This window comes from Gymnodraco acuticeps, unplaced genomic scaffold, assembly GCF_902827175.1.
Source record: "Gymnodraco acuticeps unplaced genomic scaffold, fGymAcu1.1, whole genome shotgun sequence".
In the NCBI taxonomy this organism is placed as follows: Eukaryota; Metazoa; Chordata; class Actinopteri; order Perciformes; family Bathydraconidae; genus Gymnodraco; species Gymnodraco acuticeps.
This window is the reverse complement of record NW_022989810.1, coordinates 3,060,080-3,194,531: the sequence shown is the minus strand read 5'-3', so window position 1 is coordinate 3,194,531 and position 134,452 is coordinate 3,060,080. Positions and strand designations below refer to the sequence as shown.

General features: G+C 40.3%; 5 protein-coding genes and 1 long non-coding RNA gene across 6 annotated transcripts; 1 reads left to right on the top strand and 5 right to left on the bottom strand.

Moving 5' to 3' along the window:
- Positions 1-12,142: 12,142 nt before the first annotated feature.
- Positions 12,143-12,855, bottom strand: LOC117553999. The gene is made up of 3 exons (XR_004570209.1): positions 12,811-12,855; positions 12,476-12,580; positions 12,143-12,247 (listed from the first exon to the last, which is right to left on the bottom strand). It is a non-coding gene; the product is annotated as an uncharacterized LOC117553999 (long non-coding RNA).
- Positions 12,856-12,978: 123 nt separating this feature from the next.
- On the bottom strand, positions 12,979-15,271 carry LOC117555259. Its single transcript, XM_034230108.1, has 5 exons — positions 15,113-15,271; positions 14,735-14,900; positions 14,566-14,648; positions 14,237-14,413; positions 12,979-13,101 (listed from the first exon to the last, which is right to left on the bottom strand). The coding sequence occupies exons 1-5, from the start codon at positions 15,269-15,271 to the stop codon at positions 12,979-12,981; spliced, it is 708 nt and encodes a 235-aa protein (XP_034085999.1).
- Positions 15,272-63,109: 47,838 nt separating this feature from the next.
- Positions 63,110-69,810, bottom strand: prdm13 (PR domain containing 13). Its single transcript, XM_034228536.1, has 4 exons — positions 69,541-69,810; positions 68,032-68,163; positions 67,793-67,913; positions 63,110-65,757 (listed from the first exon to the last, which is right to left on the bottom strand). Exons 1-4 carry the CDS (start codon positions 69,706-69,708, stop codon positions 64,265-64,267), a joined length of 1,914 nt encoding a protein of 637 aa, XP_034084427.1. The 5' UTR covers positions 69,709-69,810; the 3' UTR covers positions 63,110-64,264.
- A 5,730-nt stretch (positions 69,811-75,540) lies between these two features.
- On the bottom strand, positions 75,541-79,374 carry zgc:172323 (uncharacterized protein LOC564165 homolog). Its single transcript, XM_034230354.1, has 11 exons — positions 79,151-79,374; positions 78,814-78,973; positions 78,532-78,681; positions 77,971-78,090; positions 77,791-77,886; positions 77,572-77,706; positions 77,380-77,490; positions 77,176-77,286; positions 76,922-77,046; positions 75,950-76,837; positions 75,541-75,747 (listed from the first exon to the last, which is right to left on the bottom strand). The coding sequence occupies exons 1-11, from the start codon at positions 79,372-79,374 to the stop codon at positions 75,654-75,656; spliced, it is 2,214 nt and encodes a 737-aa protein (XP_034086245.1). The 3' UTR covers positions 75,541-75,653.
- A 3,789-nt stretch (positions 79,375-83,163) lies between these two features.
- Positions 83,164-86,642, bottom strand: tstd3 (thiosulfate sulfurtransferase like domain containing 3). The gene is made up of 4 exons (XM_034229300.1): positions 86,277-86,642; positions 85,347-85,514; positions 84,214-84,373; positions 83,164-83,741 (listed from the first exon to the last, which is right to left on the bottom strand). Exons 1-4 carry the CDS (start codon positions 86,398-86,400, stop codon positions 83,684-83,686), a joined length of 510 nt encoding a protein of 169 aa, XP_034085191.1. The 5' UTR covers positions 86,401-86,642; the 3' UTR covers positions 83,164-83,683.
- A 500-nt stretch (positions 86,643-87,142) lies between these two features.
- Positions 87,143-130,866, top strand: usp45 (ubiquitin specific peptidase 45). The gene is given in 19 exon segments (XM_034229291.1): positions 87,143-87,458; positions 88,444-88,546; positions 88,980-89,149; positions 89,573-89,673; positions 89,910-90,010; positions 106,227-106,378; positions 108,057-108,152; positions 108,963-109,093; positions 115,749-115,836; positions 118,178-118,259; positions 119,047-119,138; positions 119,673-119,729; positions 123,385-123,516; positions 123,638-124,283; positions 124,757-124,854; positions 124,978-125,064; positions 125,216-125,360; positions 128,453-128,520; positions 128,522-130,866. Coding segments are annotated over 18 exon segments (2,412 nt in total). The 5' UTR covers positions 87,143-87,458; the 3' UTR covers positions 128,585-130,866.
- Positions 130,867-134,452: the final 3,586 nt, after the last annotated feature.

The window sequence follows — 134,452 nt, the reverse complement described above, 5'->3', positions numbered from 1 at the left end:
TGGGGATTGCCCGCAGTATTGAGTATGTAAGTCGCTTTGGATAAAAGCGTCTAACAAGTCACATGTAATGTATATTTTAAGCAAAGTAACATTAAGATAAGAGGTCATTAAGAGGACCTTATTGATCCTAAATTGGGAAATGTTTGAGATCAATAAAGGTTTTGGATAATAACACTTCTTCTTACACTCAAGTACTATTGAGAAATGTTGTATCAAAATTAAAAAATATATACATTATTGCAGAAATCAAGCCTGGATATCCCAAAACACATTAACCATGTACAGTATATCAGATGTCCTGTCTAGATGAATATTATGCTAAGTCAGCAGATACATTTATTTGTTGTTAAGTAAACTGGCCCTACTTAATACAAACTGTCCTAGGTTCAAACAACATAGGTTGTAATGGGGTCAAACACATTTTAAATGCAATTTCTTATGTTTCAGAACTCATCTTTCCACAAGGACATTTACAGGTGAGTAATTTGGCATCAGAGGATGTTTAGCAATGTAAGACTTTAACATGCATACTTTCAAGACAAACTCATACCCTGCAGGCAGCATTGCCCAAATTAAAGCTGATGTAATCATATTCAATGATGTCCTGAGGAAATGGCCCCAATAGGTTCCATTTTTCCTCCTTTGTACGAGGGTTCAGCTCATGATATTAATTGGGTCCCATCCCATCTCACTTTATTGAACATGACACTCCAAACAGGCCATGGCTTTATATCTAACAATATGGAGGAAAGTGAAAGAGTGGGAGGGGAAAAGGAACCCTGAATAATTAAAATGGAATCACTGACCAGTTAATGAGGCAATTATGGTCAATTAGCGAGCACGTGGGGAAGTGTGAACATTTTAGCAGGCCTCTGATCCTCAAATGAGCATTTTGACACTGTGACCTGTTTTAGCCTTCAGGGGGCGAAGGGATATTTAGGAGCAGTGCTTCTCACAATAGACACCATTTCCTAAGTATTTTCAACTGTCTTGAATGTGTTTCCAGAAGCCTATAACAAAATATCTTTATTATAGCATTTTTTTGTATTTATTTTACAACTTTTAGTCTCAAATCCTTGGTAAACGTATGATGCCAGGGTCACATAAGATATTCAGTTGAGTGGTGTAAAGGATGTAGACCAAACTATAGACCAAATAAACAACATTTTGTTGAAGCTGGGTTGAACTTTCGACATTATGTTGCATGTATGGGGCGCCTAGGGCTCAGTGGGTAGAGTGCTGGACTTTGAATCAGGGGGTAGCAAGTTTGAGTCCAACTGCAGTCAGCATGTCGTTGTGTCCCTGGGCAAGACACTTCACCCCAAATTGCTCCTGTGGGGATTATCCACAGTACTGAACAGTGGCGAGCCGTCAGGGCCCTCTAGGCCCTCTGTGAGGGCCTAAGATATTCTACAAAAATAATATTTAAAAAAATTAAAAATATATATTTATTTTTTTTAGTATATTTTTTTAGTTATATTTTTCATTAGTTTTACCAAAATAACTTGATTTAATTGTATTTAAAATAACATTTCCAAAGAAATAAATCCTTCGAATCTGTATGGGCATAAATATGTCTCATAATTATTTGTGTGAACATAAAAATAATGTGTGTGTAAATATGTGATTAGTAAATGTAAAACACCATCCACAAATGCGTTTAAAAGATTTGCAAACTCACAAATAAATGTGCAAGTGTAAAACGGATCTGCAAATACGCTAAATATTTTCACAAATAAAAAAAAGATCTGTGATTATCTCTTTAACATTGACAACTTTCGATCAGGCATTTGTGAATCCAATTTGTATTTGTCGAACAAAAATGCGCTTGGATCTCACATTTCTGCTTGTGGATCGTCTTTTTACACACACGGAATTTTGAGACATATTTTCCGCCGGTCTCGGCTAAAATCTACTCGTGTCACTCGGTTATTTTCGGAAACCACGTGATGGCCCGCTGATGACGAAATTTCCGCATGATTTCAAAGTAAGAGCATGATGGTTTGTTTAATGCGCTGTTTTTTTATTATAATGAACAGCGGAACGTTAGATGCATTCTTACTTCACCATCATCATCATCATCATCATGTTATAGTGATACAGTTAGTGTGTGTTAGTTTATTGGTTCAATACAGCATATATCGAGCACTTTCGTTGATGTTGAAGTACAGGCTATACGCCACTTTCGGATCCCAGGGGGAGCAGCTGGCAGCGGGGTGCTAGTGGAGTACTTCATGACCACAGAGCGTGAACGTTGTGATCAGCTGTTTTAGCGCAGTTCTCCAGTGAAGGGGGGGAGTCTCCCTCCGCAGCCGGTTGGCGTAGTTTTAGCACAATTCCGTTGTACAGACCGACGTCAACAGCAGCCCTGTCTGTGCACACGGAGATCGACTCTGTCGTCCGGTGATCTAACCGCCTTCTGGAAAAGCTTCACAAGTACGTCGGTACGCAAATGCGCTTTGTGACACAAGTGACGGTACGCATTTCAGATTGTTGCCGGGCATTCGTACCTGCGTACCAGTTATGTGCACCCCTGCATATACAGTAGAAAGGACACGATGAATATTATAACATTTAATGTAGCCTTACTATGAAGGCTAACCTAAATACGGTGCTTTTCTACAGATTACTTTATTACTGCACTGGTAAGGTAAAATTAGGCCGATTAATAAGATGTGAAGTGCTTTGTAACTTTTACCCGCTTGACTGAATACACAACAAACAATGAAGAAATAGTTTTATCTGGGCTGCTTCGCTGCCAGCTGCTCCCCCCGGGATCCGAAAGCGGCGTATAGCCTGTACTTCAACATCAACGAAAGTGCTCGATATGCTATATTGAACCAACAAACTAACACAAACTAACTGTATCACTATAACATGATGATGATGATGATGATGATGATGATGGTGAAGTAAGAATGCATCTAACGTTCCGCTGTTCATTATAATAAAAAAATTGCGCATTAAACAAACCATCATGCTCTTACTTTGAAATCATGCGGAAATGTCGCCATCAGCTGGCCATCACGTGGTTTCCGAAAATAACCGAGTGACACGAGTAGATTTTAGCCGAGACCGGCGGAAAATATGTCTCAAAATTCCGTGTGTGTAAAGACGATCCGCGAACAGAGATTTGAGATCCGTGAACAGAGATTTGAGATCCGCAAGCGCATTTTTGGTCCACAAATACAAAATGGATTCACAAATGCCTGATCGAAAGGTGTAAATGTTAAAGAGATAATCACAGATCTTTTTTTAATTTGTGAACATATTTAGCGTATTTGCAGATCCGTTTTACACTTGCAAATGTATTTGTGAGTTTGCAAATCTTTTAAATGCATTTGTGGATGTTGTTTTAAATTTACAAATCACATATTTACACACGAATTATGTTTATGTTCACACAAATAATTATGAGATATCTATGCCCATAAGCACTTCATTTTTGAGTGCGCGATTAATAGCGTCTTTACGGTAATCGCCAAGAAGTGGCGCTGACGGTAGTACAAGTGCTTATGCTATATTTGATCAATCAATCAATGATATTTGATGAGGGATAAAATAATTTTTAGCCATAAGTTCTTAATAAAATTGGTACAGTTGGACTCAGTACATGTTAGACTACTACCACAAATACAATCAAGTACTTTTACTGTGTACTATTTGAGTAATACTCTGTCAAACTCCCCTCCAGAGTACAATAATGCATGTTTTCTGCCCTCTTTGATGAGAGATACAATCATTTTTTGCAATGAGTTCTTAATAAAATCGGTTATGCTAAATTCTGTACTACTTCGACTACTACCACGAGTACAATCAAGCACTTTTACTGTGTACTTTTTGAGTAATACTTTGTCAAACTCCACCCCTGAGTACACTAATGCATGTTTTCTGCCATCTTTGATGAGAGATAAAAGGATTTTGTGCAATAAGTTCTTAATGAAATTGGTACTGTTGGATTCAGTACTACTTGGACTACTACTAAAAGTACAATCAAGTACTTTTACATTGTACTTTGAGTAATCCCCTGTCAAACTCCCCTTCAGAGTACAATAATGCATGTTTTCTGCCATCTTTGATGAGAGATAAAAGGATTTTGTGCAATAAGTTCTTACTGAAATTGGTACTGTTGGATTCAGTACTACTTGAACTACTACTAAAAGTACAATCAAGTACTTTTACTGTGTACTTTTTGAGTAATCCTTTGTCAAACTCCACCCCTGAGCCGGAATCACTGCCGGAGCTTACGGGTCATGCTGAGACTCTGACTGCCGAAATCAGTGCCGGTCTTACCTGAAAACGACCTGCGGGTCGCATGCCTGGCCAGCAGGGCTTGACTACGCCGAAGAGCGAGCGGTTTCGTTTTGTAACGGTGGCCCAACGTCCACGACACCGAAGTGTACGGTAGCCCGAAGCTACGACACCGAAGTGTACGGTGGCCTTCCGCCACGCCTGACTTCGCAGGCTATATATATATATATATATCTTTTTCTTTACTCTTTATTTCTTTTTCCTTTGTTTTGTAACTGACACCGAAGTGTACGGTGGCCTTCCGCCACGCCTGACTTCGCAGGCTATATATATATATATTTTTTTTTTTCTTTACTCTTTTTTTCTTTTCCTTTGTTTTGTAACTGACACCGGAGTGTATGGTGGCCCGAGTCCACGCAGACTGCAGGAAATACATTTTACACTGATACGTTTGAGCAAGGCCTGGGAATGAAATACCTGTGTGCCGGAGATGAAGCCCGTTACATGTAGTTGCAGCGTGAGACGAGACATTATTCCCTGTGGGCGGAGCCCGCGGAATTAGGACAGGAATGCAGTTTTGAATATCGGGAACCTTAGTGAGACATGTATACTTGTGAATGTGTTTATGAGCCACCACCAGTTATATGTATAACTACCATAGTTAGGGTCTGAGAGATCTTTGGGAAGCCCGTACGGCGCTGATGTCCGGACGAATGAAGGTTGTGAAGGCGGAGGAGGACCACCGTCCTAGTTGTTGTAGGGATGAGGTAGAGAGACCTTGATTAGCAGCAGAGGTGGCTGCACCTATCCTGAAGGAATGCCCCGGGTATGATATGGGTGATAGGCCGGATTTAATGAGAACTTGCTTGAGGTAGAAATTGACGGGGCCATGACCCTGCGAACCACTCTCCCTGGAAGAAACCCCCAAAACCATGGATGGGCGGCATCCGTGAAGAACCTCATTGAGTCAGAGGAACGCACGAGGCCATCGTAAAAGAAAGTAACTCCGTTCCAGTGGGCGAGCAGGAGGGACCAGAACCGAAGATCTGAGCGGCAGCCTTCGTCTAAGAAAACGCAGTCATGGAGGTTGTCGACCGCTGATGCTGCGTCCAGGAGGCGGGAGATGAACGAGCGCCCCTGGGGGATGACGTGCATGGCGAAGTTGAGGTGTCCGAGAAGGGAGAGCAACTGTTTTGTGATAACTTGTTGCTCGCAGTATGACTTGGTGATGTCCCGGATGCGCTGCAATTTGTCGGAGGGGAGAGACGCCTTCATGTCTATGGAGTCGAGGATGATGCCTAAGAACTCTAAGCGTGTGTCGGGACCTAACGTTTTCTCTTTGGAGAGAGGGACACCTCACTCCTGAAGCAGTGTTTAAGCTTGGCCAGTGAGATCGCTGAGCTGTCCTGTGGCGGGTTTATGGGGAGGAAGTCGTCCGGTAGGTGAAGGACGGAAGGGATTCTGACGATGTTCAGCAGGATCCAATAGAGCGCTTCCGAGAAGGAATTGACGATGCGGGGGCTGCTTCTGCACCCGAAGGTCAGGCGAACGGCGAAATAGAGTTTGGACTCCCACTTAATACCGAACAAGTTCCACTGAGACGGATGAATGGGGATGATTTGAAGGCATCGGTAATGTCCGCTTTGGAGAGCCGAGCTCCGTGCCCTGTGAACTTGATCATCTTTATCAATCAATCAATGTTTATTTATATAGCCCAATATCACAAATGTTACATTTGTCTCAGTGGACTTTACAGTTTGTACAAAATATCAGTATGACAATATGACACCCTCTGTCCTTAGACCCTCACATCGTACAAGGAAAAACTTCCGAAGAAAACCCACAGTTTAAATGGAAAAATGGGAGAAACCTCAGGGAGAGCAACAGAGGAGGGATCCCTCTCCCAGGACGGACAGACGTGCAATAGATGCCGTGTGTAAATTGAAAAGATAATACATTTGCAACATAGGTAATCCAAATGTTTGGAAATGCATGTGTGTATAATAGGAAGATGAATCCACGAGGATATCCATCCAGGACCTATGATCCAGGACCACAGCCACGACTCAAGATCCAGGGCTCGCGATGCAGGACACAGGACCGCAGGATCAACCATGTCTCCGGATCCCGGCGTATATAGACACCAAAAAGAAAGACATTTGGGGAAGCTGGGTTAATCGGAACATGAGAGTACATAGGTATAGACAAAGAGAAGGAAGAAGTAAGATGTCCCCCGACAAACTAAGCCTATATCAGCAAAACTAGGGGCTGAATCTAATCAGCCCTAACTATAAGCTTTATCAAAAAGGAAGGTCTTAAGCGCACTCTTAAAAACGGATAGGGTGTCTGCCGCCCGAACACAAACTGGAAGCTGATTCCACAAATGTGGAGCTTGATAAGAAAAGGCTCTGGCTCCCATTGTACTTTTAGAGACTCTAGGAATAACCAACAACCCTGCATTCTTGGAACGCAATGCCCTAGTAGGACAGTAGGGTATAATGAGTTATTTAAGGTAAGATGGCGCCTGTCCATTAAGGGCTTTGTAGGCGAGAAGAAGAATTTTGAATTCTATCCTGTGTTCTATAGGGAGCCAGTGTAAGGCAGCCAGAACAGGAGTAATGTGGTCCCTTTTCCTAACTCTGGTTAGTACACGAGCTGCAGCATTTTGAATCAGCTGAAGCGACTTGACTGACTTCTTGGTACACCCTGATAATAAAGAGTTACAATAATCCAGCCTTGAAGTAACAAATGCATGGACTAGTTTCTCTGCATCGTTTTGAGGCAAGATATGCCTGATTTTTGCAATGTTACGTAGATGGAAGTAGGCGGTCCTTGAAATTGATTTTATGTGGGCGTTAAAGGATAAATCCTGATCAAATATAACACCAAGATTCCTTACAGTCTCACTGGAGGCCAAATTAATGCCATCCATAGTTAGTATATCCTTAGATAATTTGTTTCGTAGATTCTTCGGGCCAAGTACAATAACTTCAGTTTTGGTCGTGTTTAACATCAAAAAGTTTAAGATCATCCACGTTTTTAAGTCCTTAAGGCAGTCTTGAATTTTATTTAGATGATTAATTTCATCAGGCTTGATTGATAAATATAGTTGAGTATCATCCGCATAACAATGAAAGTATACAGAATGATTCCTTATAATATTGCCTAACGGAAGCATATATAATGTGAACAAAATAGGTCCGAGCACTGAGCCCTGTGGCACTCCATGGCTAACTTTGGTTTGCGTGGAAGATTCATCATTGACACGTACAAACTGAGAGCGTTCAGATAGATAGGACCTAAACCAGTCTAAAGCAGTTCCCTGTATGCCAACTAAGTGCTCTAGTCTTTGCAATAAGATATCATGGTCGATAGTATCAAATGCAGCACTGAGATCGAGCAAAACAAGAATAGAGACACGTCCCTTGTCAGAGGCTATTAGAATGTCATTTGTGACTTTAACCAGAGCTGTCTCTGTGCTATGATGTGTTCTAAAGCCAGACTGAAAATCTTCAAATAAATCATTGTTTTTTAAGTAATCACACAACTGTTTTGCGACCGCTTTCTCAAGAATTTTTGAGAGGAACGGAAGATTGGAAATAGGTCTATAATTGGCTAAAACCTCTGGATCGAGGTTGTGCTTTTTAAGAAGCGGTTTTATCACTGCTACTTTGAATGATTGTGGAACATAGCCTGATAATAAAGACATATTCATAATATTTAATAAATAAGTGCTAATTAATGGAAAAACTTCCTTCAAGAGCTTAGTTGGAATTGGGTCTAACATACACGTTGATGGTTTAGAAGAGAGAATCATTGAATTTAATTGTTCAAGGTTTATGGCTGAAAAGCATTCTAGTTTACTATCTAGTGTAATATTAGAACTTACGTTTCCGGGAGCTGTTGATAACACTATACTGGTCAAAGGCAAGAGGTCATTAATTTTGTTTCTAAGAGTAACAATTTTATCGTTAAAAAAGCACATAAAATCATTACTACTGAGTGCTATGGGAATAGAAGGCTCAATCGAGCTGTGGCTCTGTCAGCCTGGCTACAGTGCTGAAAAGAAATCTTGCATTATTCTTATTCTCATCTATTAATGAAGAGTAGTAGGCTGCTCTCGCTTTACGCAGTGCTTTCTTATATTCATTGAGAGTAATATGCCAAATTAAACGAGATTCTTCAATTTTAGTGGAACGCCATATCCTTTCAAGTTGTCTCGACTTTTGCTTTATTTTGCGGGTTTCGGCATTATGCCATGGAGCTAATCTATGTTGTTTTATTTTCTTCTTTTTCAAAGGAGCAACAGAGTCTAATTTTATTCGCAGCGCATCTGTAGCACTATCAACAACATGATCAATTTGGGGTGGTGTACATTTTGTATAAGTTTCCTCCCTTACATGCAGACATGCTATCGAGTTAAGTATTGGTGGAATCTCTTCCTTAAATTTGGCTATAGCACTAACAGATAGGTTTCTGCTGCAATCTTTATTGCATTATCCACTGAGGCATGGTGAAGGGAGAACTGATCTGGAGGAATGATGCTATTGACGCTGCAGAATGGGCCAGAGCAGGGAGCGGACAGATCAAACATCAGCCTTTTATTTACGTGTGGCTATTCCGATGGGATTTGAACGGAACACTGAGAAGGGGGAGGAGCTAAAAGGACCGATTATATATCCTTTGAGAAATTCTTTGTCGATGAGCTGGGAAACTATGTTGGGTTCTTTAGCGGCTGACTGTAAGTTTCTTGCTACGAAAGTCACTGTGGGAGATGGGAGGACCCCTACCCTGAAGCCTTGGGAGAGCCCTGACAGGAGATAGTCAACAAACACGGAATCTGTAGATAGCGCAGCTGCTAGCTGGGGGATGTTAATGGGAGTGGAGGGGTGATATTCCAGAATGTTTTTAGTTATTTATTTATTTTTTGATGTTTCTGGTGCAGAGCCACTGTGACGGCCCGTCCACACGGTGGCATGCGTTACAGCTTCCAAACGCTTCTGCCCATTCACTTTGAATGGGGTGACGTCACTTTTAGCCGAACTGTATTTTGGGAAGCGACGTGGAGCGTTTGCTGGCGTTGCTCGCTTCAAAAAGTTGAGCAATGTTCGACTTTTGGCGCCTCGGCAGAAGCGTCAGCCAATGAAATCCCGTTTATGCAAATCTGCCAGTACAAGCGCTAGCCAATCAGACCGCGTGTATGCTGGGAGAGACTACGCAGGTAATTCCTCATATTCCAAAAATGTGAGGGAAAATTCATTATAGCGGTAGTGAATCACCCGGTGCTGTATGATCAGTCTCTGTTCATCTCCCGGGATACAGACCAGAGGAGCGAGGCATGGAGGGAGGTGGCAGAGACAGTGGGTGAAACTGGTAGGTTTTCGCCTGTTGGGGATTTTTTTTTTTTTTTTTTCTTCCAGTTTACTTAGTTTTAACATTGCTATTGCTTTGTGTGTTGGGGGCAAGAGATTCATGTGATTGGTTGTTGTTGCTGCTGTGCGGACCAGTAGCGTAGGCAGAAATGTACTTTAGGGTGGGCCTGTAAAAATATAGGGTGGGCCAGATTTTTCTTCTGCGCATCAGAAACTAACCACAATCCCGCCGATACCGGTGGCAGATTACTTCCTTTCCTCTTCTTTTTCTTCTTTCCTCTTCTTCTTTTTATCTTTTATTTTTCTTCTTTCCTCTTCTTTTTATATTTTCTTTCTTCTTTCTCTTTAGAATACTTTCTTTTCCATAACAGATGGGTATGTTTTGGTGAACGGGAGACACGTATTTTACTGTTTTAATGGCTTATGAAGAGCACAAACACAACATCTTAGTGTCATTCTGGACAGCTCTCTCATCTGCACCGCACATAAAAAGAAAAACTCACCCAGACTGCATTCTTTGTACTGTCTTAAAACCTTTCCTTGGAAAAGTGTATGCATTGTAAGGTGTCCTTGGGTGCTTTGAAAGGCGCCCCTAAATAGAATGCATTATCATTATTATGTATTATCTGAAACGATGTAATAACTTTTAAAACTTTTCCCAGTTACTTACCCCATGCATTCGGCAGCAGCAGGCCATTCAGTTAGATTTGATCCCGTTATAAATGTCATCATTTCGACAATAAATACATGCTACATAAACGTTATCTTCCACGTTTTATCTAAACATCTCCGTTTCTACTTTCCAATATGTTTTGAAAGAGAACTCTCTCTCTCTCTCATCTGCGTGCGGGGCGGGGCCTCACGGACACGCTGCATCTCTCGCTCGCAGATACGCTGCAGCGCTGTGCACACGGTTCTGCCGGTAATGAATATTACATATTGTGAGGAAACTTTCCACCAATAATTCCAATAAGTATTCACTTCAGGTTTACAAAAGTAACTGCACTCAGATTACTCGTTTTTCAAATGTAACACCAGCTGAATATACTGATTTTTTTCTTTTCTTTTTCTTCTGATTACGTAACACCGTTACATGTATTCCGTTACAGCCCAACCCTGTGTAAGGGTGAGTGCAAACATTTTCGTTAAAACTAGTACCTGAGTGCAACGGAAGTTGAAGCTCCTGTGGCGGAGTCTTCCAGAGCCTGGAGGCGAGCATCGATAGCTATCATGGAGCTAGCCAGGGATTGCAGGGAGCCGGCCGCGCTACTCTCCATAGGGGTGTGTTAGTGACGCTCCCGGACTGGCGAGCCTGAGAAGGGGTGGATTTTTGGAGGGGGATGGGATCCTGGAGGGCTCGACTTCCTGCCCTTTTTTACCTCCGCGGCTGCGGCCTCGTCCTCGCCCTGCTCTCTGGGGAGCTGACTGGAGCTGCTGCCCCGGACTGGGGAGCTACGCTGGAGACCTGGTCCGAGAGCTCTCGCAGCTGAGAGAGAGTGAGGCCTGGGGCTGTGGGAAAGCCCTGCTGCAGGAGCCGGGCGATGAGGAAGTCTGCCTCTGTTGATAAGCCGCTGTGGGGAGCCGAACCGGGATCGGAGACTTCCAGAGAAGGTTCGTGTTCCGAATTGTCCGAGTTGGACATCTTGAGCTAGTTGTTTCTTACGGTTTTTTCTCACGAGAAGGAGTATTGTATTGCAACTACCATTGCTTGCGGTCATCTGCAAATGACAACTGACAGGGAGGAAGAGCAGGCATTTAAGGCATTTAGCATGTGCAGCTATTGGCTGCTGAGGGGTGACGCCCTCATATTTAATGAGGGGGGAAGGGAGCCATAGAGTGACGTGTAAGTGACTCGTGTTAGGTCTTCCTTATTGAACTTGCGCTAAAGCTTTCATTTCCCATCAGGCTGTATTTGTTTTCTTTATACAGTAGAGTCAAATAGCTTGATAGAGTATGTTTATATTTAGACAAAGACATAATGAAAACCTTTGTAGTTATCCTCAATAGAAGCACAAGTTACCTTTGACAAAGTGTGCTTCCTGACCTCTTCTCTTTTCCCAAAGAGGATCACACCAGCTGAGTAATGGTTGAGAATATAAATCCTCGTCCCAGTTCACATTTATGTGCATGTATATGGACAAGACACTCGATGATCAGGAGAGAATGTCGACAAGCAGACATTAATAAGAAATACAATTATATTAAATAATAATGTAGTTGACAGGTGTTAAGTTTCGTTGATAAAAACAGGAAATTATAACAGTGAATGACCACATTTGACTACTTCTAGTGTACAATAAAAGTTAAATATTCAACTGTGGATGCCTTTTAAGATTCACTTTTAAACAGTTTATTACATTTTAGGCTTTGGGTGCTAACAAGACTTCAGTGGTGTGCCATGAAGCTAGCGTTACATGAATATTGGATTAATGTGTAGTGAAGAGACTTGGTATGAGCACTGGTTCTGTCCTGTGATATGGATGAAATACCTCGCCTGTAAGCCACTGGTGTGGTCTGAGGGTCCGCATGTCAGAGTGACGGATGGTAAAACTGTTGCCTCTTATTTGCGTGGGGACTACAGACACCACCACCTCAGTGTCCTTTTTTTTCCACAACGCGGTCAGCTGGGGGTCACAAAAAAAATACTATATAATTTTTATGTCCCAAAGCTAGATTGTTAACAGAGCATGAGATACACATTGCAAATTGAAAGGTATTATTTTATAACGTTCCTTTAGCATTCCTTAAACATTAAAATCTGCATTTTAACTTTTTAGTTAATCAATTATTTTACTATTTTTATCTGGTCCCTCTGATGAACTCCCTGATGATGTGTCCTTACAGTTTCTTACCTCTGATGAAGCATCCACTTTACCTCCCTGTGCGTCATCCTCAGCATGCTCCGTCATGTCTGATGTGGATGAAGATTGACCTTGTCTTGCCTTGTATTTTGGATCCTGTATAGAAGCCGAAACATCAACATTGCCTTCCACATTGTCCAATATGTGTTGTTAAGTGCATGTTATAGGTAATCACTTCATCACACAATTTGAATCTTCAGTTCTTCTATCATTACCTACAGTATACTAATAGAAAATGCAACATTAAGCTTTAGATTCCAAGCTGGTTTAGATGTATGTGTTTCAAATGCTTCCTGGCTTTGTTTAACCATGCTAAATGGGATTACCTGTGATGGAATATGTGCTTCCGTTTCACCTGGCGCTTGTTTTTGTAGTGGAGCTGGAGCTTTTTCTGTTTTTGTCTTCTGCATGAGCTGATAAAAACAAAGTGTTAATAACACAAATATTATAACATTTATGTTATTTTCAACAAACAGGATAACAATGGTTTGCTCTCAAAAAATACATAAATTCTTCTTGTGCTGTCTGAAAACAAAAGGCTTGTTTATGGGTGTCACATAAACTCCTCGCCTGTTCTGCTTTCTTTTTTTCCATCGCTCCATGTCCACACGATGGGTCTGCAGTTAATAAGGAATATTGACAGGGTAAATGCACTCATAAATTACCTTTCATTACATATTCTGCCATTTCACGTTATTCAATGTTGTTTTCTTTTCACAACAAACATTATCTTTGCCTGAAATAAATGTATTATTTCATTAATTATTATTCATCAAAATTATGAAACCAACTACATTCAGCATAGTTGCATCACAGTTTTGATTGGTGTATCAATATTATTGTGATATTATTAGCACACCTAATATAACTGTTAATAATGACCAAATTACCTGCAGAATAACTGTTGAGAAAATACTGAATGTAATAATAATAATAATAATAATAATACATGGGATTTTAAAGCGCTTTTCATGAAACTCAAAGACGCTTTGACAGAGAGTTAAGAAAAATAAAGACGAGAAAAATAAAAAAAATAGATAAAGAAATACAAAAAGAGATAAACAAAACAGAAAATAGGGGGGAGGGGGTGGTCAGGGGGGGAGGGGGGTGGTCAGTGGTTGAATGCAGTGTTGAACAGGTGGGTTTTGAGTGATGTTTTGAATGCTGTGAGGGAGGAAGAATCTCTGATGGATTGGGGTAGTGAGTTCCAGAGGGTGGGTGCAGCAACGGAGAAGGCTCTGTCGCCCCAGTACACTTTGAATATCAGAGTAGCACATGATGACAAAGACCCTAAGTAGCTGTGTATGTAACAGGATGTGTGATTACCTAGAAGAGAATCAGGACTGTTTGAGGCATATGATAGCTATGTGATTAACATGATGATTCAGCCTCTATGGAGATAGACATATGACAAGCATGATCATTTCTGACGTGAGCCTTAGCTAATCTCAACTAAACATTGTATACTGCTTTGAACCGGTATTCCTCCATCTTGTGACGGTGTAAAAAGTCTGTCTACAAGTCTCTTATATATAAAGCTTGTGAAGGACACTGCTCTGTGAACTATTTGTACCAAATGCTCTGTACGTGATGAATACTTCCATTCTTGCAAGGATAATAAATACATGTATCCTGATTATTGAAACTCAAGCCAGTGGCGAGTGATATTTTCCTAACATAATCGATAGCAATGCTTAATGACTAGGGACAAATGTGATAACATAACAGCCATATATAAATAACAAACTGTACCTTCTTCCCCCTCCTCAGAGAGTCGCCATATTCCCTTAGCAGGGCGCTCAAGGTGACTTTGTATGTATGTACAAAATCGTCCAGCCTGGTCAGACGTCTCCGTTGAAAACTGATCTTTTTGAGGTCCCACTGGCTTTTTTCCATTATCCCTTGAGTTTTGTTGTCCTCTGTGTAATTCTGCGGTTGAACATATTAGTTACGGTACATCAAATTATATTGTTAACAATCACTTGGTTGGATTACATACTGTTTACATTGCAGTTTATAATATTGATTATAGAATAATGCATTGAAATGCAATATTACATCAAAGCTTTAGGTTTTTGTACCTGTGTGGGTTTTTTTGCAGCATTTTTGTACTTCTGGGAAAGTTTCTGATAAATGGTCCCTGTTCCATGGCGTCCAAGGTCACCTAACCAAACAGTAAACATGCCTTATTATTTTATATTACATTACATTAACAAGCAGCTATAGAAAGACGTGCAAAATAAAACGTACCCAAGAGTAGACCAGACCACAGACTAGGCAGGGGCAGAAAGTACTTAAGCAAGGAAGGGATGAAAGTCGGGCAGAAGTACATGTTGTCATCACCAGATTTCTCAATAACTGTTTGGGTTATTAAGTCCTCAAAATGCTGTTTGAAGGGCGTAGGTCCGATATCATTCTAGAAAAAACAATCCACAAATAACTTTAGTTGCATTGCATTGAGCTTGGGGTAATAGAAAAATATGTAAACCATGTTAATATTTTTCATTGTTTCTGGTCACACTGCCTCTGTCCTCTTTTCTGTGCTGTGTTGTACTTGAAGGTAAACAAATAATTTGTAATGATATTTTTGAGCTATGAAACAACTTCCAACATTCACATAATTATTACCACACAGTCTTCCACAATGGTTGAATCGTCCAAGTTTGACTGCGCTGAATTTGTCGGTAGTCCTTGGAGATTTTCAAAATGTTTTCCAACATTTCTGTCACTGTGGGAGCTGGAGAATACCACCACAGCACTGGTGACAACTTCATCCAGCTCGGACATTGTGGTGGCATTTATTAGGCAAGGCAAGTTTATTTATATAGCACTTTTCAACACAAGGCAATTCAAAGTGCTTTACAAAAAATGAAAGACATTAAGAAAATGGCATTTAAAATCAGTCATTAAAAAGAAAAGCTAATAAAATAAACATTAAAAGAAAAAATACATGGATAAAAGTTACAGTGCAGTCTAAGATATGAATAGTTCAATTAAAAGCAGCGTAGTAGTTTTGGTAGTAGTCCAAGTAGTACTGAATCCAACAGTACCAATTACATTAAGAACTTATTGCACAAAATCATTTTATCTCTCATCAAAGATGGCAGAAAACATGCATTATTGTACTCAGGGGTGGAGTTTGACAAAGGATTACTCAAAAGGTACACAGTAAAAGTACTTGATTGTACTTTTGGTAGTAGTCCAAGTAGTACTGAATCCAACAGTACCAATTACATTAAGAACTTATTGCACAAAATCATTTTATCTCTCATCAAAGATGGCAGAAAACATGCATTATTGTACTCTGGAGGGGAGTTTGACAAAGGATTACTCAAAAAGTACACAGTAAAAGTACTTGATTGTACTTTTGGTAGTAGTCCAAGTAACACTGAATCCAACAGTACCAATTACATTAAGAGCTTATTGCACACAATCATTTTATCTCTCATCAAAGATGGCAGAAAACATGCATTATTGTACTCTGGAGGGGAGTTTGACAAAGGATTACTCAAAAAGTACACAGTAAAAGTACTTGATTGTACTTGTGGTAGTAGTCTAACAAGTCCAACAGTATCACTTTTATTAAGGATGTATCGCTAAAAATCATTTTATCTCATCAAATATAGCAGAAGTTGCATGATTTTGTTCTCAGGAGGGGAATTTGAGAGTATTACCCAGAAAAAAGACAGTAAAAGTACTTCATTTTATTGTACTGAGTCAAACAGTGTTAGTTTTTTTAAGAACTAAATCGCGCACTCAAAAATGAAGAACTGCTCATTTGACCAAGCAAATTTGAGAGACGGCTGAGTTGACCGCAGTCAAAATTCCGTGTGTGTAAAAAGACGATCCACAAGCAGAAATGTGAGATCCACGAGCAGAGATTTGAGATCCGCAAGGGCATTTTTGGTCGACAAATACAAAATGGATTCACAAATGCCTGATCGAAAGTTGTAAATGTTAAAGAGATAATCACAGATCTTTTTTTTATTTGTGAAAATATTTAGCGTATTTGCGGATCCATTTGACACTTGCACATTTATTTGTGAGTTTGCAAATCTTTTAAATGCATTTGTGGATGGTGTTTTGCATTTACAAATCACATATTTACACACAAATTATTTGTATGTTCACACAAATAATTATGAGACATATCTATGCCCATAAATCTGACTATTCAGTTTCTGTTTAAATGTGAAGGGTTAAATGAAAGAAGCTCGTCTCTGCGAGTCTGTGAAGAGAGGAGCTGTTGGATGTCCAGGCGGTCCAGCTATGAATTCACAGAGGGCCCCGCTATAGTAACTGAACGAGAGAGTAATGTCAAATGACAATACAATTGACCAATCATATCTTCCCTCTAAATGGGTGGGTGTTATTATCGCGGACTTTATGACAAGTTCCGCCCGCTGTGAAACTTTTCTTGTTTCCATAGCAACAACAACTTCCTGTCAACAGCGTTAACTCGCCTTCAAAAATAAAAGCATGCCAAAGTACACTTAAGACATACAACTGCAACGAAAGTAACAAACACAATGCAATATCCTTTTCAATTTCAAAGAACACAAATAGGGTTATTTACAGGTGTTGTTTTGTGTGGTAGAGGGTCGCTTTCATTGATGCGTTTTGCACCCCGGGCTGTTGTTTTGATATTCCGCTGAAGTATAACCCGTGTGACGTAATAACTCGAGGGAAGGGGGGGGGGGTCAGAGGGCCTAGGTATAAAAGTCACGGCTCGCCACTGGTACTGAATGTATGTAAGTGGCTTTGGATAAAAGCGTCTAACAAATGACATGTAATGTAATGTATAGGTTCACTTGAAGCAATTGTATTTCCGTGAAAATGTAGCATATATTTCCTATCTAATTTGCCAACAAATGTTCTCGGCTGCCAGTGATCGCCTAGCTATGGATGGTAAAAACATTGTGAGAGGAGGAATAGTTATTTTTCTCCAAATTCTACTTGTTATCCAGCTGACAGAAACTGCCTAGTGGCAAAACCTGGGCAGCACATTCCCAAATAGTTTAAAATAACACCGCAGCCAGGAAACATTAACAGAAAATTATAAATATCAAATTGTCAACTTTATTTCTTGGTTTTCAGGTGCTCTACATGCAACATAAATAATATATTTATGTTACATTAATATTGTCATACTTGGATTAGGTTACAGAAATCATCAGGTTATTAGTAAATGTAACAGAAGACATTTTTAAAGTTACACTCTCAACCCTGCTGCACCTGTATATACTCTTGTTACAGTTTCTCATTAATTGTAAAGTACATTAAAAAATATAATGTAATTTAAACTAACTACGATATTAAAACGGAAGACCCCTGATTTTATGGCTGCATAATAGCATAAAGTGGAAATATTGTAGATGTTTTGTGCAACATATTATACGCGTTTCCCAAACTACACTGAACTAGCCAGTACTAGCAAGTAAAAGCTAATTGTTAGTGTTAAAACAAGAACCCTAACCATTCTCAACAAGCAATAGCGCTGAGCTTCAAAACAAAGGTCTAACGCAGTCTTAGTGTTGTCTGTTATCTGGTGAGAGTAAAACAACCTGCCGTGAGAGAACAGACTGGCACTCGTGCTGTGCTCTATTCCAAGCCTAACATCCTTCGTATGGCTCAGAGGTTATTGAAGGGATGAACGTTAAATGCTTCACTTCCCCTCGGTAATAAGCAACGCTAAGTCACAGACAAGCCGATGATCCAAATGAAAGTCTGTGTCAAAAAAAGACAGCGTATTAATTCCTGCTGGTGATTTTGGTCTTCTCATCTGAGTTTATTTTCACTTGTCAAATACACAAGCAAGACAGAAAAAGTGCTCCTGTGAATATTTTCGTCTTCCGCCTTGATTGAAGACCTGAAAAGAATGAAGTCAACCATAACTGTTCGTCTTGTTAGGGCACAGCCAGCGTTATCTCCTCAGTTCTGAGGAAGCAGGGACATTCAGCGTGACACCAGCAACGCAGAGGAGAAGATAAATCCTTCTTCCTGTGCTGTGGCCTTTTGTCCTTCTATTTACACCACTTTCCTCCTTACTTCAAATTCAAAGTTTTGGGATGCACAGTATATCAATTGTATCAAGATGTAGGAGTTCAGGTCTGAATATGTTCAAAGAGGGAGGATTTGTGCTGGAAGAGAGGCCATTCACAGGGCAAAAATGGCCAAGAAGAATCCCAGTGGCTACAACAACTTACACGTTTACACACCTTTATGGTACCTAAACTAAAGTGCTCAAACCAATGCCTGTTTTCAAAAGTATGTATGTGCCATTGTTGTAGTCTTCTCCTCTGGACGTTTTGTTGTGTTGCGAACCTTGAAGCGGTGGTGAGCTGTACTTGCTAGTTAGATAAACTTGTATTCCAACACCACAGTACGACCTCCATCATAGCACATTCATTGATTTGGTTCAGAAGTGGAGAATAAGCGAGGCCAGTTTCAATTGTTGCAAAAGTTATTTGAGAGAGCTGACAAATAATCTAAATAGCAAATTTGTCAAGTTAACTTTTCGATTCTAAAGGTCAATTTGTCACTATGCAATGCCCTCCGCTGTATGCCACGCTTCAATAGGGATGAGTGTGTTTACATGGTTCTGACTGCTCCTGGGGTCATTTGCATTACTTGGAGCCAATTCTTTCAGTTTCCAGTTCAGCAGGATTCTGTATTTCTTTTGACAAGTCATTTGATATCCCTGCAGTGGAGTGATTCCTAATGCTGAGCCGTCAGGTTCTTCCTGATATGAGGTGTGAACAGGGCCGGACTGGGACAATAAGTCAGGCCGGGAATTATACACCCAGCCAGGCCACTACCAGTTTTCTTTTGTGCCATTTTTCTGGATTTATTTGTCAATATTTACAGCGTTGCTGCCCATAGTGATAGCCCTAAACTTTAAATCTACTACCCCAGAATAAACATATGGACATGGGTTACTAATTTAAAAAAAAGTGCAAATCTATTTAGGAACCTATCCATGTGAACATATTTTAAGTTGAGGTGGACCTCAAATCCTCTAGGGGGGTCCGGGGGCATGCTCCCCCGGTAAGATTTTTTTTTTTAAATGTTGGACTTAAATGCATCAATCTGGTGCATTTTGAGGGGGAAATAAAGAGACTACACCCATATGAAACAGAACTGTATACATTTAAATAATCATAAATTAATAAGAACATGGCCATAACTAATAACATCCCATATCCAATATGAAAAAACATTGAAACTTGTTTATTTATTTGTTTTTGGTTCATTTATAGTTGTGAGCGTGTCTGGGCTCCTGAATCAGCCTCACCTGTCTCCCTCCTCTTCCCCTGCTCCTCTTTGAGGCAGCAGCAAAGACTAGTTTTAGCTCTCAACACGTTTTTAAAGTTTATCTTACCTTTTTTCACCTAGTTTTATTATTCATCCATATTTTACTAATCACTCCCCCTTCAAATGGAAATATGTGTTTACATAAATAGTGACCAAACCGTTTGAGACCCACAGAGAACTTAGACTAAGTTAACTAAACACTTTACCTCACCTGAGGCTGAGCTGTAGTTATCAGTCTCTCAGTCTGACAGGAGAGGACTCTCCTCCACCTTGTTGACAGCTCATGATATCCGTTAGCGCATCTAGCTAGCACCAGATGCTAACAACAACAATACACGTAACCGGTGCGCGCGCTTTCTCTCTCGCTCGCTCGTGACACACATACACACACCCTCCCGAGCTTGAATGACACACAGAGACCAATCGAGGGCTTTAGTGTATGATCTGTATGAAAGTGGCCATGTCGGCAGGCATGGCCACTTTAACAAATACGGTTATGCATTTTTGAGGTGACTCACGGTTATTTTTTAACAATAAGATATTTGTTAATGTAATTGATAAAAAACATTATTTATATATTATATTTATTCAAAAGGTTCACTGTTGACTTGTGGTGCACATATGTAACAATGTGGCAAATAAAAAATAGATATTTCTAATTCAAAGTTTATTGTTGATGAAAGAAAATCACTATTTGTATTATTTATTATTATTTATTATTAATACTGATGTTGTTTTTTATTATTATATATATATTAAATATGTTCTAAGTATATAAAATTATTATTGGCATTATATATATTTAAATATCACTTTTTAAGATTTTTTGAATATGCATAATATCTTTTTATTTAAAAAAATTGATATATTTCTTTTTTGCAGTGATGTAAACATAATTGATTTGACTAAAATACACCTAATTGATATATTTTTCTGTGATTTTTCTCTATTTAAATATTTCACTCACCAAAGACTTTTATTTTCTTTCTGTAAAACTTTATCAAGGCTGATGGAAAGCAAATTATGTAAGAAATTCATTCCATTAATTAAAAACCTGCCCATGACAGTATTTACAGTCTGCCATGGTTTTTTGTCGGGGCGTCTCTGTCATCCAATCAGATCAACTAAAGAGCCATTCATAGTGATGAGACACTGGTTGCAAGGCTGGTTAAAGTAAGTTTGAATCGTGAAGCATTGTCGTTTGGAAAACTCCTGCAAGGGAAAAGACAGAGGAACCAATTATGATAACGATAATTCTTCCTCAGGAGGGCAAAGGGACATAATGAAACGGAGGCTTTCCATAGGTTTATTCTGCTTGATTTGGTTTGGTCTGAGGCCAAGACATTCAAAAACAGTTCTTACAGCCTTAAGCACATTATTAATTCATAATAAAAGAGAGGACAGGATGCAGAGCAATTGATGTTTCCTTGAACATGCACTTGAATCCAGTCCGATGCGCTTTTGCCCAGCGCAGTATGCTTGTCTGAGTTCACAAGCCAATCCTCCCTCCAGGTTTGAAAACTGCACTGGCCTCCCTCAGGGCCCAGGGCAAGGCATTCATATGGCGGGCGAGCCGTATATTAGACACATATGGTGCCGAAACAGATTTAAGAAATAAGCTGTCATCAAATAATCAAATCATTCATGTTTCAGAGAGCAATAATGGAGGTATGTGAGCAGATATGTCTGGGACCTCTCCTAGTGGGATGCCTTTGTGTGTGCTTGGTGTGCCCGTGGACAAAGGCTTGTTACTGTCTCATCTCCTCTCTTCTTCATGGTCACGAACATGCTAACCTTCATAACATTGCAGCAAACAAGCTTGATTCTGGAAAGGATCCCAATTGGCTGGTTGAAATATATCAGATCAATTTAGATTGGTTTCTAAATACAGCTGATCAGGGACATTTCCAGTACAATATCAGAATCACAGTAGGCGCATAAATAGTTAAACACATAATATGAGTGTAGTATTGTGTTCCGACTTACACTTTGGATGCATCAAACTTGAGAAAAACACTTATTTCGTTACAGATCCTTGTAAAACAATGGATTGTAATTAGGGATGCACGATATTGGTTTTTTGAAACCGATACCGATAACTTCCTGCTTCTCAAGACCGATACCGATAACCGATAATAATATAATATATATATATATATTAAATGTACCTGTAGTTTTTGCACACCTGGTGGTAAAAAAAAGACTAGTAGTGAGCAAATGACATGAGCATTACTACTATGAACAAAACTAACCCTGGGGTCGTCTCTGGCAAACTTCTTGCCTTTTTCAAAAGCCTCGTCGATAGGTAAAAGCCCCGGTGCCTTTGCAGCTGGCTTTGGATTTGCCGCTAGTTTAGCAGCGCAGGCGTCTTCGTACGCTTTTAACACACCATCGTAGCGATGGCGATGTTTCAGGTGACTAATCAGGTTGGAAGTATTATAGCTCGTTGCCTTTTTCCCTCCTCGTGGAACTTCTGCATTGCATTTGTTAATACAAATAGCAAGCGAACTATCTAACTCTGAAACTTTGAAATAGTGCCATACCACCGACGACATGTTTGTTTACTGTCCTGGCTTCACGGCCGCACACCATTTACGTCACAGTCAGGCACGAGTTAGGGAGCGCTGGATTTGTGAAAAACTCCCCTCTTCCTAAACCACTAATACCACAGTACTGGCAAAACGGGAGGAGCCGAGGGAAAAACAAGCGCCCCTCATCCCAATCCACCCACACCGCAGTATTTTTTTCTTTTTTTTACCCAAAAAATATATTGTATATTATCGGGGCTATTAATACTGTTATCGGGTTTATCGGGATGACGTCATAATTCCTAATATCGGACCGATAATTATCGGGCCGATAATTATCGTGCACCACTAAGTAATATGAGACAGCAATTATGTGAACAGTTATAATTCCCTCCAATAAAGAATCATTTCGCAGTCGTCATATCTGTCAAGATAATTTAAATTAAAAATGTTTTCAAATGGTTTTAGCATAGCATTTAGATTAAAGAAGTGATTTTATCTCCAGTTTTTTTATTTACTCTATATGTCTATCCTTTGTATTACTTTTGTTAATTATTGTGTCTGTATTTAATGTGTTGCTCCTGTCCTTTTATTCAGAAGCACTTGTCTTCTGGTCTAGAAAGGTACGATATAAATCAATTTAATTTACATTACTGCAGTGGAAACTAAAATACGCAGCATGTCCTTGATTCGAGCCAATGTTTTCAAATTATTGGAGAGTATACTTATTTAACTTAATATTATTCTCATTAAAATACATGTGCAGTAGCTAAAGTCACTCCCTGATACTGCTTATATTATTTTCTCTAGCATAGACTGGATATCATGCTTAGCTGAACAGTTTTTCTTCCAGTCAATAGGAGAAGCCAACACTTTCCTCTCTGATAAGACGACTGCTGATCAATTCCCACTGGTCCAGATAGGCAGTGAAATTAATTAATTAGAGCCTTATCCGAGCAGTGGCTGGATATGATGCACACTATGCAAACACTAGAAAAGACAAGCCAGTGCTTCCTGTGCCCTGTCTGCACGCATCCCATCAACGTCAGCAGATCGCAGAGTCCTCGCTGAGAAACAAGCCGGCGCAGAGTGGAAGGGGGGAAAGAACATGCACCACTCCGCCCACCAAACCCGAGGCTCTGCTTTTTTAAACCCGTGCCTCGCCCGCCTGCTGCCCCCCCTTCCCTCGTCCACCCAGCCTCCACTTGCAACCCTAGGCCATGCGTCCAGGCTGTGCATGACAGCTCACAACATCCCCTGCCACAAAATGTTTTCCCAAAGCATCTACTTCCATGGCCCTCTCAGCAGATGAAACCTCCCCACAACCTCCTGATGGAGCTCGCCTCTCACTTTTTTTGAATGTGTCAACGGTTTCTGGCTGGCTGGTCAGACACGGCGTCCTAGCGATGTCTGCGTGAGCAACTGTGTGTACATGTGGAGCCATGTATATGTGTATGCTTGAATATATTTACGTCTTTGTGTTTTTCTACATAAAGCAGGCTAAAAAGGGCCATGTCATTCTTCCACAACTTAATCAGGAGCTACACACAGGAGAGGGCTGCAGCAGCATGGACCTCCCTGATCATGTTAATGAGGTCCCCTGGCTATGCAGTCATTGAAGTATAATTGACTTGTTCGTCTCTTATCTTCCTAATAGACACTCTGACCCAGAGCACGTTTATTTCGCTATGAGAAATGTCAAGAAGGATTGGAAGTTTCCTTAGTGTGCCCATTAAAACTGAAGGCATGCCACCCTGTCTCCGGCCAGCCAGGGCTGCCATTGGCTCCTTGCCTCATTATGCAGATGCCAAACGTAAATAAATGATTTGCAGATCACTGCTGCCCCCACCATTCTGCCCCCGCTGGCCTCGCTTTCTTCCCAAACCATAGTCTTCCCTCCTCTCCTGGAAAGGAGGACAGGAAGGAGGGAGGATGGGAAAAACCCAAGACTGTCCAGGGAGCATCGTGAAGATTTGTTTCTCTGGAGCCAAATAAAAAATACATAGGTAGTAATTATAATAAGACATGTCCCTGACTTGAAAACCTGGCGAAGCGCATTGATGTTGTTACAGCCACGTATGTCTCCTGGCCTTCAGGACCCATCACAATCAAACAGGACGCTCGTGTAATGTGGAAGGACCAAGAGGCAAGCTGCGTAAGCGGGCGCAAGGCGAGGGCGAACCAGTGACTCGGTCACACGCTTGTGGATATGAGGGAGAACATCTGTGCAGATCAGCATGTCCACCATGTCTTCTCGGGCCAGTCGCAAAGTTGCAAAGAGATTGCTTTTGGTCACAAAGCAGTGTTTGAATGGAAGCCTAGTTTCCGCACGTTAAATCTTTCGTAGTTCCTCTGTCCCCATATCCTTTTTCCTACACTCTGTGTTGTTTTAAAGAGGCTGCGGCAAATTACGGAAATATTATTTGAAGGTTCTCCTATATTATAAAGAAAGTTCATATTCAATGTAGTAGTTCTAATAATATGGCAGACCTTCACCAAAGTTGAAATGCGTATCTGCTCCAAAATTGTAATGAGGGTTTAAATTAAATGCCTTGAGGGTTTTTTCTTTAGCCCATGCCATACCTTTCCTATACATTTAAGGATCCTCGGGCCAGTAGCAGACAGTAATCTTGCTGACAAACAAACCCGCTGAACCAAAAACATAACCTCCTTGGTCGAGGTTATAATAACGAAGATTTTATTTTATTACAGAAAGGACTAAAGTAATGCAAATAACTTGTAACACTAAAAGAGCAACAGCATTTTTGTAAATGAAGGCAATTTCACAGATAGGCTACAGTTAATAAAAAAACAACCTCAATTCATTCTAACCTCTGACCTATACAGTATATAGCTTAACCTAGCCAGCCAGGTTTCTGTTTGTTATAATTTAAGGAATTAACGTTGGTAAAATAAGGAATAAACAACGTAGCATCCAGCTCCTAGCTAATGTTAGCTTGCATTAGCGTTAGCCAAATGAGACTGTTGAAATTGATTGGGAATTTTTAACTGCCACCTTTTATTTATTCATTAAAATTGTAACTATACTTTCTGTTACATTCTTTCTTCTAATATTGAAATCTCAAATGCTGTGTCAAACCCTTGTCGATTGGTTTGTGATATTGGTAGAGAACAAGAATCAAGAATATGTGAAACCACAATGTCCTCACTGGAGCGACTGTACACATATAATTATTCTTGCTATACCAGTCACTCAAGTGAATGTATTTGTAGAAGGCATGAAAAGAGATAATCATTTCCATATACAAACGTCAATACCATTTACAAGAACACAATTAAAACATAGCTGTTAACTCACCTCACATTTGTCAAAGGCCCAGAAGGTCCTGTCATTTCTCCTTATTAAGCATGCATTAATGAGATGGCCTTGTGTGCCCCCTGACATTTGTATTTTCTGATCAGCTTCTATGTGATCGTGGCACTGGCTGTGCCTTGACTTGGAGACATCATTATAGTAATTACCACAAGCTCTAGTAGTTGCAGGCAAATAATTCTGCCGGGTTCATTTCCCCCCCCTTTGCTGCAGCTCCACAGCAGAGGGGAAATTACATTTTTCACCAAGCCTTTCTGTTGTCTGTATTGTGACAGCGGTCATACTCCATCACGTTGCCTCTCTCTCAGCTATGAGTAAACCACAATCGGAGTAATGGTTAAAGAAAAAAAATCAGAGTGGAGGAAACAGTGTGCTTACAACTTGTTTCGTACCACCTTTCGCTTGTGAGTAGAATAATAGGGTAATTTAATGGTTAAATGTCCATCTCTCATTTGCATTTAGCACAGTGATGTTTCAAAGATAACTTTTGATAAATCTGGATTGAGGAATTCTATTTTATCTTTACCTACAGTAAGTGATGCCACAAGGTAATATCTCGTTCTCGATTCATCCCACCTCAAGACACATTTTGAATCTTGTGTCTCCTTCTAACTAAGGGAAGTCCTTCAGGAACAATATTTGAACTTATATGACAAGAATCCTTTAAATGTTTTTTTCTAATAACAAAGGTCACTTTGCAAAGCATCTCCGTAGCTACAGTCCCTCAGAGATGTTGTGCTGGAGAAATGCATGAATTGTCTGGTCTTGACCCTACAACCCCATGTGTACCCCACGGGCATCTGTTCTTCTTCTAACTGTCTCTTGTACAACATTACGTTTCATAAACTGCATTCTCAATTATTTGAAAAGGGAATGTTTTTTTCCCCCCAAAGCGGTCGCAACTTTGAACATGTGGTTAACATACGTGCTTTGTGTTAAAGGCAATAATCTTTGATATACTGAAGTAAAGTGTCATTGTTTGGCTTAAAATTATGTTAAAATAAGTAAAGGTTCTTGGGAAAATTCCCCTACTTGTTTTTCCCATCCATGATCCCGGACTTATTCCATACAAGGATTTCCACGGACTATGATTAGAATACGTACGTATTATTATTTTTGCTATTTTTAAAGATATTTCTCAGGATTCTGTCTCTTTGATAACATACACACTGCAAATGGATTTGAAGAGGTAAGTTACTTCGGCAACATAAACCCATTTGTAATTGTCACATATAAAACAAGTTTACTTTTAAACATATTTGACAATACAGTTTACTTGTATGGAAGAGTAATTCTTAAGAGACAAGGTTTCTTCTTCACAACCTTAAAGGACCTTAGTGTTTTCTGGAAAAGTAAGCGGCCATCACTTTATCCATCTTTACAGAATTGAAATGTCTTATTTTACTCCTTTTTCTTGTTCTATTTCAGATTTACTCTCACTTACTTATCTTCCCTTTTTCACTGAACGGCATGTCTGCAACAATTGTTAAGCGTGTAATAGCAAACATAATTAGCATGTCTTTTATATTTTAAATGATTTTTGATTAAGCACTAAAAGCTTTACTTTGTTACCGCCCTCCTGAAGTGTACTAGAGTGTTAGCTTGTGTGCAACAGCTCTAAAGTGCCATTGTCGTTCCTCACTTGTCGTACGCCATGCTAACTCTCCATCTGACAGATAAGCAATAAAGAGATATGCAATTAATGCAAAATAGATAAAGGAGAACTGGTGAAAAGAAAGGTATAAAGAAAACAAACAATAGTTGAATAATATTGGCGGAAAAACAAATGATATGGACTTGAATATCAGAGACCACTTCAGACACAAACACACACCTACATGAGGGAGTGAAGTGTATGCTTTATATCTAAATCTAAAATATACAAATTGAGAGTCCGTCCCCTCACATGGTCAGGGTCAGAGTCTGTTTGTTAAACCTGACTATAATTTTAGACAGCGTGCTGGATAATTTTTCCACTCTATAATTGGGTATTCAAGCCAAGGCCGAGCTGGTGAGTGTCTACGTTTTTCTGTTCTAATTAGCCCAAATTGAACAATTTGTTTCTTCTTTTATACCCCAAATCATCCCCTGATTTAATAGCCATTTACATTCAGAGGAGTGACATATCGTGACACTGAAAGACCTCATACTGAAGCTCTTCACAATACAAGCACATCAGAATTGTGCCACTGACTATTACCACCACCAATTTAAAGTTAGAGGTACTATGTTTGGCAGTCTGCTTTTCAATGGATGACTACATTTCCCATATGAACAGTTGCTGTATGTTGCATTCTGGCTTAACTGCAGCCTTGCCTCAATTCAACACTTCATACTGACACTGTAAACTGTACATTGTGTACTAATTATAACCCTTAGTAAACAAAAACGTGGTTTTATGATACTAACAGGAACAAGGTGAATGCTAACGGCTACAAATATTACATTCGGAAAGCAAAAAAAAGGACTAAACGCTTTTACAGGGATTCTTTTAAATGTTATTTTACAGTTGAATTTATGGTTTTGTATTTATGTGAGTTAGTGCTGGATATTGTTTTAAAATTGTCCAGCTATGACATTAGTCATACTGACATCCGGATGTTTCCAATGTAAAAGTGCTTGTATAATAGGGAATTGGGACAAAGGTTTACTAATTTCTAAAGGTATTTTAGGATGAAGATCTTTACAGTAACATACAATAATGCTTGATTTACATGTATTGTTAACAATAGGAAAAAGGTTGTTTAGTCATGTCATTATTGCAATATTTCTGTTTTGTGTCAAAAGAAATCCCACTTTTGGAAAATGATGATGAATAAAGCTTCTTATTCCAGACTGCTAAAGATCACATAAATGTGTGGAAGGTTTATATTGTTTTTCATTAATTTAAGAACTGCTCCATGACTCCTCACTGCATAAAAAAAAGTAACTTAAGAAGAATTCTTGCACAAAAATGATTATAAAAAATGAAATTTCTTGAAACCTTTTTTTTTGTATCATACTAAAACTGAATTATCTGTGCTCTAAATTGATAATTTGTTCTGACCTTGGATGAGCCAAGGTGTCCCCCTTTGAGAAGTACAGTTATAAAGCTGTTGGAAAGCAAACATGGCTTCCCTTTGTGTGCCTCGCTGGTCGTGCCTGAGAGCACAAGGCACAGACATGTGGGGGCAATGGCAAACATTCTCCTTTCCATAAGTGGTTTTATTGCGTTTATTTTGTTCCCTTTTTAAGTTTAAGGCCTTCACATTTGCAAGGTCTTTCACTCAAAAAAGTAGAAAAACCAAATTCCACAGTTGGGATTCTGTTTACTTTTTCTAACCTTAGCATTAAAGGTTACATTTGAGGCTTTTTTATCAAATTCTAAATCAGCCTGTAGTAATATTGTGGATTATTGTCAACACGTTGCATGTACTGAAAACCCTTAGCCACTGGTTGGTCATATTGTTCTAAGCAAGTCCCAGATTACCCCAGAAAACCTACCTCTTTCTTTTAGATCAAAAGCAAAAGATTAACTCTAATGCTGAAAATTGACAAGGAATAACAGACACACACTTTATGACATGACATTCAACCCCATTTCAATCTAAAGTCACTTTCAGATGGGAATTAAATATTCACTGTGTTCTTTGGTAGATCCAGATAACATGAAATACATAATAGACAATGATCAATGTTTATAACTAGACACATAAACCATAGAGGAAAGATCCTTCAAAAAACATTTTCTTTATCTGTACATCCATAGCTAATTTGGCATTTTGGCACTTTCTAATGGTTCCAGTTTGTCAAAAATAGTGGGGTAGAAAACAAAACATAAGTATTACCTATAGCTGACATTGAAGTAGCACATTTGATGGTCTTTCACAAGGTCTTGCTCTCCTGAAGGCTTTATTTTATTCCGACCTTTTATAATTTCCTAAATAAACCTAAATGTTGGTGCAAAAACATATTAGAATTCCTAAATTGTCACACAAAAGTCAAATGCTTTACTGAAAAAAGGTAGAAAAAGGACAAGAAGCTCCTCTCTTGAAATACTTCATAGAGCCTCTTTAAAATATAACTATACCGCCAAACTATGGAAAAACTGTTTCCCATAATACCTAAATGGAATGATATTCATTGACCAGCACAGACCCTATCAAGATCACTCCCCCGTCCTTAAGACATACATTCAGTCTGAATGGGGCCTAAGCTTGAGCTTGTGGAAGCAGTGAAAGAAAATCAGTAAACAGGTTATTCTGATCCAAGCCTTTATAGCTAATTCTTAACATAATAAGCCATTGTATTTATTGGGATTTATCACCAAAAAAAAACACGTTGACCTTTGCCCTTTCATTGATAACAACAGAAGATTAACACTGGTGTTAATAATCACTGCCCGAACCCTCTGCAAGTGTTTCTATTTAAAGTGTGTATTTGTTTCTTTCTGCGCATCTGTGTTAGTGTGTTTTCATTTGTGTATGAATAGATTATGACTGTGGGGGTGCACGTGTCCTTGAGTGTGTGTGAGCGGCAGCGTGTGTTGAACATGTGCTGGCGTTCTCAGAGGAACAGCAGGGCTCTAATAAGGACTAGTCCTGGATGGCAGCTGGTAAACTCTGTCCTCAGAATAGGTGTCCTTTATTCGTACACAAAGGAATGCAAATTAGTCCCAGTGCCGAGTGGTCACTGAGAACGGATCCACATGGCACACACTCTCAGTCTCAAACGTGCATTGAGAGTTCACCGCAATGCAACTTGCCTTAATCAAAGGAAAAACAAGCAGGACTAATGACAAGGCCCACCCGCACAGCTGTTTTGTTTGTGTGTGTGTGAGTGTGTGAGCCCAAGCACGTGCGGTCACCAGGATCATTTTCCGCTATGACAACAAAAAGTCTGGTAGAAGTCTCAAAAACTCATACTGCCAACACACACTAAGATGGAGTACCTACTGCTGACCTCATCATTGCTTTTGTATTTTTATTCAAATGCCTCTTATGCTTTTCACCGCAGCAGCGCTAAGATGGCAGATACATATATTTGACCGCTTCAAGAGATATAGGACTTCAGCTATTCACAAGTTCATATAAATATCAAGTGTGTGACTTCTTAAATTGGTCAAAATATGCGTCTCTTCATATGGCATTCATAATATTCCGCACATCTTATTTGAAGTTGGCTCTTCATGGATAATAATGGTGAATAATGGTTTTCATAGTCTATGCTAAGAACTGTAGGCCTTGAAAACGACTTGATGGGCTTAGGGAGAAAGTGTATCCATCACATGAGATGAGGAGATGAGCTCTTGAAAACATATACAGTATGTTGCTGAACGACTATTCAATTAATATTTCCTTTGAATTCATGACATCTAATATCCAGTGACATGATATAACCCTGTATGTAACTGGAATGTTCTTATTCACCTGGAAAGATAGAGATGGTGTCTCCTAGCAGCACAGAAAACACTCTGAGCCCCATTTATTTTCCTCGCGGACAGCAATAAAAGTCAGACATTATACAAATAAAAATAAAAACAATAATCGTGGCTTGATATTGAGTAAGAACATGTTTTTATGAACCACCCAGCTTCCTGTCTTCCAAGGCCCGACCGGACAAAAAGACGTGGTGCAGGCACGAAACATACTACCAATAGAAATACATTGCTTTTAAAATCGTTCTGTGGACACGAAAAAAATGGGGAAAATCGTGTTGGTGAACACGAATCAATAGATTCAATGAATTTCATGACTATTACACGAAATGCCGTGACACTGGGTTGGTTTATAAGCTGTTGGTTAGAAAGAAAACTGGTTTCATTGATCTGGTTAAATAAATAGCTTGTGTAAAAACCTGTTTCTTTCCACGTAGAGTTTTGAAAGTTATGTTATTGATGACCAAAGCTTCCAAACAAAAATTCATGTGGTCATAAAATGGGATTATGCTAAAGAAAATGGAAAACAATTTTCACATGGAGCCGCAGAGATGATTTTGGTGGATTTTGTTGTATTCCAAAAAGCAATCTGTGTGTGGACATAGGAAGATGTATTAAATGGACCAAACAGCTGAAGCATTTTCTGCACTTTTGGTCTCTAGGTGAGAGCTTTCAATTTAAAGGTGTCAGGAAGCAGCGCAGGAAGCCCCCCGATAGATATTTGTAGCATGGTGCCATATAGAAAACGATTTCACTGTCCTGAGAATAGCATGAATAGATACCCTGTCAGATGCAGTAGTGGAGGTGACCCAGTGCGAGGCCAGTCAGACATCAAAGGGTGCCAGCTGTTTTCTCAAACTGAGGGGGTCTTGGAGGAGAAGAACGAGTACGGCTGAAGAGGAAGATTGAGATGACACGTCGGATCTCCAGGAGTGTCACTTTGTGTAATAGGCAAGTGGCGGGTATTCATCTGCCTCGAGAAGCGGGAGAGAGAGGGAGAATACTCTACATGGACTTCAATGAGACTTCAGTAATTACTTATTACTGCACATATGGATGAGATGGGCGATGAGAGGACTTGAGGCGTGCACGGCTTTTCGTCCATCTGAAAACCACCTCCGGGGTGACTTCAAGAACATCCCTATAATTCTCCAAGACAAAAGTCTCATTACAGGTAATTATGGACTGCCTATATCGCCCCTCCACCCTTCCCTCTGCTTCACCCTTACTACTTTTATCCTCTCATTCAACAGGAGGAACCAACTGGGAGAGGGATGCGGGGATTGAGCAGGGGGGAAGGGATGGGGCTATTACCTGGGAGCAGACACTGATCATGGTCGCTGACGCTTTACTGCACTTCCATTCATGTGGAGTGGCTCACTTGTGGGCAGCAATTACCGACCAAATGATCCAAACTGGGCCTTTTGATGAAGTAGCCGGACTGACTAAGTGACTAGCTGCACTATGGACACTCTGCTTGTGTGGACAGTATTGTCCTATATGCTTTTAAACAGAGTAGAGCAGCTGGGTGAGTGTATGCATATGCACTGGGTGTATGTGTGTGCATACTTTGCATGGAAAAGGAATAGTCAGAGAAGCGATTGCGGTGTGTCTTTGACCGAAAACCTACACACTGTTAGATTTTTGTGTTCTTGGTTTTATTCAGTCATTCCACATTGTAAGAGAATATTTTCATCTGATCTGTTTATAGAGTTTCTTATTGTTTTATAGAATCTGTGATACTGCAAACATCTGCTTGTAGTCAGTCAAAGACCCCTGTGTAGGTTGAGGCTTGTCTGGATCTCTTTGAGACAAGTAGACCATTGTCTCACATCTGCTACTAATTAGGTATACGCGGGCTTTCTGGGAGCCCGCCTCTCCTCGTGTTGGTGAGATGTTTTGTGTCTTTTGGGGCAGAGATTACCTTGGTGGAGCACAAGGACAGTGTGAAACTAGGATGATCTCCCGGCCGTACGTAATTGTCTGTCTCTCAATAAATATCAGTGTAAATGACAGGTGAATCCAGTTTCCCTCATTTGATGATGCGCTCAACATTGCTGCAAAGAAGTTTTTACTTCACACACATGATCTTTATCAGCAGATGGACTTTGCTAGTTGTAATTGATTTGTTGATGTTTAAAACATCATTATTTTTTGCTTAGCGCTTTAAGGACATTTTTGCTCTTGGGCTGCAGTCAAATATATATATTTTTTTCTTCAGGTCGTTCTTAACAAATGACCCGAAAGTATCTTAGTGACATCCTCAAGAGCTTGTCAAATTCTATAAATGTTGAAAATAGGTCCCTCAATGCTTCCTTTATTTGAAATTGTTATGAAAGACATAGTACATAATTATTTTTGAATTTTCCATTGCATCCTCAAAGATTAGTTCATACCCATTAATGGGGGTTAAGGTTCAAACCCTTTTCTTGTTGAACAAACTGCTGCTGAGCCTATCAATATTTAGCTTGAGAGTTGTAGTATATCTTGATTCTGTTTCTGAATCAAACTCACAATGATCAAATACAGCAGGTTATCACTGAAATGTTATAAATTAATATGATCCCAAAAACACTGGTAATTATCAGACTCATACCTAATATCCTGGTATCGGTATATCATTTCAAAAGACCATTTCGGAACCACCCTGAATTGTAATGTACACGTCCCTGCACGCACGCCCTCTCCCCATGAGCTCGCCAGTGTGGAGCTGGTGCAACAGGCAGGGCTGTCATCCACAGATCAGAGGCAACAATGGCGCCTTCCCCGGCCGCCTTTGAATATGTCACTGTGGGAACAGCATAATCAACCCTGTGTCACCACCAGCTGCTCCATCCGGACCACATTAGAATAAACAACAGGCGAGGAAGAAGCAGAGGTATAAAGAGAGGAGACGAGTGGTTATAGGAAAGAAAGCAACACACTTGTGTTATCTACCACCAATGGAAAGATGATATTGTTCTGGGTTGTTTGGCCCAGTGTCAACCCTGTGCTCCATCTGCAGCCGCTGGTGAATGAGGAGGCAGGAAGCACAACTTGAGCCAATAACTGAAGGGCGGAGAACCTCGTCTGTACATCTGTGTGGTGCAGCACAGCTTTTAATATAATAAGCTGCTTATGCTATGTACAGGGACACACGTACCTGATTTAATAGTTTGGTTAACACCGTTTTAATAGTAGCTCATGTGATTGATGATGAAGGTTAAAGCAGAATAGAGAAGGATGGAAACAGAAGTAGTCCAAGCACTAGGACCATAAGGGCTGCTTTCTTTTTGAAAGATCTCAGGCAGGGACATGTTGACAACAACAGGGTGTCCTTGGAAAACTCCAACAGAATATGAATGGAGGTTTTGTCATCATCTTTGACAAAGGACCAGTACTACCTGTACGGAGGATGTTATGCTTCCAATTTCTCAGGCATTTCTCAGACAGGCCAAAATGTAACATTTTTAGGATAGCATAGCTCCAAAAAGCTTCACCAAAAGTTTAAATGTGTTTAAGTCATCTAGAATAAACATTGGAGGAGTAAAAATGTCTTTCCATTCCCCATATCCAGTAAATTATAATAAATATAGGTTGTGTAATGCGTATACCTCTTTCTATTCATCCTGTTTCTAGTGCCCTCTCACTAGCCAAGAACTCTTCTCATCTCCAGTACCTGTGAATTATACAAAATGATGCATTCGCCATTGATTTTTATCAGTCCACTGTAGTCGCTAGTAATCCCATTATAGCATCTCTGTTAGTACAATAGACAGATATGGCTTGAATAAAGGGAACCTTTCTTTGCCTTGTCAAAGGTAGGCTGTCTCAAATTACTTCTTCAGAAGTTAAAAGGCCCGCTGCCTAATCAGTCTATTATAGCAGACTAATAGATGACCAGTAATTGCAACTAATAACTTATTACTCATCTACACAAATATTCTAATAGCTTGTATTCAGAAGCCAATTTTTTCAATGGATAGAGTAAGGAGGGGGGGGTCCTATTCACAAGCCAGACAGACAGCATCACAAAGAAATACTCCCACAAAGGAAACTGAGAAAGCAACCTGTAGCATGTTTTTTCTTCTCTTAGCTGGATTAATATCTAACCTTATTCATGGGGATGTGAAACCTCAGTTTCGTCTTCATCTCCAGAGCTGCCTAGCAGCAGGGCTTTGTTTGGTTCCCGGGCTTCCTTTGAGAGAGACGGCACAGGGAATTATAGATAATGTCCTCTATACTCTCCCCTTGCTGTCCTGCTAGGCCTCAGACACAGAACTCAGTGGAGACCAGAGAGGTGGACACACTGTACATGCTTTTCAGCTACAACAGCCATTGTAGTACCGACAGGGCTCACAGGTGGAAATGCATTCAGTCACAGTCAGGTGGGCGATGAATTACCTACGAGACAAAATGATAAAGAACTAGACGACAGTACATGGTGCTGCTATTTGTTTTGTTATGGTATCTGTTCTGGTGTTCATTTTTCATGATCTATAAAATAACATACTATATTTAGATAATGTTACATTTGTTTGTTACAAACTGAGCATCAGCAGTGTTGGGCATGTGAAACATTTATCTAATTATTCATTGAATATCACATGACTAATTGCTCTATAAAAGGGTTATGCAGTGCAGAACCTGTTTAGGCAACAAAACTACTTGATTATGATTAATACAATAAAAAGTAGGTTCCTGACAAAAGTTACCTAGCAACCAAAGACTGCAACCACCTTCATTCAAAGCGACCACGCCCCCTTATACCAGTAACTTAAAGACGTAATATTAATTAAAAGGTGGGTATAATAAAAAACTGAAAGTACAACCATATTAACTTGAGCCATGAAGTGAGTGCACAAACTATTATTACAATAACAATATTACTAGCTAGCTTGTCAGCTATACAAGCTAGCTGGTTAAAGCAAACTAGCAATGCTACAAAAAGTTTGCTTACCGATATCTTTGTCTGTCTCTGAGTTCCACATTAACCAATTGCCCAAGAGGTCGCCATGGTCCATCAAAGTTCTACCCCTAGTACTGTAGCCATCTCATACCTCCAATCCCTGCGCCAAGCTAACAGGTACTCTGTCAGCTAAACAAAAAGAGACCAAACTCATATCAACTTTACATCTAACTCCATTTAAAACAGCAAAAAACTACCCCTGCTACATCTGCGTCCGCAGGTGAATGAGGAGGCATGAAGCACAAATTGAGCCAGTAACTGAAGGATGAAGAGGCATGGTGAACCTTGTCTGTACAATATAACTTCCAAGCTTGTCACTTGTAGCCTACAGTTTTGACAGTCCTGTCTCTGTGTCTCTACGTGTCCCAATTCAACCCAGTCTCATGGCATTTCGTGTTCACCAACACGATTTTTAATCTATTGATTCGTGTTCACCAACACGATTTGCCCCTTTTTTTCGTGTTGCACAGCACGATTTTAAAAGCAATGTATTTCTACTGCCGGTGTTCCGGATTAACTGGTTCCCCGATCAACTGGTTGACAGATGTGGAGGCGTGGCCTTCGACTGAAATACACATTTCGATCGCTTCTTCTGTCGTTTACATAAATCTTTTGGTATATTTGGCTGGATAGGAACACTTTGATGCACATTCAGTACCAGTGTGTGAGGTTGTGGTTACGATGGCGATATCCGGACGCGAACAGCGAGGACTACAAAAATAAAAATGAGTTGACTGGGGATGTCTGTTCAAAACATTGCGAGCTCCAATAAATAATTTAAACCAGCTATTGTTGCCAGACTAATTACTGAATATCGTTCTTAATGTGATACCAAGTCCATCTGAGACCTGTGTACACCTTCAGACAGCCTCCAAGTGAAGCACACGTTCTTTACTCACAGTTTGAAAGCAGCGTGGAGAAGTCTTCAGCTGTGTTAAGTTGTAATCCGCTCGAATACATCATTAAAACCAGCTATTGTTGCCCGACTTATCACTGAATATCGTTCCTAATGTGATACCAAGTCCATCTGAGACATGTGTACACCTTCAGACAGCCTCCCAGTGAAGCGTACGTTGTTTACTCAGAGTTTGAAAGCAGCGTGGAGAAGTCTTCAGCTGTGATAAACTGTGATCCTCTCAGGTAAACTGTGATTCGCTCAGGGTCAACTGGGATCCACCCATGGGAAAATGGGATCCGCCCAGGTTAAACTGTGTTACGACTTCTGTGGCTATCTACCAGCGATCATGTTTAATATGAAAGACACACACATGTATCCCTTATAAAAACGGCATTCTGCAGCACTCATCCAGATAACATGCTGTTAACTCGTTTTGCAAAGATAGCAGCAGAAATGTCATTGCTGCATGTGCAGGGATATTAGACTTTAAAATGCTGATGGGTCCTTAATGTTGGTCTCGGCAAACAATATTAGGAATCCTTTATTCAAACTACATAATATTCAGTGTCCATCGACATGAAAATAACAAAAAAGTTCATGCTGGACTCAAACCCGAGTCCCAACAGCAAAAGTCACTCCAGCCCTGCGCGTTATGAGCGCGCCACGGATCAACACGATACCACTGTAAAACTAACATTTATCACAACGTAATGTGGGCTCGCAGGCTGATAAACTAGGATATCTGATCTCGGTGGGTCTTAATGAGGCTTGATACAGATCTCAGTCAGAATACTATATTATAATATGTATATTATATGGCTTAAAGTGTACATACATTCGCTCACATTATAAATGATGGTCGGGTTGCATTTTTCTGGAACTTTTTAACAAGGTTAATCTAAAATATTATAGTGTGGTGGTTCGATACGTCGTGTTGATCCGTGGCGCACTCATAACGCGCAGGGCTGGAGTGACTTTTGCTGTTGGCACTCGGGTTTGAGTCCAGCATGAACTTTTTTGTTATTTTCATGTCGATGGACACTGAATATTATGTAGTTTGAATAAAGGATTCCTAATATTGTTTGCAGAGACCAACATTAATGACCCATCAGCATTTTAAAGTCTAATATCCCTGCACATGCAGCAATGACATTTCTGCTGCTATCTTTGCAAAACGAGTTAACAGTCACATGTTATCTGGATGAGTGCTGCAGAATGCCGTTTTTATAAGGGATGTATATGTGTGTGTCTTTCATATTAAACATGATCGCTGGTAGATAGCCACAGAAGTCGTAACACAGTTTAACCTGGGCGGATCCCATTTTCCCTGGGTGGATCCCAGTTGACCCTGAGCGAATCACAGTTTATCTGAGAGGATCACAGCTTAACACAGCTGAAAACTTCTCCATGCTGCTTTCAAACTCTGAGTAAACAACGTACGCTTCACTGGGAGGCTGTCTGAAGGTGTACACATGTCTCAGATGGACTTGGTATCACATTAGGAACGATATTCAGTGATAAGTTGGGCAACAATAGCTGGTTTTAAGGATGTATTCGAGCGGATCACAGCTTAACACAGCTGAAGACTTCTCCACGCTGCTTTCAAACTGTGAGTAAACAACGTACGCTTCACTGGGAGGCTGTCTGAAGGTGTACACAGGTCTCAGGTGGACTTGGTATCACATTAAGAACGATATTCAGAAATAAGTCTGGCAACAATAGCTGGTTTAAATGATTTATTGGAGCTCGCAATGTTTTGAACAGACATCCCCATGTCAACTCGTTTTTCTTTTTGTAGTCCTCGCTGTTCGCGTCCGGATATCGCCATTGTAACCACAACCTCACACACTGGTACTGAATGTGCATCAAAGTGTTCCTATCCAGACAAATATACCAAAAGATTTATGAAAACGACAGAAGAAGCGATCGAAATGTGTATTTCAGTCGAAGGCCACGCCTCCACATCTGTCAACCAGTTGATCGGGGAACCAGTTAATCCGGAACACCTGCAGCACGTCTTTTTCTCCGGTCGGGTCGTGGGAGACCGGAAGCTGTTTGGTTCATAAAAACATGTTCTTACTCAATATCAAGCCACAATTATTGCTTTTATTTTAAATCTTATAATTTTGGACTTTTGTTGCCGTCTGTGAGGAAAATAAATGGGGCTCAGAGCCTCAGAATACGGAAATCTGTATTTTTAAATATTTTTTTCCTTCTAATTCGTTATTCTTTTCAAAATAACACACTGTTATTTACTCACCAATAACACACAATTATCCTTGCTTTTATTTATTGGTTTAATTCCATAATCTCGGGCTTTTTTGGCGTCCGTCAGGAACTGAATTTCAAAATAAAAATAACCGGAAACAGACGTAGGCCTATAAGGGACATTTCGAGCATCATTGCGATTGTCAACATTTCTGAGTTTAGGATGGCCGAAGACACTACACTACCCATAATCCCCAGCTATCGTTTAGGACTACAGTCCCCGTAAGGTTACGCAGAGCGTCAAACAGCTGTGTGAAATGGAACGAAACCACGCCAGACTATCCAAAACTGGAATCGAACGCCCCCCCCAGAACTACACATGCTGGCTATTGTGTTTCGCAAAATGTTCTATGGGACGTCTCTACTGAACGTTTTCATTTTTCCCACAATTAGAAGTTGCCAGTATTAAACACATTGGTGTTATCAAATGTAAAACATATAATTAATAAATGGGTGAAAATCGCTTGTGTCCATAATGGATGAGTGCTGCATTAATACCCACATGACAGCTCATTGTTACTTTGTAATTCTACTCCACTACAATTCATAGGTTAACCTGGTATTTTTACTCCACTGCATTTATTTGAGTTACTTTGCAGATTCTGATTAATTATGTGAAATATAAACAACCCTTAAATCAGACTTTAGTTACACCTGAGTAACATTCAGGTAAGGTGATTGTCAAGTGCCAACAATCAGGAGAGATATTTGATAGTTGGTGCTTGAGAAGACTAAACATGTATCTGCAATTGACATGAATGGAAACGAGTAATAAAGTATATTCATTACCAGTGTTGTGCTATTTACTGAAAACCAGTAACTAGTTACTATTACTAGTTACTTCATTCAAAAGGTAACTCAGTTACTTTACTAGTTACTTAAACCCAAAAGTAGTGCGTTACTGTGAAAAGTAACGTTTTAGTTAGTTGCAAAAAGGGCTCCCATTAATGCCCTTATAGCCTTAATTTCAGTACTGTTATTGCATTGGAGAATAATACAATCTGTTGATCAACTTGACATGCATTATATGCAATCTGGATTGCTTCGATATTAGCTGGCTTTCCATTTTTGTATATTCTTTCTCCAGGTAGTTGTAAAAAGTGTTCCGTCCCATATGCCGTGTGCCGCCCGGACATGGTATCATGCTAACTAGCTCCCTGAAAGCGGGTGACTCCACTTTAGCAATAGCCTGCATGTGTTCTACAACATACCGTGCAATGGCTTTATCGACTTGTCCCTGGCTAGCAGTCCCTTGGTTAAAATCCAGCCGATGTTGCTTACGGAGGTGGAGGTGGAGTGGCGTCGGCTGAGTCTCTGTGGTCTTAGCTACTAGCTTCGTCCCAGCATGTTGTTTTTGCATTTGTTTTAAGATATTTGAATTACTGGTTTGGGCAGTAGATAAGATCTTTGACCCGCCAGGACACAACTTACATTTAACAGAAACTTTCTTTTCTTTGTGCTCGACAAAAGTGAAATAGTGAGAATATCTCCAGGTGGAGAAACTAGACTTGAGCTCCGCCGCCGCCATGATAGTCTTGTTAGTAAACAACACAAACACGCCCACAGCCAGTCTCCGCATGTGACACAGGAAGTATCTAAGTGCATTTACTCAAGTACTGTACTTAAGTACAGTTCTCATCTCTGTTCTCCTGGCTGTTGACTATATAAAAAAAACTAACGGAGTAACGCACCATGTAGTAACGGTAACTGAGTTACTGAATTTAAAAAGTAATGCGTTAGAGTACTAGTTACTGCCAGAAATAACGGTGTTACAGTAACGCGTTAGTCCCAACACTGTTAATTACTCATTATTCTCTACCAATAGTTAATTAAAGACTGTATATTATGGCTATTTTGCACATCCCTTTCAAGATTTTCAAAGGTTTATTGACATATCATATACACAACTACGGTGTAGTTATGCAATGAATGAAACACTTGGGTCACAGGTTCCTCAACAGTACATTACAAGACATCTATCAATATGTGTGTACCTCCACCATTAAACTGTCATATTCTGCACATTTCTTATTCTATCTACATACATAAGAGTATAATTCATATGTATAATATCAGTTAAAATAAGTGCTTCAACATAGTTAACATTGCAGGAAAGCAATATATTAGACGTTAAGTACTTTGTCAGGCTTAATATTTATCTGTAGATAGATACCCCCAAAGTTTTTTTCTTATTTAAAAGAAGACCTTAATCTGTTATTTAATGTTTAAATAAAGGTTCATTCGTTGTTCTGTTTTGCACCTCCTCCTATTAATATCTTTGTACATTCTGCACTAAACTGTTTTATTGTAGAGATCACTTATAGTATCTTCTTGATTTTTTATATTCTATATTTATACTTTCCCCCTATGAAAGTATGTACTCTTAATATTTTTTTAATCAGATAAAACACAATAATTCAATAACGTGCTTTAACCACTAGGAGGTGCACACAAGGTACACACAGCCATAATAACTTTGTATTATTAGTGTAGGACACTTGTGTTTTCGTACAACATCTGAAGATGTGTAGTTTTATGCATGCTTTCACATAATTTTACAGCATATTGCTATACTATTTCAGACTCAGTATTTACATTCTTACATTCAAAGAAAATCAGTAATATCTTTAAAAACTACAGTCCTTTTATATCAGCTGTGCACCGTTATGGTGTAAATATAACCTATCTGTGAATTAGAACAAATGTAAAAGTCAGCCGAATTAGTGTTGATACTGCAAGGAGACGTATTGTGTGAAGAGAAATTGAAGATGTTGTTTAATTGTTGAATATATTTATGATCCACGTCAAGTATTCAGTTTCGGCGGCATTTTCTCAGTTTTTCCAAAGGTCTTCTCATCAGGGCTCTATAAATAAAGAACTACGGCAGATCTGTAATATACAATGCAGCCGAACCGTGTATTACAATGCCGTTATGTGATGACTTTCAAAGAGAAAAGCAAGAGCGCTCGGATTTTATTCTTTTAAAATGTTTTCCGGATTTCATATCATATAAACACAAAATCCCAGCATGCATTGCGGCTAAAACATCCAATAAGCGAGCTTAAAACCATAGCTGAGGATCTTGGGTAATCGCTCGAAATGCCTACGTCTGTTTCCGGTTATTTTTATTTTGAAATTCAGTTCCTGACGGACGCCAAAAAAGCCAGAGATTATGGAATTAAACCAATAAATAAAAGCAAGGATAATTGTGTGTTATTGGTGAGTAAATAACAGTGTGTTATTTTGAAAAGAATAACAAATTAGAAGGAAAAAAAGATTTTAAAAAATACAGATTTCAGTATCCTGAGGCTCTGAGCCTCATTTATTTTCCTCACAGACGGCAACAAAAGTCCGAAATTATACGATTTCAAATAAAAGCAATAACTGTGGCTTGATATTGAGTAAGAACATGTTTTTATGAACCACACAGCTTCCGGTCTTCCTCGACCCGACCGGAGAAAAAGACGTGCTGCAGGCAGTAGAAATACATTGCTTTTAAAATCGTGCTGTGCAACACGAAAAAAAGGGGCAAATCGTATTGGTGAACACGAATCAATAGATTAAAAATCGTGTTGGTGAACACGAAATGCCGTGAGACTGGGTTGCCCAATTGCATAAAAGGTTATCATGGTCCATCAAAAGTCTACCCTTAGTAGCCACCTCACACCTCCAGTCCATGCACTCAATTAGGTACCTGCCCACACTGTCAACTACTGTAAACAAGATGACATCAACTTTTCATTAAACTCCATGTAAAACAGCAACAAAGCTGACCTCTAGACTGTCGGAGTAACAAGGCTTTTTGGGATTAGTATAGTTTAAATTGATGAATTTTCATTCTAAATATTTGTACTTGTTGCTAAACAAAATAACTGTGACATGTTACTATGCTATGTAAAGTATTACCAAGCTGAGCGTTGGTTCCTATCAAAGGTTGCATGTATTACAAACATCATAAAAATACCTTGGACTGAATCTACTTTAAGGAAGAAGCATCATTAACAAATATGTTTATTGACCACAGTGCATTGACAATTGAAAGGCCAAAATACAATAGCAGTAGTTAAAGGGGCAGGACACACAAAAACCCACTGGGAGTATACAGCCCCCGCTGATCAATGACCTCATCCAGAGTCAGTTTCTCTTTCAAAGGCGGCGAGACCAAAGAGCATTGAGGCCTTTTCAGCCCTGCAGATAACAAACCAACACCAGACACCCAATAAAGAGACTTCCACTTCATTTAAAAGCAATTAATATTCTTGGCCGGCCGGCGTGATCCCTTTGGTGTGGCAGGTCTGTACACGCCCCCTGCACTGTAATGGAGTTGACTGGTTAACTTTGAGTCTGCGGCCACAGTGTTGGCTGCCTGGGTGAGAGCACTGATGCACAGTGGGACACAGTGTTTAGATCAGAGTGAAAGGACCTGTCTCACAGCCCACTGCACCCCAAAAGAGCCTCCTCTTCACCATCTTTCTCTATACGTGTCTAACTCTTTCCAACTCTCTCTCTGTCTTTCCCGTCCTTATTCTTTCCTCCACGTTCTCTCAGAGTCTATCTTGGCTTTTGTTTCCTTTTTTCCTCCTGTTCTTTCTTTTTTAAATTCTCTTCTCCAGTCTGTATGGATTGGCTTTCAATAGGAGCAAGGGTTTAAATAGTTAGCCTTTGTAATGTTTGGTAATGATTGTCCCCTGAGGATGTGAAAGAGCAAAGGGAAAAGCTATTTTGTTCCTTTAAGCACATACACACCCTTGCTTTAAAAAAAGGTTATTATAGATAAAGAGTTGGATAAGATATTTCAGGTAATTTAATATATATACTGTGTGCCTATACATTTACACAGAGTGTACAGCCATGTTGCCAGCCAAGTGAGGCAGTGAAGCAGTGAAACTGTAATCTGATGATGGCTTTAGAAGTGAAAGTCAGGGAATCACCAAAATGATTTCAATACAACTTGATGGAAAACCAAATGTGTCTACCAATTTATATTTAAATTGCCTGTTGCCAAATAGGATTCATCCTATGGGTGCAATAAATGTCTACCAAATTCTATGGAAATATATATAGTTTTAAAGAAGTGTCAGAAAAACGAATTGAATGTCCTGGCTAGAAACTTGCCAATTTTTTGCCAAATACTGTATTTAGTAATGTGTTGCAAGGAAGTGTGTATGGCTCAATTAAAGGCAATCAAATATGAACAAAAGGAAATGACCGAAGCATCACAAGCTGAAGTTTAACTTCCAAAAATTAGTTTTATGGGGGTGAAGGATATACAAAATGAACCAAATCTTATAGTCTCGGTAGCATTTCTTTAAATGTAATATTCAAAATGAAAAAATATGAGTATCTTAGTAAGAGGTTTAATAAGGTTATGCTAACCCAGTAGACATTAGGTAATTTAGTTTCCAAAATGTTTTAATTTCAAGTATGTTGGTTTAATTTCCAATAATGTAATTTAAAATCTTCCCAATATACAAAATTATAAAAAAAATATCAATTTTTTTTGTTGTTTAACTCAAATGAGTTTGAATTTACGAGAAGTTGCTGTGACAAGCTACTGATAAGTAGTTAAAGAAACTTCAAGCTAACCTTTTAGAAATATTTGTGATTTTGTGATGTAATGCAAACTCTACCCAAACACTTGTGTTAATTAGGATTAAAGTTGTACAATATGAATAACAACATCTGAAATAATTGTTCAACCTAAAACATTTTCCAATTGAAATAAGATATGTTTGTTGAATAGATTTTTTCCATTGAGTTCTATAGTTTTCAATTAGACGAAACACAAAACAAAGACTCACTATTGGAGTGTTTGCATTGAATGAAGGTGACATTTTGATGACTTCTCTCCTTAAAGGTAAACAGAGCTAACATCCTACGCACAATAACACAGCAATACATGTCCTTGGTGATTATTATTGCCTACAGAAAGTCCAGCAAGTTGAAAAGTAATGACCAGTGCATTAGCAGTCGCCTGGTTGTTTACTAGGCTGAGGGTAATGAGTAAATCAATCGGCCACGTTCAACACATCTTTAGCCATCAACACAAAGGATCCAGCAGTACAGCGCATTCATCAACAGTACACACGACACAAAATAAGTCAGGTCTGAATGCCTCGGCTAAGTGAAACCTCAGCTACATCAACATATATGATGAATTGAGCATTTAAATGTTACTCTCTTATAGACCGGCGTAAGCAGGGCGTCGATAATAGCTCGTAGCAGCCTGTGGGCTTCAATTAAATCCAACTTTAAACCCGCCAGTGAGTCGATGAGAAACAGACCTGCTACTTTTACTGCCTAGCACTTTTTCCTCTTACTTTGCTACAAATCCATACTTCACTCCATGTTTATACTGAAGAACGTTTATGTAATTGTACAGCTTGTCCTCACAAATGTACTTATTTTTGCGTCATTGTGCTGTGTTACAAAGATTCAATACCAACATATTTCTTTTCAAAATAGATAAATGAGATGATTGATATTTGTCAGATAAAAGAAGATTACCGAAGCTTTTTCTATTTAAGATTACAGTCTATTAGCCTAGCTTTACTTACTCATGTTTCTCATATTCCGCTGAATCTCAACAGGAAATTTGGGATAATGATGATTTGAACAAACACATGGCTTTCACACAGGAGACTGTTCCAGCCCTGTGTTAAAACAAAAGTTGCCATTGACTTACATTCATTTAAGTCTTCGAAAGCCAAATCATTATGTTTTTTCTAAACAAAAGTTGTATTATTTGTGTTATATCCAAGACTTGTTGTGTTTTTGTTTTGTTTCAATTTTCAAAGAAATCATTAGCAAATGTGTTTTTACAATTGAAAAAAGTTATATAAATAGTAATTATTGACCAATAGAACGAACTGTGTTCCCCTGTTGCATCTTTATACTAAGGTAGATTTACCATTACCCAGAGTGGTACATCTTCTCACCTAAGACAGCTGTTTTGGCGGCCTTTACCCCCTTATTCCTGTGTATTGTTCTTTCTTAACCTTTATTTAACGAGATTGGTCCCATTGAGATCATAGATCTCTTTTTCAAGGGAGACCTGCAGCATATAGGTTCCACATAAAACAATAAAGGACATTATATTTATTTACAAGTGCCCATAGTATCAACGAGCATTTCATTTAGCCTAGCTTTAAAAACATGCAGAGGAATGAGATTGCTCAGTTTCAATTCTTGCTGAAGATTGTTCCAAGCAAGTGGAGCTGCGCACGTAAAAGCTGTCTTACCTAAGACAGTCCTTGCTCTTGGCACATCTAACAATACTACATCATGCGATCTCAGACAATAGCTGCTTGCAACTCTCTGTGTTATCAGAGAGCAGATGTAATACGGGAGTTTACCCAACAAAGCTTTATAAATAAACGTGTACCAATGACTGAGCCTCTTTACAGTAAGTGATGGCAAACCTGCCTTGGCATACAGGGTACAGTGATGGGTTAGTGCTTTACAATTTGTGACAAATCTCAGTGCGCTGTGATAGGCGGCATCTAACTTGTTCAGGCAATGGGCAGGTGCATTCATATACAACAAATCACTATAGTCCAGCACAGGTAAAAAGGTGACAGTGACTAGCCTTTTCCTGGCCTCAAGCTAGAAACAGGACTTGTTTCTGAAAAAGAAACCTAGTCGTTAGGGCCTCAGCTTTTTAAGCAGGTTATTGACATGAAGTTTAAAAGTAAGACAATCATCAAGCCAGATACCTAGGTATTTATAATAGGCAACCACTTCTAGTACTTGTCCTTGCATAGTAACAATATCCAAAACAGGCTCTGGTTTCTTTTTAGCTTTTGAAAAGAGCATTACCTTAGTTTTATCAACATTTAAAAGAAGCTTAAGTTCAGCGAGCTGAGTCTGAATAATGTTAAAAACAGCCTGTAATTCAACAACCGCCTCCTTAATGGAGGGACCTGCACAGTACATAACGGTATCGTCCGCATAAAAATGTAAAGTAGCTTTATTCACATTTTCACCTAAACTGTTGATATATATGGAGAATAAAAGTGGACCTAAAACAGAACCTTGAGGAACACCATTAGCAATGTTTAACCACTCAGAAGACAGCCCATCAAAGTGAACACATTGGGACCTTTCAGAGAGGTAGTTCACAAACCAACCCACTGCATGGCTGGATATGCCAATACTGAGTAGCCTCTGCTTTAAGATGCGATGATCGACGGTATCAAACGCTTTGGAAAGGTCAATAAATAGAGCTGCACAACTCTGCTTATTATATAAAATACTCGTAATGTCAAACTCCTTTACCTGTTCACTCACTAGGCGTTCGAGCACCTTCACCTTGTTGTTTTTTCCTTTATATGTTTGTTGATGTGTTTGTTGCTGTTCTTTCTTATTTTACCTTTATATCATATAGTCAATAGGACAATGAGGCAGAACACATTGGTGAATGGAATGTGGATTGATTTGAGACAAATGTCGTACATTTGGGTTATACTCTATGTATGACATGTTTGCTCCATCATTCAGATTCAACACATTCTGAATATGAATCTGGTTTATATTTGTGTAGTTTTGTGAGCTTCGTGTTTGTCTGGTATGTCTGCCAGCAGGCAAGGCTCCAATTCACATCCACTCTGTCAGATGTCCATCATGGCCAGGAGGACTACATGTCTACCTCAGATGGATGCTTCACATACTGAGATAACAAATGTGCCAATCCTCAGAAGGTCAATGTTTCTTAGACTCAGTAGTGGTGTGCTGTGTATTCATTTTATAAAATCTGTCTGTTAATGTGTGGGTTTTAATTGTATGTGTTTGTAACTTGGACATGAATAGACTCCAGATCTCACAGACCTGACTGCTTGATGTGAGGGACCTGAACAATAGGGGTTATAGCTTTCAGAAACCTGCGTAAATGAAAATTCATCCTCATTATTCATGACATCAAACAGGGCTGGGGCCCAAAGCGGGCTCATTTGCAGCTGAATGTGGGAGGCAGTGGAGACAGTGGCCTGTTTAGCATGTGTTTGTGTTGCAGAGGTGGTGGAGGGACGGAGGAGGAGAGGGTACCAGTGAGCCACAGCTGGTGTGACACGGTCTCAACCTTCTACCTGCTATCACTATCACAACTGACAGGATGGGCCACAACCAGGGACTAATAGTCTCTCTGACTGAGGGGAGGCTGTGGACTGAACACACACACCGGCCTTCATGTCAGCTTGTTTCTTCTGCTGCTGTCTTTCAAGCCTGTCTGCTCACATGTCTGCCTGCATTGAGCCTCTTTCACATAGTTCCCGGTAAATTACTGGGATAACCCTTCACCACAAGAGATTTTCACTTCTCACATTTTCCACATTGGCAGCCGCTATTAATCTCAACAGAAGAAGAAGATGGGGCAACGTGTGGAAGACGTTTATTTATTATTTTCATGAACATGAGCTTATTTTCTGTGGCACAAATGTTGTTGATATGTATTTAATAGCCTACCTAAAACCCACAAAAGCACTGGCGTAAATGCTAAACTGGGAACATAGTGGGTCTAAGGAAGGAAACGGACCCGTGAGAAGAACTACAAATTCCAGAACAACGTGCTCTCTATAAAATAAAGGGTAGGATCCTTCTAATTTTCCCCTGACATAAAGCTAGTTCCTCATACATTTAGGCTATAGGGCAGTGAAAGGCAGAAGTCCAGCTGTCTATCATTCTGATTACAGCTTCTGTCCTTCCCTCTCTGTATTACTCCCTACAGTTGTGTGTATGCATGTCAACATGTATGTATCACAGTGTATTTTCCTGTTCCTCCATGCTTCTATATGTGTCTCTGCAGCTCAGTGAAACCAGCTGTGTGTGTTTACTCTACCTGGTTCACCTGCTCCAGGAGAGCAGGCTGCCAGCAGCAGCCCCGTCACTTCACATTCACTCTGTTGGACCCCAACCGCTGCCAGGAGGTCCGCACGTCTACCATCAGATGTACGGACACTGGGCGTACAGCTGGGTCATCCTCAGTTGAAGGTGGTGCGTGTAGATTTGGGTGCATGTGTAACAATTTGTTCCATCAGTTTCAAGCTCTATCTGACCAGTTGTGCGTGTTGACTCTACCTGCGTTCATCTTCTGGTCTACCTGCTCCAGGAGAGGAGGCTACAGACGAAGGGGCAGTCACTCCACATCAGGACTATAACAGGCGGAGAAACCGAGAGAAGCTCTCCCTGCCTCTCCGTCAAACATGCTTCTGTTTTGCCAACCACACTTTATCAGAGAACTGAGTCCACTAAAGCATTCAGCTTATTTCCTATATAGTTGAGTCAATATAGGACCTAATGGTGGCCTTTAAACATGTTAAGATCACATTATGTTTCCTCACTATTTCCTTCTCCTTTGTCTGTGCTCCATTGCGGCAAAAGCATGTGCTACATGTTCTAATCGATGCATTTCAAAGAAATGTCTGGTATGTTATTCTACACTAACCAGTGGCTATAAAGCAACAAACAACATTACTCATTTCATTTCAAACCTTTATTTATCCAGGTGTATCCCATTGAGATCATTGATCTCTTTTTCAAGGGAGACCTGCTCAAGTAGGTTCTACATGAAACATAAAAACTAGGGCCGGGACTCGATTAAAAAAATTAATCTAATTAATTAGAGGCTTTGTAATTAATTAATCGAAATTAATCGCATTTTTAATCGCATATAAATATTTGACCTGAGAACAGTGAGAAGCAATTTTTTTCACATGGATTTTAGTATACCATTAGGCGCATTCACACCGCAGTACTTTTCCCACAAAGGTTCATGAGAACTTAGTTCATGAGAACAAATGAAGCCGCTGACGTCACTTCTTCTTCTTCTGCTTTGGGTTTACTGGCAGGCCGCAAACCACTTCACGGCGTATACTGCCGCCCAAAGTCCCCGGCCGGAAGTCCCCGGAGTTGGGGACTGGCTTCAGTAGAAGCTGCTGGGAGTCCCAGCAGCTTCTACTGAAGCCTTCCGAGTAAATCGCCAGAACGCCGACACCTCCTCATCTCCACCGCTCCCATGTTTTATTTTGTGTTGCCATAAGTTAGTCTCTCTGCGTTTCTGCGCTGGGCTAATGCTAATAATGCTAATGCGAGGATAATAAAATGGCGGCTTCACCAAACTTTTTGGGAGTTTTACGGGGCGTGGTTTGCAATCCGCCCAGCCAATCAGAAATATAGCTCTTTTCTCACAAGAGAGCCGTACGAAAGTCCCTGCTCTCTAGCAGCTCTCTGCTCTCTAGCAGGGGCTTTCGTGGGGGTAAAAAGGTTCTCATGAACTAATTTTAGTACCGGCTCTTTTTGGTGTGAACCATAGACTGTATGGTGTAAACGCGATAAAAGAGGCTAACGTCCACGCTAGCTGCTATATGTTTTGCATTGAGGTGATACTTGAGGCTTGATGTGCTGCGGTGATATGCGAATTCCTTTTTGCATAATTTGCACACAACCGTGCTCTTATCGACGCTTCCATCCGTCCGTTTTTTAAAACAACATTTCCCACTGTTGTTCACTGTGGTTTGTTGTTGTCTGAAGTCATGAACGTTAGTTGGTGCTCCAGTATAATCGGTACGCCTGAAACTCATCCAGTGAGAAACGTTCCGCGGTGCAAAAATAAGTGCGATTAAAATGCGTTAATTTTTTTAACGCGTTAATTTTTGTGTAATTAATTAATCTTAATTAACGCGTTAAAGTCCCGGCCCTAATAAAAACATAAACAGAACTAATGATGAATAGATCCCTTAACTGTTATAACATATATAATTTACGGTTTATCATAAATTGCTTTGTTAAAGGCATATCATTTCTTAAAAAGCAAAAGAAAACATGTTTCAGTATTAAAATGGGCACATATTGTTTTAAAGCAACCATTTAATTTTATATTACATTGTTGTTTTTACCAGATATTCCCTGTACCTTAACAGTAAACATACATACGTTTAGCACTTACGTGTACTAGAGATGTTCCTGCATGTCCTTGCACAATCACCAGTGCTCCAAGTTTCAAGGAGAAGATCCCAGTTTCAATAAATATACAGTAGTAAGGTTTTCTGCTTCATGAGAAGTGTGTAAGCTGAGGCCGGTCTGGCCATGGCCCCTATTGGGAAAGAACATGGTTAAATTAAAGTGTGCATCTCTGTAGGACTGTGACATTTACTGATCGCTGGCTGACCTAGAAACGTGATGTCGTAATATAAAAGGAAAGGCAATGCTGTTGGCTTTACACTATTTAAGATGCTTAAATAGATCGGGCATACCAACCTAACTTTTTGATATTCTCTGGCATTAAGCTCCTTTTTATCACATCAGAAGCATTTGAATAGCAACAACCACACAACCCACAATGTATTCACTGGAAAAGGCTTCATGACTTAATCTGATCTTTGCAGCTAATTTCATAGCACAAATGAGAGTTTCCTTTTTGTTGTCCTTCTTTCTTTACCAGACTCATTCAGCCATTTAAACCAGCTAAATGTGGTATTAACACAGAGAATGAAAACACTATGGAAGATACGAAGTCTGTCAACTTTTTTTTTCTTGTGTCTTTGAAAATTGATGAGCACAAGCCCAATCTAAAAAGGAATCCCTCATTATTAAAGCTATGTTCTGTATAGTTCCCAATTTTCAAAGGGGATTTGTTGAATAATGTGACAAGAGATTTTGTTCAGAGCTTCACCTCCACAGGACTCCTCTGAACACTGAACAATTATTGAATTCAATGTTTCCTATTCAGCTTGTGAAGGCAGTCAATAGTATATTCAGTACTTTTATAACCAAACATGACTCTACAATATCTTTTTTTATCTTTATCATGACTCCATTGCTTGGTCAGTTCATGCAAGCGGACTTAAAAGGATTCCTGTGATCAAGGTTACCCACATCAGGCTTTGGGAGCGACTGAGTCGTAGCCTGGTAACAAGCGGGCCCTCGGTGTGGTGCTTGGCCTGCCGGAGAAGTCTGTTTTTGGATACAATTCTAAGCTGGGAGTCAAACTCTCTCAATCAAACTATTTTTTCCCAATGTTCCCACTAATGAACGGCACTAATTGATTGAAAACGCTGGTGGGAGGGGATGAGCGGGCAGGGTGTTAAAGTGTGAGAGAGTGAACACAAACAGAGCCTGGACTGGATCCAGACTGATGCAGGGGCCCACAGCGGAGGGCCCTGAGTATTGTATAAACAGAAGAGGATAAAATGCAGAGTACAGTGGAAACAGGGGAGCAGACACATAAAGGGGCCGACAGCTCCGACCCTGTGAAGCCGCTCCCCTGCTGGAAGTGAAAACACTTTGGAGTTAATGACAATAAATCCTGTGAGTTGAATCATTGTGCGCATTTGTGGCCAATCATAATGGGAATACATGTTTTCGTATACACCGGGAAAGATTTTACATGCTGTTCTTCTTTTTCTATTTAGCTGAGGATATGCAAGGGGATAAATAAATAAACTGCATCATTCAACTGCCAGACACCTCTTTTTTTCCTGGATAATTCCCTTTAACCAAGCTAGCTTTGGTAAGCAATAACTGAGCTTTTCTTGTGGGAAGAGTGAGGTCACCAGCCCTGTGGGAAAATCTAATTTGATCGCTTGTATCTGCAATGTCATTCTTTCAAATTCTATCTAATGCTTGTGACCAGTAGGTGATCAAAGATCAACCAGCCAGTCAAAGCTTTGTTGTTCACTTCTTAACCATCACATGTACCTGACTCACACTCAACCCCACCATCCACCCTCCCTAATGGAAAAACCTCAGAATACTTGGACTGCTCCACTTTAGGCAGTTGTTAAGGAAGGAAAGGAAAGGAAAATGTTTTTCTTTTCAGACGGCCTCAAAGCTTGCACTTAAGGTGGTTTGGGGTAGGTAACGCAGGGAGTCCCAGCACATTCGATTGCTGTCCAACCATTATAACATTACATTACATTTAATTTAGCTGACACTTGTATCCAAAGCTACTTACAATAAGTGCATGATGAAACAAACTCAAAGGAAGCATCCGGCAGGTACATTTCAGCCCAACCAGAATCCAAACAGAGTAACAGAGTTAGAGCAGTACCTCAAACTTAAATGCATGACCATCGATGTGTTCTTATCAGATTTTATTTCATCCTTGTCTGCCCGCTTCTTCATTTAATGTTACTCTGCTAATTTACTAATCTTATTTTTTACCTTTTGTCTGCACTGTCCCAAAGCCAATGCTATAGTATTGTACATTATAATCACTTTAATCAGGGGCAGACCTACTGCAATCTTAATTAATAATAAAATATTAAGTTGACTTAACGAGTAATTCTTTATTTCATATGGATCATTGTGAATACATTTTAATGAACAGAGACGCAGTGTCTGACGTCACATACGTTATGACGTTGAGGTCATGACCGACGTTGGCATAAAAAATCGATCCATCATGGCGGCCGTCGGCGGCCCTCGCAAGCGACGTGAGTTTATTCATTCATGGAGCCACACATTGACACCTGTAAGCACTAAGAAAATTGTCAACATGTTTTTTCTTATAGTAACACTGTAAGAACATCATAATAAAGGAAACATTCGATTGTTAGATGCCGCTGTTTTTAAGCACCACAGTTACCCAGTGCCTCGCACTTTTTATTCAAATTTCGGAATGCGTGTTATCAGCAGTGAAACAACATTAACGTCCAGGCAGCAGCGTTGACATTTAGTCAACCATAGTCCTACTGTTAATAAATGTTACGTTGTTTATGTTAGGCACTATTCTCTGGTAAATGTAATATTACTTATACATGCACCTGAATTAAGCTAGTAGCTAGCTGTAACTCTTATCCACTGAGGCTGATACAGTGATACACGGACATGGTGATCAGTTGGCTAATGAAATCTGCAAACTTGTATCAAAGCTCTACACATTTATTTTCGTTGTAGGCTGAAGTTGGGGCTGAGCAGTGAACGTACTCAAAAAACAAAGTTACTAGACCTGAGCCTGTTTTTCAGGCCTCAGGCTCGAAAATGACATCCCCAGAACAAATTACTATATCTTCACTTCTTAAAAGGGGTAAATGAATAATCTTTGTTCTCAAAGCAATGATACACCTGTGAGTTGGCTGTAGAAGTGTCAGAATCAATATAGATGTTTTTATTTTAAAGTCAATTCAGATTGAACATATTAAAAAACAAAAATTATAGTTTCCGTCTAAAATCAAATCATTACTTATAGTGAAAACCACCCTTGAATGATGGGATAGTATCCAAAAACCTTTATGAATCCAAACTATAACATATAATAAGTACCCTGTATCAAGATTGATACAAAACAAGTGACATTTGACCTTTTTAGAGAGGTTTAGAAAAAGTAGGTCCAGGCGGACTCAACTCTGGGTACATTTGGGTGTATTTGCCGTATCTCTGGAACCCATTGGTCAATTTGGTTGATTGACACCTCTTTGTAACTGTTAGAGCCAATAGAATCGAGGGGAAGCACCTACATCCACCTAAACATTACCATTGGTGAGTTAGATTGATACACACGCAGCTTGCCCAAAACCGGAAGCTCTGGTACACTCTATATGAAAAATAAGTTTATTACATTATTACATTGCATTTAGCTGACACTTTTATCCAAAGCGACTTACAATAAGTGCATTCGACCAAGAAGATACAAACTTGAAGAAAACAGAATCATATAAGTACATCAGGTTTCATAGAGCCAAAACATTTCAAGTGCTACTCAACTAGCTTTAGATAAGCCAGTCCTTTATTAGTATATAAGTGCTTTGTTAGTAATTCTATCGCTCGAAGTGGAGTCGAAAGAGATGAGTTTTCAGTCTGTGCCGGAAGGTGTGTAAGCTATCTCCTGTCCTGATGTCAATGGGGAGCTCATTCCACCATTTTGGAGCCAGGATAGCAAACCCACGTGTTTTTGCTGATGGTAACTTGGGTCCCCCTCGCAGTGAGCCGTTTGGCTGATGCAGAGCGGAGTGCACGTGCTGGGGTGTACGGTTTAACCATGTCCTGGATGTAGGAAGGGCCAGATCCATTCACAGCATGGTACGCTAGTGCCAGTGGATTCTAGCAGTTACTGGAAGCCAGTGAAGGGAACGGAGAAGCGGTGTGGTGTGGGAAAATGTAGGAAGGTTGAAGACCAGACGAGCCGCTGCATTCTGGATGAGTTGCAGAGGTCGGATGGCACATGCAGGTAGACCAACCAGGAGGGAGTTGCAGTAGTCTATAGGCGTGAGAGGACGAGAGCCTGGACCAGAAGTTGCGTCGTTTTCTTGGTCAGGAGGGGACGTATCCTCCTGATGTTGTAAAGAGTGTATCTGCAGCTGCAATGTTTGCAGTGAAGGACAGGTTGTTGTCTAGGGTCACACCCATTCCTTGCAGTCTGAATCGGGTAAACAACAGAGGGGCCGATGTTGATTATTAGGTCAAGAATGGGACACTCTTATCCCGGAAGGAAAAGCAGTTCAGTCTTGTCAAGGTTGAGCTTGAGGTGATGAGCAAATATCCACTGAGAGATGTCAGCTCGACAAGCAGAGATGCGTGCGACGACCTGGGTTTCAGAACGGGGAAAAGACAGAATGAAATGGGTGTCGTCAGCGTAGCAGTGGTATGAAAAACCATGCGGGCTAATGACCGATCCGAGCGAGTTTGTGTACAGAGAGAAGAGGAGGGGACCAAGGACAGAGCCCTGAGGGACCTGTAGGAGCGATTTGATGGGTGTTGTTGGTGTCTCAGTTTACTTTATTTATATTTATACTGCAATATTATTTTTGAACACTTGGTGGCGTGGTTTAGCTGCACCGGGTGTATAAAAGGGGTCATAGATGACAGGAGAGGACGAGGACACAGGAGGAAGAGGACACAGGAGGAAGAGCACACCGATTCCACCAGCCCGGCAGATGCTCACCACAACTATTGACACAGTATACTTAAACCTTGGAGGATCTGATGGTTCACTGTGTCGAATGCAGCAGACAGGTCCAAAAGGATGATGACAGAGGAGAGGAAGGCTGCTTTAGCAGTGTGCAGTTCCTCAGAGACAGCAAGGAGAGCAGTGTCTGTGGAGTGACCTGCCTTGAAACCAGACTGGTGCGGATCAAGAAGGTTGTTCTGATCAGTGGCTAGCCTTGACTTTTATACCTAGGCCCTCTGACCCCCACCCCTTCCCTCGAATAAAAAAAAAAAAAAAAGAGTTATTACTTCACAGTAGTGCTGGGGGGGGAAACGATTATTTTGAAAACGATTAATCGGGCGATTATTTGAACGATTAGTCGACTAATCTAACGATTATTTTTCTGTTGTTCAATTCATAAAAAACGTAATGTAAAAAAAACGTAATGTAAAATTTTTTTTTTTCACGATACTGTGTCTCAGGGGATCTTAATATTTAAGAACCTATTAATGTGTTATACCAGATTAACGGAAATAATCTCAGCTAATTGACGATACAAACCATGTTTACCAAAACAAAACACAAGTCTCATAAGAAGCATCTAAATGACCCCTGAGCGAAAAATGCTAACGGACATTGGCACAGAACTCAAGATAAAAGTACCCTTATTACTTATCGTAGCTGCACATACAATATATCCGATTAAAGCTGAGACTCCACAGATTATGTAGGTATATAGTATCATCACTGAGTGATCCGGACTCGCGACAGGGGAAGCAAATACAGTCATCACAACACGTACCTTCACAGAGCTTCTAGGGAGATCGTCTCACCACCGTAGCTGTCAATCTGATCAAAAGACGTGTTCAATGGCATTAAAATGAGAAAAAACGCGGCTGAATCGGTTAATCCATAGGTTTTTAACGTCTATGTATAAAAAAATGATTGAATTTATAATCCATAATTCCATTTTAATGAAAAATCGGAGAGCAAATGCTAGCTGCTAATGGTAGCCACCACAGCTAGCTGCTGCTTCTGCTAGGCTATGCAGCAGTCTCAGTGAGATATAAATATCTTTGCGTTTTGGACTAACTTTAAAATATTCCCATGCTTTTGAAGACCTAGGGCGAGATGTTTTCGTTTGGGGGCTTCGTGCGCAATCCTGTGAGGAGGAGGTGGTAGCCGTTTCAGTCTCCATTGTGTTTGAAGTGCGATTGCGAACTGCTTGTTGCTTTGGGTGACCCACGTGTGTGTAGCGACGCGTCGACGCGGAAATATGTCGTCGACGATATTTTGAAGTCGACGCGTCAACGTCGTCGACAGCACTACTTCACAGCCTATACTTCAGCGGAATATCAAAACAACGGCCCGGGGTGCAAAACGCATCAATGAAAGCAACCCTCTACCACACAAAACAACACCTGTAAATAACCCAATTTGTGTTTTTCGTTTATATGTGTTTTAATGCCCTTCAACACAACTTTTGATCAGAAAACAGCAAAGGTAAGACGTATTTGCCGTTTTGGCCCCGTAAAGTGAAGTTGTGTGTTGTCTTTCCTGGCTTTCGCTGCCGTGAGTTTTGGTCGCACAGTGATGATACTTATACCAATGGAATCTGTGGAATCTCAGTTTTCATATGATATCTAGTTTGTGCAGATAGCATGAAGTATAAAATATCGCTACCGTGAGTTATGTGCTATGTGCGTTAGCATTTTTTCGCTTAGTGCTGATTCAGACGCTTGGTGTTAGACTTGTGTTTCATTGTAAAAATGGTTAATATCGTCTGATAGCTGAGTTTCTTCCGATTAAGTGGGTATGACACATTAATAGATTGTTAAATGTTAAGAAGCCCTGAGACACAGTTTTGTGCAATATTGTTGTGTCTGGGGGAATCGGGCTTAACAGGTTAAATGTTAACTTAGGCTGTTTGCTTTTTTTTCAGTTCTTCAGTAGCTTTACAAAAAACTACATGAATGTTGGGAATATTTGAGTATCCAAAAAAAATAAAAGACATGGTTTCTGAGCTGCCAGACAATGAATTTCTTCAGAAACACCTGGAAATCTTGGTTTATTATTCAAAAGCGAATTTGACTTGTTTATTTATAATTTCAGTTTTTAACCTGAGTTAATTTATTGTAGGGTTCAAATGGTTTAATGGAGTGGAGTGCAACTTGTCTCCTCAGAAATGTAAGCACAGTTGCACTGCCGTTTGAAGCTATTACCAACAAGTCCTCCAACTCATACGACCAAATAGGTCGATTGTTCAAGCGCTTATTACGACCTATAACCACTTTTTAAAGTTATCCTCTAGTGCTCCCGTTGACTGAAAACGCTCCAGAGGGTCGTATATTCACAAATAACCCTCTCTGGAAAATCCTAAATTGTAGAATAGTTTGGCCATTAAAATGCTTTTTGATTAGATTTCTAGCGAGAAGTGTATATTGTACTTTTAAAATCTACGTCCAGTGGATGTGTAGGATCTATAGTTTGATATTACGAAGATTATTTGAGGTCTCGCCAGGAGAACGTGTATATACTACGTCTTTCCCCCTATTCATTTCTATTGACGGCAGCGTCCATGTAAAGTTGGCGTCAACCCTCACGGGGTGAAAACAGTATTTCCGGTCTCGAAGTTTTCATAATAAAACCGGAAGTGTTCCCCTAACTGTGAAATTATTTTACAGTGATATCTGCAGTACTCATCCACTAAAAAACATCAGTTTATCCTTGTTAAGTACACAACATTGATTGGTTTAAATGGTGTACAATGCTTTTGTGTTTTTCCCCTTCGATTCGGAGAAACAAATAGTTTTTTCTGAGTTTAGGATGGCCGAAGACACTACACTACCCATAATCCAATTTTGTATGTACTCTTAATATTTAAATTTTTTCATCAAATATTCAACAAAAAAATTCAAATACGTGCTTTAACCACTAGGTGGTGCGGGTTAAAAAACGGTCAAGTTTACAGTGTTAACTGAACCCCATCCCCCCGGTACCGGGGGAAAAACGCATCACCTGCAAGCAAAAGTGTCTGAGGGCTTCTGAATATTTAATAAACTATGAATGTCCATAACGGGAAGAAACTCAGCTAACTGATTAATTATTTATTTTTTTGTCACAAAGCTAACGCTGAGCCTCTGAATTAGCCACGAGCGAAAAAATGCTAACTGCGGTTGCACAGAAACTCACTCATAACACCCTTATTACTTATCGTAGCTGCACATCCAACATATCAACTAGCATCGTGAGAAGACACAGAATCGATTGGTACCTACATCATCACTCCATGATAAGAACTTGTGACTTTATAAACAAAAACAGACATCACAACGCATGGCGCTACAACAACGGCAATATCTCTTACCTTCATTGTTGTCTGATCAAAAGTTGTCTTCAATGGCATTCAAATGATAAAAACGCTGCTGAATGTTAATCCATAGGTTAATCCAATGTGTCTGTGTCACTTTGAAATGATTTATGATCATCCATAAGCAATAAACCTACTTTTCCATTTTCAGATCAGAGCGTGGGGCAAAACTGCATGCCCCCACTTTTTTTTGTTAACGTGTGGTGTGTATGTGGAAACCCCCCTTCGAGTCTGTTGGCTCTAACGGTTAAAAAGAGATGTCGATCACCAAAATCGACCAATGGGTTCCAGAGAAACGGCAAAAACGGCCATTTCCACCCAAATCACCCCAGAGGTGGTGTTTTTGTTGCTAAACCTCTCTAAAAAGGTCAAATGTCCCTTGTTTTGCATCAATCTTGATACAGGGTACTTATTATATGTTGTACTTTGGATTCCTAAAGCTTTTAGTCTACCATACCATCATCCAAGGGTAGTTTTCACTATAAGTAAACAATTATTTTTGGACGGACACTATAATTTACAGTTTTTTACCATGTTCAATCTGAATTTTCTTTAAAATAAAAAAACATCTATATTGATTCTGACTTTTCTACATCCAACTCACAGGTTTATCATTACTTTGAGAACAAAGATTATTAATTTTCCCCTTTTAGAAGGGAAGATATGGTCATTTGTTCTGGAAATGTAATTTTCGAGCCTGAGACCTGAAAAACAGGCTTGGGGTCTAACAGGATAAATTATGCTTTCCAGTATAAGTTTCCAGTTTAGTTTATGACGGATGTAGTTTGTTATCCACACATATATTGTTTTGATATTTGTAACACCAAACCGACAGAAAATATGGTCTTAACATGACCCAGTGGTCTAGTTAATAAAACATAATAATATCAAACATAATATTACTATTAACTTTATTGTGAAATTAAAACAGAACTGTAAAGAAAAATACAGTTTCAGTCTCTCGATTTGAAGCTTATGCATTGTACCATGAACCTGTATATAGACCTGTAACAGTCAACTGCGGTGAGGAGTTGGAAAGGTAGTTTCTGAAGATGTTACAAATAACACACAGCATACAATGCCATAATAACTTTGTATTATTAGTGTAGGACACTTGTGTATGTATAACATCTGAAGATGTGTAGTTTTATTCATGTTTTCACATAATTTTACAGGATATTGCTATATTATTTCACATATTGTAGTTCTACACATTAATATCTGATTTGTAAAACATCACAGACAGAAAGGTATATCCGTCATTTAATGGTAAGCTATTGAAATTCTGAATCCATAGATGTGTCTCCCATTACCCAAACGTTGCTCTTTATACCTGCATAAGGAGGATCCACAGCCCTGGAATGTAAGTATACAGTGCATTCACAGAACTGTTGGTATCAATAAGGTCATAGTGTGTACTTCAAGGTTCTTTAGCTTTTTTACCCTTCTAGTTTTGTAATACAGACAGGAGCAAAGTAATAAACTGCTGTGAACGAGAGGAAAACTTTTAGCAGACACCTTAAATAAAAAAGGTCACATTATGAAAATGTATGTATGGCTTTATTAAGAAATGTGTCAGCTATGCAGTCTATGTTTCCAACGAGAATCTGAAGCTATCATTTAGTACATGCTCTCGCCAAAGCCACTCATAACTTGGTCATTGTGTTTTTGCTAATAAAAAACAAATACTTATTTTATTATTTTAGGTTTGGTTTTTTAAGGTCTTTGTACAAATGGGTTATAGCCTACTTGGTATTTATTGATTCATTCATTAAATGTAGTTTTTTTGTTTAAATGTCATGTGTTGTTTGATGGCCATGGTTGTAAGATCATTTGAATTGCTCTTGTAAGAAATCAGGCCATACTTTTTACATCAAGCACTCAGATGCTCAGCTCCGGGTTCCCTTGTAACTATGTGTTTGAGATGTAGAGATCACACTCATGTACGGATGTGTCTTAAAGGTAACCAACAAGTTGCCAAACTCTTGTGAGATGGTAAGGTTTGGATTGTGGGGGGGGCAAGTCTTGCAAGAGTTTTGGCCACATTTTCGCAATTTGTCGGTTACTTTCTGACACGGCCCTCATACAGCCACAAATACATCCACAGACACATACACACTCACTCACCCACACACACTCAGGAGGTGATCCAGATACAGCTACATCAGAAGTGTCCAATATTGCTTTGCTTGGAGGTTTTTTTTGTAAACAGTTTCTACAAAGATTTAGGTATTCTGTACTTATCGGATTTGATAATGTGCTAGCGTTTTTATTTTCATATATTTTACACTTTAAAACAGGATGTGACAAATGCATTTAACATAAAAAGAGACCTTGTGTAAGTATTATTTGTTATAACAGGCTGCATTGGATTATTCTTCATCCCATGTTGCATCATAAACACATTATGGCTTTTCCTGAAAGAAATCAGTGCACAGTCTCTTCATTGTTTAATGGGAGTCTACTGTACCTCAATAAATAATGCATCAGTTTAAGTTGTCACATATGAAAACACGTATAGAAAGTGGGATTTGTAAGATACTGCCACATGCTTGACCCATACATCCTGAAAACCACACACAAAGGTGACTTTATGTAAGTGCCAAAACAACATGAATTTAGCAATCTCAAAGAGATTGCTAAATTCTTTCAAATGTTTACAAATAGATTCAATAAACCACATCAAGGTCACAACTATCTTTGCTGCTTGTATACAACTTGTACACAGGACACAGTCATTCACCAATTGAAGTATTTTATTTGCTGTGTCTGTTATTGAGGGATCTCCGCTGCAGCAGTTCTCTCCTGTGAAGTGAAAGATGTTTGACAGGTCAGTGGAGTAGAGGTGTTCGGAGAGCAGCCGCTGACATCACAGGGAACCACATCTGAGAGTCCACACCATGCAGGAGAGGCACATTTCATTTCAGACTGATGCCTTGATAATTAGATAATAATTAAGATTAGTTATGTTGTGGTTGAAACATTGACAGTGAAAAAATCAGAGGTGGAATGAAACTAAGTACATTTACTCAAGTACTGTATTTTAGCAAACATTTGAGGTTATATATATTCAAGTCTGTTGCCACTTTATTCTTCTCCTCCACATTAATAAACAACAATAATTGTATTGAATGTAATGTATTTGCAAAGATTTAACTAACAACATATAAATGACAAAAAAATAGCTTTACTTTTAATCGCAAAACTGCTTGTTGATGAGATAATAAGATAAATATGGGCAAGTTTTTATTTATTAAAAAATAATTCTGCACTTTTGCATTTTTTACATTTTACATTTCATACTTTTAATGAACCTTTGCTAATACAATTAACATTTCAATGCAGGCTTTTGTGGCAGATTACTTTCACAATGCGCAATTCTTACTTTTATTTAGGCTAATTAAAGCGTCCGAATATGCCTTTTCAAATGATCATGTATAATATATTATATCAAATATTCTTTCAAATTTAGGAAAGGTAAAGAAGACTTACCGTTTGACTTGATTACAACAGGCTACTGGCTAAACTTTGATGCAGATGTATTGGATGCAGACGAAAAAATATATATAAATAAATTAAATATGAATATATTTCTGTTCAACTGCAATACCTTTATACTGAGTGTCACACAAAACATCCAATTAAAGAAAGTATACACATATGGCAATCATGGACTCACGGACAATTAAGAAAACCTCAAACACGTTTTTTAATATTTTTAAATTAAATGTATTCAAAAACCAACAACTTAATGGACAGGAGAAAAATGTTGTGCTCATAGACAATATCACTTGTAAACAAACGTATACAACACTTCTCCACTGAAATGTGAAATATCATACTTTACACTTTACACTAGGCTATAACTGCAATCCATACAATTTCCTTTCTCTAGAAATAATTCCTTAAATAAAACTGGGCTGCTGCTGCTTCTCTCAGAGCAGCGTGCCTCGGCAAGAAAGTGCAAATTTAAGTACAGTGTGTTATTAATGAGGCTGCAGGGATCCGTTAATAAAGCCATGATCATAAACTGGATTATATGAATCAATATGCATCGGTTTTGTTGAACTGAAATGCCCATTGCTGTTTTTAAAGTGCAACTGACAGTTTAGAAGGGGATGTGGGAATGATTTTTTAATTGTATAAAAATAATCATATTTGTGCAGCTCATTCGTGAATATCCGGGGTGATGGAATGTGTTTTTATTTTTGGATTAGGTCTTTCGATAAATTAACCCAGATGTCCTTTCTCAAGGGGCGACAAACAACAAAAATATTCTTTTTTTTACACAAATAAAAATGATATCTAAGTTAAGTCATTTAGTCTCATATTCAGCCTTGATTTGTCTATTTTCTTAAAGCAACTGACACTGTCTAATGTCGGATCTTTGTTCTTGTTTAGTGTAGTGTTTCTTTAGAATTGTTAGCATTTTTTCAACGCAGCAAAATACATTTAACCAACTGCATGGAGAAAAATTAAAGCAAAATATATTATAGTCATTTGAAACAAACAAAAATGTCTGCAGCCCCACTGGCAGACTGTGTTTTACGCATGGTTAAGAAAGCGTGCCAGAACCCAAGGCCACAGGTTATTTGGCACAAAGAAAACATGTTGCATTGTCCAAGAGATAGACAAAGAAAATGTTACCTGCCCCAAATCTGTGACTAACAAAATAAATATGTGTTTTCTCTCTCGAATATGTCATGATGAAACACCAAACAGAAAGTCAAAGATTAGAAGATTTAGGCCTTTGGGTAAAAAACAAATCTAGATTCAGCACAAGACTAAATGACATTGTGTACATAATTTAAAGTCACTGATCAGTGTCTCTGGCCCTGAACGCATCTCAGTCAGTGTTTTTGCTCGACTCTTCCTGGTCGCTCTGGTCGTCGGTGAAGCACACGTCCACGTCGCTGTCATTGTCGCTCTTTTGCTCTGCGTCCTCGAACAGGCCTCCCGGTTTGTCCTCCAGTTTCTTCACGGTCTGCCCGGGGTGTCTGGACTTCACGTGCCTCTCCAAGTCGCGTCTGCGCACCAGCACCTTGCCGCAAAATTCGCACCTGTATGGCGTGTTTCCCTCTGCGTGCAGCCGGATGTGCTTGTTCAGGTTGCTTGGGTCTCCGAAGGGCCTGAAGCACACTTTGCACTTAAGCGGCTTGTAACCTGTGTGAGTCCTCATGTGGATTTTCAGGCCGTATTTCCTGGAGTACAGCTTGCCGCAGTACAGACACAGGTGTCCCTTTTTCGGCTTGCCTGACCCGGCGTTGCTCGCGGTTCCTGTGGGCATTGAGTCCAGCCTCGTCCGGTTCTTATCCGCCGCAATTTCAGACAGCTGTTGCGTGTGCATGGCGATCTCCCGGTCGATGTTTGCGATTGAGCCCAGGTCGTGGTTCAATGAGGGCGCACCGAAGTAGGACATGGACTCCGGGTACTTGAGGAGGTTGCTGAAGTGGAATTTGAGAGGATAGTATGGCGAGCTGTACAGAAGCTCTCCGTTATACACAGTGAGGGGCATTAGGGGGATGTTGCAGTCTCCACCGTATGTCTTGACCCCATCAAAGTGAGGGAGAGAGAACCTCTCAAAATGCAGTCCAGGGGGCATCTGGGGGTAGCGGGAAGGGGACAGGCCGGGATGCATACGGCTCTCTACGTGCTTAAAAGCTGACGTCTCCTCTACGTGAGGCAGCAGCGGGAAACCCCGGATGGCGTTTGTACATGGCACCATTTGAGATGAGGAGTCCATGATTGCAGGTGTGCACTTGGGAGGGTGGCTGCCTCCTCCGTTTAGAGTCTCGCCAACATTGCGGATTGGTTTCATGTTTCCAATTAGCTTGCCGAACCCCAGGCTGCTCAGCTTCGCGTTTGCTTCCTCTCTGGATGCGTCCGCGCCCGGGACTTTGGAGACTCCGGTGGGTTTGAAGGCAGAGCGCACACCCGGATGGAAGCCCATGCTGCTCAACATTGAGGATGTAGCCCCAAGGCCAAGGATGTGTCCTTGGTTTCTGGCTGAGGTAACGCTCATGTCGAGGGCTCTGTCCTGCTCCTCTGTGCTGCTTTTCTTCGACAGTCCAACTTTTTGCAGAAACGGCGATGAGGACACAGCCCGCCTGCCAGAGTCTGAGATGGAGGAGTTACTGTGGCCGCTCCTCGGGGAGGTGGAAGTGTTCGGGATATCTCCAGACTTTGGTGACCTGGTGAAGGTCTCCGTGCCTCTGGCCTGCTCGCTGCTCAAAAAGCCCCGCCCGTTGCTCAGGGTGCAGTGGAAGTGGACGTGGGCCTTGAGTGTGTTGGGGTACTTGAATATTCGCCAACAGTACCAGCAGATGTAACGCTCCTCACCTGAAGAGACAGAGAGAGAACATGACATTAATTATCAGTTGGACAAGGATCATTAAGTCACACAACACAGCGTGAAGACAGATAATTCCCTGCCAAATTACAAAATATTCCCGTGCGTAAAAGGGCATGTCCGTGCGTAAAACGAGCATAACAGGTTTTTAAACCTGTGGAGAAATACCTGTAAACTGCTACACAGACAAATGCCCCCTCCCCTCTTCCCCTCACAGCACACGAACATATATTGAACAGGGGTTGTGATAAAATGTAAAAACTAATATTTGAGATAAATGGGCCTCGAGATTAAATGGATAGATTGTCAAAATTAAGCTTTGTAAAAATAAAAAAACATAAATGTTTCCTTAAAAATACATGGCCCTTTTAAAAAGAAGCATTTTCTGTTAATGTAAGGATAATGGACATGAGCCGGTTTCTAAGATCCGGTGCCAAATGGTAATTTGACACAGGAGGCCGTTTAAGTGAGTCGAGCACTCCGAGGTTAATATAGATGTAATGATTTTGTAATCCTCATGCGGGTCATTGTTTATGGCCGCCATCAAAAGAGCAAACGCCCTGCCCAATCTGGCGCTCAGAACCCATGCATTGAATGCGGGACTTTCTCTCTCTGTGCGCTTTCCCGTGGAAGTGACAGCAGCTGTTGCTTGAAATCGCAAGTCTCCAGAAACAATGGCGGCGGCCCATCTGTTGACGCCTAATAATGGGAGAGAGCGTATGTCCAGGAGAGCACACGGTGATGGGCCGGAGAATCAAGGCAATATACACCCCATATAAAAGTTAGTATTCATTAAGGCACAATACCTTGACGCACCCACCTAATTTGCCGTGAAGCACTTGTTTTTGAGTTTATTTGCTTTTGAATACATGAATATTAATGACGCGATGACATTTGTTAACCTCCGTCTCGCAACTGAATCAACAGCCTCTTCTTTTTCCAGGGACGACCAGACTCGTTAGTTTGTGATTTTAATTGCTTTTTTATTGGGTTTAAGCACCGTAATTACTTTATCACAATTATTATTATTTTTATCTCGACGTACATTTGATATAATTTGAAGCTTCGACGTTTCGCTTTTACAGTAATTCAAGTAGTTAAGAGGCCCTTCCAGGTCAACACGAAACGTATAATCAAAAATCATCTTCACTTAATGGAATCCCAGCAAAGTGTCTGTTGTTTATAATCTTTTTTTAATCGGATTAGTTCCTGTTCAGCCATGGTGTTTTGCCAAGATTAACGAATAATCCCCAAGCGCAACCGCCAAACTATCATTACCAGCCCAAACACGGATTAAAATTCCTAACTATTTTTGAAAGCAGTTGATCAGTGTTAATTTAAAGCTGCGTATATGCGTTAATTATGCTTTATTCCCTGTATTGTATAATATTATTGCAATCGGATTATTTTTGCCTATACACAATATTGAAGGCTCGCCGCACATGATTAAAAGCTATCACTATCCGATCAAATCCTTGCTTCTGTAGGCCTGAACCAATATTTGCATCCCTTTATTCAAACGAATTATATGTTTTCACCAAAAGGCAATTTTCCAATTGATTTAATATTCTTTAAATGGTAGAAGTCGTTGTGTGTTTTTTTTATTCTACTATAAACAAATTAACAACAACAAATAGTCTGCCTGAGGAAAAGACAACATGCAATCGATTTCCATCTCTGTGCGATAACGGACAGACATTATTGGTATTGGCAGTCATTTAGCTGTGCAGTGATGCCCCCCCCCCCCCCCCCCCCCCCCCTCCACATGTCGATGTTGTGTCAGACCTCGGTGAAGTCATGCCCACACTTTGAAGGATAAGCAATAAAAAAAACATTTACCTAAAAGTTTCTGTGATATTTGGAATCATTGTTATTGCATCTTAAATCCCCAGTGCTGCCATTCAGTTACCCCCCTGATATACCCCTATAAATCAGAGCTAGTAGGATCATGTTTTCCTTAAATTCCCATTATTTAAATCCCAGACTATAGCCCCCTCCCAGGTCATTATTAGCATTCTGATTTACCTTTTTCGTCGTGCGTTGGAGTAGCAGTGGTCGGGATGTCGTACCACTGGGCCAGAGCGTTGGAGTACCAAACACTGAGCTCCTCTCCTGAAGGGATTTCTCTCAGCACACGGTAAAAGATCTACAAACAGAAAGTGGGAAGAGGAGAGGGAGTTAACGGAAGTGTCCAAAAGGCGAGGGAGGGAGGGGGGAATCCGGTATTGTCATTAAAGTGTGATGAGAATTTAGATAGTATTTACCTGTCCGCCAGGTAAGTCTGAAACCGCCTCCAGGTTCTGCTCTGGGCTGTTCCTGGCTGCACGGATCAGTCCGATCCAGTCTGGCACGGGACAGCCCGATTCATCCACGAACTCCCCGCGAACCAAGCGAACCTAAGCCATAAAAACAAAACGCTAAATACACAGTTTGATAGGAGAATATGAACACCGAGGCCCTTTCAAATGTCCCCTCGAAGACAAACCGACACAACTTAAAATGAATACATAAAACTACAGCATTTAAAACAAATGTTCCCTTTTTGATTTTTTTTTTGCAGGTTTTTATTTCCCATTATCATTCCCCGTTTTTCTTTATTTTGTTATTTCATAGTTCATTTTAACGATTTTTTTCACCAGCTCTTCTGCTATATTACCTGAAGGACTGCGGCCACGCCTGACCACAACGTCCTTTAATGCGTCTTTATCCGCTCTGCTGATAATTTACTAAAGAGAATGACACTCGGGCCTAATTGAGTTGATATGGGAAACAAATTTGAGGAGTGTCAGAGCGTTTCTAAACTGTTCAAGGACATTAAAGATCGAAGCGTGACATTTAACACAGAGATTGCACCTGATGATCGCCGGCAGCCCGGGGCCACGCATTTAGACGCATCAATCACAAGCGCTGACAGCTGCAACAATAACTGGGTGGGTTATAGATGCACTTATAGCCGCAGATTGTTTACCCATATTGTGTACACATTTATAATTGACTTATTTATTTATTTGTAATGTTCTTCTTTTACATTTAAAGTGTCATTAGATTTGTATTTTCTCATTTTTTGATCATCTGCACTTGAAAACCAAATATTTACCACCTCAGCAATGGTTCATTATCTGTTATTATTAGTCATTTGTCGTTCCCCGGGCTATGGCCCCGGCCTCAGTGCCATCTTTCTGTGGCCGGATTCCATTAAAATTAAACGGCTCATCGGGATAACAGGCCCGCCAGGCGGTGATATGTGAGGCGGCTGAGGGCATGAAGTCCCACACAGCAGACCCGGGTCGCCCATTAGGCCGGTTAAGTAGAAGCACAGACTGACAAGTCGGCCACTAATGGAGTTCAATTATTTCCAAACTGACAGGCCAAACCAATTAATAAGCGAAGGCCCGATGGAGTTTGACAGTGCAGCTTAAAAACCCAAATCGTTCGTTTTTAATATGAAACAACCTTTATTTAATTTTTAACATAAAATGTTTTTTTTATTAAGGAGGTTACTTGTTGTAATCGGTGGTACATTTTGCAGGACTAAAATGGTACAAATGCTTGAAAAAAAGTTTTTGATGCAATGTTCAACTAAATAAATTCGTAATAAATAAATAAAAAGTGTATTTAAAAATATCGCATCCATTCAAAGCTATCCAATGCACCAGAATAATTTCAAAACATTAAAACATTTTTTTAGCTAGACACATGAAATGCAACATAAACCCAATTTAAGAATAAACGTGACCTTTTAAAAGAAAAAAATAACAGTTTTTTAATCTCACCTTCTTCTTAGGACCAAGTTCCTTGCGATCTGAAACGTACTTCCCGAGTTTGAAGATGCCCGGTACCGGTCCTATCCGGAGCCCGGTCGGGATGCTGCAGTCCGCAAATACACTGACGGTGGTGGGCGCCCGGGTGGCTTGCATGGCGTGGGGTGAGATCAGAACCATGAAGACTGATGGAGACCGAGTGAGAGAGTGCAGGAAAGGAGGAAGAGGAGGACGAAGAGAGGATGAGGACCGGCCGATATCCGCCCTCAAAGTGACGCGGTGGCGTTATGCTCTCCGGCTTTTCTAGTGATGGTGAAGGCAAGGTAGCCCCCCCCCCCCCCCCCTTTGCACACCCTCCACCCCTCTCCAGCTCAGGATGCTATAAGGTAGTTAAAAGGGGGAGACGAGGGAGTTTGCAGCAGCAGCGTGTGTGGGTGAGTGTGAGAGAGTTGGGCTCCCCAGCAGCTGTGAGGAGAGGGAAAACGGGCCTGCCTGGTCACATGGAGACTTTCCCTCCGCATAATGAATTGCTCCAAAACGGTCAAGAGGCACAAAGAGCCAGGCGACCTTCCCATCCCCAAAATCCAATTTGTCAAGGGCAGAGAAAAGAGGGAGCAGAATCAAAGGTCCAGAGCGACCATTAATCCTCAGCATGTGGCTTTGTGGCGCAGACAGTTCCGATATTTTAACTGACAAATCCACTGTATAATTTCTCCATAAATCCTCATCCTTTTCCATTCTTCCCTTTCAAACCAGGTTTTGGAAATCAGAGGCTACTTTAAATCTACTTGGCTGGCATTCTTCGGGGTTTATATACTTCAAAGCGCTTTATTCTGCCTCCTCCTTTGTGTGCGCACTTTAACAAAAGAGCAGGAAAGTTTAGAGGACTTGTTAACTTCTATTGACTCTCGGCGTGTGCCGGGTTGAGATCAGGCAGGTACTCAAAAGGAACCAGCAGAAGGAAGAGAGAAAAAAACAACTAGAGAATAACCAGCACCATCTTCCCACACCACACACTTGTGGTTTTCTTGTCTTCCTTATTCAACACGTACGTTCTGCGGGATTAATGTGATATGTTATATATTTGAGTATTATTTAACCCTTTATATTGTAGCTCAGTTTAGACATCTGTTAAGGGAATACATATTAAGGGTAACTGATAAATAATTATTTAAAAAATGTGTTCATATATAAAACACATTAGAGAAAAATCTGAAATGTGTAGAACAACATATTTAAATACATAGTTTCATTTGATAATTTACTTTAAATCCATGTTAAAGTCCCAAAGTCACTATGAATATGATTTCAATTATTAAATTGATTTATTTTACAAAACAAGAAAACGTGTCCTGTGAGAAGCCTACTGCATCTCCAAAACGTTGCTAAAAACGTGTCCCCTGCATTCAGCATGTGACAATGTTTTTATAAAAAAGTGTATGCAATTTAAAGTTTGATCTTTTCTAATCTTTATTTTGAATCTTTTAAAATGCTAAATGTGGAAATATGTGATTTTGACCTGGAGAAAATAAGCAAAAAAAGAACAGTTCACTCTACTTTTTGATGTAATACTATCAGCCCAACTTTAACCACGCTGAGATTATCATGGACATAATATCCTATAATATAAATGCATTCATTATTTCAGACAGACTCTAATGACAGGATGATCCAGTTGTTGTTTATCAACCTTCACTGGTATTAAAGGGATGTATTGTGAGGGGACTTGGAGGCAGAGGGAGTCTCCAGCATGTGGCTGTGCAGCAGGTTGTTTAATGGAGCCTTTTGATGCTGCAGTGATGAGTCTGGGCAGAACAAGAACCTGTGGGCGAGCAATTCAGAGCATGGACATGTTGACCTCTGACCTGTCCACCGTGGACAAGTAGCCTTTTAATGCCAAACATAAATGACTATTTGATTAAAAAAATCTGAAATATAAAAAAATCCTGATGTATTTTATTTAATAGGTTATTTCAAGGATGAACAAATAAATAATGAATTACATAGAGAAAAACAACACATTCCACAGTTCAGTTTAAATCAATATATTCTTTCATTTCAGTGAGAAATCTTGTTTGTTCATGAACTATATAACAAAACGCTATAAATAAACTAACATACATCAATCTCCTTCTCTCTCTCTGCAGGCTGCTCCTACTCAAAGAGGTTGAACGACACGCGAACAATCTCCTCAATGGGCGCTATGTTTGCGCCTGGCTGTGCGGAGAGGTTATTTATTAACGCCTCGCCATTTGCCGCTGGTTCCCATCCACCCCTGCTCTGCTTTAAAACCGTGCTCTTCTCCACAGTGAAATGAATTATTCTCAGAGGGAGAGGGGGGGGAGGCCCAAGACCTTTCCTTTCTGTTTGCGGAGAAGTCGCAGTGGTGAATCCCTGCTCCACGGTGCGCTCTGAGAAAAGCTCGGTGTCAGAGTGAAAGCAGAGTTGGAAGCAAATGGGATGGAACATTTAATTAAATTAAATGGCTTGACCGGCTCTATTGTTCTTTCTCCCTTTTTAAAAATAAGACACATTAATTACATGGTCGGATCTTTATCCTGGGACAATATTGCGGATTGATTCAGCAGCATTCCGCTAGTGCGCTTTTCTTAAATGAACTCTTTAATAAACGTAAATAACGACCCGAGAAGAATCGGATTTCGGGAGACGTTTTTATGGGCGGCTCTGCCTGACTCTTGCCAGCCTTTTTGGGGTTTTAACTGTCTAAACGGTGGGGCTCTGATTTAACTGGTTGGCCATTAATGAGCCATGAATATAGAGGAACAACCTGTCTGCAAAGCAACGCGGTAAATACAGAGAGCAATGCCCCACCAGGGATCTCCATTCATGCGCCGTGACTATCCTTCAGGGGTGCCAAGGGTTCACCACCACCTCTCCTGGACTGGTTTCAATGGCCTACCATTTAAGACCCCTCCGAGCTCGGAAGAAAACACATTTTTTATGTCGACCCATAAACTTTGTTTGGGTCTATTCAGAAGAGCCCAATCATTGTCCCACTTAGCAATGTGGCCTATTTCTCACAGATTCCCACGTCTTAGAAATGACTCTTGTGTTTGTCTAAAATCAATTTATTTCTCCACATGTAAGCCCACACCTTCAGCAACTCTCACATTAACTTGGTCACACGTCTTACAGGCTAATTAAAAAAAAGAAACTTAAATCCTCTCGCTTTTGGTTTTCTGGACAGGTTGAACTCTGTTGAGCCAAAGAAATAGAACTTCTTCTTATTCCTTTCAGATTTCTAAGAGAAAGGCTTTCGGACAGGCCTGTTTATCTTATTCCTCGCCTTTCTTTTCTTTATGTTATACCACCCGGGCATATTAAAGGTGTTCTACTTTGTGTGAAACCTGGGGAAAGATGCAAGCTGCACCAATGGTAGACCAGCTGCTATGATGCGGGTGGGACATTAGCGACGCGTTTGAATAGTAATTATGCTTGTATGGGACTCCCACCAGATGACATGATTGGGATTTTAACCCAGACTTATATTCAAAATCGCATTAGAGAGGAGCCGAATAAATGCCACCTGATTCAACGCTGTTCATGCGTGATTTCATTCAGAAAGTGGGCTGCACCGTTTCGGTATTCAAAGTCTCTACAAAGTTTATGCGCCGGTCTTTTTCAGGCCACATTTCCCTGACTTAAAGTCACTTTGTCTCGCATGAGGAGACGCGGATAAAGGCGTGTGAAGTCGCGTGAATTGATATGTTTCGGTGTACCTTATAAATTCATACCTTTTCTCACTCGAGCGCCTCAGAAAGAAAGTGTCACTCAGGCCGATTCTCTCTGCTGTCCAACGCATTTAGCAGGAGATCTATTTGAGAAGTTCATTCCTAGGCAAATGTATGCAGGCAGGGCTCTGCGTGAATAGAGCAGCGTGTCAGCCGACCCTAATTGGGATTTAGCCACCCAAAGCATATGCACAAAGTGACAGAGAAGCACAGGTTTCAAAGAAAGTCACAACTTTTGCCCTTCTTGGTGAATATAAGAAAGCTCTTTCCCTCGGCTCAGGGTAAAAGTGCATTTTTCTCATAGGATGGAGGTTAGTGACCCAATTGGCTTTAGTGTTATTGCAAACTAGAAGTGTGAGAAAAACCACTGTTATGGCAAAGTGCATGTTTAAAGACACGTAACCTTGACTTGCCTGTATGTTTGAACGGGGCCAGATATTTCAGCCGAAGTCATGCTTATTATCTGAACAAATACCTGAATAATGTATTGTTTCCCCCCTTTTTCGTTTATGTTTTAGACAGGCAAAATTCACAATTTAGGTTGTTTTGTAGCGGAGATTCTGCAGTAATTAAATACATTCTAGAAATATAAATAATAATACATGCCTATTTATAATAACATTACTATTATAATACATTTAATTAAAAAAGAGCATATTAAATAGAAGAAAATGTTATATCTAAGTCTGATAGGTCATATATTTGCAGATTGAAAATGTTTTGGAGAATGCTTTTTGGGGAAAAATAATGTGTTTGTATGTTTGTTTATTTGTCTGTTTATTTCACTTAATAACAAGCCTCGTTCCTTCCAATGCATAATATGTTGCACCGTAAAGACGAAGCACCATGGAGAGCTCCACATACCACGCACACGCACAAACACATAGACAAACACACACTCTCCTGCATGTCTGTTAATTGTATTGATAATATATTCCGTCCCATCACTTTGACGAGAAGTGCATTTATCTCCATGAACCTCAGCCTAAATATATAGGCTGATTTATATACATCGTTCGGGTCGGGTGCACATTAATAACTCGCTGTAACAAAATGTAATCTAATGATATGAGCGTCTCGCGGCTCCTCATTATATCGCCGATTGACAGTTCTAGGTTCAAACTAATTGTCTCCCGCGTTTCGGGTGGGATGAGCTTGTGGAAATGATGTCCGAGGCAAATATTGATTATTTTCTACATGAGGTCTGAGCATAATCATCAGACAAATTACTTATTAAGCATTGATATAAGATGATTTAATAGAGGCACATTGTCTTTAACGATAATTATGGTAATTTCTAGTCTTTATTGAATTACTTTTTTTCGTTTTAGTATCTCAAATCTTAGTGTGTAAAAATATATATTATTATTATTTTCTTTGGCAATGCAAATTACTCAGATATTCTGATATTCAGCATTTTCTTTGATAGGAACTTCTTTTAATTAACTATTAATTTGTATTTCAATATGTTCTGTCCAAAATCTTGTCCAATCATATTAAGCAATACATATTAAGCAATTTTGATCATTCCTTTCTTCGAAAGCAAAATAATTTAGGGTTCTACTAATGTAAAAGCACTCTGTAAAATGATATTACATTCATAATCTACAGTTGACCTTATTCAGATGTGTTCATTTGTAATAATACTGGCATAGTCATGTTATTGCTGCCATAACATCACTGGTTCTGTTCCTATCTTTTGTTGCAGATTCTCTTAGTGTGTTGCATGTCTCTACGCCCTTGAACAGGACACTGAGTGTGTTTGGCATCTGTTGGCCGGATCCAATCGCTCCCGATCAGCAGTAGGAGGAAAAGGTGTGGATATGGATGGAATGAGGACAGGAAACGGCTGTGTGCCGTCACTCTGCTGCAGGACAGAATTTGAATGACTGACTCCTTAGCCCTCAAGAAAGTGTCAGGATGACGGCCTCAACCCTCAGGTGACTCTGTCTTTCTCTCTGTTCTGCTCTTCCCTCGCTACTTACTTTCCCTTTTTTCACTGCTCATCCATCCAAGCTAAAGCTACCAAAATATGCAACACTTCATTCCATTCTTGAAAATAGTATTCATAACATTCTTTGTCCTTATAAGGCACATCAAACACAAACACTGAAAAAGACATCAAGAAAGACAAGGGTGATTGAATGCTGATAGCTTTATTTTTGGTAGAAAAAAAGGGGGAGGGTAAGGCATGCTAAAGTTTAGAGGTGTTGGCATTTAAACCCTATGAGCTGAAGATTTCACTCTGGTCATGGTCTTCTTGTCCAGGGCAAAGGGTAAAGGTCAGAGCCCAGACATGGGCTGGTCAGTGCAAAGCTCAGAGGGGCGTGGAGGGTTAAGGGCGAGAAGCGGTCACTTGGGAATTCATTCTGCTCATTCCTCGTCAGAGTCATCGGCTGCACCACTGATGATGTAGGTTTGTTCCTGGTGGTCCATCTCCAGCACGTTATCCTCATTTTTCACCGTTCTAAACATCAGGAAAGAACACATAGTGAAAAAGAAAAAAAGGTTTGTTCGACTTCTTGATCCCTGCTGCCTGTATGCATGGACTTATACCTCACCCTGTCAGAATATTGGTTAGCTAATTCCTTCTTTATCAAAGATGTTTATTTTCGGAGTTTTAGTGCTATAGGTATGTTTAAAAAAATAGGAAAAATAGATACCTTTACCTAATGAGTACCGTCCTCCTCTCCGTCAGCTCCACAGCCTGCTCTGCGTAAGGCTCGTGGACATCATATCCATCCGATCCATATCCTATCCCGTCACCAACTCCTCCACCAACTTTCCCCATTCCACCAACGGCGGACAGTGCATCACCTCTACCCACACTATCAATTCCCCCGCTGCCTCCGATTCCGCCACCCATTCCAGCAGAACCCATTCCTTGTTTGTTACCTCCATCTCCATCTATGGCTCCACCACTTCCATCACCCGCCCCTCCACCAACACCGCCACTTCCTCCTCCGGACCCCATACCACCATCCCCAGTACCCAATCCTCCAGCACTATTGCCCAGACCTCCAGCACCAGTGCCTGCACCCACAGCCCCAGCACCCAAACCTCCAGCACCAATGCCTCCAGCACCAATGCCTCCAGCACCCAGTCCGCCAGCACCAGTGCCAACACCATTCATTCCTCCAGCACCCATTCGTCCACCACTACCCACACCTCCTGCCCCAGCTCCTACACCAACACCCCCAGCTCCTGATCCATGACCATAACCGATATCAGCCCCTCCTGCCCTACCAGCAAGGCCCATCTTGTCATCTGGACCTCCAGCACCCATTCTTCCACCCATTCCTGCAGCGCCGCTACCTAAACCCGTTCCCATGCCACCTGCACCCATAGCACCACTCATTCCTGCTCCACTCCCCATGCCACCAACACCTCCCATCATTGTGCCGCCACCCATTCCACCAACACCACCCATGCCTCCTCCTCCTCCTCCTCCTCCACTGAAGCTCATCCCACCACCAATGGCACTCATGCTACAACTTCTAAGAGAGAGGGTTTGCATCATGCCAGACAGCCGCAGATCCTCTCCTTCAACAAGTTTCCTGTTACAAAAACAAACCAATGTTATCATTTATTTAAACATATTTAATGGCATTAAATCCATTGTATCACATGTTTTCCTTCACCTGTATGTTGTAATTTCAATCTCCAGAGACATCTTGACGTTCAGAAGGTCCTGGTACTCGCGCAGGTGCAGAGCAATTTTCTCCTTGTAGGATTTCAGCTCAAACTGCAGGGCCTCAATCCGAGCCTATTAGGTTAGCAAAACCATCAAATGACTGTATGAATTGATCATCGCTGTGGCTTTGTATCTGCATGCATATACAGTTGAATCTGGTGTGATCACATGCACCCTGGGATTATACAAGCCTATATTTACCTGCAGGTCTTCCAGTTCCTTCTTGTACTTTTCTTGTGTCTCTCTGATCTTGAACTCAAGAGCTTCATTCTTCGTCCTCAGGGAATCCAATTCACGGTCTTTGTTTTGGATCTAGAGACATTTCATTGTGATTCAACTCATTCAATATCAATTGTCAATCACTCCTTATTTAAAAAAAAAAAAGAAATCACTTTTAATACTCACATCCTTTTTGGCACCTGCTATTTGATCTCTAATGCCTCGAACCCTATCCACATGCCTTGACGTCTTACTGGTCAGATCTTCAAACTTGCTTTTATACCATGAATCCATCTCCTAATAAAAGGGATGAAAAATGTATATGAATGTAATCTAAAAAACAGAGATCTTGACCCAGCTGATGTGTGATTATTTTACCTGGAGATTTTTGGCTGATATGTCGTCATACTGGGTTTGGATTTGTTTCAAAGCGGCTGCCAGGTCAGGTAGCTCGAATGCACTCTGAGCTGTCGCGTGAGCTGAGTAGATCTTGCTCATGAGCTCCTCAATTTCCTGGGGAAAAACATTTCATATTAAGTAATCAGGAAAAGGAAAGGCAAGCTGATTCAATCATTCTTACGTGAAGTTGTTATCCACCTGTTGATGGACCCGTTTTAGGAAATCAATTTCAACCTCCAGCTGCTCCAGCTTCTTCTCCAAGGCGATGCGAGAGGATGTGGCTTTGTCAACATCCTAAAGAACACACACCACGATTAACTTGGCACTGCAAACTAATTTGAAGACAAAGGAGAAATTGGTTAATTAAATGCAACCTACTGGACGGAAGGTTTCAATGTCTAACTCGGCTTTCCTCCTCAGCTCCACTGCCTCCTCATATTTGATTTTGATTGCCTCCAGTTGAACAGCTGTGGAGTCCTTCGCAGCCAAGGAAAGGTCCTAAAAACAAAGAGGCCAGAAGTAATTTGGTTTCCTTTCAGATTAGGAGGTTTGTGCAAATTGTAGATCAGCCACTTTTGCATTATCATTTTCTATTTGAACTTATTTCCTGTGTGTGTGTTTGCGTGTGTGGTTTCAAATGTAAAATCAAGCCATCTCATCTGTGTATAAATCATAGCTGAAGACAGCTGTGCTCCAGGACACCTTAACACGCAGAGGCACCTCTCTATTTGCCTGCCAGAAATAAGCCTGTTACCAGGTTAGCAACCTTGAAAACACCAAGTTGACATCTTGTATTGTTGCTTGGATGGATCCAATACAGCTCAGTGAGGTGTAAACCCTCGCCGGAAACAAAACAATTCAGTCCTTATGGTCTACTAAGCATGTGAAATGTAAAAAAAGGAATGGAGGCGATGCGCGGCTTGGAGAATTCTGTCTCACCCGCTGAACTCTCATCTGGTCAGCAATCTTTTTCAGCTCCCTCAGTTGTTCCTCGTATAGCAGGCGCAGACCTGATGGATTCTCAAAGCGGTTCTGGTATGCCTCGATCTCAGATTCCAAAAGCCTGTTCTGCTGCTCAAGTGATCGGACCTGTACAGGAACATATCTTTTGTGATTTAAAGTGTGTCTAACAGACACTGATATGTTTCCTCTCCATTTACATAGGTATTGATCTGTACTGATAGAATAAGTCAAATGTGGTTAGTTTGAAGGCCGCTTTACCTTGTCAATGTATAGAGCCAGTCTGTCATTGAGAACAATCATCTCCTGTTTTTCAGTTGTACGTGTGCTGAGGAACTCTTGGTTCTCAGCTGCAGCAACATCCAGATCAATAGCAGGTTCTCCAGTAGGCCCAACACACACCATGGCTCCTGCACTCACACTGAAGTCACCCATGAGCAAAAATACATCACATTTACTGAAAGAGTAATATCATGAGAGAATGTCTTGAAACAGAGCAAAAGGTAAAAATGTTTATAACGGCAAATAATAATCCTACTATGTTACTCATTACCCCTACATCACTCCATCTGTAGCCACTGCAGTTGACAGTGCTTACCCTGCCCCACCAATGCGAGTCCTGCGTGCGGCCGAGACGTTCCTCCGTCCCGCTGACTCCACACGCATGATCCCGGCCCCTGATCTGCAGGAGTAGCCGGCGGAGGCATGACGGGAGTCTCTCCTGGTGGGGGATGGGCTGGACACCCTGACCTGGTAGGATGAGCTGCTGCTGTCCTCAAAGTGACGGCGGTAGGACGAGATCCTGTCCTGGCTGCGGCTCATGGTTGGGTTTTTCCTCTGGTTCTCTGAAGGGGGATGGAGGAAATCCTCAAAATACTCAAGCAAGGCCTGTCTGTGGTACTCTACAGTACTGCTTTTCAACCTTGTTTGCACTCTCCGATTGTCAACCCAGGCTCTGGTTTTATACTTCCCATTTCTAGCCAAACCCTGGCTTTGTAATGGACAGCCCAGTTCATGCCATCACCTATGGAATCTCGAACCTCCACACCAACTCAGGCTTGACCTGCTGCTCAGATATCTGCCAGCAGCTTGTGAGGAGCAGAGCTTAGTGGCTGACCTCATCACCCATTAGTCTTTCTGTAAAACACAGAGTGTGAACACGTACAGTATCAGCCTCCCTTTTATCAGATAGATTTTGCCAGGATTATGGTACATCCACCGCCAGACCTGGGCAGCAGGCAGGCAGGCAGGCAGGCAGGCAGGCAGGCAGGGTCCGGCAGCAGCCAGTAGGTAGAGCAGTGATGTGATGTGCTCTGATGGGACGAGGGACTTTAATTGAACCGAAGCTGAGGGTGACCTGATGAGGCCGCGGCTGCAGAGGAACAAAGAGCCCCAGCTAGATTTGACATAAATTAGTACTTATTTGTCTGATCTGTTTCCAACATATTAAAACCAAAGTAATCAGAAAAAAAGGAAAATGAAATGAACTGCTTCTGAGGGAAAATAAGGAGGAAGAAGAAAAGGCAGGGGGTTGAAGTCTGGAGTTTACGGTTGACATGGCACGGTGATATGAGGGGAGAAACAGTCACTGTTTCCCAACACCTACAGGGTCAGTTAACGCTGCACTGTCCTTAACATTTACTGTAAACATGAACTACCAGCAACATTAGCCCTCATTGAGAATCTGACACTCACACACACAGATAACAACAGAATAACTAAACCATAAACTGTCTAAAAGTCAGATGATATTAGTTTTCAGCACATTGAAAACATACAATCCAAGTAATAAAATGCTTTTAAGGGAATACTTAAACCCCAAAATGATTATTTGTATATTAATCAGAGATGGCAAAACACACATCCTTTACTCAAGTAGAAGTACAGATACTTGTGTTTAAAAATACTCTGGTAAAAGTAGAAGTACTGACTTATTTACTCAAGTAAAAGTAAAGAAGTATGGGCTTTGAAATGTACTTCAGTAGAAAGTACCCATAACTAGCAGCTGTTTTAAAGAGTACCTGACCTCCCTTTATATTAATAGAACAATAATGTCATTGTTAGCTAATGAATGTTTCCATGCTGAACAACGGCTACATGACAACGTTCTCATTGGTCCCTCTTCTTTAGAGAAGACCAGGAAATGATGGATACACGGATCGTGTTCAAATCAATAGGCACGCAATGACTCTAAATAATAATGATCACGCATCAAACACACATTCAAACTAAAGGAACCAGCCTGATTGGGAAATGTAAGAATTAGAAAGTACAGGTATTTGTGTTCAAAATGTAAGAAGTAAAAGTAAAAAGTCGTCAGAAAAAGAAGTAGTGGAGTAAAGTACTGATACCAGAAAAATGTACTTAAGTACAGTAACGAAGTATTTGTACTCCACTACTTCCCACCTCTGATATTAATAACTAACCCTCTTACATTGAAGACAAAGAATCTAAATAAAATAAAATATAGAGACGGTTTTTGATGTATTGAATCACAATATCAGTGAATTCAATATCAAACTTTCATACAATGTCTGCAAGTCTCATTTGAACAGAAACTCCTAATTTTAAACACAAGTTGTGGATCTGCACAAGTATGAGGCGGTTTTCTTCTGATGAACAGGATAAAGAGACTTGTATTATACTGCACAATTTTTGTGAGTACAAACAGATGTTTTTTATTGCTGTTATAAGCATCATTATTATCTACATTTTGACCCTAGATCTTGCAGCAGTGTGGAATCAGTCCCCTGAGCAATCCACCTCTACTAAGCTGCTATTTTCATGTTGAAATCAAATAACAGCACCAACATATTGTATTTTCTATTACCAACTGTATGAAGCCTCACTCAAAATGCTAACACAATTTGACCTCCTATGTGTTTTTTGTATTGTATTCAGCTAAAAACAGCTAAGGAAAACCTAAAATAGAGATGGAAATCCTTTGTTTCAGAGTTATTGATTTCACTTTGTCTTTACATTTAAATATAAATATGAACAATAATGTGGGGTTTTCCTTGGCTGCTTGGAGGATACTGTACAGAGATGGCATTCATACATATTTACTCATGCATCATGAAAGTCAATTATACGTCAGTCTCCTATGTGACATGATTCAGAATCAACAGCTTGATACTAAGTTTTGTAAGGCACTTGGATACATTAAACTCATCTCTGGAATGTCATTTGTGTGGTCTGTGTGGACTTTCAGATCAATTCATAAAAGGGAAAGTCAAAAGAGAACAAAGTCCATGGCCGTGGTCGACTTACAGAGGCATTCTTCTCAGTTGAGAACAACCGCATTCATTATCATGGATGACGGAGGAACCTGTTAATGGTCCCTCGAGGGTGGGTGGCAAATTCATACTGGGACACAGTGGATATTAGACATGGCCCTTCAACACCGTAGATCATCTGAGTCCCAACGGCTGTCACCTCAGCCGGCCACCCTATGCCTATTTATAGAAGAAATATATTCAGACAAATGTTTTCTCATGTCCTTTTTAATAGAACCAATGGCCATTGTCCATAAATTGCAATGGTGGGATGCAGATAAGGGAAATGACTCAAGTATTGTATTAAAGTAACACTTTGAGCTACTTTACTTGGGCAATTTCTTCCACATTATACTTATACTCCACTACATGTTAAAGGTAAATATGATACCTTTTACTCTATTATATTTATTTGGCAGCTTAAGTTACTTTGAATTTTTTGATTATTAACACACATTCTAAAAAGTTATTATAAAAAGTGTTTATTATTGATTGAGCTACCCATCAATCAATTCATACAATAAATAATACAAATTACATACACTTTTACCAGCTGCAATAATGAAATGATAAACACATTCATGGATCAATAACTGTAATCCAGGAATATATAATGTATATGATTCTGGAATGGGCTATTATGTAGAATGAGTACTATACTTTTTGCCCTTGAAGTATGTTTTCAGTACTATTTCTGTACTATAAAAATGGAATGAAGTTAGATACTGAATGCAAGACTTATAGTATTTTTACACAGTCGTATTGCTACTTGTACTAAAGGGGCCCTATTATGCACATTTTTAGGTTCATATTTGTATTTTTTGTCTCTACTGTGACATGTTTACATACTTTAATGTTCAAGAAGCTCTTTATTTTCCTCATACTGCCTGTGCTGCAGCACCTCTTTTCACCCCTCTGTCTGAAACCAGAGCCCAGTCTGCTCCGATTGGTTAGCTGGTCGGCTCTGTTGCGATTGGTCAGCAGCTCAATGTGTGTGAAATGTCCGGCCCCTTATCATATCACTTACAATGTGTTGGAGCGCTAGCCAATAGGAGCGCCAGTGTTGCGTAGTTATGTCACTATGTTGGTGGAGTAAACAAAGGAGTCCAATGGAGGCGTTTCAGGCATGGGGGGAGTTTGTGGGAGAGAAACTCCCACTGGAGAGAACTTTGTGATGTTAGCCTTGGCAGACCATTTACATGCACAAAAATCCATATAACACACTACAGAAAAGGGAAAAGCCCCCTAAAAATAGGGCCCCTTAAAGTAAAATATTTCAGAACTTCTTCCTCCATTTATAAATTGTACAAAAAAAAAATACAAAACACACTCCGAATATCAGTGTTAATCAAAAATTATATTAGTATTTATTGAATGAGTTTGGCAACAACTGCAGATGCATCTATGACAAACAAAATATTTAATATTTAAAACACATGATCCGAAATGCTGAACTATCTGTATTATGAGATGGATGGCAGTCATTTGCATAGTCTGGAAACAAAATCTCTATTCATCGTATATTCATGATTGTAGTATGGTTTACAACAATCAATGGTGATATATGTGTCTATTTAAAAGTTGTTATCAGTTTTAAAAGATAAATTAATTAATGTACAAGTAACTTCAAGTGACATTGCAGTATTTTTTAATACAATCAGCAGCAGAGAAGTGTTCTGGGCCCTCCTATTTCAGTCTTTGGGATTCACAGACAAGATTTTCTTTTTAGAACTGGCTCTTAAAAACAACTTAAAAAATAAGGAACCTTTTAAAACCCCTCCTCGTTACGCACTCTCACTTGCCAGTCAGATCTTGAGTAAAGGCTTTAAATATATTTCTTTTTCTTTATCCTCAGATCAGTCCTGCTGCTCATTTTTCGACCAGTCTTGCCATCCACCCAGGTAATTATGAACACTGAAAGGGAGAGAAAAGGGAAGAAAGTGAATGAAATGTTGCATAAACACAAGTGACTCAAAAATAAAACTGCACTAGTTTTACTTTCCTGGATCAACATTGTATTATGCTGCATTTAAAAAGGCATATATTGGTAGCATTTTGAGCTAATTACCATTTCTTCCCTTCTTTACAGTCAGACACTGGCACTCTATGAAAAGAGCATTGCATGATGGGTTGTCCTCACGCACAGGTCAGTAACCTCAAGTTGGTGAGACTTATCACTGGCTCACTATGAAATGTGAGATATGAACTTAGCCATAACATTTGACTGGTACAATAGCCTTTGCCTGTGATAAAAAAATGGTTTTAACAAGAAACAACAAACCTTATTCGTTGTACATGGCTAGAATACTTTGGTAATTTATTAATTTAACGATGAGGTGAGAAGTAATTATCTTTGATAGATTTATGGCAGGGAAACATGTCTCACTCTTTGTATCCCAGGGAGGTGGCTGTGTCTAGGGCGTTTTTGCTCCTGATCCCTGCCAGACAGGTGAACACGATGTTATCTGTCTGCTGGGGCATTTCACCTCCGTACTTTTCATTGAACTCTTCTGCATCCAGCTGGAGGGCATTCCCCACCTGTGCCACTGCAAAATCAAACCAGCACATACAAATGTAGTATTAGAAGTCGTACTTTAAATATATGTTATTAGGTAAAACCAAACTTGAATGGGTCTGGGAACAATTGTGAGTCAAATCAGAATGTCAACCATTAGGAACGTTTTTAAGTAGACTTCTAAACTGGGAATGTAGTATTGTCTTTCCATATTATGTTTCCTTAATTAATGGCCTGCTATTATAAACTGAGACTGAGGAAACCAAGCAGCTCCAACAGAGCCCTGGGTGTGCGTGCTGATGTATAAATGTTTTGTGTGATGATTTAGGACATTTTTAATGACCCCTGATAACATACCAGTAACACAGTGGTTCTCAACCTACTGTAGGGGATGGGACTCCCAAGGGGGAGTACACAGCACTGCACACTGAAATGGAGAGTCTGTATGTAACCCATCCATGTATTAGGAGGAGTGGAAAGCTACTATACATGTGCCTTGCTCAACGACAAGGTGAACTCGCAAAGTAACAGTGCACACTCCATAATACTTATCGAAGTCGATAGGGACTTGGCTTGGCAACTGGAAGGTCACCAGTTCAAGTCCCGGCAAGACCAAGTGCTACCGAGGTGTCCCTGAGCAAGGCACCGTTCCCCACACTGCTCCCCGGGCGCCGTTCAAAATGGCAGCACACTGCTCCTAACACTAGGATGGGTCAAATGCAGAGAAATAATTTCCCCATGAGGGATTAATAAAAGTCCATCTTATAGACAGGGCTGTTATTGTTATAATTTGTGCTTGGATGTGGGTCTTAGAATAATCATATACCAACTAATTTAACCACTTGCCAGCATAAAGTGCATCTATTTATGCACACAGATTATGAGCTATCACTGCGTTTTGAAGTGTGGAGAAGCCACCTGGAGGAGTAGGGATTGGATCTGACGTTATATTCATGCCAACCTAACACACATTTTCTGATTATTTTAGGAAGTGTAACACTCACGGGGGACGTTAATTGACCCGGGGATGGAGCCATACTCCCTGAGCTCCCATGGCTCCCTCACATCTATTACCACAGCCTTCCTGCAAGACAGGAGCTGCTTCAGCTGCTCATAACTCACATCTGTGCTCGGTGGCGCTGAACTGAACCCGCGGAGCAGCAACTCTGTGTCTGAAAGCAAAACCAGAGGTGGAAGAAGCACTATAGTGAAAGAGGCAATATCAACTTTTGAAAATACTCTTACAAGTAAAAGTCCTGCTTCAAAGTCCTACAAGTACAAAAGTGTTGATATCAAAATATGTACTTAAATTACCATTACCATTATAGGCAATAGCCAATTTCATAATCTTATATATTAAACTACTGGATTATGATGCATAAATGTGTTCCTCATTGATGGTAAAGCTACTTACATACTCAATACTGTGGACAATCCCCACAGGAACAATTTGGGGTGAAGTGTCTTGCCCAACAACATGCTGACTGCAGTGGGGTTTGAACCTGTGATCCACACCAAGGCTCTCTCCACTGCGCCACACGCCTCCTTTTATCTATATTGCTCCTACATATCTTAACCTTACATTATATTGCAATGTTTATTAATTGATTTATGTTTTGTAAATAATGACTGCATCTGTTTAGTAACTAACTTCCAAAACGTAGTTGAGTAATACGTTTAAAGTAGTATTAAATGAAAAGGCTCAGTTAAATGCAAGTACCTCCAAAATGAACTTTAGAATAGTATGAGTAAATGTACTTCATAACATTGCACCATTGAGCAAAACAGACAGCATGAACATTTTCACAACATTATAGTGAGTCACGAGCCAACCAGCTGACATTTAAATGGACAGTAGCCTAGAGACGGGAGAACTTGTTTGGAAATTGTACACCGTTAATGTAGTAATAATAATAATATAATGTAAAGCTCACGTTTGCAATCGTGGTGAGTGTTGACAAGGCTGGACACAGAGCTTCGTCCTCCAGGCAGGACGGTACTGTTCCATAACAGCCTCGGAACAACTGCTGCAAACCTCCAACACCTTCTGAGAGCCATGAGTGAACAGTTACACCCTGGTTTACAGTTTATATTAACACTTCGTCAACATAAAACCCTAATTTCGCAATTATACAGCGAGCTACAGCTACTAAAATTCTAACTGCTCACCCTGCCAACAAGGACATGCGCATGCGCAGAAGTACGGATACTGATCCCTTCAAGGTCTAAAATACCCTCTCCCAGAGTAAACGGCTCTGGCCTCTCATAAACTGCTCTTATCAAAGTTATTGTACCTAATATATCAAAGGTCAAACCATTACCAACACACGTCAGTGCTATGTTCTCTAAGGGGCAATCACTTTTGCATCAAAGTTTGATCGAAGAGATAATAAGATATATTAAATAATGCACATGGTCATAGGAAATCCGGCAGAGCTCTCTCCACATAAGTCCATTTATTTAATATCAAGAGTTATCATGATACTTCCATCATTGCATATGCCGGTTTTAGGGGCATGCATGGCTTTTTTTTCTGAACACTAATTTAACAATGAGTTTTGAAGATACCACTAATTTCACATAAAATAAACAGAAATGCTTGACATAATAATTCAGTTTGCACTTATAGTACGACACATAAGGACACCAAAACCCGTGTCTTTAAATAGAACATACGAACAAACCAATCCCCATAGTTCCATGGTTTTAAAACGTTGGAAAGGCTCCTGAATGCCTCAGAAACTGGTACGCTTTGCCTTTTTCTAAGACATTTCCCATTGAACGTGAATGCAGCATTAGGCCAAGCTGAGTTGCCGTAGTGCGTCACATGTTGACTAGGACTGCCAGTTGATGCAACCGAAAGCTTAAACAGTTTTAGAGAGTCAAAGGCCAACACGAACAATTATTAAGAAAATGATGCTGTTATTATCGGTACTCTGTAGTTTGCACTGACATGTCTTAACATCTCCGTTTATTGTTGGATAAAACACACGTGTTAATGTTGTATTTATTCTGACAAGCTAATGTAGCTAGCCTGTTTGCTAGCCAGGAAGAGTTGACATCTCACTGTTGGCTTCAGGTTAGCTAACAGTCAACATAGGAGCTAATATTAAGAGGTGAGTTCATACAGCTTTACCAAATACAACTGTGGGGAAGTTATTTATTGTTTCAATGTAGGTCCTCTCGTGCTCATCTCAATTGGACTATCGAGATTGCTTGGGGCTTCATAACCAGACACTACTATGTAACGTTTGTTATCTCTTAACATGGTATCATATTTTATTTGGCTAGCTATATTTATTCTTAGTGACGTACTATGAACTATTTGGACAGTTGCATATTTAGTTGTTTTGGCTTTAGTAAACAATGGTTTTGAAATAGTAATGTGGCTAGGGATAAGTGATTTTTGAAGGGTGCTTTGGGGTGCTACAATGTATTTAGGAATGACAGTGTATAAACAGTTTTAAACAGACCCTAACATTTGAGGACGATTTTTTTGGATATCTATCTTAGACGTATTACCTACTATATAATTATAAGGTCCAAACAGTGGCATATTCTTATCAGGCAAAGTCATCCACTCCACCTAAGAAGTGTTTAACCAGTCAAACTGAGGGTGTAAAACCCCTTAAACCAGCATGAACTAAAAATGTCAGCAGTTAATCAACAAGGAAAATAGAAATATCTGTTGATGTCATTAGGAGGTAGAGCTAAGTCATTGGTTACATTGACATTTTATACATTTTATTTGAAATTGAGTTTCTTAAAAGTCAGGACTATGCATTAAAAGAGATCAGATGTAATCAGGTGCTAAGTAAATACCCTCAAAACAACACATTAGGTTGGCTTGCAACCACTGATTCATTTTAGATCTACTGTGCCAAGTGCAAAAAGCAACCATAATCATGTTAATGTACATGTATTTTTGATTGCCCTCTAGCTAGCTTTCAATATATTGTGTGCTCCAATAAGTACAATTATCATGGTAGGTATAGCCTTGTCCAAGTGTTGCTACATTCAAGTACTTTTGTTGAAACACATGTTAAGATAGTTTGTTTACGTAAAGCAACACCTATGTTTGCCCTTCATTTTTTTATTCAGATGCGGCTAAAGGACCCCTTCTCTTTGAAAGCCGCCGATATGACTAAGCGGACTAATAAACCGAGGAAACCTCGAGATGAGGAGTCATCAGATGAAGTCAGCGGTAAGTCACTGAAACAGCACAGTGCACCAGACTGTTGACATTGGGGCTGTATATTTACTTTTGTAAAAATGTTCACCAAGTTTATTAAAAAATGTACCAAGTATATGAATCCCCTGCCCTTTACTAATTAAAGTATTTAAACACAGCATTGGTTTCAACTAAACTGCAATCGTTTAAAAAAAAACAGCAGGACAACAATCTGTATGAATACCCATAATGGCATGTGTACCTTACAATGGATTTTATGAAGGTACTTGTCTTTCTGATTGTGTGGGGATGTCCCATCTCATGTTATTCATTGTAGGTGCTGTGCACATCGTCCCCCTTTCAAAACATAATCACTGAGAATTGTACAAATGTTCCTAAAAGTTTTTTTGAAAGCTACATTTGAAAGGGTAAATGTGTCATTACAGCATATTTTGTTTTAAACCAGGGTTGACATGCCAGCATGTGAGTAAAGCAGTGGACCTGAGCTCAGTGAAGAAGTCGGTGCTCTCCAACGTGTGGGTGGTGTGCTCTGAGTGCCTTAAGGAGAGGACCATGATCGATGAAGAGCCAGCAGCATCCCATGACATCCTTGTGTGCTTAAAGTGTGGCTTCCAGGTAACAAATATTTGTAATTGTATTTTTCAATAGTAATCAGTGCAAACTCGGGCTGCACAATGACATTGGTGCGTCATTGGTATCTCCAGATTAAGGCTTTAAAGTAATATTAAGTCCACTATGACAGGACAACAAAATGTGCTTGTTGAACCAGACTGTTACAGAAGCGCGTGCAAACACAAGTATGTCTGCTCCGTTGTTGACAGCTCAATGCACATTTTTAAATGATCCCTGTGGACAAAGATTAAATTGTTTTGTAACGTGTGAAATGTGCCAAATGTCCCTAGTGCTGCCTTTTTTTTAAATTGCATGCTGTACGTTAACACTAATGGAAGTAGTTTTCTTATTTTGTCTGAGAATATATGATAAACTTGTTAACAAAGATTTTTATCTTTAAACAAAATAAAATGTTCTTTCTTACAGGGCTGTAACCAGTCTGGGGTCCAGCACTCTGAAAAGCACCACCAAGCTTTCAATCCGGAGTCTCACTGCATCACCATCAGCCTGAGCACGTGGAAGGCCTGGTGAGAAACCTCAAATTGCATTTATTGTCAACTTTATAAAAAAACAAGCCTATACACACTGCCAATGTGTGTAACCTTGCTATGACACACGTCAAGATGCCTCCATCTTTGGCTTTACATAAAAAGAAAATGGCATTGTGTTTTCTATACATATTTCCAGACCTATATATCATTTACCATATTATATTTTACAGAAACCACAGAAACTTAAATTCCTGTTTGTCTCATTGTGTCAGGTGTTATGAATGTAATGAGGAGCTCTCCACTCACTGCAACAAGAAGGCTTTGGCTCAGACGCTGGACTTTTTACAAAAGCACTCCGTCAAGGCTACATCAGGTAATGTGTTCCTCAACACGGCAAAATCCTGGAGGTCTAGCCCTTTACTGATGAAAGCTTTGGTTACAGACAATGCATCTTCGCTTCAGGGATGTAATCAAAAGTGTTTTTAACTTAAACAACCTTGTCAGTCAAAGTAGAAAACGAGTGGCCTCTGACACGGACAACCTGTACCGGTACTCATGTTGAGATTATTGAGATAATGGTACATCATTTTGTATAATATGTGTCTGCAGTGCCTATGCACCAGAGCACAATGACTGTCTAGCTGAATATGAATGGAATATGAATGAAAGGAATGGAAATAACTGGTCATATAGTTTCAAGTGTTTTACTGTCAGTGATCCACCCATCTGACTGCAGTACACATGCTCCCCCTGGTGGTAGTGGTCATCTAAATCCTTGGATCTTACCTGTCATTCTCAGTATAGAGGCAGCTAACATGTGTGTTATGAGGGAATATTGCAGTGTGAACCCCCGGTAATAGGGGTGTTATTTCTTATGAATGGATACTTCTCTTTATGCTGAGGGCTTGCAGTTTTTCTTTAATGCCTTCTTATGGGTATAACATGGGCAACAGAACGCGGTTTATTGCTTCGGCTTTCACCTAAATGAAATTTGCTTTCCATGATGCATAACATAAACCTAGCAATAGGGAATTAAATTATAATAACTACGAAAAACAAGAAACTAAATATAGACTAAAAGAAATGTGCAAATAAAAGTAGGAAAAATATACTAAATATGTACAATATATGTGAAATAAAATGAAAGATGAATGGAAGAAAATTGCAATAGGAATATGATCAAATATGTCAAATATAATTGTGAGTTCCTAGTTGTAGTTGTGTCCACCATGTTAGCATCTTGGCCATAAGGGAACTGAGAAAGAAAGTAAAAAGAAAAACATTTGAAATACATTTCATATTCTGTACTTGTTCACAGTGAGATCAAGTGAAGAAATTCACTTAAAAAAGTATTTGAGTTGTGTTGCAGCAGGTTGCATTCATATTTGACAGCCTGTCTGCCTACTATTAGATTATGTCCTCTCACTTCACTCAGGCCACCTGAGCCATCCTTGCCAGGTCAGTCAACCATATAGATATTCTACCCCCGCCCCTCGACCCCTTTCCATACTTACACACTCCCACACCTTCTGTTCCTGCCTCCCTGCTCTTCTCTTACGTTGTGCTGGCATGTTGAGAGGCCTCCTAACAGGCTGTAGCTGATCAGGGTGGTGGGCATCGCCACTCTCAGTCCCACTGACCGCCTCAGCTCAGCCCAGTGGCCAGAGGCCAGTGAGGCTGGTCCCCAATCAGTCTCTCAGCCACATATTTAGAGTTTGTGGGATTAATGCCACAGCAATCCACCCCCACCCTGCACACTGCATCACTGCACACATTAGCGGAATTAAGGCGCCTGAGCGATGCTTCCTGGCTGGGTTCCCTGAAGAACAAGAGCAGCTGCGCGGGGTTCAGCAGCCACTGCTCTGACGTTCTTTTGTCTTTCCATCGCTATCTGTTTCCGTCCCTCGCCTCCTCCGCCGTGCCGCTCTGTGTCTCACCACCTCTGGGCCTGTGTGCTGCACTAGTGGGAGCCAGGGTCCTCAACAAGTCAGTTCGACTGGATCCTAACAGCTGGAGCGCACTAACTCTCAGCGGACACACACAGACTGTGGAAAACATCATTCAACTCAAGCAAATACATTTTTTTCTTTTGATCTATTTTACACCTTTTTTTTTGTAGCTTCTACAAACGGTTTTATGTTTCAGAAAGAGTCAGAACAAGGTGAATTTTAATGAAATAATGTGTTCTTCGCAACAGAGAGCACATGCTGTTCCTGAAACAGTCTTTTATTTGTGAAGTACATTGCAAACCTGAGGAATTTGCACATTCTTTGAGTAAGTTGTGTTTTTAGAAGCTACACCAAAGCACAGAGCAGCGTTTTAGGGACAGGACCTCAAAGTACAATAAATTGAATATCAAACATATTCATTCAAGTTAAATTCACGCATTACTAATAATTCTGCTCTGAATGATGCCGTTTCTTTATTACAATATGTTGTATTTTCAAGCCTAACCTACAAAGAAGGGTTTTCTATGTTAGTATATCTGTGCTGCTACCTGTGATCCACGTTGGTGGGAATCGAGCTGGACAGTCGCTTCCTACAGCTTCCCCTTTGACCCTTTTAAATTACCTGTCACCTCTGCTGCCGCCCTATTGTTCCACACCGGTCGGCCAAATTGGTATGGAAGCGGGCGGCCATTGTTGCGGCAAAAAAGGCGGTCGTTGTCTGTCGAGGAGCTTGTGAAATTGCATTTCAGTATGAAGGCCATGTTTTTGGTAGCTGCCGCTGTTGTACGCACAAAAGAGCCCCGGCAAGGATATATTTTTTTAAGAATCTATAATAATTTTGTACAACAACAGCTCAGGGTAGAAAGAAAGTCGATTAACTGTGCTCCCTCACCATCAAGGCTTTCAGCTCAAGTGCCAGAGTCCCAGTAAAAAGCGAGTTGACCTCAGGGAGCTAGGATCCAGCTTGTTACACAGACAGCTGGGGTGGCTTTGTTGAGCAAATTAAAATGTTGGTTCTGAATAGGCACCAAAGACTTTTTGTCATTGAACTCTGTCAATTTGGTGTTTTATGGTAGCGATTGTTATTGGTACTGTATCATTAATTTCGCAGCTAAAACATTCTGTTACGTAAATCTGGACTGTTAGGCAGTACTGTATGTCTATTTTAAAAGTGAAGTGTTAACCATAGGGCTGTGCATCTTCACTGGTCTCACAATTCGATTAGGATTATCCTGTCACCGATTCGATATCCCGATGCATCACGATTCATATCAATGCGTTGCATCCTCAATGTTCTATATTACTGCACATGGCTTATTTTTCATCAATGCATACATGCAGTAAATACATATGAACTCTCTTTTTATTATTTAGAAAGTGCTTCAGAAATCAATAACATAAATGTCTTGACATTCATTTATAAACCAAAATAAATGAATTGTATAGGTCTAGCCTCCCTATATCTATGTGTGAAATTGTTCCATCCTCAAAAACTAAAAACTAATGCTTCTGCAGTTTAGCTGCAGCTTCTAGCAACGGTCTTCTGTTAGAAAAAGGACACTGAATGTCCTGAATGTGGCATCACACACAGGACTTGAGTCTGAACACAGCAGACAACAGGAGTATTTACAACAGCATATAACAACTAAAATACTGCATGTGGGTGCACACTTACATTCTCTGTCTTACTGTTGCATAAATCCCATGAATGTATGAGATTAAGTTAGCTTCATTATATCTCAGTGATTAAGTGAATAATAAAGTTTCTATCGGGTCACTATCAGCCTGTCACTCATTATTTTCAGGGAGGGGGCGGGGTTTGGAGGAACGGAGAGGAGACGGTGATCGCGGAAGCCTTTCCTCCTGCCTTCACAAACTTTACACACGTATATATCGTCTGAGAATTGCAAGAGGACATTCATACTTTGCAATCCAAGACGTAATGAAATCCACCAAAAACCTGACATGATTGTAACGCGAGTATTTTTTTAAAACATAAATCCCTGAGCCTCTGAGCCGCAGCGACACGGAGTGATTCAGAGCGGGTCCTTCTGCTGTTGGTTCTGGACTGGTGTTGGTGGATAAAGCAGACTGCTCCGTGTTTGGTGTTGCTGTCACGTCTGTTCCCTGATCTCTGCTCACTTTGATATTCAAGTGACAGAAAAAAAGGATTATAGCTATATCCAGGGTTCGTACGGGTGCTTGAAATCCTTGAAAATGCTTGAAATTTGAGGTGGTGTTTTCAAGGTTGGGAAAGTGCTTGCATTTTGGTAATGGTGCTTGAAATTGAGATAAAGTGCTTGAAAATGTAAATGCTTTACTTTTACAATAAATTGCTGTCTGACTGAATAGTTCGCTTTTTAGATTAAAAGAAAAGAATTGCTTCGCTTCTAAATAAAACAGCTCCGCTGCGGCCTTCCCGCGCTATGCGCGCGACCTGCAAGTGTTTGTGTTACGTGTGACCTGGGCATTCTGATGAGAGTGATAGATGACTGTGTGCCAGGAGGTTGCAGTTTCAACGAGCGTTGGCTAGCAGAAGACAAATACAAGCCATGGCTAAGACGAGGGTCAAGCCCACGAGTAGCCTCCTGCAAAGTTTGCAAAAATAACGATGCGAGAGTCTGCGCTGACGAGCCACATGAAAGGTACGCCGGAGTAGAGCATTTTAGATTAGGCTAACGTTGCATGTTACGTTTGTTGAAGCTAACGTTAGCGAGCTGAATAGCGAACTCGATTGAGGGATAATAATAATTGCAGGGGACAATCATTTCAGAGGAGCGTACCTATGTTATGTGCGTTACAGTCGCCATCCTGCGGTGTTCAGAGGATGAAGCACTCACGGCATTTCGTGTTATAGTCACGAAATATAATCTATTGATTCGACACAGAGCGATTTTGAAAGCAATGTATTTCTACTGGTAGTATGTTTCGTGCCTAAACCAAATGTGACTTGCTCTATCGAAATCAGTCACATTGACCCGAAGACACATTTTCGTTTGTATTACTGGTCTAGGGGAAGCTCGCGAGTGTGTTTGTGTATTTTTGCGTTTGTTTCCCGGGGAAACACTCACAAGAAACACCAGCTGTTGTTATGCCTGCTGTGACGTTAAGTTACTCCGTTCTCCGCTTGTAATTATGCCGAAGCTTCAAAGTTGTATTTATCATATGAATTTGCTGAAACAAGTTTAATATTCTGAAAGCCAAGACTTTGTTTATTTGAAAACAGATGAAAACAAACTGTCTTTATATAAAATGGAAGTATTATACAAGTAAAACTACATGTTGCTTTAATCCCATGTAATTGTAGAATGAACACAGTCTTCCTTTGAAGATGTATAAGTCAGGTGTCTTGAGTAGCATTACCTACAAATCATTGTACACATTTGTAAATATTATTTTCCACTTGTTACCATTGTGAGTCTATTTTTATGCAGCTCTGCGTGATTTTGTGGCTACAATTCAGACTAATACACTACCAGAGGTGGAATAACTTATAAGTACTCAGATATTGTACTTGAGTAAAAGTACAAGTACTCAGATCTTGTACTAGAGTAAAAGTAGAAGTACTCAGATCTTATACTTTAGTAGAAGTAGGCTTCTCAGATCTTATACTTAATAAAAGTAGAAGTACTCAGGTCTTGTACTTCAGTAAAAGTAGAAGTACCAGAGTGTAGGAATACTCTGTCACAGTAAAAGTCCTGCATTCAAAATGTTCCTCAAGTGAAAGTAGAAAAGTATTCTCATCAAAATATAGTGAAAGTAGCGACAGTAAAAGTAGTCATAGTGCAGATTGGTCCATTTCAGAATAATATATGATATGTTTTATAATGATTGATCATGAAAGTGTTCTCAAAGCTGGTAAAGGTGCAGCTAGTTTGAATGACTTTGTATACTGCAGGGTAGCTTGTGGATTTACTCCAGGTGGAACTAAAGATTTAACACTTGGTTAGATTTCACACCATCCACATCTGTGAAGTAACTAAAGGTATTAAATACATGTAGTGGAGGAAAAGTACACCATGTACCTCTGACTTATGTTTACTGCCAACCTAAAAGTAGTAATCAATAATGTATTGAAAAGTTATTTGGCTGATTGTTGTATATCGGCTCAGCCAGGTTATATGGGAGGCCCAGTCTACGTACAGATCACTCATTTTGAAATATTAAACTTAGTTTTCTTTTCTTTAATTGTTCATCCTCGTGTAGAATGCTATCACGAAACACACATTTGGTTGTTTATAGCATAAAGAACATCTGCTTTAATGTGAGGTAGGGAAATAATCATTTGAGTATGTGTATATAAATATGTAATTTACAACAGCTGTAAGATGCTTGAAAAGCTGGAAAATGCACCTTGAAAATGCTTGAAAAGTGCTTGAATTTGACTTTGGAAAAGGTGTAAGAACCCTGTATATCAGGGTCATAAGTTTTGATCATTCAAAAAGTTTTTATCCTGAACTTTGAAAAAATCCAATGATGTATTCAAAATAAAAATAAGTATTTGAAATAATTTTCTACCAAAGAGTAGTTTGGCATCCTGAGTGACAGCCCTCCCTCTGTCATGTTGCCTTCATGGATGGAAGATAGCGCAATAAATATAACTCAACACTTTCTATACACAATACTCCCGTGATTGGTGGTAAACAAAACTGATACCAGCGTCAAAGTTCCGTTAAGCGAGCTGTTGAGCATCGTAGTTGGTAACCATCGCGGTATAAGAGCAATAAACTGTGCTGGAATGTGAAATTACATATCCGCAATTAAGCGTTGTCCTTCCCCACTTCCACGTAGCTCCGTGAACGCAGCATAGTTTTGGCTTGGCTTTTGCGATCAGAATCAGTGTCACTACCCGATCTGCAGCTCTGCCCGATCTGCAGTGCGCATGTGCGAGATGATCCGCCATATTGGAGAACTCCGGACGGCAACCCAAGTAGGATAACATTGACACAGTGGCTTTTGGCAAAGCTCAAAAGGAAAACGAGAGAGAGATGAGTTATTGTTATTACAACGTGACTTCACTATTATTTAACAACTCTTTTCATTGGGTTCTTTTATTTGGGGTTAAGTACATTGTCAGAATAAGTGAGAAATGAATTTAACTTCTGTTAGACAGCTATATGCCATAAATGTTTGCATACATTCACAGTAAATATGTATTCAGTATGATAGCTGTCTAACAGAAGTTAAATTCATTCCTCACTTATTCTGACAATGTACTTAACCCCCAATAAAAGAACCCAATAAAAAGAGTTGTTAAATAATAGTGAAGTCACGTTGTAATAACAATAACTCAACAAAAATCGTTTTAAAAATGTGCTATATAAATAAAACTTGATTTGATTTGATTGATATTACTTCATGTTAAGGCTAATAAAAATGACAAGGCTTTAATGCTAACTAACGTGCTTGCTACTAGCTAACTTGATCCAGCCACTCCTGGCAGGGGGCGGACTGAGACTAAAAATCAGCCCGGGAAACTCGACCGGCCCAACTCGGTACCGCTAGTCAATTGTCAACGGGGGGGGGGTGCTAGTGGATTGTCCGACCGGCCCACTTCGGTACCGGCCCACCGGGAAAACTCCCAGTACTCCCACAATGGCCAGTCCGCCCTGGACTCCTGGTCCTTTCATCAGACGGGAAGCAAACGAACGAGCATAACCCATTGATGGTATGATTACAACCTGGTACTAAGCACACAGGCATCTTGTTAAAGTTATCTTATCTCTTATATTTAGTGGAGGAAAACAATTATGACATCAGTTATGACATCACTTACTCTTGGATTTGTAGTCTTTCTAGTTGTGTATTTTTCATAGTCTTATATTTCAACAGTTTTGCGACAAACTGTGACTTTTTTTACTTGGAAATGATTTTTTAAGATTGACAAACATCATATGTGTAATTCTTGGCACAATTCAAACGGGATAGAAAGATAATTTCTCTCTCGCCATTGACTTCAATACATAATATTTCCGAAATAAGGTCCCATGGTGGATCACCGGAAAGGGAGGGACTTCGGCTCTTTATACCTTTATTAGTAGCACAGAGGGGAAATGTACATTGTTACAGCAGAAAAGAGCAAAATACAGCATACTATTACCTAAAGCATGCATACAAAAAGTATTAAAGATTAAAAAAAGAAATTACAATTTGAAAAAAAAAGTTACATAATACACACCCTGTAACGGTTCTGAGGATTTAGCAGCCAGATATATATTGCACAGTTATTAACGGCATATATATATATATATATTGCACAGTTATTAACGGCATATATATATATATATATTGCACATATTGCAAATATTGCACAAAGTTGGTATTTAACAACAAGAGGTGTTATAGTCTATCTATGTTATTGTGTGTGGGGGGGGGGGGGGGGGGGTCTACCAGGGGCTGTGCTGGTTGTATAGTCTGACCGCTGCAGGAAGGAAGGACCTGCGGTATCTCTCTGTGAGACAGCGGGGGATGGCGTCAGGTCCAACCCGCTGGCTCGTTGCGGATATGTAATTTCACATTCCAGCACAGTTTATTGCTCTTATACCGCGATGGTTACCAACTACGATGCTCAACAGCTCGCTTAACGGAACTTTGACGCTGGTATCAGTTTTGTTTACCACCAATTACGGGAGTATTGTGTATAGAAAGTGTTGAGTTATATTTCTCGCGCTACCTTACATCCATGAAGGCAACATGACAGAGGGAGGGCTGCCACTCAAGATGCCAAACTACTCTTTGGTAAGCCCCGCCCCCCAAGCAACATCAGGGCCAAAAGTTTGAAAGTGAAAAAAAAGATCTAAAAGTGAAAAACGATCTGAAGGCGGAAAAAAATTTGAAACCTGAAAAAACAAGATTTGAAACTGAAAATAAATATTTTATTCAAAGAAACTTATTTTTATTTTGAATACATCATTGTATTTTCAAAGTTCAGGATAAAAACTTGAACTTTGAAATCAATTGTATTTTTTTGAATGATCAAAACGTATGACCCTGATATAGCTCCATAAAGGATTCCTTATTATTAATAATAGTTACCTGATTTATGATTGTTTAATACAAATAACTATAGCATGTAGTTATGCTACTTATAATAAGTATCGCAACTACAGATAAATAATGCATCACCTTGATGTTACACATTATTGGGGGGAAAAAACGATATCAAGATTTATATGCATTTGCTTATTTGACCATTTTTCAGCCCACTAGTTTTTAGTAATGCGGATGGTGGCCATATTTACTTCAGAAATGTACTCTGGAGACAAATATATTAATAGTTGAAATGTCTTATTCTCCACAGTACACCTATGCATCAAAGTAAAAATGATAAATGAGTGTTGCATCTTTTGATGTAATGACTGAAAGTATAAATGTTTTTGAATATAAACCAAACATTAGTTTTTTTACATGAGGTCTTTTTTATCAGAGATACTACCTTTTTTACAAGATTAATATCTCTATTGACTTGTCCTCTTAGATACCTGGCCTGGAGTTAATGACATATTCTGTTCTCGTGTTCTTTGATTCCTATACCTTTATTCACCTGGTCCGCTGCCTCTGGTTGTTGATCTTCTCAGCTCACTGTCAGTTAAGCTCTGCCGAGTCAGTAGCCAGCAAGATGCTTGTCCCCTGGTGGTGCTTTCATGGAGGTAATCAAGGGTGATCCTGTCTTTATTCCCACCACCGCACATGAAAGTAGGCCAGATAGTGGGTAGCAAAAGCTGTGTGTTTGTGTGTCTGTAAGTAACACAGCACTGGGTTCTCTTGGCCTCAGATGGCAAAGAAACAGGCTTTTTTATGCCCTGCAGTCACAACAAATTAGAGAATTAATAAGACATTTGGTGTTGCCTGGCCTTCCTCTTGACTGCCTGCTCTGCATGAAGGGAGCTGGCCTTAAACCTCCACACTAGTGCACTGTGAGTGAACATGGAGGCATGAAGCCCACTGGCCATACTACTGTATATGACGGCCTTACGTCCAACTGCGCACCAGATTAGAAAGGCTGTGAAAAGGCCTCTCAAAATATAAAAACCATATTTTTACAGGCGCTTTGTTTTTGGCAAAGTGGCTGCGAAACTTTAAAAATGGCATTGAGTAATTTGAGTAGAGCAGCACATATTGCTGTAAAAGAAACCTGATAAGATATGTTTTTGTTAAAGCTTTGTTCAATGAGCTTGGATGCTCTTGCATGAAGCCTGGTGCTGGCCTGGCTTCTGCTTTTTGAAAGACTTGTTTTTCACTGAAAACACACCATTGGTTGTCAGTGCTTTTTCCCCCCAATCGCTATTTCATATAAATTAGGCGTAACAGTGTTTCCTCTAGTTACTTCTGAAATGTTAGAATGTCTGAATTTAAGCCGACTTTGCTGTTGTGGTGCCAACTGACTCGGCAGAAACGCTATCCTTGGCGTCGCATATCACTCGAAAAGTCGCCAGGCGGTGAGCAAAGAGTGTATAACGTGTTATGTGAAGGCAGTTTACTGTGTGAGTTATCAGGTTATCGATGATGCCACATGTTCCAGATGTTCATACAGCCTGTCCTCAGAATCAGCAGCTGTCAGTCTTTGTGTTTGTGTTTATCCTTTACCTACACAAATCATCTGTTAGTTGCTGACCCGTGTGCACAAGATGTCACAACAGGCTCTATTGTCGTGATCCCAGCGGCACAGACAGATAGAAGTCCGGTGCCAAGTGCGTCCAAAGCCTTTTAAACGCATGTTTTGGAATTTCAAAGCCAGACTCCCTTGGCACAGCTTTGGCGAACTTTGGCACAAGGTGGGATCAGAAAGAACACATTATTATAGGTGGGGGGTATAGAGGCTTTACTGCCTCTTTAATCACAGGGCTAAACCCGTCGTGACAAATTACAGATTGGGAATCCTGTTCAGAGTTTTCCTTGCTTAGAGGGAGCTTATTGTTGTCTGGGACTTAGGACAGAAACTATTTCAGCTATAAACCCGAAAAATCTTACAAGCAGCGGGTCTGCTGTGCGTGATTTTAGTCTGAAGTTGGCATCATCTCTAGACACTGCAGATGGAACAGATACCGGCTACTTCACATGGCTTGATCCATAGTCCCCATTGTAATTAAAGTACTGTCACGACAGACAGAACTTTATTTGGACTACCTGGCATTTAAGCCATTACTGCTGGTGGAAATCTCAGCAGTACCATTTCATACTGATAATACCTCTTCAAGACCCACAGTTTTGGAAAAAGGTCTATAACAGTTTTGATAAGTGATCACACATTAACACATTATTGGAAACAATATGATTTTATTGTTGCATTCGTAACATTAATACTTTAACTTTTTGACTGAAATATAGCTTAGTCATATCTATATATATATGCTACTTCTTTAATATCAAGGCGTTGACAAGAGGCACTTTGAGAAACAACGCAGCACATTGACTACATTTGGTCCACCCGTGTACCAGGTTTTAACTTATTCTTGTTTCTTCTGCAAGTACTCTCCTGCTGTTCCCTGTCAAATAAAACAAGGCCCACTTTTTTTTGTATCTCTTGTGTGAAAAAGAGCAGGGAGTGCAGGAGGTGTTGGTGTATATGCGTGCATGTGGACAATCCTGAGCACTGTGATGCTTTCCCCCACCCTGGGGAGAGGGTCCACAGTGTCACTGCTGCCTATACTCGGTGGCTGAGCAAGGAGGGCCAGGTGGTGGTGCCGAGCGCAGCACAGTCAAGCGTGGACGCAGCGCATGCTGACATTTGCCTTCGCTGACTGCTGCAGGGAGAGGAAAAATCTGCTTTTCCATATGCTTGTGCTCGTTGCAACCCTTCCCTCCACCCACTGCCTCATTCTGCCCCCCTTCCCTCTCCCCAGTCTTAACCAGATGGCTCCCTGAACATTGTTTACCTTGGGTGACGGTCCCAGATGCAGAGTGTGTCCATCGGCATCCTCATTCCGCCCAGTTAGTTTCCTCATTCCTCTGCTTCGTCACAAGTAACAGCTCTTACACTCAGGTTGAATTAAATCTGTTGATTGTGCCGATCATCTCACCACAAGTAGACACACATTTACAGACTTGTTCGTTCTCTCCATTACTTATTTTTTGCTCAGCTGTTCAGCTGTAAACACAAGACATCTGTCTTACACCATTCCAGAATGTTTTCCTGATCAGCGCTGCACTCTTTGCCCCATCGCCACTTGTGTTCCATGCATTGTGTGATATGACATATGGGGGCTCCCTTATGGCTGCATATTGAAGATAGAAATAGGTCTCCAGATGTTGTTAGGAAAGAGGGCCAGATGCTTTTAGCACCTCTGGGTGGAGCGCCACAAAAGGATGTCGTCCCTACAAGCTGAACCTCGCCCTTCGTAGTCACAAAACAACAAGACTTATTGAACATTTTTCAGTTAAGGCAATGTACATTCAAAGCAACACAGTTGGTGCAGCCAAGAGAAATATAATACTGCTGCAGACCTGAGAGACTGTGTGTGTGTGTGTGTGTGTGTGTGTGTGTGTGTGTGTGTGTGTGTGTGTGTGTGTGTGTGTGTGTGTGTGTGTGTGTGTGTGTGTGTGTGTGTGTGTGTGTGTGTGTGTGTGTGTGTGTGTGTGTGTGTGTGTGTGGTGTGTGTGTGTGTGTGTGTGTGTGTGTGTGTGTGTGTGTGTGTGTGTGTGTGTGTGTGGTGTGTGTGTGTGTGTGTGTGTGTGTGTGTGTGTGTGTGTGTGTGTGTGTGTGTGTGTGTGTGTGTGTGTGTGTGTGTGTGTGTGTTCAAGTAGCTGCTTTTTTCTTCCCGTCTCAAAGCTGTTTAACAAGAAAAGCTGCCCTTTCCCCCTCGTTCCTTTTGAGTTGAATTTGATAGAGAATAAAATGCAAATTGCCAGGCCACGAGTGAAAAGCCCCCAGTTCACATTCCGCTAATGTCCTTGGCCTTGAAGAGGGAAAATGCTTCGCCGGTTAGCGGCCAGCAGTGGAGTTATCACCGCTTGCAGGTTGAATAGCTTTTTTTCCAAAAAATCTGTTACACAAGGAGTGGCTCTATGAATTGAAAATGTTCAAGGACAAGGCCATTGAATGTTGAGGAGAATAACGGCAGGAGTAAAGGTGCAGGTTATCAGGATGATTATGATGGTTGACGGTTCAATTGAATTTCCTTAGTTTAGACAGAAGCAGGTTCAGGACACTGACCTCGCTGCCGGCCTGCTCTCTTGACTAGCTTACATGGGTGAAGTGCTCATGGACCGAACTCTGTTTTGTGTTTACCAGCATTTAGTTGATTCCTCTACAGCTTGTAAGGCCATAAGATACTGCCATCAGTCCCTGCAAGAATGTTTCATTTTGAGTTAACATGTCTTATCATCTCCTTGCAGTAAAGGAAATTGTAAGAAAATGATAGAACCGTATCCATATTCTGAACAACACCAAATATCTGTTTTGTTTTTGACTTGTAATGTCCTGTAACATAGTTAAGAAGCATTTGAATATTCGTTTATCATGTCATGTGGCTCCATTTGCGATGGAGCAGCTTGTGCATTGTCCTCATGTTGGTGTATTCAAAGATGCTCCAACATATGCAGTACAGTTGATTTTCAGCTCAGGAAAGGTAGAACTAATTATTTGAACTGTATAATGCGCTCTGGAAATGTTCGAACATGTGTAAAGAAACACAAGGTTTGCATTTAAAGGGCTAAAATCTCATTCTTTATTTTCACAACCAGTAAATGACAAAGATATATTTAACTGCTCACAATAATTCCCCCAGAAAAAATGAAAGAACATTCCTACCAAGACAATATCAATCAAATATGAATAACTAGGTACACTTTTAAGCCATCCATGTGTCTCTGATTATATAGTATATACTTGTGATTGTAGTATACAGCAGTTTCTATCTTTTTAAATCATGACGGATGCAGAAATTGTGTAAAATTGTGGAAATTCTGCAGGAAAGGTTCAGGAATTCTATCTCAGTTTCTCTTTATTGCATAATGGGATAGAACAACCTTTTCCACAATGAAAAGTGATCATCTCTGGGAGTTAATTCTTGATTTTAAACATACTTGTTAGAAACAATGCAGGTATTTTAGTTGGCTAGTCACACATTTCAACATTTTGTCACTTTTTGACTTTATACATATATACAAGTTACTTTATGTTTTGCCATACATACCAGAAGGACCATGTTATACTGATCTTGTCATTTATTCATCCTAAAGCCAATGATCATTTGCATGAAGCCTGGGATTTTCTTTTTGGAAGGGCCAAACTTCTCCAATATCACATTGAGTGAACACATCTCCGTCTCAATTAGCACCTCCTAAGGTATCTTCCATTCATTGCTTCACTCATATTCCTCCCTTTACTTTAAACCCATTAGCACCGCCTCCTTTTCTTCATTCTTTCTCAACATAGTGTTATAGTGTTCTCACACAGACATTCCCCCCTCTTCAAACCGCAACTACCAATTTGACATAGAACGCACGGAGTCTAGGAGTCTAGTTATGATTTATTGAAGATTTCAAAAAACACAATAGTCTTTCATTTAATGTAACCTAACCTAAACTCTTTAAATCCTCCATATTCTGAAAAGCCTGCTTTAAAAAAGAGACATTGTTTCAACTCTGTCCAAAGGATTCAAAGGCTTTATTGTCATGTGCCCAATAGCTACAGTTTAGTTGTTGGCTCCTCCAACAATGACAAATACAATATACTTTATACACAAATACTTTTCATTTTTTTTATTTGAAAAATAAATAAATACATGTTCAAATAAGTATAGAAACCAAGTTGAATTTGTCAAATGTATTAACTGGTGATCACAGTTTGAACTGTTGACAGCTATAGCTTTCATGCTTAAAACATAACTTGGTTTTTAAATGAAAGAGGGATCATACACAAACAACAGAACGTAACCCTATTACAACAGAGATGAACAACCTATAACAGGGCCTGTGCACAGAATGCAGCTATTCAATATCATTCTTGTTTAAGAATATGAGCAGGTCTACTCAGGGGAGAGGCGCGTGCCAAGACGATTCACAATCAGGCCAGCTGTAGAGAAGACCCTCTCAGCTGGAATGTGGGCATACGATGAGGATTGAGTCTGCGTGATCTGTGAGTAGGGAGGGGCAGCACACCTTTAGACCTAACACACTTAGCTATGGCACTGTCGTATACATTTAATTATTCCATTTGATCATATGTAATCAACTTAGGCACCCCTCCCAAAACAAAAAAGTATATATATATATTCATAACTCATATTCGAATACCTGAATAATTTAGAATATTCGATTAATCGTTCCCATCCCTAGTACATACACTTCTTCCCTTTTTACAGTTCACAATTTTAGCCCTAGACATACACTGCGTTACTCATTTAAAGATTTAAGAAAATAGGAAATATCCGTTGAAGTGTGGAACAGAGTTGCTGTTAGCCCCCAAACGGTGGCTTTAAACCTTCTTTTAAACATGCTGACAAGTTATTGTTTTGGCCACATTGTTTAGATCAACACAATGTTGTGCATGAGGGCTTAATCCTCTTCTCCTTTAGCCTCCATTTTCCAGGATTCCTTACTAGTTGAAATCTGTTGCTACGAAGATGTATCAGAAACAGTGTTATTGATATTGAGTCATCATGGTGTTGGCTTTTTTTGTTATCTGCTGGCATGCCTCAGCTTGCACAGCTCCACTACCTACTCTGCACGTCACTGTCAGATTCGGACCATCTGTGTCTTCGTTTGTGTTTAAGGTTAGGTTTTCATTGGTGATCAGGAGTAACAGCTGGCTCTGGAGAGCCATCTCTCTAACCCCAGCCCCCACCCTTTCCACACTAACCAGCGGAAACTTCTACAGCTGTCATCTGCTTTCCCAAATGACCCAGCTTTCCTTCCAGCTGCCGGCGCAGCACCCTGCTCCCAGCCCAGTCTCGCTTCAAGGCTAAGCCCAATAGTTTTCCTGTATCCTGACAACATCTCAATTTAAAGGATGCAGACTTTTACCCTCAATCTCAAACAACTTGCCATCTCTGCCACCACCTCAGCTCTATCTTAAAGCTTCGCTGCCAAGACTTATTTAGCCTAAATAACCTCAAAGTAAAAGCTGAATCATTTGGTCAATTTCAAAGACTGCCCATTACGGCTGTACAGGATGGTTTGAAACTTCATTCATAATGTTCACATTCAAATTCTAAATCAACAATTGAGTTCTGCACAGTAAAAAATAAAGATTAGGTTACACTTATATTATTATTATAATCTATGTAATGTCTTGTCTTTTATCTGGACCCTGAGTCTGTAATAAAGTTTTCATTCATTCATTATTATTATTATTATCTTATTTGTAGAATTAGATTTCAGTGATTTGGCCCCTGTGGTCCAAACATTTCCAACATGTTTTTTTGAATGGAACTGGAATGGAATTGTAGGATTTCAGGTACAACATTTCCCTGCAGGCAAAACTGGCACACGCCTGTATAATTTGATTTGATTTATGTGATCACATTAACCTAACAAACTTTTTTTTATGAAGACATAAATGCTTCACACGAAAAGAAAAATGAATGAAAGTTTGAAAAGAAACAAAAAAGCTGGCACTGATAATCTCTTGAACAATTTCCCCAATCGTTTTTGAGTTGCTGTTACTCTGTATCACTTAATGTTTTATAATTTGTTCAGGAGCATCACCCAAAATCATCAAGCTGCAAGAGGATCCATCAGATTATGCCGACTCGGCCAAAGGCAAGAGTCCTGCCACCAACAGCACCTTGGTCCCCGTCAAAGGCATAAACAACCTTGGGAACACCTGCTTCTTCAACGCTGTCATGCAGGTCAGTATGGCTCTGATTTAGGGCTGCACCATTTCGAAAAAATAACTTGTTGCCATGAATTTAACTGATATTTTAATTGCAATATGATTCACACTATTAAAGAGAATAATCATTTTCTCAATCGTTATTCTCATTATCACTAACTTTTTTTAAATTCAGATTTTTCAGAGATTTTAATATGATCATTACCATACTAATATGTTTGGACAAGTATGTAGAAAATGAGGGAGAGATGATTTGTAGGCCGAAATATCTTTGGCACATAAGACATAATTAGCCTTTAACAAATATTGTGCTTCCTGCAGTTTGAACATTGCACTTGTCCATATTTCTATTTTTATTTATTGAATTAATTGTAGTGCTGTGCCATGAGTTAGTTTAAACATAACTATGTTATGTACCTATACGTGTCTATATACTCATACATCTGTCTATATACTCTTATATCTGTCTCAGCCTTATATGTATATATAAACTGTTAGAGCAGAAACAAAGCATCATGCCTTTTTGAAATTCATTGCAGTTATATTACACTATTTAGTCAGTCAAAATAACAGAAGTAGGTGTGATCAAAGTATCATTTTAAATCTGAAGCATGGTCTTAAGATGGATTTCTAAATGCACACAACCTGCTTGCAAATCCGTGCTTTATCTCAAGAGACCCTTTGATAGCTTAATGAGTCTCAGGGATTTCCATTTTAACATGACAAAATGAATATGTATGCCTTTTATAATGCGAAAACAATCCTCAAGTGCTGCTGCCAAGAAGACCGGCCTTTAGTAAACTAAATTACAGTCTTACTGACCATGAGTGTAAACAGGCCTTGAGGTCATTCTGAAGTATATCCAATGCAGCCGTAAATGCAGTGTGGAGTTTACCTCCGGAACACGAGTGGTACTCAGTTGGTGCAGAGCATGTTCACCATACAACGCAGCTATAGAGCGCCCCAGCCTTTCTCTGGTCATGTCATGGTGACTGCAAACCAACATGCCGCCTAACAATGAAGCTGTTTTTTCCACCATTTTGTTAATCACCCTCGGGGCCTTCGTTGTTGATTGACATAGGAGTGAGCGCGCTTTACATGCCTTTTCTCTCCCTCTCTCTGTCTGTTTGTATTGTCTCGTTGAAAATTGCAATCTTTTTTGGGTGAAAACACATAATTGCCTGAGGATGAGCTGTGTGTGTATTCACAATGCCGGGCCCCATTGTGCGTTTTCCATAGCAACTGTCTTCATTGCCAGGATGTGACAAAAACTATCTTTTGAAAAGGGGAGAGGAAAATATGTTTTCTAACATGAAGGGACAATGGCTGCTTCAGGCTCCTCTCCTCACCAAGGATATTCTGTTAATTTCAAACTCAGAGATCATGGATTCATTTGAAAGGCTCATTCAGAATAATGAACTTACCACAAGTTTCCTAAACCCTACCACAATGGAGATAACATTTCACAAGGTTCATTTCAAATGACCACATTGAATTGCCACAAGCTGTGTGTATACAGTTTAATATATTTGAAGGATTCATAATTTCATAGTTTTTTTATGACCAATTTCTTGCTGATTGTATGAGCAGTATTCAGCCCCTTGAAATCTGTTGATCTTACCTCTATACCTAATGGCATTTATAACGGGATGGATTTTTTAAAATGTTAGTAATAAAATGTGTTTTCCTCGCAGAACCTGTCTCAGACACACATGCTAATCGACCTCATCCAGGAAGTGAAGGAGAAAGGCTTCAAACTGAGGATCAGCCCCACTGGTGAAACCAATGTGGTACATTCTGCTTTGCTGTCTTCTATTTTCTAAGCCATAGAAACTATCTATAGATTGAGCACATGCAAATTACTTTTGAAATGACCATTCTAATGAAGCTTCTGTGTAACTCAATGTTCCCTGTAGTATTAATAGCATTACTAAAACAAACACAAAAATATTTAGATTTCATTTTGTTCCTTATTTTATACAGGGCATATTTCTTAAGTATTATAAACTAAGTCCGTACCGAATTGCTCAATGCTTTATTTATAATGTTGATTATCAACAAATTCTCAATCAACATTCACTTATATTGAAATTCCAGTAGTATTATAATATGTGTAGAATTAGATTAAAGGGGTGGCTGCATAGGATTGTTTCGGACTTGTGTGATCCAAACAAATGTAATTATCCCAGAGCATAGTAAAGACCAAATGTCACAAATAAAAATTAATTATTATTATTCCAGAATCGACAACATTTAGCAACCTTTTCTATTTAGCCTTGCTAAACTAACATTTTCCCAGTGGTTAAAAACATGTTGGCTCTTCTGCTTGCTACACACATAGGGAGGAACACACCTTTTTAACGAGGCAGTCTTGAAGCAATCTAACAGCGCCATAAATACATTTTCATAACCTCAATAACACATTTTCTTCTTAATTATTTAATGTGACGACGTCATGAAAATGTCCTATAGACGTACATACATATAACCTTTAAATGTAAAAAAAAGTTCAGCACATGCTTAAAATAAAACTGATACATTAAATGAAATTTAAATGTGGAAATTAATTTCTAAATTGTATTCTGTCTGTTGCTTTCCAGGGTCCGTTGACAGTAATGCTGCCCAGCCCAGAGCCCCTGACGGCGGCCATGTTTGTCTTCCTCCAGAGCATGAAGGACCCAGGGAAAGGCCCGGTCAATCCCAAGGTCCTCTTCAACCAGCTCTGCCAGAAGTAAGCCGCTTCCCTTCCTATCAACCACCATAAATTCCCCCACTACGAAATGCTATCTCTACACTCTGTATGCAAATATTCCACCTCAGGGTCAGTAAGGTGTGCAAACTTAGCCATGATTACTGTACTGCAGTTCTCCATCATCACAGCAGTACAACAGCGGAGCCGCAGCTTTCACCTGCTTTCATCCCCTCACTGACCACTTTAACCAGCCAGACCCAGGTAGCACCTGTCCCTGCTGAATGCCTTTCAGTGCTCAACACACAGAATACACTGTAGGCACAGTACCTTGTTAAATGTGTAGCAGCAGCTTCCTATTTGTGGCTCTTTCTGCTACTTGCCACACTGCTGTGCCACCTGTGTCATGTTTAATCCAGAGCGAGGTCGAACAGGCGGTGTGGCGGGCGGAGGAAGCCCCACATTTGTCAACTGAACACTGGGTTTGTTCTCTTTTATGAACACTGTGGATGTCTGGTTGGCTGGGTTCCTGTGTGAGCATGGTACACTGCTGGTTGGGTCCACCCTTTGCATTTATGTGTGTGTGTGTATGAGTAGAGGGGGGGTTGCACTGTTTAGTAGTGCAGGTGGGTGACCAGGACATTTGACATTGGATGACTGGGTGCATCTCTGGTGCGGCTTTGACAGTTATTCTGGTACCTAGCTTTCATCAGATAGGCCTCTGTGTGTGTGTGTGTGTGTGTGTGTGTGTGTGTGTGTGTGTGTGTGTGTGTGTGGTGTGTGTGTGTGTGTGTGTGTTGTGTGTGTGTGTGTGTGTGTGTGTGTGTGTGTGTGTGTGTGTGTGTGTGGGTGTGTGTGTGTGTGTGTGTGTGTGTGTGTGTGTGTGTGTGTGTGTGGTGTGTGTGTGTGTGTGTGTGTGTGTGTGTGTGTGTGTGTGTGTGTGTGTGTGTGTGTGTGTGTGTGGTGTGTGTGTGTGTGTGTGTGTGTGTGTGTGTGTGTGTGTGTGTGTGTGTGTGTGTGTGCTGCCACCTCACCTGGTACCATCTCAGCCTGCAACACACATGCAGGCAATTGTGCATTCATACAGCAAGCGCTGCACACACCTTTATGCATTCATACGCGTCTAATTTCAAGTAGGGCTAATCCATTCCACTGACATGCATTTCAATAGAGGGATATGACCTTAAGCTTCAGCACCCAATACCCATATGGTACACTTATACCACAAGTGAGCTTTAATAAAGGCCTGCATGAGCAAATGCTAATATGCAGCCCTAATCTTAAAAGAGAATCACACGCACCGTAACCTAATTTATTTACCTTAATGTTAATACCTTCACAGTAGCTGCTAGTGTTTAGTTATATTGGGTATGCAAATTCTCTTGGCATCTTTACCAATAATTTAAAAGTGCTGGCTTTGTTCTGAGGGACATGGTTAATGTCTTAAAAGAGTGACTATCTAAACTATGACTTTTAGGTCAAAAGTTTCATTTTGTTGTTTTGTTTCCATCAGCCTGTGAAGCAGTGTTACTGTAGCAGCGATGCGAAAGCACATTGTTTCAGACTAAAGGATCCTCAAACAGTTATTATCACTTGTGATACTTTGTAATCTTGCCTCTTTTAACAGTTTTAAGGGAAAGTTATATGTAATCGAATGATGTCCATCAAGATTTCAGCTCCTGTTTCTGATTTTCTTGGAAGAAATATTGCACTTTCAAGGCCTAATTCACTTATATGCTATTTTGTTAAACATCCACAAAGCGTGCTTGATCTCTGCAACGCTTCTCTAATGGATTCCCACACAGCGACTCCTCTACATTCAGCCCCTACTAAAGCTTTGAGCTGAAAAGGAAAGAGTCAAGAACGACTCCTGTTGACAAGGAACACATGTCTCCACTTCTGACCTCTGTAACGGCCACACTCTGTGAATATAGCCATCATCGTCTTCACCGCAAGCTCTTGTCATTCTGAGAGGTGTGGGTCTGCCCTTGGCCCTGTGGGGGCAGAGAGCGCTTTCTCATTTCTCTTTCTCTGTCCTTCTCAGTGTTGACAGGCAAGTTAATAAGGATTTTTGGCTCCGAAAAGAGGGCGAGTTTGAGTGTTTATGTGCAACGCTGGAGCCCTATTGAGCCCCGGTTCGTGTTTATGTGTTTCCACCTCATATATACAGTGAATGGATTCTACGCTTGTGTTCACATTTGACCTCAACCAGCTGAGTACCCAACAGCTTGCCTGTTCCTCCTGCCAAGGGAAAGGGCTCTGGTCTGGGCTCGGAGCAGTGCCATGCTCCATGGGTTTGACGGTCAGCACCACACACTGTATCTGGTGCCAGAGAGGGTCCCAGCTTGTACCCAGGGCAGGCTACGACTAGGCTTATCAGTGGTGAAAAACTGGGAGAAGTAACATTTGATTCAATATTTATCTACTTCCTCCTGGGCACCTGGAGTCTCAGGTCAGGGACAGCGGTTTTCATACAGCCTGACTACTGCTGCCATTTACCAAGATGCTATCTCTATGCATATCTAATGTATAAGCTGGAGAAAAAGTCCACACACAGGCATTCATCTACACTTGCATCTTTCAAGGACTGATTCCATTTTCAGCACGGCCACTGGACACTTTCTTGTAGAAAAGAAAAGTATTCCAGCCCACAATGTTGTTCATAATCCTGTATAAGAAGTCCTGATGAATCCCTGATAGAAATAGCACAATAGATTCCATCTATTGCTCTGGCATCCAGGACACACACACACATCTACATTCTTGCAGGACACAAACAAAGAGGCAGGGCTGGCATACTGGTCTGATCAGGAGGTACACCCCTTTCAGGATGGGAAAAAAGAGGAAGATATTCACAGATGGTCCAAAAAGTAATACAAATATTTGTTTGTGTACGAGCCGAGAAGCACATTCCTGGGATTCTAACTTTACAATCGGTTGATGAGAATCCCTCCACTCTGGTCTACCGGTGACTGTTACAGAATCTAAAAATAGGAGGATGTTGATTGCCTTTATACAAAACAGAAAAAGTCGGTGCATGTGAGCACAAGTTGAGAAATACATTGTTTACAAAGAAGCTGACAGTGAATCATTTCAAAGGCTGGTAATGATTTTTCTGAATTTTCGAAACCTTAAATTGTTATCAGAGCGAGACAGAGGCAAAGGTGGCACATATGTGTCCATAAGTTTGAGGAGAGGAAGCATATTTACAGCAGTACAGTACAAATATGCAGGCAGAACCAAGAGGCTTATCACATAAATCCCCTCAAATATAAAATACAATATCATAAGATATATATTTGTTGCACAGTGTAGCTTAAAGGTGGGGTAGGTCATTTTGGAGAAACCAGCTCGTTCGCTAGAATTTGAAAATACACAACTGGAAAAAATCTGCCACTTCCTTACAGAGCCCCTCCTCCAACACACACGAACGCGCACATGACCAATGAGGGCACGAGATAAGTTTGTGCACAGATGGAAGGCTGACAGGCAGGTAGGGCATCCAGTTACTTTAGCCGGGCCGGCTCAGATGATTGGTCGTGCTTTTTACAGTACTACGGCTTCCAGAGATGACATTTCTTTATGGATTTTTTGTCAAAGCACTTCAGATATTCATTGCTATCGGGATGTTAAGAGCATTCCATGGAATATAACAACAAGTGTATCTCCAGCCGGTTTCTCAAACTTACCTACCCCACCTTTAATATCTGAGATAGATTATATGATAAAGTGATTTGATAAGGTGTTTACTTAATTATAAAGTGATTTTCACCTAGCTACAGGGGCATCAAGCAAACATATAATATAAGCTTGATTCTTACCCAAAAACTTGTGTTGTCCGTAAATATCAAATCTGTCCAAATATTGGAAGGAATGTATAAAGATTTTTGTTTTGTGCGCTTCTATATGTTTTGATGTCACACATTTTTTACAAACATCTACATTAGAATCAGTAAATTGACCGTGTTATAGTAAAAGGGACAATACATTGGTTTAGCTGACATTAATTAAATAAAGAGTCTAGCACATGTTAATGAAATAAAATAAAAATGAAAAATCCATTGTAAAAAAATAAACACGACCAGCGTTATAAAAGGTTAGTGACTCAACAATTTCTAAAGTCATAACAATTTTAAATAGCTAAGGAGTATATTGCAAATGGAATTGTTGTTATAGTCTCTATAGGAATTGGTATGTACATCAATGAGTCAGAGTTTTTTTTTTGTATGGCTGTGTGAGTAAATATTTGATCATTTTAATACGTGAGCTGTGTGAGGGTGCATTGTGTTGCTCATACACTGTGTGTGTGTGTGTGTGTGTTTTGGGGGTAGCTTGTGTGGCCTTGTGTCTGGTACTAACTCATCCGGCTATTAATTGTGTTAGCACCGCAGCTGCTTGCATTGGCCAGATTGAGAGCAGCGCTACAGGGCCCTTCTGCTTCTCTCCACTGGGATGAGCTTCCAGACCTCATCATTCCCACTGATCTCAACCAACCTTTTCATTTTTTTTTTTCCTCTACATTTCTGTCTCAGACTCTTTTTCTGTCTCACTCATTTCCTTCCCTGTTTTGCTTTAATTGCCTCTCAGTGTGTCTCTCTCTTGGGAGACTAGTCAGCGGAACCAGAGGGAAACATTCCTTCACATGCTGTTCAGTTTTAAAGCCGGCGAATAAATGACATGTGCTTTGTACCAACCTCAATACCCTCCAACCACCCTTGCCCATGTGTCTGCACGGAATAGGGCATAAGAGACAGATAGCGTGACTGTATGTAGAGGAGGGGGTGGCTTTAGGCTCCTCTAGACCTCCTGGTTATGACCTGTGTTGAGGGCAGGTGGTTGGCCATCACTCCCACAACCACGGACATCCGTTCTAGGGCCACATGTCAGCATGTTTTAGGGATTATTCATTTCAAGTGAATTCTTCTTCTAAGTAGAACTGTGAATGGCATTAATGAATGGCTGTAAAACACAATGCTGCTATGAGGATGAAAAGAACACACATGGCTGTAATGATTTCAGTGTGTTATTTTCATACATTTTTATCAGAATGTTATAGGGCTGCAAAAATTGGAAAAAATAACGAATTGAGTTATGAGTTATTGATATCTTTTATTAATCATAATTCTACATTTCAAATTGTTTAATAAGAGGATCTGTACCAAACCAGCTTGTTTAGTTTAATCTCTATAATACTGTTTGTATACAGGGATATCTCTGCAGCTCCACAATACTTTAACAGATGTGGGGCTTCCCACAATTTTAATAATGCACTAGTCAAATTGCAAATGTGATACCATTTCTTTTAATTATGCAGCCTTAGAATATTACCACTTTCTTCGATTGTAAATCATTACTATAAAATATGCATTGTCAAACCAAAATACAAAAAATATGTTTTAACTCTTTAAAACGTCAGGAGAAACGTTAATACTACACCATAAAGTCCTAAGGGCCCCTGGTGTAGTCCATTAAGTACCAGTAAAATACCTCCACAGTACTATTAAAGGGGTTAACCCACCACCCAAACATCTTAAAGGTGGGGTATGTAAGTTTGAGAAACCGGCTCGAGATACACTTGTTGTTATATTCCATGGAATGCTCTTAACATCCCGATAGCAATGAACATCTTAAATGCTTTAACAAAACATCCATGAAAAAATAAATCTGTGGAAGCCGTAGTTCTGTAAAAAGCACGACCAATCATTTTAGCCGGCCCGGCTAAAGTAACTGGATGGCCTACCTGCCTGTCAGCCTTCCATCTGTGCACAAACTTATCTCGTGCCCTCATTGGTCATGTGCGCGTTCGTGTGTGTTGGAGGAGGGGCTCTGTAAGGAAGTGGCAGATTTTCTCTGGTCGTGTATTTTCAAATTCTAGCGCACTCGAGCTGGTTTCTCAAACTTACATACCCTACCTTTAAACATTTGACTTAAACCTCTTGCTGTCTTGTGCCTGTCGGACTAACCTGTCCTGTGGTTATGTGGCGGGCTCGGCCCCAACAGGTTGCCGTGGCTGCAGCCCCGGCTGCCCATCTGCCCCGGACATCTGTCCTCACATCTGCTTCAGTGCGGACGGCCAGGGGACGGAGCCAAGGAGAGCCTCCCCTCTAACCGCTGTGCATTAATGTCCAGGATGCTTAGCCAATTAACAAAATGGCAATACCATTCTAATCAAAAAGCCAAGGCGATGCATTGACTGCCAGCATGGTGAAGGTGTCATTTATTTTGTATTATAGTTATAAATATTGTCTTTGTTCTCTCTGGAGTACTTTAACCTTGTAATGGCTCTTTGTATTCCTCAGGGTTAACCCAATGTAAAAAAGGTTGTCTGAATTGTCTATTCATTATACAATTATTTACAATTATCTTTAAAAGGCACTAGATTATTTACATGATATTATCCTAAGTATATAATTGAAATTATATCAATATTTCATGTTTATTTTATCCTTGGTGTGCTTAATTATGCCCTCTTCATGCTGGTGAAGAGACCTCATTCCCCCTGGTATAAACCTGTTAGAAATCCCAGAATGCTAAGCAGAAGGAGCAGGTTTGAATCTCTGGAAGAAGAATGTGTTTAGGGCTCTGAAAGGAAGCCTTTTTTCCACTATATGCTGCTTCCTTTTGTGGTTCTACTCTCAATTTTCTATGTCCTATTGTTCTTGATTTACATCCATGTTTTTTTGTGTGTTTTTTCTAGGGCTCCGCGCTTCAAGGGCTACCAACAACAGGACAGCCAGGAGCTTCTGCACTACCTCCTGGACTCCATACGAGTAGAGGAAACTAAAGTGAGCTTACATATATCATCACATCCACATGTAATAACTGTCAAAAGCCTAGCTCACAGGGTTTTTCAAGTACATAATGTATTAGGCTGGGATCTTTTGTAATGTTAAAGTTTCACTTTTTGTTCCAGAAAGGTGCTTCAAATCTGTACAAAGTACTCACAGTACTCAAGGTATTTGAGGTATCTTAACCAATGCATTTTGAAAGAAGGAAATGTGCTAAGTGAGGACACCTTATGTACTTTCTAAATCAGGTTATAACAAAGCTCAAGGTATTTACACATTTAAATGTAGGCTAAGGGACAGGAAATCTGTAAGCGGTTGACCAATCACAAAAGAGCTGGCCAACAAATCAGAGCAGGGTTAGGGAAAAGAGGTGCTGCAGCACAGGTAGTAAAATACATGCCTTTTTGAACATTAAAGTATGGAAACATATCTCAGTAAAGGCACAAAATAAAAATCTAAACCTCAAAATTAGCATAATGGGGCCACTTCAAAAAACAATCCAACCACTCTCTGTTTGTTTTGAAAGCCATTGTAGTCTAGTGTGTAAGACGTGCAGCTGTGTGTTTGTGAAGCTTTCACATAACCCGGAATCTTGTTTGTGCATGGCTCGCCAGTTTTTGTGTTTTAACCTTATGGTGCCATGTTTTTGGCAAGTACAGTGAACCACCCTCCCCCCGAAAACCCTTCACAGGGCAATTAGAAGAACCCACAGTAGCCCTTGTGCAGGGCTGAGCAGGCCCCTGTGGCCCCACTAGTGGCTGTGTGAACCAAGGAGGAGAAGTTGGCGGGTGTGTTTTAGTGGTCAGCCCCCAGACCCAGGAGGGGCTGCGGGCCGGGCGCCCTTGCTTCCCATTCAAACTTGTGAACGCCGACAGTTGTGCCACTTAGGGGACTTGCAAGTGGCACGACCGGCATCATTGTGTGATCTTGGGAAACCCACAGCTGCTGAATGAGCTCCAGGGCCGTCCCATTGTGCTTGAGGGTTACCCACAGCCCCTGCCTACATACACACACACACACACACACACACACACACCCACACACACACCCACACACACACACACACACACACACACACACACACACACACACACACACACACACACACACACACACACACATATACTCATCAGCCAGTCTCCCAATCCAATCAAGGCAGTAAAGAGGGAGGGGGGGTACGGCCTCCTCTATTCATTCACTCAGAAACTCATCTATACAGCCAAGCACATTAACAGATACAGTGGCATTTTAGCCGAGATTATTGAATATCATTTTGTAATTACCGCAAATATTAAACAATAACACACTTTTTAAATTAAGATCAAATTAATTGTATCAATGTTGTTAAAATTTAAACACTGGACAACATGAATTTTTTTATTTGACTAACAGCAATTGATCTAAACTTGGCGAAAAAAAAAGGCACATTTTACATTTTTGAGTACAGTCAAATATTTACACACCGTCTTGCGTGAGTGTGCAAGATAGGGAGACTGGTAGTATTCACAGAGGGTGTCACCAACATTTAGAGGCCCTAAGTGTTTGTGTTGATTGGCCATTAGTATCAGAGATCTAAATATGCTAATTTGGCCCCAGTCAATTATCACCAATTAGCTGAGACGTTAGGTATTTCTCTCTCAGGGCATGGACTGTCCTTCTTCGCCCCGTCTTCGTTTTAGTTTCCACCCCTGCACCCATCTACCAGCAAACCCTCTCCAACTCCCCCCTCCCCTTGGCCCATTCTGTGTGGGACAGTGCACGCTGTTACTTTATGGGAGGGGGGTAAGGGGGGTTACTGGTAATTAATTAGTAGGGGAGGGTTTGACTGCCGATTGCGAGGGGTGCACGCTGGCCCCGGCTAGGATTAACAGGACTTTTGACCTAAATAGCCAGTCCAGTGCGTGGGTCCCGGGACAATGGGGGCCCGACTGGTCTCGACCACAGACACAGACCGTGGCCAATTATCTATTGATTGCTGCTTTACTGCGGCTGTGCGGCTCTTCACAGCTCTGTCACCAACACACTCACTGACCACGTCACCTTCGATGAGAGCCAACAGCTCATAGACACACACAAACACGCACTGATAATTAAGACATTTAACGTTTCTCGACAGGCACAATAATTATTTTTACACTAATGATGCTTATAATATGTATACCTGTCACACTGAGCTGCGGGCTACATTTTGATATTTCACTAATGGATGTAATGGAGAGAAAGAAAAACACCCCGGAGTGAATTTAGATTTTTTATTTAATCATTTCGCATCTAGAAATATGATTTTTAGTCTGAATTGTTCTTTTACTTTTTGTGTGTTTGTTTTTATTGTGTGCAGAGGGTGAAAGCCGCAATTCTGAAAGCCTTCAACAATCCCACAGAGAAGACAGCAGATGAGGACACTAAACGCCAAGTTAAAGGTACTAACAGTTTACAGACTGCAGTGACATTGGCCAAGATCAATATCCCCATCTTGTGGCAGGTGATGGAAGTACAGCTCAGTTTTCAAAAGGCAAAGGCTGCAGAGTGTAGTCATTGTTGAATAAACCAAACAGACAATAATTCTAATTTGCAAGATGACAAAATGTGCCTTTGATGCATTTGGGCTCTTTCAAGTCCACACAATAAATCAGCCCAGTGCAGCACACTAAAACAGAGATCCGCTAGTGATGATGGCGGGAGGATGACGTGTTCAAAAATATGGTTACACTTTACAACGCTCATTGTCATAAGTGAAATAAATGTTCTATGTAAACCCTTACTAGCAATCACAGAGTAAAGTCAATTCTAAAAACATGGGTTGATGATTAAAGGTAAACATTTGTTATTCTTTTGCAGTAAATTAGTGTTTATTTCATTTGTTTTACATTCCCTTCATCACAACATTAGTCTATAATGATTTGTTAAAAACACTGCTATTTCTTTTGCAGTAAGAAATTGACTTTTTGAATTGAATTTTCAATAATACATTTGTTTAGTTTTTCCCTTAAAAAAATAACAAAAACTTGATAGTACTTGATCGATAAGCAGTAGTAGAGTAGAAGTACCGTTAAAATCTTAACTATACCCATCCATATCTGCATCTGTATGTTTTTTGTGCAAAGAAGCTAATAAAATGTTTCCTCTAATAATGACCAATATTTTTTACTGCAAGAAAATGATTCCTTAAATAATTCTATTCAAAATGATGTTTCTCTCTGCCACTAGCGTACGGAAAGGAAGGCGTGAAGATGAACTTCGTTGACCGCATCTTTGTAGGGGAGCTGACAAACACGATCATGTGTGAAGAGTGCGAGCATGTAAGTGTATGTTTCTGATCTATAGAGTAGTGTGTGGGAACCAATTAGGCGCAGCTCAATGCGATGCCCTAAATGAAACACATATAATGCACAGGGTGGTAGAGTAGGTTTATATACACTCATTGTGTTACCCAGTTAAACGTTGTAAGGAAAACCATCCTGTGTGGGATTCTGATTCCCACACAGGATGTACTGAAAAATAAGTGAGAGAAAACATACAATCAACAGGAAAAAGAAAACAAGAAAAGCCCCTCAAGGACCAGCTTGAACACCAACTGTTTGGTGTTTCGAATCATATTTGGGAGCTCCGAGTTTTAAACAAAGCAAACGCCACGTTGAAAACTTAACGAACATCCTTGAAGGAACAGAGCACCAGGTGTGGAGCTGGAGAGGAAAAAGCAACCAAAAAAACAATCACTCTTCTCTAAAAGCAGCAGAGGTTTGCTGTTAAAAACCCGACTATCATTTAGATTTGTTCTAAAATGGTGCTATATAAAAATCCTGGCAGGGACTAACATGTGATTTCTGTTTCAGATCTCCACAGTGAAGGAGGCTTTCATAGACATATCTCTACCCATCATAGAGGAGAGGGTGAGCTGCTACAATTGTTCATGAGAAAATGTGCAATTGACATTAAAGGACTTAACTTAAAGGGATAGTTCGGATTTTTTGAAGTGGGGTGGAATGAGGTACTTATCCATGGTCAATAACATTGATAATGGGCAGCACGTGCCCAGTTTTTAGAAGTTATAGATGAAGGAGTAAAGAAATGTACAGCTTTAGAGGTGGGAAGGATCAAAAGATGTAAGCCACCAAAACATTGTGTGTGCTATAATTCAAATATTTTAATCACTTTACCTTGCGAAAAAAAAACCCTTAAGACAAGGACCTAAATCAAATTTATAAACGATTTTTGGTGGAGCCAAAGTGCTGTCCATATAATAAAATTAGCCTACAGTAGAGACACTTTACAGCAAATACAATAGCACAGATTGTTCAGAATATCAGTATGAGAAAAACGACACCCTCTAGCCTTAGACCCTCTATCCTTAGACCCTCTGTCCTTAGACCCTCACATCGTACAAGGAAACACTTCCAGAGAAAAACCTACAGTTTAAGGGGAAAAATGGGAGAAACCTCAGGGAGAGCAACAGAGGAGGGATCCCTCTCCCAGGACGGACAGACGTGCAATAAATGCCGTGTGTAAATCGAAGAGATAATACATTTTACAGCATATAGACCGAATGTTAGGGAATGCATGTGTCTGTAATAAGAAGATGAAACCACGAGGATGTTAGCTACAATCCTGTGGAAGCCATCAGGGAAGCAGCATGACGAGACCCAAGGCAGGACCGCAGAGACAGGTTCAGCCACGACCCGAAGTCCACGACTTAATCCAGAACTCAGGATGGATGATCCAAGACACAGGACTACAGCAAGAGGATCAGCCTCGACTCCGGATCCCGGCGTAGATATAGATACAAAACAAGAAAAAAGATTTGGCTGGGTTAATCGGAACAAGAGAATACACAGACACAGACAGAGAGGGAAAAGGTCATTGGATAAAAGTTCTTCTTGATAACCCTCTAGAAAGATCTCGTGAACTTCCCCACTCAATCTATCAAGACCCGAGCAGTTCTATTAGATATAGGATAAGAAACAGAGATAGGGAGCACAACAACCTATCTCTTCGTCAGATGCACTCCCCCGCTTATCTAAGCGACTCTGTACCACGTTACCCTCTACAAGGCCATAGACCAGCAGAGGGAAAATGGGGGGTGGGTAAGGGTAAGGGTTTTTAAGAATAAACCGCAAGGGTCTAAAGGGAAAAAATATGAAATATAAGGTACTATATTTTAAGTAAACCTATCTACTATTCCTATATTCGAATAATGTATAAACTATTTTAAAAATACTTTATGAAATCCTATGTTATGTTATAAATATTAAAATAAAGAACTAAATAAATGAATAAATAGATAATTAAACAAAGCCAAAGAGAAAAAGTGAGTTTTAAGTGTTGATTTAAAAACCCCCAGGGTCTGGGCCAGCCGCTGCGAAAGCTGGATGCCCTCGGGTTTTAAGCCTGGTCTTAGGCACTACCAGCAACAGCTGATCAGCCGACCTTAAGGCTCTGCCTGGGGTGTAGCGATGGAGGAGTTCGGCTATATAGGCAGGAGCCAGCCCATTTAGGGCTTTGAAAACAAATAAAAGGAGTTTAAAATCTATTCTGAACCGAACTGGAAGCCAGTGCAATGAAGCCAGAATTGGGGTGATATGGTCACGCTTTTTATGGCCAGTGAGAAGACGTGCAGCTGCATTCTGAACCAGCTGGAGGCGTCTAATTGAGGCCTGGTCCATACCCACATACAGAGCATTGCAGTAATCCAGTCTCGAGGTAACAAAGGCGTTAATAACCTGTTCTAGGTCTTTAAAAGATAAAAACGACTTGGTCTTAGCCAATAGTCGTATTTTGACAAAACAGGTCTTGACTACAGTGCTAACCTGCTTATCAAATTTAAAAGCGCTATTGAAGGTCACTCCAAGGTTCATGACAGAGGGGAGGATATTTGTATTGAGGGAGCCCAGAATATCAACCGGGGAAGACTGTTGGTTGGGGTCCAAAAAAGATGACCTCGGTCTTGGTCTCGTTGAGGGTGAGGAAGTTTTGGCTCAGCCAGGATTTAATCTATATTAAGCAGTCCTTCAACTGCTGTAGTGAGTTGGCATTTTGATTGAGAGGCAGATAAATCTGTACATCATCAGCGTAACAATGGAAGGGGATATTATGTTTTGTGAGAATTGAACCTAGGGGCAGTATGTACAATAGAAAAAGGATGTGGCCCAGAATCGAGCCTTGGGGAACCCCACAGGTAAGAGGGGCTTTGGCAGAGGAGAAGGGACCTAACTGCACTGAGAAGCTACGGTCCGTCAAATAAGACCTGAACCATGCAAGGGCAGAGCCTGTAATGCCTGCAGACTGTTCAAGCCGTGACAACAGGATACTATGATCCACAGTGTCAAAGGCAGCAGTTAAATCTAACAGCACCAAGACAGCTGGGCTGCCTGAGTCGGTGGCTAAGAGCAGATCATTAAAAACTCTTAAAAGGGCTGTTTCAGTACTATGCATAGGTTTAAAGCCAGACTGACATTTTTCATGTATGCCATGCGTGGTTAAAAATTACTGCAGCTGGGCGTAGACTACTCGCTACAGGGCTTTAGATAAAAAGGGTAGCTGGGAGATGGGCCTGAAATTTGCGAGAATGGAGGGATCGAGATTTTTCTTTTTAAGTAGTGGCTTAACCACGGCATGTTTGAAGGCAGCTGGGACACATCTTGAGCTAAGAGAGGTGTACAAGCAATAAAACACTTGCTCCAACTGATTCAAAAACATCTCTAAGGAAGCGAGAGGGAATGCTGTCTGAGGTGCAGTTTGTCGGCCGCAAGTGCTTAACTACTTCCGAGAGAGAAGAGAGGGATACAGGCTCAAAATGGTCGAGGACAGCAGGGCACAGAAAGGGAGCAGGATCTGGGGTAGCACTAGTGTGGGCTAGCCTAAGAGCAGATACTTTTTCAATACAAAATTTAAGAAATGTATCGCAGAGAGTAGTTGATGGCACAATTGGAGAAGCATCACAAGGATTAATGATCGAATTGAGGACATTAAAAAGAACTTGAGGTTTATGGCTGTTTTTGGAGATTAACAGAGAAATATACTCTGTTTTGGCTGCTTTGACTGCCGTCTGAGAATCAGAAAGGCAAGCACGAAGAATTTCTAAGGAGACATGAAGTTGATCCTTTTTTTTTTTCTAAAGCCGTCATCTATTTTCTCTTTTAAGCCACCAGACTCCATTGACAAATATACTTATTTTACCTCACAGATCACAGGAATTCTTGGTTTACTACCACGATTGGAAAGCTTTCTGAAAGGGATAAACTGGTGAAAATATTCTAAATATAGTGTACACTTAAACTGAATTTTTAAAGGTGGTTTTGCTGCTGGCTTTTAAAAAATTGGGTATTTCCAATTGCCATCTATTGTAGGTTTTTAGATAAGTACATTATTTGACTTCAAGCCAAACAATCTAAACTATCCATTTAATGAGTAAGAAAATACCGCTTTTTGACAGATGATGAGATTAATTTGACGTATTGCATGTTCTCATGTTTTCTTTTATAAGAAAAGGCTATGCAATATTGTTTATGGTCCCCTTAAAACTGATGATTCATAATTTTTCGCCATCAGATGTCAAAACCATCCAACCCCAGTAGGCTAGGAAAGGTTGTCCGGGAGCAGGAGGCCCAGATGACGCACAGTGACCAGATTCAGTCTGCAGCGCACTCTGTCAACAGAAACACCAAGAAGCTGGGTGCACAGGTAGGGGGAGCAACTCTTATTGGATGTGAAACAAGATCCTTTTACCCTCAACACTAACATGTACAATTGATACTGCAGCTCTGAAGTGGACTAATGTATTTGTCCTTCTTCTTTTCTCTAGAAGCAGCAGAGCAGGAGGTCTTCAAGTTCTGTGGAAGAGAAGGGAGCAAGCTGCAGTTTGGATCGGCCGGAGGAGGAGGGCATAGCTGCTGGATCCGCCCGCGGGATCTCTGTTTGCAAGATGGCCGCCGCCGGCAGCCTATCAGACGGCAGTGAGAGAGACTCTGGTCCTCAGGACAGCAGCAATGACGCTGACAGCGAGGCCTCAGAGAGCGAGTGGGCCCCGCGCATCTCCTCCAGCCACAGCCACGGACACATGACCACCCCGTCGTCCACCTCCACCCTCACTCCATCCCCTACGCCCGCCTCCTCCACCTCCCCCTCGCCTTCATCCACAACGAAGCATGGCAGCGCTGTGGAGCAGCTAGTTACCGCCGTGTCCAAAGTCAACCTCGGCTTCACCTCCGGGGACTGCTCCCCCCCCACACACTGCTCTCCAGAGGAGGCCTCTAACCTCCACCATCAGCACCACCAAGGGGCGTTCCAGGCGCTTTCCCAAAGTTACACACCCAGCTCCAAGGAGTGCTCCATCCAGTCCTGCCTCCACCAGTTCACCTCCGTGGAGCTGCTGATGGGCAACAACAAGCTGCTGTGTGAGAACTGCACCGAGCGCAGACACAAACAGCTGCGCAAGAGCAGCTCCGCCGGTAAGACCAACGATCAAACTACTACCACAAAGAGCTTTGAGCAACCAAGTAGCCTACCTGCGAATAAATCATATTGTGCGGTTTAATTCCTTTTTTGTATTACTGTCTTTTTATTTAATTAGACTGCAATATTGACAAATGATCTTAAATTGGATTCTTCTAAAACAAAACAAAACATGACAATACAAATCCTCAAACGAACAGACTGTGAGAGTGTGGAGCAGAGTATCAGTTAAACCTGAGGCCCCTTTTTCTGAAATCAGTTCCATATTGGTGTTTGCAAACATCAGTCTCCCTATTTTCAAAATGAGGAACACTTAAGAATCTTACTTTTTTTGGTAATTGACACTTTCTATATTTCACTCTCTCTCTTTATCACTGACTCAATCCTTTTTTCCCAAAGATTCATGCGTTAGTATGAATGAATCGTAATTTCTTGTTTTCATTTCAATGTATTCTTTTGTTGCCTTTAGACAAGAAGATGGAGAAGATTTACACCAGTGCTAGGAAGCAAATACTCATATCCTCGCTGCCTCCTGTCATCACATTACATCTGAAACGCTTCCATCAGGTGATACACACACTGCCTTTTCTTGCCTTCCATTTAACGGAGCAGGTAGCGACATGTTGTATTGTATGCAGAACTCAGTGTGTATCTTTGTGACGGTGTGTGGTTCTCTTTTTTTACTTGAAGGCAGGAATGAACTTACGAAAAGTGAACCGCCATGTCGATTTTCCCCTGATCCTGGACCTGGCTCCATTCTGCTCGGCCTCCTGCAAAGTAAGAAATATTCTGTGTACTAGAAATTGATTTAGTTCAGTTTGTTTTGAATGTCCTTGGTTGGTACTGTCCCTGGAGCCCTCTGTGTATTCCCTTCTTTTTTTAGCTCTCTTTCCCATTTTTGCTAACCTTCCTTTTTCGTTTTCCCTAGAGCCTGGCAGCCGGTGAGCGTGTCCTCTACAGTTTGTACGGGATTGTGGAACATAGTGGATCAATGCGGGGGGGCCACTACACTGCTTATGTAAAGGTGCGCGCTCCCCAGAGGAAAATGGAAGCGCACTACAGGAACCTGTCAGGTCAGGGATTATCTCGTTTGAGCTGCTTCAAGACTTTTGATCTATGTTCTGTGTGTGTTTACGCTCTGTTGTATTGTGCAGCAAAGGTCTCACTCCATGCCACCAAAGATGTACAAAGTCCAGGATGAACAGAGGCTTTTGTGTTCTATATAATTCATGTTGTTTGTGTCATGATTCACAGTTTAGTGCTGAAAGGAAGTTCTCAAACTCACGGAAGTCTTTGCTGCGAACAAGTTCATGTAAAGCTAGACTGTGATTGCACCCATTAGTTGGTGATGATACACACAGTTAACTAATGCAACTTTCTCAACTGATAAACAACAACTGGCTAGAATAAACTTCTCCTAGTGCGTTTTTTAATGAAAAACGCAAGATCGAGTCATCTCAGTTTTATAATGATATCAGTTTAAGGTCGGTTTTGGCATCAAAATATACTTTAAGTATCAAAAGTACAAGTATTTGTTAAGCACAATGGCCCGTTTCAGAATCATGTATATGAAATAACTGATTTATGATCAGTGACACATTAAGCTGCTCTGGCTGATGTTGCCGTTTCTATGGAGAGAATGGTGCCGCCCAACTAGGCGCCATGCACCGAGCACTGCGCTCAAATGCAGCTTTAATGGGTTCATCACAGCTGGTAAAGATGGAGCTATTTTGAATGACTTGGTATACTATTGTTGGATATTCTCAGCTGTTAGTTTGTGTTAATGTTTTTGTATTGGTTTATTTTGGTTATTATCAGCTAATAATCTGTAACTAAAGATAAGATAAATGTAGTGGGGTATAACAGACAATATTGGTTTCCAAACTGCAGTGTAGTAAACAATGTAGTTGAAGTAAAGGAACCAAAACATCTTTCATTTTAATTGCATCATAATATAGCATATTTCTTTGTCCACCTTCATTACATTCCACCATTGAAGATATATTTATAGTTTTACAAATCCTTAATCATATCATGTAATCCTTACACTGCTGTATAAATAATCCTTATATTTATTATAGCACTTTTTCAATGACTCTCAAAGCGCTCCTTACAAATACACATTACACATACATATCATACATATCATACATACATGTAATGGTCATGTACTGTGGACAATACCCACAGGAGCAAATTCAGGTGAAGTGTCTTGCCCAAGGACACAACGGCCTGACGCAGTGGCGGCGGAGGCGGGTTTCGACCTGGAGTTCCCCAACTGTGGAACTGCGCCACCCCGCCCCTTAAAGATGCAACTCCTAACAACAAATGTACATCATTATGCCTGACTGAAAGACAGAGATACCCTAAAAGAAAGGATGATCTACGGTACAGTCAACGGTACAAAACAATTGCGGTAAACGCGACAGGGTCCCTGAGCATATAGTCATCAATGAGCACAAACAGTATTTGGCTGAATGGTCTGGTAGTATGTGAGATTATCTGCAGACAGACAGTTACAAGAGAAATAGGTACATGAAAGAAACGTTTATTTTTCCTAACAATTTCTGGGCTACAGAGCATCTCTAGCAGATTAAATCTAAAGTGTTTTACTGTATGTTCGAGTCACTAAAGCTGGGGTGACACACGAGGAGTTGAGCTGATTAAGTGAATGGTTGTGCAAGACGACTCGGCAGAAAACACATTTCGAACAAAGCAAAAGTAAAGATGCACACCCATGCAGACAGTTTACAGCACCCATATGACTCAATTCAGGATTGTCAACGTCTTTGAGTTGGTGCACTGATTTTGTTTGTGCCAGCAAACAGCAGTCAGTGTAAGTAATTGAATTCTACAACAGCTTCACCATTTAGCTGTGACGGTTTCGTATAACTTGCGTCATTGAGAAGACTCAAATGTTTCATGCTAGTATGGATGTCTTTCTTTTTTTGTTGGATAGTGTTATTTAAAGGGGACCTATCATGCTAAATGCACTTTTGTACATCTTTTATACATGAATATGTGTCCCCGGTGTGTCAGGGAACTCACCAAGTGTCAGAAAACACAACCCTCTCTCTTTTCCTCCATACCCCAAATCTCTAAAACGGGGCTGCAACGGATCTGATACAGACTGATACAGATTTGAATTGTCCTGAAGTCAGAAAAGGGGTGCTCCGCCTGTATGGGCAACCCTCCACCTATCAGGGGAATGGGGGGTTGGGCCACGAACGTGTCCGTTCACACGAGACCGCTCGAAAGCGCTGGAGACGCTGTAGTGCATATGCCAGGCCTGTAAGTGGCGCTGTAGTCACAGAATCAGCCCTTGCAAAAACAGGGCTGGAATAGAGCAAAATGAGGCATGGCTAAAATGCATGATCTGTTTGGTATTTTGAAAAAAAAACTTCACAGACTTGTTTTGTATAGGTATGGCCCTACAATAGACAGCTCATCCATATATATCTGGGGAAAATAGCTCACCTGGTAGAGCCTGGTGGCCCATGTCCTCGTACCATTTATGCATTTCATCCGCTCTTCATCCTGATTCAAAATTGAAATACATTTGAAAAAACTGCCATTAAAAGCCCAGCCCAGAGAATAGAAATAAAGATAACGTAGACAGGTATAAAATACAATAACTAAAGTTGCAGTGCATTGCATGTATGCAAGATATGAATAGTTATTTTATTTAATAAAATACAAATAAAAACAATAGAAAAATCTTCAGCCTTGATTTAAAAAGGCAAGATTTTCAGTTTTCTTAGAGTTTTGTATCCAGTTATATGGAGCATAACAAGTGAATGACTCTTTGAAGAACATGAAGTAGACGACCTGAGATATGGATAGTTTAAAGGGGCCCTGTTAAGCTCGTTTTCAGGTTCATTTATTTATTTAGTGTCTACTGAGACATGTTTACATGATTTAATGTTCAAAAAGCTCTTTATTTTTCTCATACGCATATGTTTTTTCATAGAAGCGTGAGTGTTACCAACTGATGTCACTATGTCGTGGAACTTTGAGATTTTAGCCTTTGCAGACCATTTACATGCACAAAAACCTTTATAACACAAAAAGCAGCATATGGCCCTTTTTAAATCAGCCCCACATAGCAAACAAATGTCTCAAAGGAGTGCCCTGTGTTTTGACACTGTGTGTGGTGTGTTTTCAGGTGCGAGGGATGCCGGCAGCAGCTTCCAGGGCCAGTGGGTGTACATCAGCGATACCACCGTTCAGACGGGTACCAGAGTCAAGGGTACTCAACTCTCAGGCATACTTGCTCTTCTACGAGGAACTCCTGTAATGTAAACTCCCTAAAAAGTATTTTTCCCTAGATCTCCTTTTGTTTTTGGTACACGCCTGTAAAACTCCTCATACTGTTTCTGTGAGAAGCTGGACGAAAGAAAAAGGGACTTTACACTTACTCGTCTTGGTTGAGGAACGACTGTCTCAATTGAAATCACACCTCTTAATATCTTACATATATAAAAGATAAACATTATGTTAAAGTGATTATTTTCTTATTTTCATTCATGTTTCTTACCCTTTAAAGAAAGGTCAGAGAAAAAGAGTATGACTGAGCCTGAGCTGTTCTAAGTGTATCGTCTATTTCTGTCACAATCTCGTGCCGGAGATACTCACTGCAAAAAGGAGGTTTTTTTACATGTCACAAACAGGAAATAAGCAGAATGATCGAATGCCAAACTGCATCAGCTTTGAGTAATGGATGGTAAGTGTGTGTGATGAGTGAATGAGTGAGTAAGAGACAGGAGAATGTAGGTCTTAGGTGCTATGTGTATCATTTCATTAACCATTACTAAGGTAAATGAGAATTAGCATTATAACTGGTGTAATTGCCAAACAACCATCAAGAAGAAGATGGGCATGTTTCAAAGAATCATCATACAGAAACAAATATATTTTATTGCATTGCTCAGATTTATCCCGAATTTATGTTAAAATAACTTAGATATTCTCTGAGATTCATGTGGTGAAATTACAACGAACATACATGAATATTCTCTGAGTGGTAAAAGTATGACAAAAATTCACAGTTTTCTTCCAAATTATAGCGGTTTTACAGTATTTATTTATATATTTGAATGATTGGAAATGTATTTACATTTATACGTTTTGGCCCCCCCAAAAAAAACAATTGATCATGAGTCTTACGTTGTGAAGGAATCAGAATGCAGGAAACAGCTGCAAAATGTAAACCATTTTATTGTGCAAACTATGCATACCACATAACAACTAACAACAAAAGCACTGTTTGGAAATGTAAACATATCCCCCCTTCTCTGAAACTGCAGTGCACATTTGAAATCCTTATCTTATGATTGACCTTCAAACTTAGGTTCAGAATAACGGGGACTTGTTTCACTGCCGCACCGCTCGAGCGCCCTTCGCCACTTTTTCAATGGTATTGCGGTATATGAAAATATCATATGGTATAAAGTTCACAGTATTCGGTATGAAACCTTATATAACCCAGCACTAGGTAAAAGCTCACAAATGTACTAGAAAATAACCTGAATATTTCTTTAGATTAAAATGTAAAATTTATGACTAAATCCTATTATTTGATTAAGTCATCTTCTGACAGAGTTAATGTGAAATAAATGCGAACATATAAGAAACTTAAACCTAATAATACAGCACCAAAACGGCTACTTATCATATTAGCTGATAATGATAACAAGATTATACAAGTTTACATCAACATAGTGGTTTAAAATGTTACACATAGCACCTTTCTAAGAACAGCACAAGTTATTTTACAGCCTCATTTTAAAGGATTGTTATTTTGTTTACATCAGAATGTAAAAATGTAAGACTATCAGTAGATTACATTTGCCAAAGACAAGTTTTGCGACGGAGTTGGAGCAGAAGAACCGAACACACGAGGACTTCACACGCTTTCTTTAACGTCAGTTAATCCAAGGTCCTTGAGTGTTGCACAAAAAGAAAACATACTCAATGTTTGTCAGACCAGCCGAGCAACTTGTGTGCCTTCATTGTACGGTACTTCTACTGTGTAGGCGCACTCACAAACCTATTAGGATCAACAAAGAAGCAGTGACTATCCTTAATACTTTAACAAAAATAACCATTCAAAAAAACACAATCTTAAGACTTATCTATAAAAAAAAACATTGTTGCTGTAATGTGCATGGGTAAATGTTCTAAATGAATGTATTCCTGAAATGTCTGTCAAATGAGCTGCTTATCTTTTTCTATGGAATGATAGGAAATGGAAAGGGTTGTTCATCAGTTTCCCATTCTTTTATTTTGAAAAACTAGAACTCAGTGCCTGTGCTTCAGGTTAAAGAAACTCATGCATGGTGAGAAGACGAACATATGTATCGTGAAATGCAAAGAGGGATATTTATGTACAGTATAACTGTAAGCAAAAACAATAAGGAGGTATATGTAGTTGTTCATACAATACAGAATCATGGTGCTTTAGGCGTGCAGGGTTTTTCCTCGAGGCAAAGTTTTGTTTCCATTCAATTTCAATTATGAGACATTTGGAATGAGTATAACGACATACTGTATCAAAATAAATCTAATTTATGAACTGGATATTCTCATGTTTCTATCTGTGTTGAGAAGGGGGGACGGTTTAGCTGTTTCTGTTTTGGACTTGATGTCATTTTGTTGTTACTCGAAGCGAGATGTTGTCCACCACCACCGCTGTGGGCTGTCGCCCTGGATCCAGCGGTGCCATATTCAACCCATCCTCGCTGGTGATCGGGCATGACGGGTGCAAAGCAGCACTGCTTCAGAACATGTCGCGAGCTGGTGAAGAGGAGGTGGGTGTGGAATCAGGAAAAAGGGCAACGTCCAAAAACATCGCCCTCCACGTCCTGTTGTTCCCACACGCTGTGACATCTGAGGCGCTACGTTAAAACAGGTTGTCAAGCCGCCACCAACAAAAAGAGCAAATCTTTTCTGAAATGCATTTGTCTATTTTTACAGCACAAGGGAGGAAGGGGGGGGTGAGATGGCTTTTGGCTCGGGGACATGCTGCTGATGTGATTTAATCTCACTTAATGAAAGGCACCCTCCCCCTGTGTACAAAGCAATGCTGGATTGCTCATTACTGCACCTATCTACCAGCAGCAGGGTTACATTGTGCTGATCTCACCATGCACACCATCGTCACTGTCAGTCTCACCTCGGTTGACACCATGTCACACACACACACACACATACTGTGCATCAACACATTTCCCTCATGCAAACAGCCTCACCAGCCTGAGGCTCTGCTCCTCACAGTGCACACACATCAGCGCCATATTAACACCAACACGGCACAAGACAGAGCACTGACCAACACCTGCACATAGCCCTCTCCTACAACAGAAGATGTGTTCAATCATTTCAGGTTTTTAGGAAAGTGGTGGCAACCATTCAGAGCTGCTGAGCAACCGGACATCAAGCACTTCAGCTAACAGGGTTTAATTTGTGGCTGTATTTTTGCTGGAATACTTTAGAATGTACCCAACACATGCTTAGTAAATGCTGCCCTCTACTAATTAAGACATATGTTTGGCTTTTAGAATTGCAGCAAATGGCTAGATTAACCAGAATTTGACCCTTAGTTAGCTGCAGGGAAATTCCTTTTTGATGATTCATAAATTAAGTTTACCTGAGTATTATTCACCATATGAATTAAAGAGAATATACAAATAAATAAGGGTGTCGAGGTGGTCTCTGTTTTTTAAACCGTTGTTGGAGGCCCTGTGCTCAAATCCAATGGTGGAGGAAGTATGTAAATCATTTCCTGAAGTTAAAGTATAAATACTATAAAACACAACACTGCAAGAACTGCATTCAAAGCCTTACTTCGGTGAAAGTATGTATTATCAATCAGCAAATGTACATGTTTTAATTGTGCAGTATAATGTTCCCTGTCGGTGTATATATCCTAGTAATGATGTTTTTGGATTATTATTATTACTACTGGATTAGCGTATACTGCATTTTACTGTCCAAGGTTGTGCTAATTGTAACTCCTTTATGTAATGTTGTATAGTTACGTCTGCAGCAATGCATCACACTCTACACACAATCATCATGTGTGTAACTTTGTTTCTGTCCTGTTAAAATCATGTTTCTCTGAAAGTTCAATTCTTTATGAGTTTCTCAGAAAAACAGGCCAGCGCTTTTCATTTTAATAATTCATCCTTCAGTTAAAAACATTCAAATCAAAATCAAGATTTTTGGTTATCACTAGACCGCAATGGGATGTAAAACTAATCTGTAAAGTGACTAAAGTCGTCGTGCTCTGCTATCCGTGGAATCCCCGCTCTGGAATACCCCAACTGGGCTCCTCTCTGCCCCGCTCCCTGGACTACCCACGGGCCACGAACCCTCCCTCAGTCCTGCCATCTCAAGTGGGGGGTTTCCATCACCGCTGCTGAGGTTCGAGGTCCGGTTTCTACCAGGCTAATGGTGCTAGCTGCTAGCTGGCTCGCTGTTCTTCCTACATGCCCTACCCCGGAGCCTGCGGTCTTCAGACTCTGGCCCCCCGCACCAACCTGTGAACCTTCGGGGATAGAGCCTTCAGTATGGCAGCCCCCACTCTCTGGAACGCTCTCCCTGCGGAGATCCACAACATCCCCACACTTGTCGCCTTCAAAAGGGCCCTCAAGTCCCATCTGTCTGCCAAGGACTTCGGCCCCAAATCTATTTGTTGTTTTGTCTGACTGCCTTTTGTTATGTTATGTTTGTTATGTTTTTTTATACTCCTGTTCTTCCTTGTAAAGCGACCTTGGGTATTATGAAAGGCGCTATAGAAATCCAAGTTATTATTATTAAAGCTGTACAAGTACATCTACCTCTGAGATTAAGTGGAGTTGAAGTATAAAGATGCATTAACTTTTAATTGAACTATTCATATCTTAGACTGTAAATGTTATCACTGTAACTTTTATCCATGTATTTTTTCTTTTAATGTTTATTTTATTAGCTTTTCTTTTTAATGACTGATTTTAAATATAATTTTCTTAATGTCTTTCATTTTTTGTAAAGCACTTTGAATTGCCTTGTGTTGAAAAGTGCTATATAAATAAACTTGCCTTGCCTTGCCTTAACTCAGTGGTTCTCAAACGTTTTCGGTCAGGCCCCCCCTTTGGAAAAAAAAAACGTCGGGCCCCCCCCAACACAAATAGTCAGGCTCAGTGGCGGCGCCAGAGATTTATTTTTGGGGTGCTGTGGGGTAGCTTGACCTTTCATAGAGCGTGCTCAAACATTTAGGGTTTCCCATTAATGTACCGGTCGCTACAGTGGAATTTTCTACTGCAACACTCCCCACGCACATACACTATGTACCCGCGACTGTTACAATGAAGGCTCGATATCAAGTCTCGGCATATAATAATAATAATAATAATAATTCATTTATTTTATATATGCGCCTTTCAAGGCTCTCAAGGTCGCCGTACAAACACATAAAAAACAAGATACACAATACCTAACACCACTATAGGTGTAAGCAGGGGTAAAGTGCTATTTTTATAGGTGGTGTGTGGACCTCACATAGGGGGGTCCGGGGGCATGCTCCCCCGGGAAGATTTTTAAATATTGAAGTTGAAAGCATCAATCTGGTGCACTTTGAGAGCAAAATGAAGAGATCTATGGATACATCTCTCAACACCCAGATGAAACAGAATTGTAAACAGATTTACTTTTTCTTTATGGATATTTTATAAATAACTCTTTTAAACTTTATTCTTGTTTTACTGTCATATAGTATTTCATAGCTGTTTTTCATGTATTCTCTTATTGTTTTATAACTATAATGATCATATAAACGTGTGTCTCGGAAATAATTGTTTACATTAATGGTGACCAAAACGTTTTGAGACCCCACTGAGATAACACTGTGAGAGAGTCCTTTAGCTCACTGAGTCTCTCAGTCTGACAGGAGAGGACTCTCCTCCCACTTTGTTGTTGAAAAACTCCTTATATCCGTTAGCGTAGCTCGCTAGCACCAGAAGCTAACATCAACGATCTCCGGTACCGGTGCGCTATCTCTCTCTCTCGCTCACGCACGCACACAAAATGGCTCGTTCCACACACACACACACACACACACACCACACACACACACACACACACACACACACACACACACACACACACACACACACACACCACACAC

Excerpts from the sequence above, each read along its gene's own strand:
- LOC117555259 (XM_034230108.1), bottom strand. The coding sequence starts at position 15,271 with ATGTCCGAGCTGGATGAAGTTGTCACCAGTGCTGTGGTGGTATTCTCC. Across the intron at positions 14,414-14,565 it reads CTGCAAAAAAACCCACACAG|AATTACACAGAGGACAACAA; the intron begins GTACAAAAACCT and ends GTTCAACCGCAG. Across the intron at positions 13,102-14,236 it reads CTCTGAGGAGGGGGAAGAAG|ACCCATCGTGTGGACATGGA; the intron begins GTACAGTTTGTT and ends TATTAACTGCAG.
- prdm13 (XM_034228536.1), bottom strand. The coding sequence starts at position 69,708 with ATGGTTCTGATCTCACCCCACGCCATGCAAGCCACCCGGGCGCCCACC. Across the intron at positions 67,914-68,031 it reads CAGACTTACCTGGCGGACAG|ATCTTTTACCGTGTGCTGAG; the intron begins GTAAATACTATC and ends TTCTGTTTGTAG. Across the intron at positions 65,758-67,792 it reads TCCAACGCACGACGAAAAAG|GTGAGGAGCGTTACATCTGC; the intron begins GTAAATCAGAAT and ends CTGTCTCTTCAG.
- zgc:172323 (XM_034230354.1), bottom strand. The coding sequence starts at position 79,374 with ATGAGCCGCAGCCAGGACAGGATCTCGTCCTACCGCCGTCACTTTGAG. Across the intron at positions 76,838-76,921 it reads ATTGAAATTACAACATACAG|GAAACTTGTTGAAGGAGAGG; the intron begins GTGAAGGAAAAC and ends TTTTTGTAACAG. Across the intron at positions 75,748-75,949 it reads AGGAGGACGGTACTCATTAG|AACGGTGAAAAATGAGGATA; the intron begins GTAAAGGTATCT and ends CCTGATGTTTAG.
- tstd3 (XM_034229300.1), bottom strand. The coding sequence starts at position 86,400 with ATGGCTCTCAGAAGGTGTTGGAGGTTTGCAGCAGTTGTTCCGAGGCTG. Across the intron at positions 85,515-86,276 it reads CACTCACCACGATTGCAAAC|ACACAGAGTTGCTGCTCCGC; the intron begins GTGAGCTTTACA and ends TTTTGCTTTCAG. Across the intron at positions 84,374-85,346 it reads CGGGTCAATTAACGTCCCCC|TGGCACAGGTGGGGAATGCC; the intron begins GTGAGTGTTACA and ends TTGATTTTGCAG.